Source organism: Pan paniscus, chromosome 12, assembly GCF_029289425.2.
Source record: "Pan paniscus chromosome 12, NHGRI_mPanPan1-v2.0_pri, whole genome shotgun sequence".
Classification (NCBI taxonomy): domain Eukaryota; kingdom Metazoa; phylum Chordata; class Mammalia; order Primates; family Hominidae; genus Pan; species Pan paniscus.
Genome location: NC_073261.2, coordinates 90,749,858 through 90,894,036, shown reverse-complemented (window position 1 = coordinate 90,894,036; position 144,179 = coordinate 90,749,858). Strand labels below are relative to the sequence as shown.

Sequence of the window (144,179 nt, the reverse complement as noted above, 5' to 3'; positions counted from 1 at the left end):
GGAATATAAGCTGCAAAATCACAGATATATGCTTAAGAAATATTGCCAGTATCATAGATGGAAAGGACAGAAAATGAGGCCTTGCTGAAATGATGCCACCCTTTGATTTCCCCAGGAAGAAGACTTTGAAATGGAGATTTGCCTGAAGTAAATGTATTGGGGAGAGCTTTCAGAATTAACACCTGCAGAAAGAGTGAAGGAGGCAAGATTGGGCAGAGGGAGAAGCTGAAATGCATGCAATCACAGCAAAGGCCTTAGCTGACTCTTTAAGGAGCTCTGGAACTGAGATAATCATGGAAACCAAAAGGGTGTTTTGCCAAACTTAATTGTATTGAAACTCATTAGATAATGGGTGAATGTTACAACACTCAAACAGTATTTAGGTTTGACTAAATTGATCTGAGTCGCTTGAATATTGTTACCAAAACACCAGGGGTTCCATCTAGGCCCTGATGCTTACCACACAGAAAGTCAATCACTGAGACAATGAGTATTGCTGGGGAAGAAGGTTCTAATTAGGTGCTGCAGCTGAGGAGATGGGAGATCTGTCTCATATTCATCCCCTTGACCAACCAAAATTGGGGGTTTATCCAGTGAGGAAAGAAGGTAACTACATGTAGGTGAACATAAATTAGGGAGGGGTAAGAGAGAGGAGTTGGTCTTCAGTAGTAGATGGTCAGTTAGGCAATCTTGATGAGAGAGGAGTCTTGATGTTTCCTATCTAGATGCGGTGATCTGGTAAATTTCAACTTCTTGATGCTATCTGAGGGGCCTGATGATTGGTTTCCTGAGAAAGGAACTAAGATTTACAAAATGTAACTTTCTTACATTTTAGGACTTCGAAGCGTCTATGTTTGTTCAAAAGAAACCATAAACATCAGTTCTACCAGACAATCGGGCTGGTTTCAATATTGTAATTTGCCCTGGATTACAATTTGGAGCTCATTTGTATTGTGGTTCTGGAAATTATATGAAACTCGACTGCCTACTTATGATAGTAGCTTAATAAAATTTTTCTTCCTTTTATATTGAGATTGTTGTTACAAAGACTGTGTTTATTTCTCAATGCTCATACCAATATCCCGGAAACCACTGTTGACTCCTCTTTCTTCCTCACACCACCATCTAGACCTGTCCTAAGCCTTTCAAGGTAAACTACTAAGTTTCTCTTAATTTTTCCTTTCATCTATCCCTTGTTACTATTTCCTTAATTCAAGTCATTTGTTTTTCTTCCTGGGTCTGAAATAATCTTTTAACTGGTTTCTCAGATTTAACTCTTGTCTTCTTTGTTTTGTTATCTGCTCACAGTCAATGTGGTCAATTAGAATTGCAGACTTGGTTATTTCATGCTTTTTAAACTTTTTATTTTTTTATTTTTTTTTTTAGCCCTTGGTGTGTAAGTCCAATACAATTAATAAGCGTACAGCTCCTCCAGGATCTGGCACCTGCCAACATGTCTTTCTTTTTTTGAGACAGAGTCTCACTGTGTCACCAAGGCTGGAGTACAGTGGCACAATCTCAGCTCACTGCAACCTCCACCTCCCGGGTTGAAGTGATCATCCTGCCTCAGCCTCCCAGGTAGCTGAGATCACAAGCACGTGCCACCACACCCAGCTAATTTTTGTATTTTTAGTAGAGACAGGGTTTCACCATGTTGGCCAGGCTGGTCTTGAACTCCTGACCTCAAGTAATCCAACTGCCTCTGCCTCCCAAAGTGCTGGGATTACAGGTGTGAGCCACCACATCTGGACTCCCACCGACATGTCCATTCTCATATTAGAAAAGCTTTCCTCTCTCCCTCGCTCCTAGTTCAGTTCTTTTCATGTGTCATCCTTTCTCCCACTATGGGCCTTTACCCATGTAATTCTGCAGGTGAAAGTATGCTCCCAGAGCATTCATACTAGCTTTTTCTCTCCACGCAAAAGAATCCTACCCACATTTATCTTTTGGGCCTCAATGCAAATATCTATTCCACAGGGAGGGCTTTCTTTCACAACTATATTAAATATTCTGCTGTAGTTCTACCCCATGCTGTTTTTATGTATTATAAAAGCTCATCACACTTTGAACTATTTCAGTTCTCTGGTAGATTGGGTGATTCTTTAGGATATAAACCTCATCTGAATTTTTCACCTAGAAAAGTATTTAAATACTAGGAGACCTTGATTTTTTTTTTTTTTACTAAAAAATAACATTTTTTCTCATTATAAAATGAGAAAATAATACACATCCACTGGGGAAAAATGCACTACAGATCTTATAATGCATTATAAAATCATGCACATCCTGTGGGGAACAATAGAAAAAAAGACAGATTCAAAATTTAAAATGATCTATCATCCCACAGTCAAATGATAAGCACTGTTACTCTCTGAGTGATATCATTCCAGTCTTTTTTCTAAGAAGGTGAAATCTGTATGAGCATATATTTTTGTGTATACACAGAAGGAGGGGGGTGTGCACATGTCGGGTAGGGGAGAAAAACTGTATGGTACAGAGATTTGACTTTCTGGATTTTTAAAATGTAATGTAGAAGTATTCCTCTATGCCATTGAATATTCTCTTTAACTATGACTTTTAAGGATTCAGTACATATGAACCTACCATCATATAGTTTATCAGTTATCTGTTTTGGGGTATTTAATTTGTTTCCAATTGTTTCCTTGTGTACATAATGCTTAATAAGCCTACTGACATAATTTCAAAAGGGCAACTATGATTACTTAATTTAAATCAATCTTTCTTAGGCTCTTTGGGTAGATAAGTTCCAAAGAAATGTATTAATTTTTAAAAAATAGATACTTGTTTTTTAATGGTAAATATTGATGTTGTTGTTTTGTTTATTTTATTTTTCTATTGCCCAAATTGAGGGAAGGAAATAGGTGATGTAGCAATTGGTCCTTATTATACATGCTTCTTACAGTTGTTAGGTGGGAAAGAAGATGATCATATGTAAATATAGTACAAATATAATATTACATATATCATTGTAATAATATACTTATAAAATTATAACACATATATCTTTCAATGATAGACAAATTATATAATACACGTATGTATAATAAAATAATGAGTCTATTATTACAAGAAAATTTTTAATAAAACAATAAAATATTCTGATACCAGGTTCACTGTTGTACCAACTGCCATTATGAATCAGAAACAAGTCAAAAACACAAGGAACCTGAGGCTTATGCCATTCCAGGGAATGTAGAGTCATTAAATATAACAGCATTAACAAGTCACTTTAAAAACTTACAACAGTTTTACATTAAATGATTTCAACTTAGTCAAGGTAGCCTCTGTGAATGTATTAGAAAAAGCCAGGCAAAAAAGAGTCCCAAATAGAACAACAGACTAAAAATCCATAGTTGGTTGTAGGGGCTTCTCTGGCATGTGCTGACCTAGGTCTCGTCACTACTCTGTTTTTATTTCTCTCATCATGTTCCAGCTGCATTGTGTTTCCTGATGTTGAATATCTGCCATTTCAAAGAAAATCTCCTTTTGTTTCACAGAATATTCGTAATTTTTTCACTCAGAGACCAAATTGTTGTTTAATTCTCTAGACAGTTTAATAATAAAACTATTTTTCAGGTACCCTGATCTAGATTAAAATACACTATCAGGAAAATGGTTTATTAGAAGACACCTGAAAGTGCTGATTTATCATATATTCTCTATCACTGATAATGATGAGAATCATAATACACTTATACCGTTCATTATATACACTCTGCTAAGCAGTTTTCATGCTTAGCAATTTTGAATAATCCTCAGTAATCAAAACCCTGTGATGTTGAAATACTATTATGTCCAATTATTGATAAGGAACATGAAGTACAGAAGATAACTTAAGCAGGATCACGTAGCTGGAAAGTAGTAAAGGCAAAATTTGAACCCAGGAAGCCTGAGCTCTAGAGCAAGTGCTTTGAATTTTTACATTCTGCTGCCTCTCATCAAGAGAACTGCTATCTTCCTAGATCACTGGGCACAAAATATTGGATTATAGTAATTTAGGCCAAAACTTGAACCCTAAACCAAAGCTTAAGTCAAATACTAATCCCAATTCTTGATTATAAATGTTTTATTTTCTAACAATTTACCAGCAAATCTTAGCATTGCTCCTTCTAAATCACCAGGAACTCTCCACTCCTGCCTTTGTCAATTCTCCTGAGGGCACTGGTTCTCCACATGCACAGTTTAACATCTTCACAAATGAATGCCTGCCACAATGCCCATTTTGGCCTCCAGTCTATTTGATGCCCATCTCTTCTCACCATTACTAATTCACACATCTCTCGCATAACTCGAACTGCATAGCTAACTTCATCTAAACCACAAAGCAGAAAAAAATTATGCAGATATGCACAGCCAACATGGAAGTCCATTGGTTTCTTGGGGCTAAATGTAATGAATTATCATCACAAATTTTATGTTCATGAATGGGGAGAGAGACTAATAGTAATGAACACTGTTAAAGACCACATTTGAGAAAATAGCATGCAAGAGATTATACTATAATAATGTCATAATGCGGCAAATAAAGGAAAAACTAAGTTTAGTATCTGGCTCCCTCTGTGATAGATGCAAAACTTTGAACAAGTTGCAGAAACACTATGCCTCAGTAGTCACAGAAGTATATTACCTATGTATTTATATAATCTAATATATTTTATAATATAAGGAATGTGTTTAATGCTATGACAAGGCATTAAGAATCTTTAAACCAGTGTGAATGAGTCAAGTTCTGCCTCCTGCTTCCTACCTCATTCCCCTCTCAGAGATTAGATACTCCTTCTAATATTTTTTTTTTTTTTTGAGACAGAGGTCTCACTCTGTCACCCAGGTTGAAGTGCAATGGCACAATCTCCGCTCACTGCAACCTCCACCTCCCAGGCTCAAGCGATGGTCCCACCTCAGCCTCCTGAGTAGCTGGGACCATAGGCGTGTGTGACCATGCCTGGTCAATTTTTTGTATTTTTGGTAGAGATGGGGTCTTGCCATGTTGTCCAGACTGGTCTCGAATTTCTGAGCTCAGGCAATCCACCCACCTCAGCATCCCAAAGTGCTGGGATTACAGGTGTGACCCACCACGCCTGGCCTACTCCTACTCTTAATGGTGATGCAGAAGGGCAGAAGTATGTCTTTTGTAACTGCTCTTGCTGAGCTTATGGACATAGGCCTATGGACATAGGCCCTGCCTAGTACCAGAAGAGTAAAAATCTCTGGTTACTTGATCTAAGGTGCCAAGAGGCAGGATGCTTTTATTCTCCAGGTCAGTAGATGGGATAGGTTAGAAGCGTTGTGCCAGCATTGTTTTTACCTGGAACTGTTGTAATTTAGAAGACGCAAACTTTACTAAGAGCTTAAACAAGCAAGGGCCAAAGATTAGTAACAATAAGATAGTTATCAAAAGTGCTGAGAGAGTTAAAAACCAGGTGAGACTTGCAGAGGCATCTTTGATAGTTGGCCAGAGATAGTTGGGGGTCAGTGCCCTGGTTACATCTATGTAATCAGGTAGGTTACTCATAGCTATTTTGAATTTTTTTTTCCTTTATTTTTTGAGACAGAGTCTTGCTCTGTCGCCCAGGCTGGAGTGCAATGGCGCGATTTCGGCTTACTGCAACCTCTGCCTCCCGGGTTCAAGTGATTATCTTGCCTCAGCCTCCTGAGTAGCTGGGATTACAGGTGCCTGCTCCCACACCCAGCTAATTTTTGTTTTGTTTTTTTTTTTGTTTTTTTTTTTTTTTTTTTAGTAGAGACAGGGTTTCACCAGGTTGGTCAGGCTGGTCTCAAACTCCTGACCTCAGGTGATCCACCCACCTCAGGCTCCCAAAGTGCAAAGATTACAGTTATGAGCCACCATGCCTGGCCAGGTTTTTTAATGTTAATCTCAACTTGCTCAGAGTTGTTAATATATGTGCGGCAAGTTTTATTAATAGCTGCCCAGACTCCACCTTGTTCAACTAGTAAATAATCCAATGCTAGTTTGTGATTGAGGACTACATTTTCCAAAGAGTCTAAGGACTCTTAAATTCCCTTTAATGCCTGACCTGTGTTGGTGGCAAAGATTTCTAGGGTTTGAGTCAATTTTCTTAGGGTTGACTCACGGAAGACAAAGCTACCCCAGGGTGCTGTTTGTCCTATCATGGTCCCAATTCCTGCCAGAATTAATCCTATTCCTTGCTTACTTCTGGCATAATTGAGTCTTATTAGGTTAGAGACCATGACCCCAGGAGGGGCAAGGGTGGCCAATATACATTCACCTCTGTTTCAGGTTTTTGACATATATGAGGAAGCTGGTCCTAGGACAAAAGGTGACTGGAATGGTTACAGGGTATGACTTCTTCCTATTCATTGCCACAAACAAAAATAAGCCCAGGTGTGGCACAAAAAGAAACCCTACAGTGCGTAATGTTTATCCTTTGCTGCCAAGTTGGGTCTGTAGAGATATTTTTCCCCTGTACCAATGGGGGTTCTCAGATAGTCTTTGTTTTCTGGAGGGGGAAGTACTCCCACTTTCCCAGACTAGGCCATAGCCCCCAACAGACTGAATGAGTACCACACTCCTAGCTGAAAGGAATGAAGTTTGGCAGGCCCCAACTAGCCTCCAACCCCTTCTAAGCAATATAAGAGTGAAAAACCAAAAGCTAAAATTAAAGTTACACATAAAGAAAAACCAAGAATAAACCATAGAATTAAGCTATATTGAAGGAAAACACTGCTCCCACAGACCTCTAAGACAAAACAGTGTAGCATTAGGCCACAATAGCAGTTATGATCAAGGAAGAAAAGACAGGAGCTGACAAAAATTGCTAAAAACAGAGTTAAATGAATCTGAGAAACCTGAAAAAAATCAGAGGATTGGATTGAAAAGCAAAATTTCTGGTAATGTAGCAAATTAATACCTTGAGAAAATTTGATTCCGATATGGAGACCAGTTTTTAGAGTCGACTACAAACGATTTTCTTTAATCTTAGCAAGTTTAATTATACACAAAATTCCTTTCATGGATTCCCCTTATGAATCTCATCGTGACTTACACAGACCGTCTACAACATGCCTGAACTTTCTGACTTGTCCTATACTACCTCTTTCTTAAATAAGCAGTCATTTTACTCTACGACAAAACTTTACTATATAATATCCCTCTTCATATAAGGTTACTCTTTCTTTATATCCTTCCTTGCAAAAAAAAAAATCAAAACAAACAAAAAAAACCCCCTGCATTTTCTATCCATTACATTCTTTACATCTCTCTTTTTAACTCACTGGTTCTCTTATATTTTGAACTTCCCCTTTAATAACTTCTGAATTAGACAATTTTTCTCAGTAAAGAATACATTTCTTTGGTACATTTTATATAAACCTAGGAAGCAAGAAATCCTGAACTGCCCACCAGATATTGTCATTCTATAGATGAAAATTATTGCACAATTAAGACTTTAAACCACACAGTAAACTCAATATTTAAGCATCTATTCCATTCGCATGTATTTAACTCTTTCGCTTTCAACAGTTTTATCTAGACTACCTCTAAGAACCAATATATCACACAAAGCTAGTCACCATTGAAAGTGATTTTAACCATTTTAAAGCCTATGAATATCAGTGATACCTAAGTAAAAATCTTAATGTTAAATTTAAGACATAACATTCTCTTCAAACCAATAAGCTCTGACTAGTCTTGTTTAATTTATGAGCACTTTTTTTATCCATAAGCCAATTTGATAGTATGATAGACATGACACATATCACAATACCTGTATGTACACCTAAACAAACACATTAAATAAAACTACCCATACAAGACAACTGGATTCAAGTTATTTACAAAATTGGGACTTATCTACCTGGCCAAATTGTGTTTGCCCCAATATGTATGGAAAAGAGGAGGAGGCAAAGAAGGGAATCCCATAGCATCAAATAACAAAGGTAGGGGGCAAACTGCGTTGCTCAAGGTGAGAACCCAGAGTCCCCAAGCCACCAGAGAGCTCACTCAGCGGTGGGGAAACCAAAGAAAAATGTTCAGGCAGCTGCTTGTCTGCCACTGCAGTAAGCTGCTTGGGTCAAGGGTCCAAGACTTCCAGTAAAAATAAGCAAGGCAGCTTATTGGAACTAGTGGAAGAAGGTTAGCACTAGTATTGATGGGGAGCCTTTTTTTTTTTTGCATCTCTTACTGGGGACAGTTAGGACTTTCTCATTGTCAATGGCCCTCTTGCTCATTGTAGGCACACTGATTCTGGCCCAGGGCTGGTGAGTTCAGGGCTCTTTTCTGGGCATCCCAGACACAGATTTTGTGACATTTTCTCAAGACAGGTAACCCAGAGAGGGAAGGGATTAAAGCAACTGTTAACAATTGCTCTTTTTGGGCATTTCTTTGGTTTCATTTTTTGTTTGTTTTCACCTTTTCTGCTTTTCATCTATTGCAAACTTTAAAGGCTCTATTTAGGAGTTGGCTCATAGGGCTTTGAAGTCCCATTGCTGCTTTTTGTGGCTTCCTCCTAATATCAGGGTCAGGTTGAGTAATAAAATGTACATTCAGGAGAGCTTGTCCTTCTGGGGAGTCTGGGTCTGCATTAGCATATTACCTCAATGCCTCACCAAACATCCCTGAAACAAAGTGAGGTTTTCTTCTCTGCCCTTAGTTATTTCTCTAAACTTGTCATAATTCACTGGCTTAACCATACACTTTTTCCTCTACTTTTTTTCCCACAGCACAGCAAGCGGATGAAAATATTTGTAAGTCATGAGATATTAAATCAAAGAACATGGGCAACTTCACAAACTCCTCTATAAACTTTTCTGGATTCTCTGAACACTGTCCAGATTTTTCCTGGTATAAAGCCAAATTATACAAAGAAAATGGCATATGTAATCTAAGTGTTCCCTCACTTCCATTAGCTACCTCCCACCACGGATTTAGGTTTGACTTCAGGGGCTAATATGAGGCCATTCATGGTGGTACTTCTTGGGCTTAATTTCTTGGGCAGTGTGGGGCCTAGGCTGGGGATAGTTGGATAAGGGGGAGAGGTACCTAATGACCTTGGAGTGGAATTCTTCTTCATTAGAGAACTGACGGGACCACTCCCTGATAATTGAAGGACTGAAGAGACCCTGGAGAGGGCACAGGCCTTCTATGGGGAGTAGCTTGGAGGGAATCCTTTAGGCATGGCTTTCTGAAAGTAACATGAGACGGTAAAGGGCCATCAAAACCTGTACATAAGGGACCTTCTCCCATTTTCCTTCTGTTTTACAAAATAAGTCTAATGGTAAAATATCATTATAACATATAGAACTATTTTCAGGCCAAATCTGTTGGCTTTCTGATTTGTATTGAACCCAAATGGTGTTGCAATAGAAAATGAGTTTCTCCTCTATGCTGAATTTGAAATGGCTCCAATCACATAAAAGACACTCTATTGGTGAGAGGGTAATGGTATCAAAAAAGGATTCATGAGGAGTTTTAACTTTGTATGTAGTATTTTATGTTTTATGCTAGGGGTAAATACATTGATATTCAGCCAGTGATTCTTTTGTATGTCTCTAAAATTACTTTTACCATATTTTTTTAATTGGAGAAAAGTTTTGGGGAGGTATATGGGCATACCAATATTAGCTAGTGGGGATGTTTTAGAAGACCATAATGTAAGAATATTTTGTTATTCTTTCTTCTTTATAAATCACAGGTCCTGATAATAAGTCCTTGGAGATCACTCACATAAGGGGGAGACAGGAATTTTTTAGAGCTTGAGTCGCTAAGTAATTTTTGTTTCATACTGGAGGAAACATTGAGATATTATAAGTAAAAGAAGGAAGGGCAATAATAAAAAGGGGATGTAGATCACAATGCCCAGTGAACCAAGGAGACTAGAAGTTAGCCACTCACTTTTTTATGGGTTCGTTTGATATTAACATCCAAACTTAACATCTGAATACTGTAGCTGAAGAAGTTTACTATACAAGCAAATTTCATTACAATGAACGGAATCCGTTGAAGAATTCTACGTAGCTACTATAGCCTCTTAGTTATGAATAGAGATGGTGGCAACTGTGAACTCTTCCAAAAATGTTTCATCAATAAATGTACATACAAACAGATGGGTGAATGATTGGGTGGGTGAATAGAAATGCAACATTAGATGAGACATAGCTCAATATGTGGAGGTGTAGAAAAATAATGTTATATTTAATTAATTTTATTATATTTTATCTGTAAAAAAGAAAGCACAAAATTCAGAGAACATACTCTGTCTAAAAAGATTATTTCTTAAGTTACTCTTTGCTTTAAAAGCTTCGTGAAGGTCTCCTACTTGTAAAAGATACCATGCTGGCAGATATGTTTTACTAATCTGTTCTAACTGTGTGATTACAAAATACCATTCAGCCCAGTAAATTCGCATTTGCCTTATTAATATGGCCAATGCCAGACTTTGTTCATGGGCATCTCACACTCCCTTTGCTGTTTCCTAAGGACCAGACTTAGAATACGGGGATCTATTTTAAAAGATATAATTGAAAACTACTTTCTGATATTAATTTCTATAAAATTTAATGCTACACATGAAAGCAGTATAAGAAAAATATATTCTTTCTTTTGTGTTGTTTCTGTTTTACAATTTACTATTATACACACACATACACACACAATCTAATTTCCTTAAGCCTTTTTTTTCCTACTCCCAGCTGAAGTTAAATTTTGAATACATCCTTAACAATGAATTACACACATATAATCAAGAAGTAAAATTAAGAGTAAACAAGAAAAACTTAATTACATATTAGGTAGAATCAGAGCAAAATAAAAATAATTATTCTCTGTTCTGAAGTTCAGGCTAATGTGACATTTGTAGAGCAGAAAGGGAATGAATTCCAGTGATAATTATTCTCCTTTTAAGTCATTAAATTCAAGTTCTAAGGACAAAATACAGTAATTTTTATCTTAGTGTTTTTAAATGAAGAAAGAAAATCTTGAGCTAATTTCCTAAGTGTACAAACAGGGAGAAAGTCACAAAGGAAGCTCAGAGTACTATATTCACTTAGAAATAGAGACAGGGCCACCCAAGGACCTCAACCTTCACCCCCACCACCCCATCCCCCTGGACCTGATGATCAGGTAGTTAAGCAAGGTGAAGAGAAGAAATTTTGCACGCAGTGAGTGGCAGATTTAAATAGGAGAAGTGTTAGATACGATTTGGCAAAATATCATTAATTTGTCACACACCTTACATGTAATATTGCCATATTACAGTTGAACAAATTGAACTCTGAATATTACCTACTAATTCAATGTTCATTAGGCAGCAAAAGTTTATCTTATTTATTTATGTAATCACTTTTGAAGGCACATATATATTAACTCAACATTTAAGGAGAAATCTGCTTTTACTAGTTGTCTCTAATAATATATGGAGGTTTGGGAACAGACCAGGAACAGCCCTGCTGTAATTGAAAGAAGTATGTCAGTGAAGATAACATAAACTTTGACAGTAAGAATTGTGGTCAAAACACTTTGGCCAAATTTTCTTCTTACGGGCCCTTGCCCTACCTCTCCTAATTGTCCTGAATTTTTTAATCATCACTGACTCCCCCGAACTCTCCCGCCAATAAAAAAAATAGAAGTTGCATGAAAAACATTCGATATTGAGCTAAGAATCAAAGTTTTGAAAAAGTTTTAGCAATCACTAAGCCATTCACCTTGTTGAAGCAGTAGATAAAAGATACAGTCCAAGAAGATAAGAGTATTTGAGTGATTCAGAAACCAATAAAGAAGGAATAACAAAATCCTGAAATAAAAATAGTACAGTCAGTGAGAGGGAAGAAATACCCGGATAAATAACGCATTTATGGGATTGTTCGCCAACCTAATCAATTATCAATGAAATTCATACATGAGAACCTTCAAAACTAGCTCTGTTTCTGCACAGTTTCTGTGAGCAATGCTAAGTAAATTGTTATATTTTATTTCCTTAATAAATTGGAAATGATACCATTGGTGTTCAGATATTATAAAAATGTGTAATATATGTTCTCCTACTCTCATTTTAAAAACATTTCATGTTTGAAGAATTTTATAAAACCTTCTGTTAGAATATAAGAAATTCACATTTGTGCTTCAGATTCTGTTATGGTTTGGAATAAGAGATAACCACTTTCAAATCTTCCAAGCTTAAATTAAATTACCCTAAAATTATCCAGGATTGTGGTGTTTATAGCATAGAAATATGTTGACTAATAAAATAGCCACCAGCCATATGTAGCTGGTAAGCACTTTAACAGTGTCTGGTTTAAATTGAAACGTGCTATAAGTGTAAAACACACACCAGATCTCAAAAACTTAATATAAAAAAGAAGAAGAAAAATGTATTTATTAACTACCTCTGTTATTACACAAGTAATGTTTTCGATACATTGGACTAAATAGAAATGTTACAGTTAATTTCACCTTTTTTTTAAACATGGCTACTAGAAAATACAAAATTGCACGTTTGGCTCATATTTGTGGCCAACATTGTAATTCTGATGAGCAGCACTGTATAGAGAATATTCAAGTGTCATAGATAAGCGCTGTCACTGGTTTGTTTACTGCTGTATCCCATGGAAATGTAACTTTGCATGGAACATAAAATTCATTAAATAGTTGTTAAATGAATAACAAGAGTCAAGATGTTTTGGGCCTGCCTGCCATATGATCCTGAAAAGTTCTTAAAAGCATTATAGAGAGGATTAATAAAAAAAAATTAAGTGAATCAAATGACTATTACTCCAGAAAATGCTTCACAATGAAAAGGCACTCATGTTGTTACTGTTTTACTTTAAACATTTGGTATACAAACCTTCTTAAGATCAAAATACTACGGTAAAAAACTGTGTGATCAAAAAGTACAGTCAGAATATTCTGGATTTCAACAGTGTGATAATTTTTAACAAATAGTATTTTGTTCCACTGTTAAATTGTGCTTAATTTCACAAAAATATATTTTAATTTGAGATTTTATTGCAAATACATTATAAACAACACACCAGAACTGATAAATTAAAAATAGATGTGAAAATACAATTTCTGATGGCAAAATATAATAAGTAGATGATAATAAATATAGTCTGAAATGAAATTCGGTGGTATCAAAGGGAACATCTATTATCATACAATAGTTTATGCTTAAATCATGCATACTTCAAAATTCTCTTCAAATGATGCATTATAAAGATTATTGTGATGGGAGTTTAACCAAGTATTAGACAATGGCAAATTTCTTTGCTATATAAGGTAATGTAACTAAGGTTCCCTTCTACTAAATTCACACTTTTTAAAAATATAGCAGGCAAAGACTTTCAGGTTCAAGCATTAAGTATTTATTTACTTATAAAATGCACACACTGTGAGGTCTAATGAAAAAATAACATAACCCAGCATTCAAATGCTCATAGTAGGCATCAGAGGAAGGTAAATATTAATTCAGCTTAAGTACTTCTTTGTGCATTGCTCTTTATTGACATAGAAAACACAGATAATCTAAAATTATCTTCTATATAGAGATATAAAAATTGAGAGACTATATAAAGTGCCCTCTCTTTTCAAAAGTGGACCTTAAATACACAACAGTGAAAGTACTGTATGCCAAATGAACACAGGAGCCAACTGTGAAAGAGCTCCCAATGCCCAAAGCTGGAATAATTTGAGCCAAAAAATAAATCATGGCTAGTATGGGAATATAAGCCAAAATATGAAATAAATATCCATGAGTTCATACTAATATAAATAGACAATTGAATAAGTAAATAAATAAATAAATAGCAAATAATAGACAAATCTTCCATGAAGAGTTCCAAAATTAAAAGTATGTGTATACTCCTAGTTCAAGAAGATGGCATATAGCCCCAACTTCTTGACTACAGGATGCCACAGTGACTTCATTTCAAAGAGGAGAATAGAGAAAGGCCAAAAAGAGTACCTTTAGAGGGGAGAAAACTGACAAATAATTCCACAGCCAGACAATCATGGTCCACATAACCAGTGATAAATCATACTTATAGTACATATGTTTGATAATGATATGATAAGAATGTCACTTTATGGCATTCCTTCCAAAAATCCATCATGCCAGTCTAATCATGAGAAAAACACCAGGCAAAATCCATAAGACGTTCTACATTCTTCAAAATACCTGACCATGCTCTTCTAAATTGTCAAGTTCATTTAAAAAAAAAGAAAAAAAGAAAGGCTGGGAAACAGTTACAGTTTCAAGGAGCCTAAGGAGGCATGCAGACTAAATGAAGTATGGAATCCTGAATGGGATCCTTCGATAGGAAAGAGACTTTAGGCGAAAATTAAGGAAATTCGAATCAAATATGAACTGTAGTTCATAATAATGCATCAATATTGGTCCATTATATGTGACAGTTGTGCCATACTAATGTGAGATGTTAACAGTAAGGAAAACTGTATATGAAATATATGAGATCTTTCTCACCACGTTTCCATGAATCTGAAACCATTTCAAAATAAAAAGGTTATTTTTATTTTATGTTATTTTATTTTGGGACAGGGTCTCACTCTGTTGCCCAGGCTTAAATGCAGTGGTGCATCTGTGACTCACCACAGCCTCAGTCTCCTAGGCTCAAGCAATCCTCCCACCTCAGCCTCCAGAGTAGCTGTGACTACAGGCATGTAGCACTCAGATAATGTTTTACATTTTTTTTTTTTTTTTTTTTTTTTTTGTAGAGAAGAGGTCTTACTATGTTGGCCAGGCTGGTCTTGAACTCTTGGGCTCAAACAATCCTGTCTCGGCATCCCAAAGTGCTGGTATTACAGGCATGAAAGCAGTAGCACTCAGCCTGAAAAGATTATTTTTGAAAAGATGAAATGGCTGTCTATTCTTCACCATCACTTGGCATGTAGTAAAGGCAAGAAGTAAAGAAAACAACCTGAGGTGTTAAGGAGTCCATGTATACAACAATTATTTCTCATGTACATTTGTAAAATGGGGGTAATAATGTTACTGTCCTCAGACGCTTGGAAAACTGAGTTGTATTATCATGGGCAAAACCCTTATAATTGTACATAACTTATATAGAATGGACTCAAAATTATTTTTATCAATATTATTATTGGTAGTAGCAATATTATTACTCTTCCACTATTTCCCAAAAAGCTGGCATTTGCTATAAATATTTGAGGCAATTTTCTCAATAAGAACACAATGTTAGAGTTATCACTCATTAACTGATTTTGTCAGAAGGAAGGTCTTAAGAGCAAAGTTAGAAGGCTGTCAAAAGGCTGAGGTGGATATAGTTATTATAATATACATGATTATCTTATTAATGATCATTTGAAACCTAAAAATAAGGTGACAGTAGAGAAAAGGGCAAGTAAAATTGTAAATTTGGGGTTCTGGCAAAGTTCACTTCCATGTGATCATTATTTTTTAATGTTCTTGAGCTCCCAATATGAAGTGCTAGATTCTGAAGAGGACATAATGATGAGTATAAAAATGTAGTCATTCCACAAGCAGAACTTTATTATTGGTGCACTAAGCAGTGGTCCACAAAATCACAACTTTCCAGCACTAAAAATTCAAAACATATATGCTATCCAATATCTCTGGTCAATAATGTACATTTGGAATACTTAGGAATTGGAAAATGCCCTTTCCAGGATTTTTCATAGCTTGAGTGCTTTATATTTAATATCTATGCAATGGACCTCTGTCCACGAGGTTGTGGTAAGGTTATACATATCTTAATCTGTTTGCTTAGGAGCTATTTTTTATCCTTCCTTCTTCCCTTCTTCTTCATGTATCTGAAGATCCAGCTGTGGACTTGTATCAGCTGATATCAGCTCGTTCTTCCCTTTTCTTACATTTGCAAGCTTGACTTCCTCAATGCATTTGTTCTATTGTTACCAAAACACCACGGGTTACTCAATAGAAAGCCAATCACTGAGACAACAAGTATTGCCAGGGAAGAAGGTTGTATTCAGGTGCTGCAGCTGAGCAGATGGGAGATCAGTCTCAAATACATGTCAGCTGGTTAAAATTTTGGGTTTATATAGCAATCAGGTATGGGAAAAAAGGAATTACGTAAGGGCAAGGTAGAGGAGTTGGTCTATAGGAAGCAGGTCGTCAGTTAAGCAACCATGATGCCTAAGGGGTCTGCGTCTCATTTTCCAGATGCAATAATCTGGTAAGTTTCAGTTCCTTGATACTATCTGGAAGTCCTTATGGTTGGTTTCCCGAGAAGAGAACTCACATAAGACAAGTGTAACTTTCTTAAATTTTAAGACTGGCAATTTTCTATGTTTATTCAAAAGAAATCATAAACGTGGTTTTATGGGACAATTAGGCCAGTTTTACTATCACTATACTCAGTTTCAAAACCCTAGAAAGAATGTGGGAGTTTATATGTATGTGACGGAATTTAGAGCCAGTTACTTACCAGTAATTAACAGCAGACTGCCAACTACCATCAGTTCATCCTTGCTTACAGTTCATTGTAAAGTTTACACTATAAAATTCTCCTGCCTCTACTTCTCCATAACGACAGCTGTGGGAGAGGTTCATAAGACATTTGAGAAAATCCCCTAGAAATGAATATTTTCCATTTCCATCAGGTCTGACAATGTTGCTTGGCAATACTTCTAAACAAATTGTTATTCCCTGCCAACCTGCCTATTCCAACTCTTTCCCACTTATTGCATAAACCCCTCATTCTCTATAGAGGGTATTTCACCCACTTCTCTACACAAAAATCTTTAGCTTTTTTCTCTCTGAATTCTTTCTAGCTTCCTTCTCATCTCAAAGGATGCAGTTTCCCTCCTTCTTGTGCGTTTGTCCTCTTCTGCTTTTGATTTCATGCTCCCTGCCTAGTTCATCAGCTATCCTTTTTGTTTTGGCATTCTCATATGCCTCTACTAAATTACACACATTTAAATACAAAATACACACCAAAATATATACCTGACTACAGCATACATTCCTATGTAAACACTATGTAACAGAGCCACTGACTTCATTATCAGCAGGATGTGGCATTGTAGAATTATTAATCTAGCATACAAAACAATTCCTAATTTAAATTTTTTAACTGAAAATTTATGGCAAAGTCACCAAAAGAGGAGCGTCTTTATAAGACATAGTGCTGCTTCTCTAAAAGTCTCTTCATCTAATTTCATTCTCAATGCTTCACAAACTACAGCTGAGTTTTCACTCTCAATGCCTCACAAACTACAGCTGTCTCCAATCAATCCCATACAATTCCTAGTTTCTAAAAACACTCTCAAAAATCCACTTGAGTAGGCTTTTATCTTTTTCAACTCTCACTCTTGCTCAGGTCTTTATTTAATATATTTTATCCTTTTTATATCTTACAATATCTCTATTTCCCCATTATGTAGGTTCTATAGAAGTCAGAGAAGTTAGTAAGTTAAAGGAAAAGCAAGAATCCTCTCATTCTGGAAAGGTAGGGTTCTGGGAAAAAGATAACAAAATTTATAACATAGTGAGATTTTTATTTTACATTGTAACTTTTATTTTATATATATATATATTTTTTATTATACTTTAAGTTCTAGGGTACATGTGCACAACGTGCAGGTTTGTTACATATGTATACATGTGCCATGTTAGTGTGCTGCACCCATTAACTCATCATTTACATTAGGTATATCTCCTAATGCTATCCCTCCCCCCTCCCCCCACCCCACAACAGGCCCTGGTATGTGATGTCCCCCTTCCTGTGTCCAAGTGTTCTCACTGTTCAATTCCCACCTATGAGTGAGAACATGCAGTGTTTGGTTTTTTGTCCTTGTGATAGTTTGCTGAGAATGAGACACATGCACACGTATGTTTATTGCAGTACAGCGTAACTTTTAAATGCCCTGTCTTTGAATCAGTAAGTTCCTAAACATTTAATCCAATTTTTTTCTCACTAATTAGAAATATGCTTATATATTTGCCTTATAATAAATGAATTGTTTATGCATTACCAACTCATCACTTAATTCAGTGCACTTAGTCCCTCAACTCTGTTAAGATGCTGCTTTTGAAATTCACTAATGACCTCTTAGGAATCAAACCAACAACTTCCTTTCAGATCATAATCCACTTGATCTACATTCATTTTTTGATCTTGATAGCAGATTTATCTATAAAATTCTTATCTTCCATTGACTTTTGATCTACAATTGTCCTCTGACCTGGCTCCCCTCCATTCTCTCACCTTCTGAACAAGGGCACTCTCCATTGTCTTGTCAGCTATCCTTTTCTTTTGCCATCTTTCTGAGCACCCTCCCCAGTTGGCATACTTTCATTATAACCTCCACATGCATTTCTCAATCCTCAGCATTTGCTGATGTTCAGCCGGATTGCCTGGCTTTCTTGGAGCATACACTAAGCCTTTAAATGTTATTCCCACACACTTCCCTTCTATTTTACAAGACTAACTTTGATCTCACTGTCTCCTCTACCCATGAGACTTTTTTTTATTATACAAACAAGATGAAATGTCTGTCTCTTCTGACACCACATGGTACTTTATCTATACTTCTGTCTCATACTAATATAAATACCTATGCACTATAACAACCATGATATTTTGCACATTATAGGCACTCAACTTGGTGACAGTAAAATAAAAATAGGGATGAGCAGAGGATAATACAAATAAGTGGTACAGAAGAGGACAGAAGTCAAAGGAAAAGGGCTGACACATAATATTGGTAATACTAAAAGCTAAAAGAAGTATCGGACATGTGGAAAGTGCTCTCCATTTTACCAAAATGTGAAAAGAGTAAGAGGAAGGCTGTCCTCTACTTGAGAGAATTGTTTTTGGGAAATAGTTTCAGGAGAAAATGAGAAGTTATAATTTATTGAGGGTAGTAGTGATGGCAGGGTCAGCCTATCTGGAGCCGCCACTGCCATGATGCTGGCTGCAGTGGGGGAGGTGCACTGCATGGGAGTGGGGCAGCATGCTCCATAAGGCCAGTGGGAGCCAGGAGCAGGCAGGAGCCCTGCCCTCCAGGTCACAGCTGCATTTGCCCAAGCCCTAAGTGCAGACCCAGGTATCCCTGTGCTCTTGGGGGCCAGGAGCTGGCAGGAGCCCCACCCTCCCAGGCAGAGCGGCAGACACCCAAGCTTCCCAAACCACTGCTGTGGACCTGGGCATCCCTGTGCTCTTGGGTTCAGGAGCCAGAAGGAATCCTGCCCCCCCCAGGCACAGCTGTAGCTGCCCAAGCCTCAGCTGCAGACCCAGGTATCTATGCATTGTAAGGGATCCAGGAAGGCCCCCCTCTTCCCCTGCAAGCTTGGAAATGCCTGCTCTCACTGTCTGGCCTCTCCCCACTTCTGGCACCTGCTCTGATCTCTGAGCAAATTTGAGGCCAAGCCCAGGTGCTGTAGCAACCCAGATGGGTGTGTGAATGCTTGGGGAAGTGTTGACTCTGGACTTTGGGCACTGACAAGCATGGGAGGTGGGGGTGGGGGTGCTGAGGGCAGCTCCATGCTGGCCTGCCATCACCCCTCAGCCTGAACAGCCTTGTTACTATGAAGAGAGGCAGGAGGCAGACAGACTCTGCTGCAAAAAGGGATGGGTCCTCGATGAAGACCCACCTTCAAGCCAGGAAAGAACTGAAGCCTGGGGACTGGGCTGTAAGTCCCATGAACAGGAGTGAGAAGTTATGGTACTTACTCTGGGGCTGCCCATGGCTGCTGATGGACCAATCAGCACACACTTCCTTCCTTCTGAAGCCCATAAAAACCCTGGACTCAGCCAGACTGGAGGAGACGACAAGACAATCATCTGCAAAAAGGAGCTACCCACTCCAGGGTCTCCTCTCTGCTGAGAGCTGAGCAGAGACAGGATGACCAGCTGCAGAGAGGAGCTACCCACTCCATGGTCTACTCTCTGCTGAAAGCTGAGCAGATGTTGGGACTACCAGTTGTAGAGAAGAGCTACCTACTCCAGGGTCTCCTCTCTGCTGAGAGCTAAACACTTTTTAAGACACCCTGCCTGCAGAAAGGAGCTAATTAATTTGGGTCTCCCCTGAACTGTTCTTTTGCTCAATAAATTTCTTCACCTTGCTCACCCCCAACTTGTCTGTGTACCTCATTCTTCCTAGATGCAGGACCAGGACTCAGGACCTGCTGAATGGTGGGGCTAAAAGAGCTGTAACACAAATAGAGCTGAAACATGCCCTTTGTTTGCCACGTTGTGGGCAACAAGAAGGAGAGAAAAAAGGAGAGAAGAGCTGTGGCCCTTCAGGGAGCCCAGACCTAGAAGCTCCCCAAGCCAAGGCTATGACACTCTCTTTGGTGTTCTGCAGTTTCTGGCATCTCCAAGCTTCTGGGCATCACTGCATTTCCTGGTACCAGCCATGAAAGCTGCTTGCAGTATGCCTGGTCCAGATGCAACTCACAGGGAGCTGTTGCCCAGGCCAGTGCCTAAAGCTGCCTGCCTTCTGCCACCAGCATGCGTGGCTGTGCACAGGGGCTGGACCCCATGCTCACTAGCTCACACACCACTTGCCGCTCCACTTGGCCTAGGTGGGCATGGGATCTAGGCCAGTAGCATGAGCTGAGTGCAGCTGAGTGGGCAGAACGAGCCCAGTGCACCTGAGCAAAACTTGGGCAAAGGCGCCTCTGCCCACAGAGGTTTCCAGCTGGAAAGGAATCACTCCAAGGATCCTGTGACAGTAGTAGTGGGAAGACAAGGAAGAAATAAAACAATATGACTTTGGAAATGGCATAAATTGCTAGAATGGAAGATTTTACATTGGGGAAACCACGAAATAAAATTATGTGGATGAGAGAAAGCAAAAAATGAAATTGTAAATAAAGATGGGGGAGGGGTGCTAAACAGAAAGAGAATCTTGAGAAGAAATTCATAAAGGTGTACTCAACTCTCAGAAGAAACAGGAGGAGGAGTGAAGGGGGCTGGCTAAAGAGGATGGTATTTCAGTGCTCAGAGAAGTTGAACCAGTTTTTCCCCTTTCTTTTCAGGTGTTGGTTTCACCTGTTGTTTTCAACTGTGCTATGGATCCTCAGGGGAAGTTTCCAGATAAATTTCTCCTGATGGGCTGCCAGTGGGTCAGGTTTACATCCTGCTTTATCTGTAGCAGAACAGATAATGAATTTTGAAAAGTGGAAAATATTTTCTTCTTGTTAAGGAAGCTGTACCTATCCCAGTTGGAAACATAGCTATGGGCAAGAGCCAGAGAATTCTCAGGTGCACACAGATCTTGCCCTCCTTTCCATACCTCAGAAGTTCAATTACCAGCATCCTTTCAGCTGCAACCAGAATTTAACTCAATGGTTATCTGGAATGAGATGGAACAAATGATACCTTAAGAGATAAAAGTGTTTTATACATTGAGTAAAAAAGTCTATGATAAGCACATTAAAACATGTTTATTATGCAGCAGAACAAATAAGCAAATATCTCTTAGAGTACAGTTTTTCAAAATCAAAGGGATACCAGAATCATTACATTGTCCTGGTATAGCTCTGGCAGGATATGGGGTATGTCTGCACACAGTGTATGGATGTAGGACTGTGTGATGTTTGTGGGGAATATTTGTAATTTGACAGTAGGTTTCCCCAAAGAGTCTACTGTTTACAAACCTTGCTTTAACAATCACTCTCCTAGAGGAAGGGAATATTTCCAGAGAACAAGTGGAACTGGGCACACAAGGGCAGCATTTGTCTTTGACACATGCTCAAAGTGCCCATATTGTATTCATGAAATTGGTATTTTATCAAATATTTTTAGAAGGGTTGCATATTACAAATTCTGCAAAGTATCTTTCAGAAAAATCCTTTTCAAGTATCTTTTCTGGAGCACCAGCTCAGCTCCTCTTCTCTTTTTCGAATTGTAACTGTGAGTCATCAAGACTTTCACCCTCTATAAGAAATTCATCAACCCAATCTTGCTATCCCCTTTCTATTCAGAGCTATTTAGTTGTCTCACTGCTTCTTCATCTTGGCTCAGGTCTTTTCTAATGAGAAGTCAAGTAAATGAAATATATGTATATGCCCGTGTCAGATTCTGCCTTGTCCCTTTGTGCCTCCTTCTGTCTCCAATAAGGCATATTCTCTGTAGTTTCATGACTGGCCACCCTCTGAGATTATTTCTGACCTTGGACTCAAAACCCTACGATTATTATTAACTGCATGTTTAGCTGCTGAAATACAACTATTCTGGTTACGCAGACCACTTGAGAACCAGTGTCTAGTCACTCAAGATCTTGCAAATTTTTCTCATAACTCCTGCTCTGTCCTCTCTGATTTCCCTGGCCTTAGAGTTTCCTATCCACCAGATCCTGTATGCACTGACCTGCCTGGGTTGCCAGGTTTTGAATTGACCCTCTCTCACATGCATTGTTATTGGTAACAAGCATGTTCATCTTGTCTAATTGCCTCCTAATGCTAACAATTTTTGCTTGCCTTCTCCTGTTGTTGCCACTGTTAGCTATCACACAGTCATTCATGGAATCATCCCTCAGTATCCAGTGGGGATTATTTCCAGGACCTGTCTCATACCAAAATCTGTAGATCCTCAAATCCCTTATTAAATGGCATGGTATTTACATAAACTTATGCACATCCTCCTGTATATTCTAAATCATTTATAGATTACTGTTGACACCTAATACAATGCAAATTATATGCAAATAGTAGATATACTCTATTAGATTTTTTTTGTAATTCCTATTCATTTTTGTCATATTGTTATTTTTTATTATTTTTAAAACTATTTTCAATTCATGGTTTGTTGAGTCTGTGGATACAGAATATGCAGATACAAAGGGCTGGTGGGATGACTGTCTACTTGACACTGAACTCTCAGGAATTCAGTCATTGACCAATCTTTTTAATTGTAGTGTGACTTTAACTTCAAATTTGGACTTTTAAAATTAAAGAGGCTTAAAGATTTTGCAGCCCTTCCATCTTTTTGTCCAAGAGATTAGAACACTCAGGTATAACAAATATTTGGCATAGCTAGAAATACAATTAGAGGTTTCTAACATCCAACACAGTGCTTTTTGTTTTTGTTTTTGTTTTGTCTCACTCTTGTTGCCCAGGCTGGAGTGCAATGGCATGATCTCAGCTCACTGCAACCTCCGCCTCCTGGGTTCAAGCAATTCTCCTGCTTCAGCCCAAGCCAGTGCTCATGCCACTGAATCATGCTTCTCTTTGTCAAGTATCTTGAAAAAGTCACTTAACCTCTTGTGGCTTTATTTTTTTCATCTTTATAATATAAATAGCTTCCAAGGTCTCTCTTGAATTACGTTTTATAATTCAGTACTGTATCAATAGCACAAATCTTTTACATTTCTACATATATATAGAGATTGATTTGATGAACAAGTGAAATATTTGTTTTATTTTAAAAAAATTATGGAGAGACCGGGAACAATGGATCAGACCTGTAATCCTAGCACTTTGGGAGGCCGAGGCAGGAGGATCACCTGAAGTCAGGAGTTCGAGACCAGCCTGGCTAATATGGCAAAACCCCATCTCTGCCAAAAATACAAAAATTAACTGGGCATGTTGGCACACACCTGTAATCCCAGCTACTCAGTAGGTTGAAGCAGGAGAATCACTTGAACTCTGGAGGTGGAGGTTGCAGTGAGCCAAGTTTGAGCCAGTGCACTCCAGCCTGGGCAATAGAGTGATAATCCATCTCAAAAACGAAAAAGACAACAAAAAAAAATTATGGAGAGTTAACAGCATATTTATTTCAAAATATTTCTGCAAAAAAACTTAAGGTGAAAATAAATTTAATCAATGTCTTTTGGTGATTATTGAAAGGTTTAGATAGAATTTCAACATCTCTTTATATTAATTTTTTATGAAAATTAACATTCACCAATGAATATTAGCATCTAATGAAGTAAATAAATTTATTTTTATGGCAAGGCCTTTTTAGTGATAAATTGGCACTATTGCACCAAAATTTCAAATTATTATTATTTTTTTTGAGACAGAGTCTCACTCTGTCACCCAGGCTGGAGTGTAGTGGCGCTATCTTGGCTCACTGCAAGCTCTGCCTCCTGGGTTCACGCCATTCTCCTGCCTCAGCCTCCTGAATAGCTGGGACTACAGGTGCCCACCACCACGCCCGGCTAATTTTTTTTGTATTTTTAGTAGAGACGGGGTTTCACCGTGTTAGCCAGAATGGTCTCGATCTCCTGACCTCGTGATCCACCCACCTCGGCCTCCCAAAGTGCTGAGATTACAGGCAATTTCAAATAATTTTAATGTAAACAACAAAACCAGGAACATCAAACCATCATGAGCTTATGGATGCGACTTTGCAAGGCTATCTAGAGTAACCGGGGTGGGCTTCTTGCCCTTTGTGAACTTAAAATTTAAAGTGGTCATAAAAATGCGACATGATTATAAGTAAATGGCATAAAGAAAACAGAACCTAATTAGGACAAGTTCCATTACACTAAATAACATTACCATGAATGATTTCTATGCCACAAATACTAGCTTATTTATTTCAACTATTACTTAATAATAAAGTTTACCTTGCTTGGGAAGAGAAGGATCATATACTAGCTAGAGATAATTGCTTAAGTTTCTAATGCTCTTTCTTGGTTGGCAGAACTTGGAAATGGCAGGGAAGGAGAAAGCAGAGAGATTTCAGAATCTCTTCAGACACCACTGCACAAAAAGAGTGTGGTAGTGTGAAACTGTTTGCAGTGGGTTATAGAGGAAATTCTCAGAGATGACTAAAAAGAAAAAAGACATAGAAAGAATGAAGACCAGGAATAAGACAGTAGTGTCCTCTGAATTATATTGGTCTACATGTATGATGAGAACACTAATATTATATGGTGCAAGTTAAGCTGGTTTTTCAGAATATTAATAAAACACTAAAGACTTGAGGAGTGGTTCTGTTTCAGTTGCATCCCAACCTACTTGCCCCCATCAAGTGTCCAGATTTCAAACATTATCATCTCAGGACATGGTCACAGAATAAGAGTTATTAAATTCATCATTTCAGAAGTGTGGTAATTCTAGATGACAATAGCATTCAGGCAGTGTTCGTGGGACAGGATGGTTCAGAATGAATTGGCCTGCAGATCACTGCAGGTAAGAACATATTCTTTGCTAGACATGTATGAAACAGCTCAATGTCATTATATGAAACTAAGAAAGAATAAAGGCAAAAAATAACCCTGGGGCATATCAATCTGAAAAGGTAGAAAACGTTGGCATGACTCCAGAATCTGATGTTTCTCTCTCTGGGGCTTTCTCTTAAGACTCTGTTGCCCATCAGAACACCTACTCTTTTACCATTGTTTCTTACATGTCTGATTTTCTGCTAGATTATAAGCTATTTAGAGGCGGAGATATTGTCTTTTCATATTCTTATTGACAGTGAAGTTTCCAATAGACAGGAGTCTATCAATGACCATGTTGGTTTCTACCTCCCAGTGCCTCTCAAATCCATCTTTAGTGTAGATGCTTTGGTGATGTGCTTTGGAGCCACATCATCTTGGGCCCAAAGTATAATACCCTCCACACTCATCCCTCTCAAATCGGTTTTCTCTTCTCCTAGAAGGGTAATTTTTTTAAGAACAAATATTATCACTTTGCTCCTTTCCTGAAAACCCTAGAGAGCTCCCCTCTTCCTACAAGAAAAATTCCAAGTTCCTTGGGATAAAATTGACACGTTTTCAAGTCAACTCTCATAGCTTTAAACACTGCCTCTTTCCTCATTTATGTATTCTTCCCATGCAGAATTGCCATATTCACTTACCATATGCATAATTATGCTCCAAGATAATTCTCTACACTGTCCTTTAAAATGCTACTTCCTTCTAGCTTTTATAATATTTACAAATCTCTATTTGTACCATTTTGGCATTTTATTTGTAACTAGTAAGTGACAAATATTGTTAGTGAACAGGAATCCTCTCTTTCTGAGCTTATGGTACAATGTACTTCCCCATATCTTTGAGGTAGGTATGAACCTTGTGACTTGAAACGCACAGTGAACCCTTGGAGGAAGTGACCTAGGCAGAGGCATTAAATTGCCCGTGCCCAACTCTCCATTTTCTCTCTTTTCTTGGTTGAGGTAATAGTGGAATCACAGTTTGATAAAGAATTGCAATACTGAGCCACCTCATGGAGGACAGATGCCCTAGAGAGTAAGCCCAGGCCTTTGGCAGAGTGCATCTCAACCGCTTAAATTTGGAAATTGGTTTTTTACTAGAACCTCTTGAATGGAACCGTTAGTTTACATTTCTTTTCTGTACACTGCAGTGTCAAATTATTGAGAGCAACTACTGTGCTCGCAATGTTTTGTACAAAGGAAAAACAAAAAAAAAAAAAGGGAAATCAACTGAATGATATAATTGCCTAAGTGTGGCTAACGGGCATTTATCCTCTGTTTTTCTTCATTGGCTGCAAAACTCCTCGCAGTTTTCGTCTCCTCTGTCCCCACTTGTTCCTGATGTGAAGGCAGCCTGACCAAAACCAAGGCAAAATCCACAGTTCTTCATTTCCTGCGTTGCTACTTTAGGGTATTACGTGTTATAAAATGGGGTATATGAGGAACCAATTCCACAAGAATGACTGTAGCAATATATATGCATCTTGAAAAAAAATCAAGGTAAAATTGAATTCATTTTCCATGAAAATTTCATGTACAACTACTGAGAAAAAAAGCAATTTCTGGCAGAACCATTTTAAAGGCAAAAAGCTGTAGGTGCAAATAATCCAAATAGCAAATGGATTTGCTCTCTCATCTTGAAGGTAAATTTCATGTTTTCAGCACTAAAAATTTATTAGTACTATTTTTTCCCCTCTTCCTTAGCTCAAGTGGACACCAGTAAACCTTTGCATAAAGTTTTGGACTACTGCCAGTGCACATACATCTTTGCTTCCCTCTCTCCTGATTCTGTTCAGCTCGGGATTCTTTGCATAGGGAGTTTGGGATTCCTCTCTCAAGCCACTTTCAAGGGTGGAATTTATTTACCTAATGATGGTAATTGGGCCTTGGTGGTCTTGTTTATAACCCTTAAATTCCAGTCATCAATCTACACCTCATTTAGAAGCCTTGTCTACTGTATTTTGGCAATTTGCCAATGACTAAAATGCACAGTAAAAATTTCTACATGTGAAAATGAGAAAAAGCAGTCTTGAATTAAGTTGTCAATCCTAAAGCACATTCTAATTTGCTCTGAAACCTTAATTTAAAAAATCACATAGTTGACTTTTCTTCACCTATAAAGTAAAACTTTATCTGACGAATATTTTTCCTAATGGGATAGACATATCAAAACTTAAAAACAATCAGCAATTATTTCTTAGATGTAAGGAAAATCAGATAACCTATTATAATCTAATGAGCTTCCTGTTAAAAATAATATTAAGTCAAAAATAAATGTTGAGATACCCTTATGTGACTTATAACATCAAACACTATGTACAGTGACTATATTTTTCATTTGCAATCCATATATTTCAATAGTGATATAAGTGAAAAAAATTAGATTTCACTCTACATTGCACTCGTGTGTACACCAGAACTTGAAATTCTACAACTTATAATAGTTCTGCTGGGCACGGTGACTCATGTCTGTAATCCCAGCATCTACCCCATCTCTACTAAAAATACAAACATTAGCTGGGAGTGGTGGCGTGCTATTCGGGATGCTGATGCAGAATAGCTTGAACCCCGAAGGCGGAGGTTGCAGTGAGCCAAGATTGTGCCACCATTGCACACCAGCCTGGGCGACAGAGCGAGACTCTGTCACAAAAAAAAAAAAAAAGAAAAAAAATCTGTTTATTTGGGTTTATGATGAAATTATCTTAAGTATGTTTTAAATCTTTATTTTAATTTCATTATTCAATATTTGCAATCTAGGGAATGTGATGCTGCTTCTTTAATTATAGCAGTTTATAGGAGAAGATAACTTGAACTGTCTTATAAGACAAGTCCTTAGATGTTTACAACTTCAGCTTAATTCTAGGGGTTGTACTTGGATTTCAAAAGACACCTTATCATCTTTCAGAAGAGAGCAGGTTTCTGTTCTGTAAAGGCAGAATGAAAAGTATACTTTTCAAATTTGAAAAATATAGTCAGGTTGATTTAAGTGACATTTTCTTCCTTTAAATTATATTAAATAGGCATACTCTTTTTACGTTTCATCTGTAGTAAAATGAGAGTTAGAAAGAATGGCAAAGTTCTACTCTTCAAAAGACCAAAGCACCAACTAAGCCTATGCATTTTTTTTCCCCTAGAATTCTACGTATGGAAAAGAGCTATTTGTAGCTGCATAAAGAAAAGCTGCCACCCTAGGAAAGACTTTGACCCATCCAGCCTGTGCTGCCTGTCCTGTAAAGTATTTGATTTCAAGGTAAGGATATGGGGTAAGTGACGAAGCTCCCTCAGTGTGATCAAAGGATTAAACCAAGCATAAATAAGTTAGATGTAGGAGAAAAAGATAATTTAGAAATGTAAATTATAAAGGATTCCAAATTTGACCTGTGTATTTAATTATTTTATATAGTGCTCCATAGGACTATTTTTATTAGATTCACACTTAATAGTCTTCCTAAATGCATCTGCATTGGAAAAAAAAGGATTTTATTTGAATCTCTTTGTGTAAGTGATTTGAAAAACATACTGAATTATTTTTAGTTATCTTTAGCTATCTATGGTTTCTGTCTGGCATGGCTAAATAAGTGACCAAAAGAATGCCAGCAACAGATGTCAGCCTATGATTATAGCCTTACTTTTTACTAGGTTATTTAAACCCTTCAAAATAAATGTACATGGTGACCAAAATGCATGTACAGAATTGTATCTTAAACTGTTTTTATACTGCAGGGTTTTACTCTGGCCTAGGGGAACACAATCTGATTCAGCAAATGTGATCTAATAATGGGACAGAAATTAATGATTAAATAAACCCTTCATAAAATTTGACTCTTCTCTCTTTGGAAGATTGGTTCATATGTGTGTGTGTAAGTGTGTTTAATTAACACACACAAAGAACCCTTAAATTCAAAATTTAAACCAACGTCATTAAATTGATTGTGAACAGAACTAAGGTGTGATAGATAAATAGATAGATATAGATAGATAGATATACACATATAGATATATGTGTACATATGTGTGTGTGTATATATATATGTATATAACAATTAGATAATAAGGATTCTATCTATAATACTTAAGAATTCAGAGGGAGGTGTTATATTGAAGAAACCAATGCTGCAATATTTTGCAGCTATTCTCAGGGGATGAGTCTGTTTCTCAAGCCTTTGAATCTGGTCTTAGTTAAGTGACTTGTTTTGCCCAATGAGATATTAGCAAACACAAAGCAAGCAGGAGTTTAAAAATGTTTCACATTTGGTCTTGCCCTCTCTTCCTTCTTGTTGGAACCCTGAGACCACTATCTAACAAAGGATCACCTAGGGGAGGATGAGACACACCTGTAGCAGAGGCTAACTGCCCCAGCCAATGACCCTGACAATTGTCAGACATGTTAGGGAGGCCTTTCTAGAACGTTTTGGCCCGCCTGAGTCATCAACTGATTCACAAGTCAGCCCAGAGCAGAAGTATTGTAGATCAGAAGTAAGGCACAGCTGACCAACAGAATCATAAGCAAATAACATGATTGCTGTTTTATGCTACAAAATTTAGAGTGGTTTGTTATGCAGAAAAAGGGAAAATCATGGTAATTTACCAGAAATATTATCTATAAACAATGAGATTATATCAGAATTGAAAAAAATTAAATTTGATCTCTTCTTAATGTAAAGTCTCAGAACTATTTTGGAAAATCCTGTTTCCCCAGAATGCACAGCAGATTTGTAAGGAGGGAATAATGAATATGTGGTATGGCACAACTCTACTCAGAAGTGACAAGTAAGTTCCATATTACGTATCAATGTGGGTAAATTAAAATGTACTTCAAGTACAGTGTGTAAAAGGATTCTGGAACCAACAGGAAAGAGCACCATTACTATTTAATTAATTGCTATTTGAAGACCATCCCAGGGCCTGGTGCCGTGGCTCATGCCTACAATCCCAGCATTTTGGGAGGCCGAGGTGCGTGGATCACCTGAGGTCAGGAGTTCGAGACCAGCCTGGCCAACATGGCAAAATCCCATCTCTACTAAAAATACTAAATGAGCTGGACATGGTGACAGCTGCCTGTAATCCCAGCTACTCGGAAGGCTGAGGCAGGAGAATCGCTTGAACCCAGAAGGTGGAGGTTGCAGTGAGCTGAGAATGCGCCACTGCACTCCAGCCTGGGCAGCAGAGCCAGACTCTGTCTCAAAAAAGACCATTTCAGGTAGGTCAGGAAGGATTGGATATTGAAACATCAAACGGTAGGGAAAGACCAAGGCGCATGTGTTATCTTTATGCAGTAGTTATTCCAAATAGAACAGAATAACACTGTTGAAAGCAGATGTTTTGCAAATCCCCCTGTAGTATCCTCAATTAAATTCAGAGATAGTGTAATCTCCCCACATGTATAATTTAAAAGCTATCAGTAGATTATAATATAAATATAAATGAAAAATAGAATGTAATTTGTGATAAAAACCATCTATTAGATACCTTAATATTGGCCAGTGCTACACCACTATCCATAATGCAAATTATTTATTATAAAGAAGACAGTTACAAATATAGAGTGATCTAGGTATGCTGTATCAGCTAGGTGAATACCACAAAGAACATTGTCATCTCTGGAATTACACAGAAGTTTCATTCCTGGAAAATGCAGTGTATATTAAAACCAACTATTGGTGATTATATGTAAAACAGAGTTAAGTTCAAGGCTCAAATGATTGCAAATGGATTTTTCTTTTACCTATAGAAACGTTTAGCAGTTTATTTAAATGTAGGATATTTGAGGTATTCCTTACTGGGTGGTGATGTATCCTTCAATGCAGAAAGTATAATAAGATAGTTTGAACAAGAAAGTTTTCTTAAAATAATGTTGAATGTCTAATAACCTATCATAGGAAGAAACAGCTCATCAGTAAGTAAAATTGTACCATATTTAATCTCTATTCACAATTCATATGGCATTAATTCATTTTTTATCTTCATGATTTATTTGTATTTGACAACGTATTAAATGCAGATACTCCGAATTTCTAAATACTGCTTTTGTATTGCTATCTGGTGTTTACCATTCAACATTACAAAATGACTACCTAACATGGTAGGTGATGATCCAATTTCACTTACTTCCACTATCGTATTTGCTTCTGGTGAAAGCTATAATCAGTGTTTCCAGCATTACATCTCTGTAAATATTGTTCACTGCTGAATGTCTTGTAGAATATCTTTTGATCTGCAGTTAATTTTTCTTCCTGGAGTTAAAATAGTTTTATTTTATTTTTGCATCTGTTTAGTTTTCTTTGCATATGTAAATTAATTTTCCAACTCGCTATAATAGTTTCATAAAAACCTGTCAATAATTAGCAATTCTAATAATCTCCTTTCTTTTGAAGTTATCGGTTTAGGCATCCTCCAACTCTCCCTCTACAGTTGGATTGATTACTCTCCTGGCTTTCAGCACAGGTATCACCATGGGCTTTCCATTTCCCATCATACAGGGAATTTTCCTCACCTTTCCTCTGGTTTGATCATGTTTTACCTTCTTTTTCTGGTTTACCGCCTCGTTTTAGTAAAGCACAACTTACATTTATTCCCTGAAAAATAGTAAAAGATGGGGGCAAATGTTTTAGCGACTTAGTACTTGAACCCTTGTTTGAAATTCAAATCACTCAGTATTTTGACATGGCTTTCAATTTTGCTATTAAAAACTTCTGGGTGCATGAGGCCTGTGTATAAACCATTGAGCTTCCTTGTAGTGGTGGGAATGTAGCAAGGTTTTTCACCTCCAGTCATCCACATAGCACCATTTAGGGATTTTTTTTTTTTTTTTGAGTACTCCATTTACTAGAAAAGAATTTTGAGTCTCCTCTTTGGAGATGTAGGTAGAAATGTTTGGAAAATGTAAGTCTCTGTTATTGCACAGGGATTTGGGCTGAAAAGCAAACTGGAACCTCCCGTTCTTCAGCATAAATATTTTGATAATCACACTCTTTCCCACCTTTTTGGCCAGATGTCTTGGAATCAGAAATCTCTCTGCTTCAATTTATCCTGAGAATACACTGCTCATGTTCTGCAGTGGGAAAGGATGGATAGCCATTTGATTATCCAAGGAGGAGGTGGAGACCCGGGGTTCTAACTGCTCCATGTGTGTACTTCTAAATGTCCTTTTTGTTTCCAATCCTCTTTCTTTCATGAAACATACTGACCTGATTTCTGAGAAAATTTAGATTCTGCTATAGAAACAGACATTCTTCTGGCTATGATGCAGCCTGGTAGAGTTGCTCTTCCTCTTCTCTTACTACATCATTTACCATGCTTCTATCCACTTTCCATCTTCATGTATTCTCATACAGGAAATAATATGTCTCCTATTTAATAAAATACTCAGTTTTATGGGTACTTTATAAAGTACGGTAATTTTTCATTTAGAAAGTATCATCTTTCAGGCATGAATGATTCTGGACACTAAGATATGAGCATAGAAGTTCAGAGGTAATCATCTGCAACCATGTGTGTGCTATAATGGGGAATAAAACAGATGAGAATAAAAAAATAAAAATAAACCATAAAATCCCTAAAAAAAGTCCAGGTGCAGTGGCTCAGGCCTGTAATCCCAGCACTTTGGGAGGCTAAAGGGGGCGGCTCACTTGAGGCCAGAAGTTGGAGACCACCCTGACCAACATGGTGAAACCCTGTCTTTACTAAAATTAAAAAAATTAGCCAGGCATAATGGCATGTGCCTGTATTACCAGCTTCTCAGGAGGTTGGGATATGAGAATTGCTTGAACCTGGGAAGTGGGAGGTTGCAGTGAGACAAGATCAGGCCACTGCACTCCAGCCGGGGCAACAGAGGGAGACTTTGTCTCAAACAAACAGACAAACAACAATAACAACAAAACCCTAAAAACAAAAAACAGATGAGTAAACTGAGAATTTATACTTACAATGGCTTAATAGGTAAATATTCATTTTTTTCTAAGCGTATGTTAATTATGTATTAAATGCAAAAGAGAAAAAAACAAAAAAAGAAAAAGAAATTAACTTTATTGAAAACTACTTGAAAAACATGAACAAGAGCTTTTTTCCTTCATACATATTTATGGCATTCATCCTTCAGTAATAGCAAGAAGAATCTGACAGCAAAACATTGGAGTTTCTTGACAAAAAAAAATTATTGGAGTTTTTTGACAAAGCAATGCTTAACATTGCATGTTTTTGGACAAAAAATTATTGGAGTTTTTCAACAAAGCAATGTTTTATCAAAACAGACAAAAAATTTTTGGAGTTTCTTGACAAAGCAATGCTTTCTACAAAATGAGATTCATTAGATTACTAGTTTGTTTTTTAATGTGTTCAGATAGTAAAATGACTGGATATCATGATGTCCTTTAAGAAATGATATGGAACATTAATTTAATAAATTTCATCCTATGAAATGGTATGTTTTATTTTTAAATCACGAAGTTTCTTTTTCTTCCTAGTTTTCTAAGAGTTTAAAATGAATAAATGTTGTTGAATTTTTGAAAGTTTTTTATGCAGCTATTAAAATAATCATATGAGTTTTCTTCTTTGATTTGTTAATCTGGTGGAATTTATTAATAAATTTTTTTAAGTTAAAACATCCTTTTATTTCTATAATGAACCTTCCAACTTGGTCATGGTATGACCCTTTATATATGTTGCCTAGACTTTGATTTGCAAATATTTTGTTTTACATCAATGTTCTTGAATAAAATTAACCTGTAATTTTCCTTTTCTGTACAAAATGTGTCTGTATTCCTATCAATTTAATTGGAGCAATCTATCCACAGCCTCCCCTTTTTTGTTTCCTATAATATTTTGTGTACACCAGAGTTAGGTTTCTGAAGTTATTACCTCTCACTAGTGAAGCCATGTGAACTTAACTTAGTGAAAATATTTTTGATGATTGATTAAATATCTTCAATATTATTCATTTCAATTTCTACTTGAATTCATTTTGATGTTATATATTCTGAATTAACCTTTCTTATGTGTACTTCTAGATTTATTGGCATAAAATAATTTTTAAGTTCTTTTATTGCCTTTTAAATCTGTAACATTTATTTTTATATTTTGTTTTAATCCTAAAGTTGTTCATTTGGGATTTACATCTTCTTTCATGATTAGGATCACTGAAAGTCAATCATTATTGTTCTTCTTTTCAAATGATTAATCTTTCCTTTAAGTGATTATTTCATTTATATTTTATTAATATGTACCTGTATCCTGTATCCTTTTTATTGCTTTCAGTATATTTCTTTGGATTTATCACATGTGTGTATGCAATATACAAAGTGAAAATTATAAGTAAATTTCATCAAATATATAGTTTTTCTTTAATAGATGTTTACTAGTTAATTTTATGCACTTTTACTTTTCCTAATATAGTCACTTAAAGCGATGTATTTTCCTTAAGGTTTATTTTAACTTCATCCAAAACTTGAATTATGGTGTTTTTGTTATAATTCAGTTCAAAATTTTAATTTCTATTATGAATTCATTTTTGACTTACCTGTTTTGAAAAATGTGTTCCATCATTTCTTAGCATATAGTGTTTTTCCAATTATCTCCTAAGTATAGATTTCTAGCCTAATTGAAGTATTAGGCTATGATCAAAAAGTAATCTGCATTATTACCATCCTTTGAAAACTTCTAAGACTTTGTATCCAGCATATGCTCACTTTTTGGAAACATTTTATGTGTTCTGGAATAATATATTCTCTACTTTTATATAAAGTCTGGTTTGTTAAGATATTACTCAAAACTTTTACATAATTATCTTTTATAAAAGTCTTTATTATATTCAAATGTTCTTTTTAAAAAATATATACAGTTTAATTTTTCTGTTTCAGGATCCCATTCATCATACCACATTATGTCTAGTTATCATGCCTCCTTAGGTTCCTTATGGCTGTGACAACTTTTCAGGCTTTGTTTTTAATAATCTTGATGAGTTTTGGTTAATACTGGTCAGGTATTTTATAGAATGCTGCTCAGTTGAGACTTGCATAATATTCCTAGGATTAGAATGGGTTTAGGTGCTAATGGTGTCTTTTAATGGACACAGGTCTTAATTTTAGTGAAGTCCAATTTATCAAGCTTTGCTTTTACTAGTGATCCCTTACGTGTCCTCTATGAATAATTATAGTTTACTGTTTGGGAATAAGGATAGTCTCCTATGCTTACTGCAAAAGTTCTACTGTTTACCTTTTGTAATTACATCTGTCCATCTGGGATTGAATTTTGTGTATTGTGTGAAGTGAAGCCAAGGTTTGTTTCCTCCCAAATAGATACCCAGTCAGTTTAACAACCTTCATTGTGGAAGTCATGCTTTCACTATGGTAGAACTTGTGTCACCTTTGTCATAAATCAGTTGGCTATAAAAGTTCTGGCTTGTTTCTGAACTCTTTACTCTGTTTTCTTGGTCTATTTGTTTATGTTTGTGTTAATAAAAATTTTAATTACTGGATTCATGTAATAAATCTTAATATATAGTATTATGACCCTACCAACCTGTTATTTCCTCTTTAATAGTTGTCCATTTTCAGTATTGTCTTGGCTATGCTTGGCTCTTTACATTTGTATGAACATTTTAGACATAACTTGAATCAACTTGGCAGTTTATATAACAAAATATGTTCTGATTTTAATTGGAATTGCATTTGTATATTGTAATCTGAAGACATATGTTAGTGAAATTAATAGATGTGCTATACTGAGTCTTCCAATCTATGAGTATATGCTATCCTTCTGTTGATTTTTCAAACAATATTTTATAGTTTTCTGATTGTTTAAAATGTACAGAAATACAACTGAATTTATTGTATTGACTTATCCAGTGACTTTTTAAAATTCACCTACCGAATTTAACAGGTTATCCATGAACACGTCTAGATTTTTCATTTATAAAATCAGTATTCTGCAAATAATTTTTAAGTTTTTATTCTACTGCTTAAAACTTTTTTCCCCTTGCCTTATTGCATAGGTTGAGACATTCAATAAAGTGTTGTACAGAAGTGATCATTGTAGGCATCTTTATATTCTCCAAATTTTTACTTAAATATTCAATATTTTACCATCAAGTAGATGCTTAATGCAGTTTATTATTGATAACTTATCAGATTAATAAATTTTTTTAGCTTCTTACTTTGCTAAGAGTTATACCATGAATGAGTGATGAATTTTGAATTTTATTAAAATGCCTTTTCTGAATCTATGTTTTTCCTCCTTTATTTTGTGTAGTGACTAACTTTAAATGATTTTTAAATTTTATTTCAAATTATCTTTTCTGCATAATTATACTTGCTCATGATATATTAACCTTTTTAAATATTGCTAGAATTGATTTCCTTATATTGGGGATATAATTTTTCCATTTTCATATCTAATTTTTATATTGATTTAATTTTTTTTCTATTTTGCGGAAAAAATGTTACTGAAATTTTTATAGGGATTGCATGGAATCTAGATCATTTAGGATAATAGAGGTATTTTTTAACATTAATTATTTCAATCCACAAACATGGCATATCTTTCCATTTATTTGTGTCTTCCTCAATTTCTTTCATAAATGTTTTACAGTTTAATGTACAGGTATTCACTTCCTTGGTTAATTTATTCCTAAGTGTTTTGTTTTATTTGCAATTGCAAATGGGATATTTTTTCTTGAATCTTTTTCAGATAGTTTGTTGTTAGTATTTAGAAATGCTATTTTTTTTATTATACTTTAAGTTTTAGGGTACATGTGCACAAGCTATGAATTTTTGTACGTTGATTTTGTATCATTCAACTTTGCTAAATTTATTAGTTCTAACAGATTTTGGTAGATTTTTTAGGATTTTCTCTCTATAAGATTATATCATCTGCAAACAGGCAAAATTTAACTTTTTCCTCTCCAATTTGAAAGCCTATTATTTCCTTCTCTTGCCTGATTGTTCTAACTACCTCTTCCAGTATAATGTTGAATAGAAGTGGTACGAGTGCACATCTATGTCTTGTTTCTGATCTTAGAAAAAATGCCCTCAACCCTTCCTCATTGAGTATGATGTTAGCTGTGAATTTGTCATACCTGGTGTTTACTTTGTTGAGGTATATTTCTTCTTTTTCTATACCTACTTTCTTGAGAGTTTTTATTAATGAAAGGATATTGAATTTTGTCAAATAATTTTTCTGCATCTATTTAAATGATCTTTTTTTTCTTTATTTTGTTAATTTGGAATATGGCATTTATAGATCTGCAGATATTGTACCATTCTTGTGTCACTGGGATAAACCCCACCTGATCATGTTGAATAATATTTTTAATGTCATATTGAATTTAGTTTGTTAGTATTTTGTTGAGAATTCTTGCATCTATGTATAAGTGGGATATTGGCCTGTAATATTCTTTTCTTGTAGTGTCCTTGTCTGGGTTTTGTGTCAGGATAATGCTAGCCTCATAGGATGAGTATGAAAGTATTCTTTCTTTATTTTATTGGAAGAAATTGAGAAGGACTGGTGTTTGTTTTTCTTTAAATGTTTGGTAAATTCAGCAGAGACACCATCAGATCCTGGGCCTTTCTTTAAATGTTTGGTAAATTCAGCAGAGACACCATCAGATCCTGGGCCTTTCTTTGATGGGAGACTTCTAATTCAATCTCCTTACTTGTTATTGATCTGTTTGGATATTCCTATTTCTTCATGATTCAGTCTTGACAGGTTGTATGTGTCTAAGAATTTCTCCTTACTTGTTATTGGTTTGAGTTTTCTATTTCTTTATGATTTAGTCTTGACAGATTTATGTGCCTAAACATTTATCCATTTCTTCTGGGATATTCAATTTGTTGGCATATAATTGCTCATAGTAGCTTTATATGATCCTTTATATTTCTGTGGTGTCATCCTTATATCTCCTTTTTCATTTCTAACTTTATTTATTCAAGCTTTATTTCCTTTTTTGTGTGTTAGTCTAGCCGAAGTTTTGTCAATTTGTTGATCCTTACAAATACAACTTAGTTTCAGTGATTTTTCTATTGTTTTTCTAGTTTCTATTTTACTTATTTCTGCTTTTTGTTACTTCTTCCTTTTACTAACTTGGGGCTCAGTTTGTTCTTTTTCTAGTTCCTTCAGTTATGACATTAAGTTGCTTATTTGAAATGTTTCTTATTTTTTGATGTAGGAATTTATTGCTATAAACTTCCCTCTTGGAACTGCTTTTGATGCAACATGTATTGTTATGAGAGGAATTGGCTATATATTTTTTCTTTCTTACAATATTCTTGTGATAACTTGCTAACAAGGTTATGATAGCCCTTTAAAATGATTTGTAAACATTACCTATTTTCTTTGCTGATGTAAGTTTTGCGTAAAATTATTGTCATGTCTATTTTAAATATTTTGAAAAACTCAATAAAAATATATGGATTGAGATTAATTTAACATAACACTGGAAGATTAATTTTTAAATTTTTTTTGCTTCTGTTTGGATATATTGCATTTTTCTAGGAGGTTATTGGTTTCATACATAAATTTATCAACAAAACATTGCTCATTATACACTCTTATTTTCAACATAGAGGATTTTTACTGATGCTCTTGTCTTTCATAATTAATAATATTAATAAAATTAGCTAATAATGATAATTTGCACTCCCATCTCGCTTCCTTTCATAATTAATATTAATAAAATTAGCTAATAATGATAATTTGCACTCCCATCTTGCTTTCTTTCATATCTCTCTTTTTCTCTTTCCTATCTCTTTCACTCTCTCTTTCTCTCCATCATTCTTATCGCAGTCGAGATGATCATGTCAATTTTATATCTTTTCAAAGATAAGCCTAATGAGTTTTTCTATTATATATTTATTTTCTTTCAAAATTTTACCCTTATCTGTATTATTTTCTTCCTTCTACTTTCCTTGAATTCAATTATCTCTTTACAACTTGTTATAGTGGATACCTAAATATAATTAATATTTATAAACTTATTTGAATATATGAATTCTAAACTATAAACTTATCTTAAAACACAGATTTAGCCACAAGTTTGATACATTTATTTAATTTATTTAGTTTAAAGTATTTTCTAACTTTCATTTTTATTTCTTTATTGACTTATGGATTTTATAGAATTGCATTTCTTAGTTTCCAAGAAATATCTGGGTACATAAATATTTCAAGTGCTCATAAACATCTTCCAAAATTCAGTACACACATGTTCTACATGCCCTGGAAAATTCTGTACATTCTTTCATTGTTGAAGGAAGTAATCCATTCATTTCAACCAGGCAACTATTTTGATCACAATGTTTACATTCTCTATACGCTTACAGTTGTTGTTGTTGTTGTTTTGTTTTCTTGTTTTTTTTTTTTGTTGTTGTTGTTGTTGTTGTTGTTGGCTTGTACTATCAGTTACCAGGAGAGTTCTGTTAGTTTACACTATGATTTTGATTTGTAATTTCTTGTGTAAGTCTGTTAATATTACTATTATATATTTTTAATCTCTGTTGTCAAGTTTATACAAATGTAACAATGTTATGTCCTTTTATTACAATAACCCTTGTATCATTGTGAACTGCTGCTAAGTATCTCTTGTCATATTTCTTATCTCCTTAACTTCTATTATTGACAAGGTAGCTTTCATGTGTGATAGATCTTTTCCCAACATTTTACTTTTAACCTTTTATGTGTCACAATATTTAAATTGTCTTTGTCAGTAATTTTGACTATATTTTTAAAAATCTGTATTTTAAAAATACATATTTAAAATTGTTCTATTTTAATCAAAACATTTGTCTACTAATACCTAATGTATTGCTTGACAATAGTTGGCTTTATATTTAGCTTTTACTGTTTTTTTTTCTGTTTGTCCCACATGTTTTATGTTCTTTCTTCTCTCCTTGTGATTCAATTTTTTAAATTATTAATCAACTTTCATTTAATTAGCTTGTCAGCTATACATTTTTTAAAATTATTTCAGTGGTTACAATATGTAAATTTGACTTCTTATAGTTAGAAATAAATTATTTTTTACCTCTTATCTGCAAATGTGATTATCATGAAATACATTTATGCCATTAATTCTTTTTGTGTTATTTCATAATGTATTTTTAACTCCATATATATTTTGTGCTTCTCAATACATTAATACTATTGTTTTGTACAATCAATATCTACCCATATAATAAGTTTTACTAGACCTTTCATTCCCTCATGCATTTCTTAACTTCTAACTATGATCAATCACATTTCTGTCTAATAAATCCTTTTTTTCTTAGTGTTTTCTTCTTTAAGTGCAGATCCGCTGGCAGTAACCTTTTTAGTTTTTGTTTGAGTGGAAATATTTTTATGTCATCTGTATTCTTAAAGGATATTTTCACCTGCAATGGAATTATTTCGAGATAGTTATTTTCTTTTGCCTCTTTAAAAATATCATTCCATTGTATTACCACTTCTTTTGTTTCTGTTTCAAAGCCAGTTGTCAATCTCAATGCCTTTTGCCATCTCTGCATGCAAGATTTTCCCCCTTGTTTTCTGTTATCAAGCTTCACAGGAATACACTTAGGAATGAGTTTCTTCATATTTAATGGGCTTAGGATTCATAATGTGTATTTTTTGTGCAGCTTGGGAATTTTCACAAGTTGGGGAAATTCTCAACAATTATTGTTTCAAATATTGCTTCTGCCTCTATATGCCCTTCCCTTCAGTCTTCACTGTGTCCCATAGGTCACTTATACTCTCTTCTCTAATATCCACATACTTTTTTTTCTTCCTTTCTTAAGCCCAGATTATTTTTACTCACTTAATATTCTACTAATTATTGCTTAAAGTACTTATTCAGTTTTGCTTAACCTGTAGGTAATGCTGTTATTAGTTTCCATTATTACATTTTAGTTCAATGATTTCCATTTGTTTATTTTCCATTAGACAACAGTTCTGTAGTGAAATCCTTCCTGTTATTATCTGTGTTCTTGGATATATTAATCAAGAATGCGTGTCTAGTCTCAGAACTACAACTGGACCATCTGTGTTTTGTTGCTCTTGTTAGTTTCATTTTTCTCATCTTGGCTTTTTCCATATTCCTATTTTTTAATATTTTATTTATTTGAGTGCTAGATACTGTGCATGAAAAATTTAGAGTGGTTAAGTAATATTTGTTTCTTTCAGGTAGAATTGATTCTATCCTTTTTTAGGCAACCTAAGCAGGAGCAGATTAGTTTATTCAACCAAGGAATGAGTTGATTTCAGGATGTGGTACAGTTTTGGGAAAGCTTTGTGGACCTCTATTTGTCAGCTCCTTAGTTTAGCTCTCAGAGATCTCAACTGACAGCCTGAGGAGGGTTTACGGAAGGCCCTGCTCCTTTGCTGGTGAAGAACTCCCATTTTTGTCTCCCCTTTACCATGTCACGCTTTATAACTGTATTGATTTTCAAGTATGCTTTCAGTTTGTCTCTTTCCCCAAGCACCTTAGGAATTCAACAAACGCTACTAGGAAAAGAAACAAAAACAAACACACAAGCAAAAAAAGAAGAAAAAAAAAAAAAACCACACATTTGGCTCGTTTCTCAGGACCTACCTTTTCTCCCACATTTTGGCCTCTCAAATCCTGCCAGCCTTGGGACTCTTGCATTCCAATACTGTCAGGCTGCCAAAGCTGCTCGCTTCTCTGGCTCTTGGTGGCTCCACTCTGCCTGGTTTCGCAGCCTCCCACCTAACACTAAGACTTCGTAATTCTGTTATTTGGTAAACTATGACAAAATGGTGGACTCTTCTCCCAATGGCTTCCTCTTCTCTAAGATCTTGGTGTCTTGATGTTGTTTACCTGGTAGCCCTGGATGACTTCGAACAGACCTAAACATGTATTTTCCCTTGTTTTTCTCATTGTATTTAGTAGCAACTTTGGTCTGCTGTAACCTATTCATCACAGCCTTCTTCTATGACTTAAGAATTTTTTAATATATTTTTTGTAGCTCTTTAAATTGTCTTTAGCCAGTGAGTTGATCCAAGTATTCTTACGGTTCTATTATCTTGATGTATTTCTAAGCACACATAAATTTCTATGTGCCAGTTCCAGTGGAGATGGTGGCATTACTTCTACATTTTATAGAGGTTCAGAGATTCTGTTACCCCTTTTACAAAATAAGTGGCAGACTTTAGAGAATATCAGTTTTATATGACACCAAGTCTTAATAGTACACTAAGCTTACAAGCACCCATGATTACTAAAAAATTCAAGCAGTTGAATTATACATTATAGGCTATTTCTAATTTGGTTAACTAATATTAATTTGCTATGTTTCATTCACATGATAATATATTAGCACTCGTTAGAGGATAACGATAGCAGATGCCTTCATTGTAAAGTCCAAATACATAGAAAAAAATGTTAAACTAAGAAAATTCTATCAGCTTATTTTTTCAAGAAACTGGGATTTTCTTTGATATCATTAACAGATGATATTCAACCAGTTCTTACAGCCCAGAGTAGAAATAATCTGATGACCTCTTTGGTATTACAAGAGGAATCTGCATATTCCATTTATTTACTTGTCTGTTCAATTATTTATTTATTAAGAAACTGACATCTGGATACATTAAAGATATATTATTCATTGTTAGCAGATCTGGGACTAGAATTTTTAATATGTTTTTTAATGTAATAGTAAATACCAGAAATGGATGATTAAATACTATAAGGCATGGTCTTTGCTCTCTGGGAGCTCTCAGTTTAGTTTATGAAGTTCCAAATAAATGGTATAACCAAAAACTGTATGAGGCCTTATAAGATTTCAGAGAAAGCAGAGATAAGTTTGGACAGTATTTATCTAAGTAAGAGAGTTTTAAAAATCTGCAGGAGTTAAGCATGTCAGGAGGAAGAGGCAATGAATTTCAAAAAAATCAAGATATCTTAACAGCTATGTCAACACTTAGTTCTGTACCCATTGCATAGAAAGAAATCACAAAGAAGAGAGGAAAATAGACACCTCCTGAGTTCTGTAGACTAGAAAAAATTTCTTATGATGCTTTTAAATAAACTTCGAAGCCAACTTCTCCTTTAGAAGAGATACCACACTCCATGCTGTCTGCCATGAAGGGCAGAAGAAGGCAAGTGTATCAATCACTCTGTCCAGTTTTGGGTCTTTCAGTGTGTGTTCCCATCTCAAATCTTACTACACAATAAGAAGAGAAATTGGTTGGGCAACAAGAGCTCTCTGCCATGAAGGGAAGAAGAAGGTAAGTATATCAATCATTCTGTCCAGTTTTGGGGTCTTTTAATGTCTGTCCCCATCTCAAATCTTACTATACAATAAGAAGAGAAATTGGTCGGGCAACAAGAGGAATGTAGGAATAAGGAATAAAGATTTTTTTAAAAAAAATTTGACACATTGAAGAAAACCACATGTTATCTACAATTTTTTTACAAGCGAAATACCTGTAATAAAATTTATTTTGCAAGAGAAGAAATAGCCTAAGGGTCTATAATACTGCAGAACAGCTTTCTTGATAGTGAGGTTCATCTTAGTCTTCAGGAAGAGCTTATAAAATGGATTGTTTTCTTCAGTGAGACACTAGGCATTTATTGTGCAACTAGACTGTGTAGAATGTTGGGAACTAGTTCTGAGACAAATGCTGAAGAAGAAACTCACATTACAAATACACAAAGCACATTACTTATGTATTTGGAGAATTTTTATTTCTTAAAATAAACAGTGGGATTTCACTTTAATAGTTTTTTTGTTTGCCTTCACACTTGCCAGCAATGCTGCACTAAAACCAGAAATATAGCCAACCATTTTTGACTAAAATCAGAAGAAAACTGAGTCTTTGGTTAGAAAAAGATACACATAGAGAAGACTGTAAATCACTAGAAAGAAACAATAAAACCTGCTTATTTACATCTTTGCTGCAACAAAATACATAGATTACAAATGATTTATTCTTGGAAAGAGTGCCTCAAATCCAAATTGTAGCATATCCCACAATCAAAATAAACATGAAAATGCTGTCAAATATGACTCTATGTCCCAAGCATCCCATCCTCTGCAGTAAAAATGAATGAAATGAGAAAAAGGAAAAAACCATCTGCAATTTAGATTTGTCATTCTTTTGTTATCTTCATGCATTTTATGAAAAAGTGGCTGGCAAAGTACTGAAAACCCTTCAGGAATTCAATTTTTATATATTTGGTTGCAATTTTTATATTTGGAATAACCCTTATTTTGGAATAGACAGCTGTTAAAGTCTGTTATTGCAGACTTTAATGTCTGTTTTTGCCTAGTTGTCATTTTCCTTTAGGCTACAACCCCATTTTTGCTATAGCTAAAATAAAGAGGTGTTAGACATTACATACTGGAGTGAGAGATGAAACAGGAAGAAAATTTCACGATCATTAGTCAGGGAGCACTGATCAGAGTACAACTGGAAGTTCCATATCTTTGCCTTGAAATTTTTGTCAAAATTTACATGTTCTGGATCATTAAGAAAAGAACATTCAGTACAGCATAAAGTACAAGTCAGTGAGACCCCACTGGGTTCTACGTTCTTCACAACTTTTTTTTTTTTAATTGCTCTATGATTAAAAAAAAATTCTCAGATATTTTATGAACTTTGCAAAATAGTGACACAACTTTCTCAAGGAGGACTTTGCTAACATACACATATCTTTAATCATATTCCTTAAGGGAGCAAAGGAACCAACTTCCTGATTCAATAGGAGGGTTAAGATGCTATTTTATAAGCCAGGTTCTGCAGCTCTTGAATCAACTGTGTGACAGATGAAAGTGTGTATGCGTGTGTGTGTGTGTGTGTGTGTGCATCTGTATGAGTGTAGGATGTTCCTGGGTCACCTTGCTCCTACTACTGTTGTGATGGCTACTCACAAAATGGTTTTATTCAGTCTGGTTCACCAAGAATAGATCTCTCACTTAGCAATTGTTTTCAATAAGAAAAGAAGTACAAGGAAACCTGGGAGGTGCTCAGTTCAGGCATGTGAGCCATTGGAGCCTGTGCCACAACAGGCCCACAAATGATAAGCATGCACAACCGATTGCACAAAGCCAGGGGAGAGACAACCGGGGTGATGTATGTATAAATATCATTCAGTGCTGGGTTTAAATTGAGCAACATTGCAAAGGAGCTTACACAGTTTTTTGACAGACTATAAATACATTGTCACCTACTGTTTGTAATTGAAGAATACATTTACTCATCTTTTTTCCTATTGGTAATGGAAATTTAAGCCCTGCCAATAACTATTCTCCCAAGGACAACCAAAGAAGGATGGAAAGTGCTGCGATTAATAACAGGATTATTTAGTTATGTTTACAGAGCTAGGTGTCCAAAATTCCACGCAAAATTATTAAAATCTCTGAATAAAAAATTTCCATCATGGGATAACTCAATGCCCACCTCACCCCCAAATAATAATAAGCTACAAAGAGAGATATAGAATCTAGTTTCTGAAGAACACTACAGTTAATTTCTTCATTGATTTGATCCTTTTTAACCCAGTAAAGAGAAGAAAGGTAATTACCATTCTTTGCTTTGTCAAATGTATATTTAATTTTTGGTATATATGTAGATATGCTGGTGACTTAGCCCTACCCTGAACTATAGAAAAGAATTTATAGTTCAGGGTAGGGCTAAGTCACCAGCATATCTAGATATATACCAGAAAATAGGCCTACAGAAAGTTGTACATTCAGCAAGACAGTTGTGTAGTATACAACAAAAATATCAGCAGCCATTTTATGAATCAATTAAAGAAAGTAATGGATTATCAATATGCAGCTCTTACATCTAGAATCCAAATGAAATATATATACCATTGAAACAAAACAGTAACGTTGCCAGAAACCTCTTCAATTATTTCTGCTAGGTGGGCATCTACTCCCAGGTGTGAGATGCTTTCGGCTTGCAAAACTGTAGACTTGGAAAATGGCCACATTTGTCTAGAACAGAATTTAAGAGGAACATCAGCTAGGATCCAAGAGCAGATGCTAACACAGCATTGGGAAGAATAACAACGTGAATATTTTGAAAGGGAGGCCCTCTGAGTTTCCTGGGCCAGTGGTTCTGAACTCAGGGTGATTTTCCCCCAGTTGACATTTGACAATGGAAACATTTTAGATTGTCCCAAACTTGGGGTGCTGCTGGAATCCATTAGAGGCCAGAGATGCTGCTAAACATTCTGCAATGTACAGGGTGGCCCATCACCCAAAGAATTATCAAGCCTCACATGTGACTAGTGCTGATGTTGGGAAATCCTTGGTTAGCCCAAAGGCAGTGTTATTGCAGTGGAAAAAGAATGCTTCTAAACATTGTCATTTTGTCTGTCTGATCTAGTCAAATTAAAACTTCTTGCAGGTAGGGAATTTGTCTGTATTGCTCACTGCTTTATGACTAGCACTTAGGACAATGCCTGGCACACAGTAGCTACTCAATAAATAAGAAATGAATGAGTTGAAGATTGAGAAACCACAGCAGGAGAGGCCTTGGCAGTGTTCTATTTGAGCTGACAGGGACCCCTGGAGTGTCAGAAATAAGTGTACTGGTACCCTAAAACTCCTAACACTGTCCACCTTGTCTGAATATCCTAGGAAACTAATACAAAGAGCTAGAGCTTAAAAAAAATAGAACAGATAATATTTTGTACTGTATATATTTTAGGGGTACGACACAATATTTTTGCATACATATATATATAATGAAATTATTACTACAGTCAATCAAATTAACGTATCCATCATCTCACATAGTTATCTTTCTGCTTGTGTGTGTGTGTGCACATGTGTGTATGGTAAGAGCGCCTAAAATCTTTCTTAGCAAATTTCCAATATGGAATACAATATGTTAGCTAGAGTTCTCATGCTGCGTACATTAGATCTTTTGGCTTATTCATGCTACATAACTGCAACTTTGTACCTTACATCACCCCATCCTCCTACCCCTTGTATCCACCATTTTACTCATTATCACTGTCTTATACCTCCACGTCCTATCCCATTGGAAGGTCTTCAGGGAAAGATAGTAACAGGCACGGAGCTGTTACCTCCTATGATAACAATGCCTTCTTGTGGAATACATCCTGAAGGACTTGCCAGAGGCTGTTTTACAGTTAACTATTTTCTTTCTGTAAGGAGTACACTCCAAAATAACAACTAAAAGTGTGTTACAGTAAATACTAAGTGATAGGACTTTTTCAGCTCCATTATTATCTTATGGGACCACTGTCATTTATGTTGTCCCTCATTGACAGAAACACTGCATGTGATGTATGACTGTAGTTAAAAATAGGCATTCTTTAAAGTCAAACAGTTTGATGTAAATATTATTAGATTGGTGCAAAAGTAATTGTGGTTTTGACATTAAAAGTAATATATCTCGCCATTAAAGACATTTAAAAATTATTCCTCAATTTATATTTGTACTAAGCATTCATTTTTACAACGTTTTTGGAAAATTCCTGGGGCTAGGAATAGGAGCACAACTGTTACTGAGACCAGAAGCCAGAACTGCCAGACCAACATTCATACTGAGAAAAGGATAATGTAGTCCTATGTTGCCAGAACCTGTCCTAACTGAATAATATGAGGGCTCGTTTCGAGCCATCCTTTCTTCTTTCTCTAATCATGATTTGTAATCAAGGGTCTTTAGTCTTTGTCTGTATTTAAGTGATTTTATATTATTATGGATCGAATGCGTGTGGCCTCCCCAAATTCATATGCTGAAATCCTAACCTCCTTCCACCGTGTGACGACAGAGTGAGAAGACAGCCTTCTATGAACCAGGAAGAAGGCCCTTATCAGATATCAAATCTGGCACCTTAGTCTGGGCTTCCCAGCCTCCAGAAATGTGAGAAATAAATGCTTGTTATTTAAGCCGCACATTTTATGGTATTTTTGTTATAGCAGCCCAATTAACTAAGACATACTTAACACCACTGGTCTTTTTACTATAGTTTTCTCATTCTTGAGTGTTTCACTTTAACCTATTTTCTCATTAGCTGGATTTGGTTGTTGAGTAGTTTTCTTTTGGGAATTTTGGTTTTCTTTTTTGGTCAGCAAGGACTCAAGGATATTTTATTCCCTAAAGGATCTCAGGGAAATCTAAATATCTGAAAGTATCTGTCCGTAGCTTTTACACCTGGATGAAATTTTGTATATGTATTCTAGTATGATACTTTCTTTTTCTCAGGATGATGTGTTTCATCATTGCCTTTGGGCTTTGAATGTTGTTGTAGAAATGTCTAAGATCGGCTTTTTTTCTTTTTCATTTTGTTAGAAAATTTTCCTCCCAGAGTTCTTTTTGTCTCTTCAAGTTTGGTCTCTTAAATAGTATAATTCTCTGTGTTAATTGTCTGTGTCTATTATAATTTGAACACAATTTTTGCTTTTGACCAGCAGATTACACTCAGAACATTGTCTTCTGTTAAATTCCAACATTCTCTGCTCCATTTGTATGGTTTTCTACTTCTGAGATATTTATAATAGATTATTCCTCTTCCATATATTATTCTATTCTCTATAATTTGTGTGCTCTTTTCCTTGTTATTCAACTTTAAAAAAGGCAAGTTTGTCTTCTGCATAATTTTTTTTTCTCAGGTGTGTCTAGTCTGTTCATTGATATTTTGAATTTATTAATTAGCTTTTATACTGCAGCTCATTTGGCTGTCAGGTTTGCTTTTGCACTTAAGAATTATTATTCATTTTAGCCTGTTATCAATTGTCTTATGTTTGAGCTCTGATTTTTTTTTAATATACTTACTACATCCTTTGCTAATGAGTAGCTCTCTTGGGGAATTTTCTTCTGCTTCTTGGACTTATTTTTCATATTGGATTATTTATCTGACTTATTAGCATGTTAGGTTTCTGTCCACCCTGGCACCCCTTGTGATGGCATATTTACATAGTTGCTATGATTTTCTTTATAGTCACCCCCTTTCAACTGAAACTATCTGTTAAGATTATCTACGTGCTATGTAGGTTGGGAATGTATTCTTCTCAGCCCCTTCCCACAGCCTCTGAGACCGACTCTACAATGCCTTCCATCTACAGTTTGTGGTCTGAGCATTTTATTCTCTGGCCATTCTTTTCTGGGCCTCAGGATTTCAAAGCAATGCAGAGCAAAGCAAAGCTCAGCACTGGTTATATTTTTTGCCTTAAATGGGATTAAATTGTACAAACTTCTCAAAAAATTTTTCCCACTTCACATTATGTCTTAGAAATCATTCCATAGCAATACATTTAAATTTACTGCATTATTTTTTGATAATTAGCTGCATAAAACCTAACTAAAGATACATGGATAGTCAAGTTGTTTTAAAGAGGGATTTGATGATGATCATAAACATATAGAATAAAAATGATTGGAAAATGTAAATTCAAAAATGATGGCTGGGGAGAAAACAGAATACAAATAGGAGAGTAGGAATCATACAAAAGAATTATGAATGAATAAATTAGTCATGCCATCATCTCAATTTTCTTTTTACATCTCTAGTTATGCCATATTAATTACAGTGCAGAATTTATATATGCACTACTATTTTCCTAGCAGCTATTTTTTTATTGATATCAACAGTGACTATAGTACTTTCACAAAGTGGGATTATCACTTAAATTTTATTTTATGCAAATTATAGTTCATTCAACATTTTACATTATTTGTTATTGTCTCCCTTTACATGAATTTGTTGGTTTGCCTAATCCATTTTTTTCAACTAAGCTCATTGGTGGTATATTTATATATGCAAACACATAGGTATTCCATACACCTTTCTGCTCCAGATGTTGCTTATTGGAAACCTGCTTATTTGCTTTTGAATATCTTAATAGTAAGTACAAACATGGATTTTCTTATTTTGAGAGCATAAGTAAGACAAATAATTTATCAATAACATTCTACTGGTAATAAAACAGAAAACAAATTACCCTATCTTAAATCATATACTTAAGAAAATGCTGTAATTTTTGTAAAAGTTTGAATGTAGTAGTTTATCATTACAGAGTTTCTTAATAATTTTTTTTTTTTGCCATCATGCCCATCTTTTCAGGCCTACTTTTGTTTTCTTTTGTTTTCTTTGAGATGGAGTCTCGCTCTGTTGCCCAGGCTGGAATGCAGTGGTGTGATCTTGGCTCACTGCAACCTCTACTTCCCGGGTTTAATTGATTCTCCTGCCTCAGCCTCCCAAGTAACTGGGATTACAGGTGCATCCCACCATGCCCGGCTAATTTTTGTATTTTTAGTAGAGATGTGATTTCACCAAACTGACCAGGCTGGTCTCGAACTCCTGACCTCAAGTGATCCGCCCACCTTGACCTCCCAAAGTGCTGGAATTACAGGCATGAGCCACAGCACCTGGCCAGTCCTACTTATTTTTTAACCTTTCCACTTTACCACAAGCAATACCATGCCTCTTATTCCTCCCAACTTTAGTAAACTTTTGGCCGATAGTGATAGCAATTGATGAGTAATTCAAAGAATACTCTGATTTATATCTCTTTCCTCCTGTCTTATTTGAAAAGCATATTGTAGATAATATGGGCTTCGTATTTTCGTTTACTATTGTTAACTTTAATGAAGTAAATTCTACCTCAAACAATGGTTTTCATGTTCGCCAACAAGTTTACTTGAGAAGGCCCTTACTATTGTCTATTTCTATTAATTACTTAGTCTTCTCAGGACAATTCTCTATCTTTCATAGTCAAGTGTCTTTCCCTTCCCACACACCTCCTTACTTTTCTCTCACATTCCATTTATCTTATTTAATGCTTCCAAACTCATCAGATATTCTTTGTTTTATGTTTTGAGAGAAAGTTTCACTGAGTTGCCCAGGCTAGAGTGCAGTGGCACGATCATAGCTCACTGAGCCTCAAACTCCAGGGCAAAAGGATCCTCCCACCTCAGCAACCCCACACCCAGAGTAGTTGGGACTCCACCTGTGTGCCACCATGCACAGTTATTTATTTATTTTATTTATTTTTTTAGGAACAGCTTTTTGCCATGCCATGTTTCTCAGGCTGGTCTCAAACTCCTGGGCTCAAGTAGTCCTCCCACTTTGGCCTCCCAAAGTGCTGGGATTACAGGCATGAGCCACCATGCTTGGCCTCATCAGATATTCTTAAGGTGATGATCATGGTTCACTATACCCAGGAAATGGGACATTATAAACTTTCAAATCATATTCTAGAAATTAACCCATCTGTGTCACCTATCTAAATAATCCTTAGAAGTTCAAATCTTCCTAAATCTGTTAATCTTGTGTACATATCTACTTAATATTCTTTTTCTCCAGTATCGTTATTTATGATCAATATAAAACAAAACAATATGTTACTATAATGTTTATTTTATAATTTATGTTCATGTATTTGTTTCTAAAATTTTGATTCTAGTATGTAGTCATTCAACTTATTAGAAAGTAAGTATATGTATTATGTATGAGCTAGCTTGGGAGACTACACATATATATTTAATTGGTTTTTACAAGATATGAGCCAAGAAATACATCGATGACCTACAGATGAGTTGTATTTTTAAAATGTACTCGAACATTGCAGATTCCACATACAGTGAGCTGTCCTCTGTTACGATTTTGGATGTGAAGTAAAATGCATCATTCTGTTGTGTGAGTAACAGCCTCAGAGATGGTGAACTAGACCCAGGAAGGGAGAAAGCAAGTTAGAAGGTGGATCAAAGGTAGATCTGTGTTAGAAGTGTGGTGGCACTGAATTTAGCAATATTTAAGGAGATTATGGAAATTCACGTGAATTACAGACAGGTGAGGAGGTCAATTTTTAAATGACACCATTCATAGCCAAAGTTCTGTGACAACATATTCAGAAATTGGAAGTAAATTCTAGCCTAGTAGATGAGTTCTGTCATGAGGGATTCAGATATGGTCAGAAGTAGATTAATTGTACAAACAGGGAAGCAGACAGATTCAGGGAGTCAGGCAGGAACAGGTACTAGAAACCATGGTAAGGCCAAAATCTAAATAGATTTTTTGTTAGAGAAGAAATTGATATCCAAGTAAAAGCGATGCATGTAGGCTGTAATCTCTGGGTATGAGTACTCATTTCATGCTTACCCTGTTCCTGCAGAAACAAATTATGTATTAACTCTCCCTCTCACTGGCCATTTCTTCTGTGAATAATTCCCTCTCTCCTATCCCCCCTCCATAACTGTGCATTCAATATATCTTGTATTCTAAGATGTTGCTTATCGTACATTAATTAACATGTGCTAATTTATCATTAATGATATATTTTTAAATTCTTTTATCCACAAGGTAGAAACTTGTAATCAATTTTCTATCAGTAATATTTCTCTTTCATTTAAACACTCCTGATTTCTGGGTATATATCCCTTTTAAGCTAATTAGAAGAGCTTTCAGCTAACTGACTTTTGCTGCAGTTGAAATTTTCAATCTCATCAAGTCTCAACAATCTCTCTTCCCTACACAATGCAAGAATTTCAGTCCCATCAACATTTGTAATTTATTTAAAGCGCGTTGCAAAAAGAGCATAGGCTATGGAGTTAAACCACTATTGTTCAAGTCTCCCCTCTCCTATTGAACAGATGTATAACTTTAATTCAGCCACTTCACCTTTGTAAGAACTTTCAGCACTCTCGCCTGTAAAGCAGAAATAAAACTAATCACATTTTAGGAATTGTGTAAAGGTTACACAAAATAATATACATTAAAATCTTAGCATATAATTAAAACTGAAAAGATCTCAGAAACTTGTCCCTTTTACTTCATCTCTCTCAAGTTCAAAGTTCCACAGATCTCTAGGCAGGGTCAAAATGCCACCAGTCGCTTTGCTAAGGCATAGCACGAGTGACTTTTATTCCAGTTCCCAACCAGTTCCTCATCTCCATCTGAGAGCACCTCAGCCTGGACTTCATTGTCCATATCACTATCAGCATTTCGGTCAAAGCCATTCAGCAAGACTCTATGAAGTTCAAACTTTCCCACATCTTCTGATCTTCTTCTGAGGACTCCAAACTGTTCCAACCTCAGCCTGTTATCCAGTTCCAAAGTCACTTCCACATTTTTGGGTATCTTTTTATAGCAGGATCCCACTGTCTACGGTACCGATTTGTTGTATTAGTCCATTTTCATACTGTTATAAAGAACTGCCTGAGACTGGGTAATTTATAAAGGAAAGAGGTTTAATTGACTCACAGTTCAGCATGTCTGGGGAGGCCTCAGGAAACTTACAATCATGGTGGAAGGCAAAGGGGAATTGTGATTTATATTGAAATATTGCATATAATATTACTGCTGTTTGATTTTATACATTCAAAAGATAGATATAGCAAAAAAAGACCTTTATATTACATAATGCAAGATCATTCAACAATGATCTCCAAAGAAACTTCTAAATTAAAAATTCATAGAGGACACAGCTGTAAAGTGTTATGAATCAGATTAAGCAAATATATAAATAAAAGAATTATACTCATCTCCACAAAAGCCATATTTTGAAAACATATAATAGCTCATGTAAAATGTACTACACATTTTCTAACATAATATATTTAAATATCAGTGTTTATTAAGCAATATTCGATGTTACCTCGGTGAAATAATGAAATATTGAATTTATTACATCATAAAAGATGACAGAGAGGCTTAATACAAAAATAACTAAATGATAAAGACAATTTATTATGTAACATTATAATTTGCATTCCATGATAATCAGCAGCATATTTTGAAAATATATTGAAAGAATATTAGTGTCGGCCGGGCGTGGTGGCTCACGCCTGTAATCCCAGCACTTTGGGAGGCTGAGGCGGGTGGATCATGAGGTCAGGAGATGGAGACCATCCTGGCCAACATGGTGTAACCCCATCTCTACTAAAAATACAAAAATTAGCTGGGTGTGGTGGTGCATGCCTGTAATTCCAGCTACTTGGGAGGCAGAGGAAGGAGAATCCCTTGAACCAGGGAGTTGGAAGTTGCAGTGAGCCGAGATCGTGCCACAGCACTCTAGCCTGGTGACACAGCGAGACTCCATCTCAAAAAAAAAAAAAAGAATATTAGCGTCTCTGTGGAAAGGCAATAGTCATAAGAAGCCACCACTAACTTCAAATTTCTAAGTAACACTCACAGACGGATGCTGAAAGGCATACAGAAGAGTTAACTTTAAACTTGATGTTTTCTTGTTGTTCTTCTGCATGAGTGACCCTATTGTAAGCGGAACAAACTATTAAGCTTGAACATTTGTGAACATACGTAAAGACTGACAAGAAAGAAAACAACAAAGTTATGTTGACAAGCATCGGACTATGGAGTCTTTTATAGGGCTTTGCAGTACATAATATGCAATTTCTATGATTGACTATGATGAAAATTGCTTTCAAGCAGGCTAGTCAAGCATACCTGGGATCAGTTTCTGGGAGAAAAACAGAAGTTAAAATGTACCTAGTTGCTCTGCTCTTCCATACAGATGCCTAGGTCTCCATAACTGTCCCTGGAAATTCTCAGAGCAACTAAAATGTGACACAAAATTAAATGTCTCAAATAAGTTATTCTCAAACTTTAGTATGCTTAACAAAATTACCTTGACTACCCCAATATCAGGGCCCCAACAACAGGAATTCTGATTCAATCCAATAAGTCAGTGTAGAAATCTGCATTTACAAGCATACGGCGTCAATTAGATAGGGGATCAAGAAGGCTTCTAAGTACATAATATTTAATTTTATTAGATCTCTAAATCTTCTGACACTCACTGCTTTCAGCAATATTAAGATGTTGAGGATGACCTTATACTTAAGTTCCATACTACTTGAGCATTTAGTTCTACCAAGTGGAAAAGATGATGTGAGCTTTATTCTGCCTCTGTTCTTATCAACAGAGAGTCCAAATGCAAGGGTCAAGGAGTATCAGGAGGAACAACAGCTTCCTCTAATCTATCTTGATACATGCAGGCAATGGTCTTTCACTAGTAAGTATTGGCAAATAGACCACAAACATTGGTTTAGAATTCTACAGTGGTAAAAGAAAAAGCCCATGAACAAGACATTATTGTGATCCAGATGCTAGGATGCAAAGAACGAACTTAATTTATGCAAAACGTGTTTCAATAGTATGTGTTAGTACATAGGGAATCTATGGGGTGGTGTAAAGAGTTGATTTAACAAATCTCTGTGGAATTTCCTGCTACCACTCAGGACAAATACTCCATAGTGAACAAGACTTCTACAGCCTTTCTACAGGACAGAAAGCTTTCTACCACTTTCTTAAGACTGCAACTGGTGATAAGGGATCTTGTTAGGAATAAAGAAGAAAAGAAATACATACTGATCTCTCTGGATGAATAAAGCTCTAGTATTTATGAATCATTAAGTCTTCATCATAACCCTGCCTGAAGGGGATAATAGAGCCGTTTTCCAGGCAACAACACTTTTATAGCATCACTTCAATTTTGAAATCATGAGTAGTTCAAGTTATTTTTTCTTAATATCTCTTTGTATGCTATTATGGTGTTACCATGCAAATTGGGAATTAGGTGACAGGGTATGAAAATGTTGTATGTGTGCACATTAAAATGTTGCCATATAGCAGAAAGCAAAAACATTTTCCATAAGTGTGCTGACAGATGAAAATTTTATAGCAGACATCTCTCAGAAGTCATCTGCATTTAAGTTGAATATATGAAGAAATTATATTGTGTACTCCCTAAGAAAATAATTGCAATTATGAAAACTAAAAACCAAAAACCTAGTCCCTCTATTTGGCCCAATTGACAGGCCACTGCATATTACTTAGTATTTTTTGTATCCTCTTTCCACTTGCAAAGGAAAACAACCTAAAATGCTTTGGCCTGCAGTATTTTAATATGATTTTCCCTTAAAACTCTCCTTTTAAGCTAAAGACAATAGAAAGTAATTTGGTAACACAATATCTTAAAAGTACTAAAGACATTGTAGAATATGAATGCATGAAATGCTCACACTGAGTTTGCAGAAGTGTGCTAATGAGCCACACTTCCATTCTGAAATGTTTCTGCAATTCTTCTATTTGATCCCAAAGAGCTTCTCATTTTTAAAACTAATATTTAATAACTTTTGTCTAGATATAAGCATTATTAATTCTAGCAAATGCTCTGTAAAATTTCTACAACTAAAACCAGACTTAGCTTCTTTTATATGTATTTAATATTTAGAGAAAATGAAATTACTTCAATGTAATTCAAATCTCTATCATTATTGCAAGGGAAACCCACTAGTAGGACTTCATATCACAGTCTGCATGATTGTTCACTCTCCATATTTACATTGTTACACCTACACTCATCTTTTCTGATGTAACATGTTCAATGAAAACTTCATTCACTCAGCCATTACTGAGATCCCACTCTCTTCTGAGTATTACATTAAGAAATAGAAATAGAAAGTGTTGTCTCAAGGTTCTATCTCCTTTCTGGTCTGTCCCACCACTCTAAGAAACTGCACAGGACCCTGAGCAACAGTCAGTCTCAGCTACCGCAGACCACACTTTCTTTCATGCAGTGAATTCTACAGCTGGGTAGAATCAGTGAAGAAATGTAGAAAAATCACTAGACAATTTATTAATTTATCTGACTTTATTAGAGTAAGCATGAGCAGCAATGGGCTTATAGAACTTCAAAATTTTTCAAATAAGTGTATTTATACTAACAAATCCATTTTCCAGTCAACTATCTACCCACAAACAATCACTTCTTTTTCTTCTATACTTCACACAGTTTTTCACTTGGTGTCAAGAGGAGATTGACCAACTGTCTGGGCAAGCCCTTGTGTACCCAATTTAACCTTGGAATGTCCCTCCTTATATTACCATGACTTACTATGCAGAAGACATGGTATTCTCTGTACCTGTTGGATCCAAGATAGTGCTTTCTTGGCATCTTTCCCATATTCCATCATATTATAACTTAAGGTCAAAGCTATCCACATGACAAGATACTTTTTTACCGATCCCAGATTGTGTTAAAATGATAACGTTTTTAACAATCCTTGCACTTTCCAAATCACTTTTTGGTACAGGCATTATCAAAATTTATTTAGGAACTATAATCCAGACTTTAACCTAAAAACATATGTTATGAATTTTACTTTATCAGTTTTTTTCTCCCCACAATAAAGTTAAATAAGATAGACTCCAGGTATCCCAATTAATTTTGCTCATGACTGTGAGCAATCATGATCAATCAACATTACAATCCTTCTTCATTTAAGTTGTAATATTGCCATTTATATTTCAATACAAAAATATATATGTGAAAATGATGCGTTTGTTCATAAGCTAGATGATATATATGTACTAAAATAAGCCTGCTGCTCTACCCAGTTCTTGAGGTCTTCTGACATATACTAGGGTGGTTTGAATTGATGACATTATTTTTGATTCAGTTACTTAACTGAAGGCATTTAAGAGACTACTGTCTCACTGAGAGGAATTTCCACTTTTGGTGGTCACCAAAGGAAGAGCAACCTAATATAGCTAGTTCTAGCTTCATGCAGAAAATCTCATGTTCTCATCTTTATTTTAATATGCTTATGAGACAGCAGAGCCCAGAGGTAATTAAGATTGTGTTGGATTTGTTTTGCAGGTGTGTGTGTGTGTGTGTGTGTGTGTGTGTGTGTGTGTGTGTATGATATGCTTTACTTTATGTTTCTTTTTTTTGGTTTGGGGGGAGATGGAGCCTCGTTCTGTCGCCCAGGCTGGAGTGCAGTGGCGAGATCTCTGCTCTCTGACTGTAATCACTGCCTCCTGGGTTCAAGCAAACCTCCCACCTCAGCCTCCTGAGTAGCTGTGATTACAGGCCTGCCCCACAATGCCTAGCTAAATTTTTTTTTTTTTGAGACAGAGAAGTCTCACTTTGTTGCCCAGGCTGGAGTGCAGTGGTGTGATCTTGGCTCACTGAAACCTCTGCCTCCTAGGTTCAAGTGACTCTCCTACCTCAACCTCACCAGTAGCTGGGATTACAGATATGTGCCAACAGGGCTGGCTAATTTTTGTATTTTTAGTAGAGATGGGGTTTCACCATGTTGGCAAGGCTGGTCTCGAACTCCTGACCTCAAGTGATCCACCTGCGTCAGCCTCCCAAAGTGCTAAGATTACAGGTGTGAGCCACTGCGCCTGGCCCCCTGGCTAATTTTTGTATTTTTAGTAGAAATGGGGTTTCACCATGTGGGCCAGGCTGGTCTGCAACTCCTGGCCTCAAGTGATCCACCCACCTTGGCCTCCCAAAGTGCTAGGATTACAGGTGTGAGCCACCACATCCAGCCTACTTTATAGTTCTTTGCTTTGCTTTGACCTCAATAAAGTCAGATAAGAAATACATGCTATTCTCCATATATTTATTTTAAATAGATGCTTCTGACTTTAAAAGTAGTATGCAAGTGGAATACTGCTATTGCTACCCACGGTTTTCCAAACCCTTTCCTTTTTCTTTATCAGTAACTATCATGTTGGTAACCTAATTTCCTCTATACCAGAGGTGTTTGGTGTTATTTTTTCTTTACTTTTTCTTTTTTTTTTTTTTTTTTGGCAGAGTCTTGCTCTGTCGCCCAGGTTGGAGTGCAGTGGCGCGATCTCGGCTCACTGCAAGCTCTGCCTCCGGGGTTCATGCCATTCTCCTACCTCAGCCTCCCGAGTAGCTGGGACTACAGGTGCCTGCCACCACGCCTGGCTAATTTTTTTTTTTTTTTTGTATTTTCAGTAGAGACGGGGTTTAACCATTTTAGCCAGGATGGTCTCAATCTCCTGACCTCGTGACCCACCTGCCTCAGCCTCCCAAAGTGCTGGGATTACAAGCGTGAGCCATCGTGCCCAGTCAGTGTTGTTGTTGTTTGTTTGTTTTTTTAACTGCAATGCACATTTTAATATTTCCTGCTTCTGAATTCATTGATGTGATAGTTCTGATAAATCAAATCTTTCTAAGTAAGAGAGATGTTACTAACAGATCACAAAACCTTATGTGCCTTCAAATGAATTCAATATTTCTAATTCCTTTTTCCCTCAAGAATGCATTTGCTTTCTACATTGCTTCAGAGTTGAACCCTCAATCATCTGTCAGCATGTGTTCTTAGGGCAACATTTCTGAGATGATAAAAGAATTTTAAACAGGAAAAAGAATCTTAACTATATTTAGTCTAAAAATCTGTCAAGTAGATCTTGAATGGCTACATGGATGTAACCTGATTAGCTCCAGACAAGTGTGAGAAACATAAAAATATAATTCAGCTTGGCTGTGTATCATATCCATTTACAATGGATCATATGTATCATAATGTATTTAGTTTAATTGAGTTAATAAGGAGGGTGCATATATTCAATTCCATCACATATTGTATTCTACACTTGAAAAAGTACTTCAATGTATATTATCAGATTTAATTCTCACAGCATCCCTGAGACAGATGGTATTATGCCCACTTTACAGATGATGAAATTGAAATTCAAAGAAGTGTTTTGAAGGAAACACTTTATATATTCCATCATATATATATAATAAGCAGAAGATGAAAAAGGGGGAAACAGAAAAGATGAGTAGATAATTCTGTCAGCAGCCACAGACATCACAAGAACTCAAAGAGCACAGCACTGGCAGGGTGTGGGAGGCATTTTGCAAACAAGCTTGCCATGCTACAAAAATTCTTCATAATAGGTTTAGTTGTGAGCTGTTATATATTTTATATATATAACATACATATATATATGTTTTAAATATATAAATAAATTTACTCTTGCCATTGTTTGGGTACTCTAGGAAGCATGCTGGAGGAGGAGCTTAGTTTGCAGGATGTCTGTTAGAGAAAACCCTTGGGATCAACACATGTTGAATAGAGGGGAAGGAAACATAATTGGTCCGATGAAGTCAACCTGTGATAGAGGCTCAGCGACAACCTCAGAGATTTACCCGGGTTTACACAATACCAGGAGAGCAAGAAGCCAACCTAAATTTGCTTTGGCTCAGAACTCAGCTGCCAATTACATTAGTCTAATGCTGAGGAGCTCTGGATCTGAGGAGCTCTGGGTCCGAAGGGAAGTTAAGTTAATCAGTTACTTCAGAGATTTGTATCTCTCTCAAATGTTCATTTAGAGTCTCTCTTGTACAACAACATTAATTGATTAATATTTGCAAAGAGCAGTATTACAATTTTAGAAGCACTCTACCCATAAAACTCTCATAGGTCATAGAAAAACAAAATAATTGTCAACTTAACTATGAGATGTTGAAATAGCATGAGAAATCCCAAAGAACCATATGTCTACATTTGTGAAATGTAATTTGGTCCCAGCAGGAATTAGTCAAAAGAATCAATAAATGGGTCTGTGATTTTTATTCAGTTTCTGAAATATGCAGATTTTGCAATATCACTCAATATCAATCTCTGATTGCTCCTAATAGCCAGTAAAAGTTCAAATGTTCAATAAAGCAAAACACAAACACATTTCAGAAATTTATAGCATTTTCATTTGCATATCATTAATAATGGCTTCAATTAAAGTATAATTTCTTGCTTAGAATGACTCTGAAAACAGATGTCATCACCAGTAATAGTAAACATTTTCTTCCTTTAGGGAAAGGAGTATTTTTAGTTTCCTGGATTCATTAATGAGATATTAAAATTTGGAAACAATGTATATACCTTCTGTATAAACAATATTTTTACTGGTGATAAATGGTAATTCATAAATGTAAACAATTTGATGAAATTCATTAGCATAGCAATATGAGAAAATTTAATGTAATATAGAGAAAAGAATATCAGTATAAAATATGGTTACAATACTTTGAAAGTTAAAAATAAAAGTTAAAACTAAATTTAAAAATTAAACAATAAGGTAAAAACAAAAGAAACTCCAGTTCATATTGAGAAAGGAATATCATATTTAATTTTCATAACTTTATTTTACTTTCAAAGTCATGTTAGTCTAGACATTAGATAGAGAAAAAAAGGAACTTAAAATAGGAACTTTGATATATAAAACAGTAATTGCAATGCAGTGTAGTAAGTTGTATAAAAAAGCTAAGTACAATGATCTTTACACATGCAGAGGATTATGTAACCTGTACTGGATTTAAAGGAATAGAATATTTACTATTTGGAGAACAGACCATTTCAGGCAAAGAAATCACAGGTGTAATTGTATCAATATATGAAAACACACTGATATTATGAAATTTTTAAAATACTTTTCAGTCAGTCTCCACACACAAGCTAATTACAGTGCTGCTCATAGTGTGATTCCATAAAATCAGTAAACATTTCCTAACAAAATCATGGCTTCCCTATATGTCTGAAGAACTGTGTCTGTTTGTCAACTCAGATTGTCAACTCTGATGGCGACTGTAAAAATTAAAAGTCTATCTTGTTGTCTGATTAAGCCATTTCCCATTTTAACATCTTAAATTGAATAATTTTGTATTTTTGTAAAATAGCATAGAAGGAAGCAGAAGATGAAAAAGGGGGAAACAGAAAAGATGAGTAGATAATTCTGTCAGCAGCCACAGACATCACAAGAACTCAAAGAGCAAAGCACTGGCAGGGTGTGGGAGGCATTTTGCAAACAAGCTTGCCATGCTACAAAAATTATTCTCCATAATGGGTTTAGTTGTGAGCTGTCGTCTTTTCTTATTTTGCTTTTGTACTTATCCAAGGGAAATCCTTTACCTTCATGCTTTCTTATTGGCAGAGAGCACAGGGGACAAGTCTGTTGGATTGAAAGTTTAAAGAGGACTATAGAAGCACAAAGAAATAAGGGAGACACAAGGTGAGAAAGAGAATGAGCATGGTATTGGAAAGGTCACCAGTTCTGCAATTAGGCAGTCAATGAAACCAGTACTCATTATTTACAAGCTCTGACTAACATTGGACAAGGTACTTAACTTCTTGATATCTCAACTATAAAAAAAGGGTATTTTTTGCTTTGTTTGGCAGTTTTGAGGACTCTGTAATCCTTTGCTTTATTTTTCTTTGTAACACTTATCATCACTTGTCATAGTACATATTTACTTGATTAGCAGTTGCATATCTCTTCGAACTAATATAACTTCCTGGGATCAGGGACATTTTCTTTGTTCACTGCTAAATTTCCAGGACCTAAAAGAGTCCCTGGTCATAGTGGGAGCTTAGTAAAGAGTTGTTGCTTAAGTTAGTTAGCTTAGTGAATAAACGAAAGAATACGAACCAGAGAGCAGAATGCCAGCCACTGCTTAAGCATTTACTAAATGTTAGATAATTGAGGCAAACTTAGATTCAAATGTTGGTGGTTTCATTTACTAATTGTGTGGCCTGTGGCTTCTTAATTGGAAAATAGGAGTGGGGAAGAATTAAAATACCTACCTTTAATGGTTATTGTCAAAGTGAGACAAGTAACTGGGGTGAACAATGCCTGGTAAAATGCTAACTACATGGTAGCAATTATAATAATTCAAAGTAAGAGATTTGTCCAAAAAGATTAGTGCTAAATTTCTGGAGAGTCCATTTTCTCCATAGAGAAAATAGTCCACTTGAAAATGCCCAGAGAAGGAGACAAGAGACCATTATGAGTACATCATGTTCTTCTGAAGCTAGGCTCGCTATAGCACAATTAGAAACAAACTGAATTTATAAGTAGAATGTAGCCACAGAAATCTAAGCTTTGGGATTCAGAGGCTATGCATTCATTTTTATTCATAATTACATATGAAAACTCTTGTTTTTCTAAAGTATGCCTTCCTGAGGGGACTTACATATAACAAAATGATTGTGTATAAAACAAGGCAATACAGAGTTAGATTACTCTTCATTTCTTATTGATAACAAGGCAGTCTCACAGCATGCTGGACTTAAGTAAACATCTTAAGAAGTAAACACCTTAAAGTGAAAATTGAGCTATCCTCTCTTTGGTCCTAGAGAATGAAGGGAAGGACTCAGTCACATGCCCAATTTGGATCTAAAAATCATCTCCAAAACATCTGTTTTTTCCTAATTGACCATACTCAGCTAGTTGTTCAAAGCAATATTTAAAGAGAGAAGAAAAACATGCATTTATTTAACCACGATTACACAAGCAGTGTATGTAAAACAACCACAAAACAATTCACATGTAAATAAGCATGTTAAATTTTAGTAAAATGCTCATATTTTTAAATTGGATGATGAAAAATTCAATATTATTTATTAATGTAGTAAAATTGAATTACACAATTTATTTTGTTTTGCTATTTTTTATATTCTCCCAGTATACACAAGAATGATAGTGAGAAAAAAAATAGAGTAACCACTTCTGTTGACAAATGTATAAATAAACCCATTTTTATATGTATAAATATCCTGTAAATATCTGAACTATTATAGTAAAAGTCCAAAATTACAATTCTACTCAGATACAAAAGAAATGTAAGCAGTCGTGTCGATGTTTTAAATATATAAATAAATTTACTCTTGCCATTGTTTGGGTACTCTAGGAAGCATGCTGGAGGAGGAGCTTAGTTTGCAGGATGTCTGTTAGAGAAAACACTTGGGATCAACACATGTTGAATAGAGGGGAAGGAGACATAATTGGTCAGATGAAGTCAACCTGTGATAGAGGCTCAGCAACAACCTCAGATGATTGCACAGAAAATTCTGTAGCTAAATTGAACATTATAGTTGCCCAGGGAAGGCCAAAATAGCTGGGCCTTTGGATATGACCTGTTCAGACCTCGGAAAAGCATGACTTTGGAAAAGGTAGCTCTCTGTAGCAAAGACAGTCCTGGAAAGATTGAGAGTTGAAGGCTGTCTGTCAACAGCCCTCATAACAATTAGAGCAATGAGGTCTTCCTCTTTGAAAGGGTATCTGGGTGATGCTTGCCACCTCTAATATTTTTCTCATTCTTAAAGGACATCTAATTGCAACTATACAGTTTGCTGTATATTATGAAGATTATTGTGCAGAAAAAAAGAAAAACAGATTCAGACTAAATCATAACTTTCTCTTCTGGGTTGAGAAGAAGTAAGAGAAATATTTAAGAACACTTCTCCCATTTATAAAATAAAAAGATAACACAAATTTGAGTTCAGAACTAGATGCTTCAGAGCACTGCATAGCAAGTAAGTTTTTTTAAAAGTAGAAATACACTTAAGGAAAATGCTAATATCAGCACTATGCACAATCTGCACAGCAAGCCTTGGACAGAAGCAATGTGGAAGGGCTAAAACTGATACTTCTTTGTTAAATACAGATTCTAGAGGTGACTGTAGTGGATAGTGCCATGTGCAAACTCGATTCCTTCTTCAAGACTGAGACATTCATTCCCCCACCTGCCAGAGTGCAGAGCACTGCTATCATTGGAAGGAAGCTAATTCATGCAAAGTGATGCACCATTGTGGAAAGAGTAGACCTTAGGACTAGTTGATGGGAGTAGGGGTGCTAAGATAAAAGTCCAGCATTCTTCCCTCAATTTGGGGAACCACACTGAAGGGGCATTTCAGGTCCAGAACTTCACACGTGATCAGCTGAGGCCTGTGCTATAACTGTATCGCAGCTCAACTTCTCCATCTGCCCAATCCTACCTCTGTCATTCCTTTACTGTTATTATTCCTAAGAGCACTTTATAATAAACCTTCTGCATGGAAATCTCCATCTCAGAATCTATTTCTTGAAGACCCCGCAGCAGACAGTTTGGTACTAGAAGTGGTCCCAGGAAGGAAATTCTAAAATGGGATTTTCAAAGTTGGAATGTCAGCTGACTGACTGGCATGGGGATCTCAGCCTTAGTAATAGCTGGAATACTGATAAGTCTAGCATGCCGTAGTGATGGTATGATTAAAACCTCCTCCATCGTATACTAGGATGGGAAATCACCCAGTGGAAAGCAACACACTGGCAAATGGGATATCTCAAGAGTTTGAGAGATATGGAGGAATATTAATTATACTAAACAATTATGGAATTGATGTTGGTAACTAAGAGCTCCTGATAAACTGAAAATAGTGTAAAGTTCAAAGTAGCTAATCAACAATGTAAGGCAAAGTGTAATAGTCAGAGAGGGTCATCTTTACAGTGTATAAAGAGACTCATATTCAGCAGCAATAGAGAAAATCCATCTTAACCATCTAGGCCTACAGAAATGACCCATTCTACCCTGTTAAAGGCAAGTTCTTGCCTCATTGTTAATCCAGGGAACTTTACCTTATAAACCAACCTGCTCACCCCCATCAGAATCTATCCTTTCCCGCTCTTCTGGCACCAGACCCATACAAATAAAATCTTAGCATTACCTACGTAGGGAAGTGCTGGACTGGCTAAGAGAAGAAAAGGACTATGTTCCAAAAGAGCTGTAGGACCTAGTTACTATGCATCAACAAGATCTGTGGGACTATATGTGGGCTGAATCCTTATGGTGATGGAGCAAAGAGGGTGTAAAATCAGTTGGATAAGGGAGAGTTTGCCAGTTGAACAAAAATGTTTATATCATGGCGAGAATTCCAAGAAACAGTATACTACTAGGATGGAAAGACTGAAAGATTGGATAGAAGTGATGAGCCACAATAAATTGAGTAGAAATGCTAAATAGAACTCCAGTGGCAGGTAGTGGAGAAAAAAAATCAAAAAGCTAAGAGAAGTCGTCATGCTAGTGGTCATGAATATACTGTGTAAGGCAGAAAACCCAAAAGCTGACTATATCTCACAGTATTACCAGGAGCATACCCTGTTTATCAAAGTGATAAGAATTTGGCCAGTGAGAGGGCCACCAGCATTGTTGAGAATCTAATTTGTCTGCGTTCTATAGGCTATGTCTAACTATAGGAGGTACTTGTGTTGTATTGGGCTCATTAATAGAAATGGTGATGATAGGTAGTATCTGAAATGTAATAGAGGGCAGATGATGGTACTTAATCATTAAGAGCAAAGGAGGCACAGTTATTTTAATGAGTAGATGAAGAAAAAGTGGCAGCCAGGTTATCTAACTTGAAAGCATTTATGGTGATAGTTAATAGAAGTTGAACTTCCCAGAAGCCAAATAGATACACAGTCAACCACAGTATTATTGATAATCTATACCAGTGTTTCTCAATAAGGAGCAATTATGACACCCTCACCTCCACCCAAGAGACATTTGGCAATGTCTAAAGACGTTTTTGGCTGTCACAACCTAGAGGGTGCTGTCATAGCTAGCAGATAGAGGGCAGGGGTGTTGCTAAAAATTATATGATGCACAAGACAACTCCCCACAACAAAGACTTTTCTGGGCCAGAATGGCAATAGTGCTGATGTTGGGGGGTAAAAAAGAAAACACGATCTATACAAACAGAAGAAATCAAGGATTGTACATCTGGAGGCTGAGGGAAGATGCTTTAAAAAAAAAGAAAGAAAAAGTTTAGTCTAGATCTGAGTCAGTTTTCAGATTTGGGGCATATTGACTAATAAAAGGATCCTACAACTCCACAGCTTGGACAAGCACCCAGTCCTTCTCTAGTAAGACTCATGGCCATTTACTTATGTTACAACACACTAGGCAAAGATGAATATATACTCAGTTATTTCAAGGACTGTGAGACATAGGTCTGAGTTGACGTTAATCTTTCAGGACGAGAAGTTTATATTTTTGTTGTTGTTTCTTTTTGTTTTTTCATGTTCCTTCCTTTATAGTGAGTCATATAGATTTAAGGTTATAAATGGAGTTTGGGTTCAAGTTTTGCTTACAGTGCATCCACTGGGTCCATAAGTCAATCTGGTGCTTTTTTTCCTTTTCCAAAATATATAATTTGTTGGACATACTTGATAGTTGTCAGAATTCATATTGTTCCTTGGCTATGGGATAAAAGCTACCGTGCTGGTAACAGCCTATGCTACAGCAAATAAAATAGATTAACACTCTGGGGGATAATGAATATGTTAGTAAACCCAAAGAGATTAATCCATTCAGAAAACAACTAAAAACCTGGACATAAGGCAATACAAGACATGAGTTGTGCATGTTTACTTGAAGAACGAGGGAATAGGAGCCTCTACAAGTAAATTCCTTACTACCTGATTTTAGCCTCAGGAGAAAGGTCATCCTGACTGTGCACACAACAGCAATAGAGTCCAAATGGAACATGCCGATTTTTCTATCCCAGAGAAACAGAAAACAGAAACTAGGAAACCAGAAATGCTGGAGTAGATAAATCCTGTGAAGGAAAATTCCAAAGAGGAAATTCCTAAACTCTGTCATTTTACATCTCTGGTTGACCCTTAAACCACTCATGTTGAATGGACTGAAAGCAACCAAGTTAAAATAAAATTAAAAAGTCAGAACCAAGACTGGATCACTTGACCAAAGGAAGGGCTTACAGTTCAAGCCCAGACAACAAAATCACTTGTTAAAGCAAAGGGACAAACACTTATTAGACAAAACTAACAGAATTCATATTCTACATAGCCTAATATCCAGAGTGTTCACAATATATTCTAAAATTACCTGATATACAAGAAAATATAAAATATAAAAGATAAAAGCAATCAAGTCTGGCCCCAAAATGACCCGATGTTGGAACTAAGAGAAAATGATTTTAAAGTAGCTATTATAACTATCCTCAATAAATAAGACAAAATATGTTTTAAAGAGATAAAAATCTCAACAAAGAAAATAAAGTTTAATCAGAAAGAAGTGGAAAACAAATAGAAATTCTAAAACTAAAAATATAATTTCTGAAATAAAATTTACCAATGAACTTATCAATAGCTAATGAATACAGAAAAGAGTAAGTGAATTTGAAGATAGAACAACAGAAATTACCTAAGATGAAGAAGAAAACATAATTAAAAAAAACAGAGCTTCAGACACTTGCTCGATATTGTCAAACTATAAAACATATATGTAATTGAAATACTAGGAGAGAAGAATCAAGCAGAAAAATAAATATTAAAAAATTGAAATTTATTGCCCAAATTTGACTAAAGACAGAGATTTGCAGATCCAATAGGCTAAATGAACACCAAACAGAAAACACACACGCGCGCATGCACGCATACACATGGTGCTAAGGCATATTGTAATCAAACTGTTGAAAGTCAACGATAAAGAGCAAATCCTGAAAGCAGCAAGGAAAAAATGTATTACCTACAGAGAACAACAAATTGATTAATGGCTGGCTTCTCATCAGAAATATGGAGAACAGGTAAGAGTAGAACATCTTTCTTGAAGTGCTGAGAAAAAAAAATGCACCCAGTGAAAATATCATTTTGAAATGAAGGCACATGAAAGACATACCCAGAAAAAGGAAAGAAAACCCATCACCAACTGTCCTGCTATACAAAAAAAGTACAAAAGAAAGCTCTTTAAGCTAAAGAGAAATAATGCCAGTTGAAATTATGGATCCTCAGAAAAGAATGAGAACCCTCAGAAATAATAAGTAACTGTGTTAGTGCAAAATATTATGTGTTTGTCTATTTGCCTTTTCTCATTAATATACTTATAAATTATATGACTTTTCAAAACAAAAAATCATAAGTTTGTTAGGTTGATAATTAATATAGCATTATTACATGTAACAATTATAAAGACAAGTATATGTGAACATATAGGTTTGTAATAGTTCTATAAATTACTTAAAGCAGTACTTTATTAAATCTAGGTGGGCTGTGAATAGATCCATATGAATATGAAATCTTTAAGACAGCCATTTAAAAAGGCAAAGTAGTTTACTGTCTTAGTTAATTTGTGCTGCTATGCAAAATATCAGCGACTGAGTAAATTATAACTAATAGAAATTTATTTCTCACATTTCAGGAACTAGGAAGTTCAATATAAAGTTGTCAGCATCCAGGGTTTAACGAGGGCCTTCTTGATGGTCCTCACTTGGCAGGACGGGTGAATTCTGTATTCTCACAGGGAGGAAGGCAGAAGGTCAACGGGACCTAGCTAGTTTCTTTGAACCTCTTCATAAGAGCATTAATCCATTAATGAGGGCAGAAGCCTCATGGCCTAATCGCCTCTTCAAGGTCCCACCACTTAATAGTGTTAAATTGGGAATAAAGTTTCAACATAAATTTTGGAGGGCACGGAAATATTTGAACCATAGTATATAACAAAAAAAAATTAAAATAGAATTCTAAAAAAATTTTAATAATCCCAGAAAAAGGAGGAAGAAAGGAACAACAAAAACAAAGATAAGCAGAGAAGGAGAAACAACATGGTAGACTCAAACAAAACCATATCCATAATTTTGTTAAAAGTTATAGACCAAATCATTTTATTTAAAGGCACAGATTAACAAAATATTAAAAACAAGGCAAAACAAAAAAGATTGAATATTATGCTAACAACAAAAGACAGACTAAAATCATAAAGATAATAGTAGCTAAAATTAAGTGTATATAAAATCAAATATCATGCAAACAGTAAGTATAAGAAAGTAGAATATTAGATAAAATAGGTTTTAAAATGAATATATAACCAGAGATATAGAGACACTTGGCAATAATAAAGGTGTCAATTCATGAGGTAGACATAAAAAATGTTGCTCGAGCATGCTCGAGTAACAGAGTTTCAATATACATAAATTTAAAAAAAAAAAGACAGAATTAAAGAGATAAAAAGACAATTTCATAACCATAACCACATTGAATTAATGGATATTTACAGAACCCTAAACCCAACAAAGGCAACATAAATATTCTTTTTATTTGGCCACAATGTATTCAGCAGAATAGACAATTCTGGGTAACAAAACAAGCCACAATAACTCCTAACATATTGAATGCAAACAGATTATGATCTCAGACCAAAATGAAACTTAAATTAAGAATCAATAACAGTAAAATAACCAGAAAAACTCTACATATTTTTAAATGAAAGAATATATTTTAAAATAAAGATTGGGTCAAAGAAGAAATTACAAAAAAAGAAAATATTTTAACCTAATGGTTAAAAAAAATAAAACTTTTGGGATTTGCCACATAGAGGAAAATGTATAGCTTAAAATATATGTGTTCGAAAATAAGAAAAATCTTAAGTCAAGTATCCAAATTTCTATGATAAGAAACATAGAAGAGAAAATTAAACCTAAATCAAGCAGGGGCAAACTATTATTGAAGGTAACAGCAGAAATCAATGAAATGAAAAGTATAAACACTGTGGAGAAAATTGATGGAACCAAAACTTAATCATTCAGAAAACACTTAATAATGATTATAAATCTAGCCAAAATGATCAAAAAAAGAAGGAAAGAGATAAATTACTAATATTATGAATTGAAAGAAGGGACATCATTACAGATCCTTCCAGCATTAAAAGGATAATAAAAGAATATTGTGAACAACTTAATATGAATAAATTTAATAACCTAAATGAAATGGACAAATTCTTTGAAAGACAAAATTACTAAATCTAACCCAACAAGAATTAGAAAGTGTAAATAGTCCTGTACCAGTTAAATATATTAAGTTTTTCATTGAAATTATTTTCACAATCAAATTCCAGCCTAGATGGCATCACTGGTAAGCTCAATTCAACATTTGGGACACAAATAACACCAATCCTATGCAAAAATCTTTTAGAAAAAGGAGGAGGAAGTAACACTTTCCAATTTAATCTATAAGGCCAGTTTGCTTAATTCCAAAACCAAATAAAATTTAAAGTATTTTTTTTTTTGAGATGGAGTCTTGCTCTGTTGCCCAGGCTGGAGTGCAGTGGCATGATCTCAGCTCACTGCAACCTCTGCCTCCTGGGTTCAAGCAATTCTTTGCCTCAGCCTCCCAAGTCTCTGGGATTACAGGCAATCACCACCACACCCGGCTAATTTTTGGTATTTTTAGTAGAGACAGGGTTTTACCATTTTGGCCATGCTGGCCTTGAACTCCTGACCTCGTGATCCACCTGGCTCAGGCCTCCCAAAGTGCTGGGATTACAGGCGTGAGCCACCACGTCCAGCCAAAATTTAAAGTTTTGAAAGCAAAATAACTACAAACCAATACTCCTTATAAACAACTTGCAAAAATCTTTAACCAAATTTAATCAAATGAAACCACATACACATACCAGGACCAAATGGTCTTTATCCCAGAAATGCAAGGCTTGTTAAACATTTGAAAATGAATCAATGTAATTTACCATATTTATAAAATAAAGGAAAAGAACTTTATAGATTTTTCAAGACATGCAAAGGAAAGCATTTAACTAAGCCCCATGCCATCTGTAATTTAAAAATCTTTCAAAAAGCTAAAAATAAATAAGAACTTCCTTAACTTGATTGAGGGCATCTAAAAACAAAAACAAAAACAAAAAAACTATGGCTCTATGGCTGATAGCATACTCAAGGCAAGGCTGTCTACTCTAACCACTTCTAGTTGATATTGTACAATAAAGCAAGAATAATAAATAAATGATACTCAGATTATCTCATTTATAGACAGCATGATTGTTTATTTAGAAAACCATAAGGACTGTATAAAAACTACTAAAGTCAACAAGCATGTTTAGCAAGGTTGTAATATGTAGCGTTAATAATCAAAATACAGTTACATCTCTGTATTTTATCAACAAATAATTAAAAATAAAATAATTCCAGTTATGATAGCCTAAAAATAAAAAATAAAAATATAAATAAAATTAACAAAATATATGCAAAATCATTGAAAATTATAAACTAGAGGCCAGGTGTAGTGGCTCATGCCTGGAATCCCAGCACTTTGGGAGGCCAAAGTGTGTAGATCACTTGAGATCAGGAGTTCGAGACCAGTCTGACCAACATGGTGAAACCTTGTCTCTACTAAAGATACAAAAGTTAGCAGGCCATGTTGGTGCGGCCCGTAGTCCCAGCTACTAGGGAGGGTGAGTCACGAGAATCGCTTTAACATGGGAGGCAGAGGTTACAGTGAGCCAAGATCAGGCCACTGCACTCCATTCTGGGTGACAGAGCGAGACTTTGTCTCAAAAAAAAATAGAAAACAATAAACAGCAATAAACTATGTCACAAGGAAATCGAAGAACACCTAATGTTTACAGACTGGTAGACTAAATTTTATCAAGATGGGCAATGTGTGTTGGCATCATCTAATCTGTTGAGGGGCCAAATAGAACAAAAAGGCAGAGGAGAAACATATTCACTCTCTGTCTCTCTGTTTGAGCTGGGATGTCTGTCTTCTCCTGCCCTCCTGCTTCTCAGGCCTCTGGACTCAAACTTAGTTACATGAATTATACCACTGACATTTCTGGGTCTCCAGAAATAGATCCACCCTTATATGGCCTATTGACTTACAACAAAGATGGCAAAGTAATTCAATTGAGAAAAGATCAAAAGATCAAATAGTGCTGGAACAACTGGATATCAGTATGGAAAAACATGAACTTCAACCCTCACCTCAGACTGTACACAAAAATTAACTTGAAATAGATTACACAGAAGGTAAAAGGTAAATCTGATAAAGTTTCAGAATAAAACACTGGGTTAAACAATGATTTCTAAAACAGGATACAAAGAGCACAGACTATAAAAAATAAATTTGTAAGACAGATTTTATCATGACTATAAATGTTTGTTTTCTGAATGACATAGTTGAGAAACAAAAAGCCAAGCCACATACCACAAGTTTTATAAAATACTTATGAAATGGATTTGTACCTGGAATATATAAATGAATCTTATTACTCAACAGTAAGATTAAACAACTAAATTTTTAAGTGAGTAAGAGATTCATAAAGATAGTTTTAAAAAGAACATATGTGAATGAGTAATAAACACATGAAAAGATATTAACATCACTAGGCTTCAGAGAGATGCAAATTAAAATCACAGTGAGGTAAAATTACACACCCACTAGAACAGTCAAAGTTAAATAGACTGACTACAACAATTTTGAGAAAGATGCAGAGGAACTACAATTCTCATACATTGCTAATGTGAATGTAAAATTGTACAGCCACTTTGGAAAAAAGTACAGCAGTATCTTACAGAGTTAAACAAGTATCTTTATCCATAGACATTTCATTCGTACATGTGCATTCAAGATAAGTAAAAACATAACTCTACCCAAAGATGTGTACAAAAATATTCATGTCAGTGTTAATTATAATAGATACAACTCAAATACCATCAATTGGTCATCTAGGGTTAACTATTACTCTGTGACAGAAATAAATAATTATTAATAATGCAACACCATACCTCAATCTGAAAGTCATTATGCTAATTATAAATCAAACACAATATATGCCAATATGAATCAATTTATATAAAATTATAGAAAAGGTAAAACTATGGTGACAGAAATAAAATCAGTTGGTTCCTTACCTGAGAATTGGGGAGGAAATCAACAGCAAAGGAGCACAGAGGAAGTATCTGAAGTGAAGAAATTGATCTGTATATTAACCACATTGTTAGTATAGGCATGTATACAGTTACCAAAATCCATAAAACTATGTACTTAAACCAAATGAATTTTATTGTAATTAAATAATACCTTAATAAACATTAAGATATTAAAAATATGAGAAAAGTACCCAGTATCACATTCTTGAGAGAATGGCAGAGATTAGTGCAATCTTAAAGACACAAAGATCACTAGAGCAGTGTTTCCCAACATTTCTCTACTTAATTCAAAAATCTGGCCTTCTTTCCAATACCCCCCACCCCAATAAAAATAGATACCTGCATATGAAAGTTGACTCCTGCAAACTTAATCAAGTCATAGCCCAAATTACAGTTACTGTCCCAAATATGATATCTCGTGAAAATAGATTAACATAGCTTCAGATGCATGGTATGTGGTTTGAGGTGAATGAATTTTTTCTATCTCTATCAGGAATTAAGATCAGAAACAATTCACAATCATATGGGATAAATAAGAGTACACATGTAGTGTTCATCCCAGTGATAGTAATACTCCCACTCTCCATCCTAATATAGCTCAAAGGAACTTGGGCAATCTAGACATTTCAAAAAAACAATTAATTAGTGTACCATATAGAGTGTCACATAAATTGAACCAGAGGAGTTAAAGTGGCAAGTACATTGGATGACTTGTTAAGTCACTTCAGAAAATGAAATATAAAAAAAATGAAGTTTCGGGGGCTCATGACATTAGTAAAGTGTAAGTATTCCATGGTCTGTGTCATGATTAAACATTCCTACAAATGTATAAAAAATTATTTGACTTTATACTTTCCTGTAATAAGAAAGAAACAATGCTTAGAATACCTCTTTTTGTTCTGGAAATAGCATATTTTACTCTTGGGATTTTGTTCCAACCTATTTATCTAGTGATAAGGAAAGCTTCCAGCTTGGAGTGGAGTCCAAAGCAAAACTAGACCTGTAAGAGAAACAGGCTCCTGTAATACAGTCCTAAAATGTGATCCATATGACCTGGCAGGTCTTACCATATTAGAGTATGGGTGGTAGGAAAACATCCCTAGTGGAATTTATGGCAAATTCCAAAAAAAAAAAAAAAAAAAAGAATAGCAATATAGATCCCTAGGGCCCTGGAGCAAGGCTATTTCATCTGCAGTATTAAATTCTAGACCAATCAAAACAGCATCTAGCACTGTATTTTGTTTCATAAAGATGAAAAAAACTAACCATGAGACCTCAAATGACCATATGACTAAATCTGCCATTCATGAGCATAGGTTTGAAAAGACCCAGCATCATTCTGTAATAGAATGGAAGACACATCCAGGATTTGACATGAGTAGTGTCAAATAATCATTTGTACAGATAAACTGTACAAGCAAATGACTCAGAAACTTTTAATCAATTAATGCTGCATTATTACCTCTTCCTTAGCCCAGAAAACAGGCACAGTGTTGTGGAGAAAAATGCATATGCCATACTTATGGAAATGTGCATAAGGTATGAAGATATTTGGTTTGGGGCCATAATCCCAAAAGAAACAGTCCAAATGCTATAATCCAGTATGTTGAAATCCTGAAAGTCTAAAATCTTGAAAATCAAAATCCTGAAAGATCAAAATCCTGAAAATATAATTCTGAAAATAATAATTCCTGAAACACTTTTAAAATATGTTAATTTGCATCTTAAATGGGGATTTATTTGTTAAACATACAAAAACACAATAGAACACTTCATAGACCACTTTACACAATAAAATAGAAAATAATAACATTATTTTTGCAAGCATAAACAGGTATACTAATGACAGTTGCATGGGTATAACAGTTATGAGCAGATGAAACACATCATAAAGAAATAGGACAAATAATGAAAAATACAAATGCGTATGAATGTGGTTGGTAATTGCATGCACCCAGCTTTATAACTATAATCACCTGAAATACTTTGACAGACAAGTCTTTTGACAAGATGGATCAAAAACTATGATGGGTCACAATCACATATGCAGTCACTAAAAGAGCTGAACTCTTCAGAAATTTTATCTTTCATCAATCCAGATGTGCAAAAACGACATCTCCATATATTGAGGAAGTTTCAACATTTTTATATACATGCCCAATGCTTATATGCAAAGTCAATTTTCTGATAATGCACTTTCATAGAGTTAAATTTTCAAAAAATATGTAAAACAAATTAGAATCCTCTAAACATCTTTACCTCATTTATACCTTCAGTATTGAAAATGGTACAAAGATGAAATACAGAGCATGGGTAATTATTTATTTCTAATGCTGACAATTTAAAACAGCAAAAATTAAAAAAAAAGAGAAGAAAGGAAAAAATGTGAAAAAAAACAGAAAAACTAATGCTAACTTTAACATACGAAAACAAAAATGTATTACAGGAGTAGATTATGGGCAATGGCATAAGGGTAGTCCATAAAAGCTGGCTGGCTTTTATCATCATTACTATATTTTAAAGTCTTGCATTGCAATAAGTAGCTTCTTTTATTTGAAGGGATGGCTACTTTTGAATTCATTTTTCATGTGGCATTGATCTTTTGCAAATGCTTCTATGATTGGATATACATCCATAAGATCATTCCTTCTTAATGTTTCCATCTTCTGTGCCATGCTTCTATTTTGTTTTGGGTGCATGGAAATACATTTCTCTCATGCACTCTTATACAGACCACAGATTTGGAGTAAACAATACTGTTGCTCTAACAGCAATATTTGCATGTCTTCTTATCCTACTGTGCATGTGATTATTTTTGAACCAGTTAGTAACTTCACTGGTTTCTTCAGGCAAATGTAGCTTTGATTCATTAAAAGCTTCTGGAAGCTTTTAGCAGCTGGAAGGACTGCCAATGCAGACAAAATGACACATTTTAAAACTGATTTTAGGCTTTAAGGATTTTAGATTTTAGGGATTTTGATCTTTTGAGACTTTTTAACATTTGAGATTATGGTATTGGGGATTATATCTTTTGGGATTATGATAGGAACCAAAGATATTTATACCACATAGTTACGCCCACCAGGGAGGATCCACTATGGAGGAAACATTAAACAACCCAACAGGCCAGCCGCGGTGGCTCACATCTGTAATCCCAGCATTTTGGGAAGCCAAGGAAGGCAAATCACTTGAAGTCAGGAGTTCGAGTTCATTCTGGCCAACATGGCAAAACCCTGTCTCTGTCAAAAATACAAAAAGATTAGCCAGTCATGGTGGTGCATGACTGTAGTCTCAGCTACTTGGGAAGTTGAGGCATGAGAATTGCTTGAACTCGGGAGGTGGAGGTTGCAGTGAGTCAAGATTGTTGCCACTGCACTCCAGCCTGGGCGACAGCGAGACTCCATCTCAAAAAACAAACAAAAACAAAAACAAAAAAAACAAAAAAAAAAGAAAAAAGAAAAAAAATAAAACGATAGAAGGATTTTCATCAGTTGCTATCAGCCAGCCTCTCCCATTGGCTACCCCTGTGCTGTCATGGTGAGCCCATGGATGGAGTAGCCATAAAGATAAAGGTGGAAATTATGCATGAGCTCAAAAACATGGATTTTTACTGACCTAGGACCTAGGCTAATATCTTTTCTTCCACTGCCAATGTCTCCTAGCAACAGACCAATGCTTAATCCTCAACATAGCATTATAGCTTGAGAAATCCAATCAGCCATATCACAGCAAGTTTATTATATTGAACCTCTTCTACCCTGGAAGGTACGTGTATTTATCATAACAAAATCAGTACATAGCTAGGAATGTTTTTGCTGAACTTTCTTGTAGGGCCGTGACTACCACCACTATCTAAAACTTTTTGAAAATGTCATCCACTGAAACTTTGGGATCCTACAAAACTTGGGATCCTACAAAACAATGCCATGGAATAGGTAACAATTTTACAACAAAGGAAATGCAGCACTTGGCATATGTCCAGGGTATCCACTCTCAGCCTATAGAAAACTGAAATGGCTTTTTGAAGATGCCGCTTACAAAGGCTGTTCTGCAGGATGGAAATCATCTTCTAGGATGTAATATATACCTTTCATCAATGACCACTCTATGGTGATGTTATCCCTTAAGTAGCATACATATTTCTAGAAGCCAAGGCATTGAAGTATGATTGGTACCATTTACCATTACTCCCAGTAAGCCACTTGGATAATTTATCATTTTTGTCCCTGCAAATTTAGGCTGTCTTGGTTTAGAGGCCCTGAAGTCCAAAGAAAGAAGGCTTTCATAAAAGGATGTAGTAAGAATCCCATTAAAATTCAAGCTATCATTACGAGCCACTCACTTTGAACTTTTTATAACAAAAGACAAATAAGGAAGAATCAGCATTCTGTCAGGGATAATTGAACTTGGTCAGTAGAAAGAAGAGAGTTGTTTTTAAACAGTGGCGCAGGAAATAGCACGTGTGGCTCCCAGGCAATCCACTGGGGCTTTAGTTGATAATGTCCTCCTCAATTTTAATGATATATGTATATGATTGAGCAGGACATTACCAACTAATAGTGATAAGGAGCACACACTCCTCAGTGATAAAGATCTGTGTCACATTACCAGGTAAGACACTGAAAATAGCAGAGATGCTAACCAAATGTGAGAGAAATCTAGAATGATTAGTGGAACAGAATAAAATTGTCAGTAAAGCCTTAAGAACTGCAGTAAGTGAAAACTTTAGTTTTCCCATCAACTTTCTTTAAATATTTCCTCAGGATATAGCACCAAACAAAATCTTAGAAGAGCTTTTTCCCAAATTAGGTGACCTTACCAAAATAAGTAATTAGATCTGAGCAGTGCAAGAGGTAAACTATAGTAAAGGTTGTGGTGCCCTTGATACCCCCTTCAGGAACAAGGCACTTTATTGCCCCAACTTCTGGGACAGCAGGCTGCTGATGGCTTGCATTTTTGTCCTTGTTCATGCATGAATTGCCCTTGGCCAAGGGAGCTGTGTCACCCAATCTCATAGTCCCTCTCCAGTTGAAACCAAATCTAACAACTGGTTGATGCAGGGATGCAAATGATCAGCCCCCTTGCCTTAATTTGATTGACAGTTCTAAAGGTATCCAAACTCTAGTGAGATCAAGTCAAACTTCACCACTGTTCCACTTCTCCCTCTGCCAACTCCTGTTTCCCTCTCTTCCTCACAGGTTTTGTCCCCAAGAGCACTCTATAGTAAACTTCCCATTGCAAATCTCCAACTCTGAGTTTGTCTCTGAGATGCTCTATCTAACACAGAGACCAAGCACCACCTGGCTTCAAGAAGAAGCAAAGTCAAATACTTTCTGGAGAAAAGCAGGTCCAGTTTAGCCCTAAAAAATTAAGATCATGAAATGTTAACCCTGTCAAAAACAACTCACAAGAAAACAAGCTAACATAAGTGAGAGTTAGAAAAAACAACAACAAATCTTAATATTGGAATTACTAGAAAAGAATAAAAAAACTATAAATGAAATGCTTAAAAAACACAAAATCATAAATATGAGAAAGGAAAAAGATTATCAATATGACTTATAAAAGAAATAATTAAATTTAAAAGATGAAAACATAATTAGATTCAATGAATAGGTAAAATATTAGATTAGTTCAGCCAAAGAGAGAATTACTGAACTGAAAGTGAGCGCTAGAGAAATTTATAAGAATGTAGCACATAGCTAAAGAGAGCCAAAATATGAGAGCAAGGCTTACGCGATATGAAGTATAGAATGAAAAGATCTGAAGACACCTCATCACAGTTCAAGAGAAATAGAAGAGAGAAGTCATAGGAGAAGCAATATTAGAAGATACAATGGCTGAGAATTTTTCAAAATTCTTGAAACACTAGAATCTATAAATAAATATGTCATATACTATATAATAAATAAATAATTAGAAATCGACATCTCAAAACATTCTAACAAAAGTGCAGAAATCAATTATTAAGATTAAATCGGGCCAAATGAAAAGAGAGATCACAGGTGAAGAAATAACAATTAGACTGGTGGAAATGGTGAGAGAAAATAACCATTATTCTAGAATTGTGTCCCCAGCAGAACTATCATCCAAAAATAAATACATGCTTTGTTTATCTCAACTGAAATACCAGTGTTTTGTTTCATTTTTTTTTCTCATTGGCTTGAAGTTGAATTCCTACTTCTTCCAACTCTACCAATCTTTCTCTTAACTCCATTTCCTGCTTTAGCATAGCATATAACATAACGAATCTTTGAGAAAAACATTTTTTATCTAGTTATCTTAGTTTGTTCTGTTCTGCTGTAACAGAATACCAAATATTGAGTAATTTAGAAAAAACAAAAACTTTATTTCTCACAGTTCTGGAGACTGAGAAGTCAGAGATCAAGGTGTCTACAGCAATGGTGTCTGGTGAGCGCTGCTCTCTGCTTCCAAGACCATGCCTTGAATGTTGCTTCCTCCAGAGAGGAAAATATTGTGTCCTCACATAGCAAGAAGAAGAGGGCAAGGGAGGTGAAATACCTCTGCCAAGCTCTTTTATAACAGTATTAATTCATTTATGAGGTCCTAGCCTTCATGAGCAAGTATCTCCCAAACGACCCCACCTCCCAATACTGCTGCATTGGAAATTAAGTTTCCAACACATGAATTTTGGAGGATATATTAAGACAATGGCACGAGTCAAGATATGTGTTTCAGAAATGTACAGTATCTCTCTTACCCAATAACTGATAACATAGATTTCATTGTGATATAGTACATGTGGCCCTTTCACATCTGTGCCCTCTGTTACTCACATCTTACATTCACCCAGTTACTTTTATACAAAGAGATCCCAGACCCAGAATGTTGCTGTTGCTAAGAACTATGCCTTTGGGACAAGATACAGGTGCATCTCTTCTTCTATACCTGGCTCTTTTAAATCTCCTGTAAAGTGTGCCATACTGCAGCAATATTCCCTAGGGCAGGAATATTCCCTCATCACCTTTGTACCAATTAGATCTATATTGAGCAAACCCTTAGCATGTCCTTATGTCTCATTTCTTTATAAGCAAAAGATAAACTTCTTGATAGTCAAGAGACTTTTCTTAATTATCTTCCTCATTCTTTCTCTCCTCAGACCTCAGATTTAGGAAATAAACATTCAAATAATAGGCACTCATTAATTATCAAAATTTAAGAAAAGATAAAAGATTCTTTTAATAGACATTTTGTTTTTGTGTTATGCAAAGGCTGCCTAAAAGAAGCTCATTAGATTAAATGACAGCCTTGTGATAAATTGAGAGTTATAGCTTGTAATTATTTAATACACCATTTCCCATGGCAAATATTTTCATTATTTGGCCTCAACAATAAAATTGAAATTAAAAGAGAAAGAGTAAAATGATTTGAGTCTAAATTAAATAAGCATACTCCCATACCTCTCACACCAAAATCTAGTCAATTCTTGTTCTGACATGGTTTATTATATAAGAAAGTCCATGTGTAAATTGATGGCAGTTTTCCTAGCAGAATAATAGATAAGCTAATTTAACTTTTTGGCAATATTCTTCTATTTTCTCATTTAGGTGCATCATTATATTAGTCATGGGGAAACGATGAGTTGTACCAAATTGGAACAAAAGATAAATCAAGTTCCCCTGTGAGCATTAAATGTGGTGAACACTTAATTGTAAACCACAAATAACCAGTTTTCAGATGCCTTTTGGAATTTCCTGCTGGAGATAAAGGTATATTAACGATGTAGATATAGATATAGATGATGAGATATGGATATAGATATAGATATGTAGATATAGATAGATACATATGCTCAGATGCCCAGTGAATACTAAGCCACATATTTATGTGTAAATTGGAGTGACAAAGTTCCTGCTACAAATCATTCAGATAATTCTTTCCATGAAACTGAATATTGATGCTTTAAGATGGAAAACAGAATCATGGCATACAAAGGTAGTAATATTATATTCCATAAACCACCCACAAAGTCCACTTAAAGGAATCTATGAAATCTGTACTTTTGATCATTGCTACTCATAAGTACCTAATAAATTGGGCTTAAACCTAACCCTAAGCCAACATTAGCCAATGGCCACAAATGGGCCTTTAAACAAAACAATAAAACCCAACCCCTAACTTCATTTCCAATAAAATCTTCAAACTTCTAAAATTTCTTCATTGAATTAAAATCTCACTGAGGCCGGGCGCAGTGGCTCACGCCTGTAATCCTAGCACTTTGGGAGGCGAAGTTTGGCGGATCACGAGGTCAGCAGTTTGAGAACAGCCTGACCAACGTGGTGAAACCCCGTCTCTACTAAAAATACAAAAATGAGCTGGGCACGGTGGTGCGCGCGTGTAATCCCAGCTACTCGGGATGCTAAGGCAGGAGAATCGCTTGAACTTGGGAGGCAGAGGTTGCAGTGAGCCGAGATTGCGCCATTGCACTACAGCCTGGGCGAAAGAATGAGACTCCATCTCAAAAAAAAAACAAAAAACAAAAAACAAAAAAAAACACCTCATTGACCCATTTATTTATCTAATCCTCAAAAATTTACTCAGTACTCAGTGTCTTCTGGAACTGCATTAATTTCTAAAGACAAATAAATGAATAGTACCTGCTCTCATCTGTTCAAATTCTGCTAAGAAAGTCAGAAAAAGCAACAATAGCAGACTGAAGTTCTATCCAAAGAAATAGTAAATTATACTTAGTCATTTTTAAATTCATTTTTCAGTTTTCCAACCCCAGTCACACATTTTTGTCCTTAGGTTTTATATTCACAGGCAGAAACAATGAGCAAATCTAATTTAATATTTATTATATTTAAATATAAATTTTTCTCAAAATTCTTGTGCTAATTCAGTACAGTAGTTTTAACATTTACATAGCTTGAATACCTCCTATGAATAAATCATCAATTTACAACAGTTTCTGGTGACTAGAGGCTTTTCATATGCTCAGTATCTTTTGCAATGGAAAAACTAAACCAGATAATTAGAATCCTATTCCAACCCTAAACCCTTCAGTGCCTCCTTAACACTGGACTACTATAATTGACCAGGAATGAACATATTATGTATTGCCACTTTGCTCCATTTCATACAGGGCACAATTGACCCATTTCTGTCATAATGTTAATAGGATATCATTAACCTCTAAACAACCACTGCTGCTGAATAACAACTGCTTTACAGACAGAGAAATAGAGATAGAGATCTTGAATTACTAAAAAAAAAATTAGCAGACAGATCTGTGAATAAAACTGCTCTATAGAGGAGGGCATGACACCCCTACGATATAAAAGAAAATAGGTTAAATTAAAAATATTCTTAAAAGGAATTTGAAATTGATAAAAAGTGAAGAACTAACAGTCTCCGTATAGAATTAGTTAACCGCAGATCTTTCATGAGAGCCACCTAACTATGTCATTGTTCAACAGTTCATTTTTCATGAGTTTCTCTTTGGAAGGATATGTTGGAGAGTTATTTTATTAAAGATTATCATTTTTGCCAGTTATCATTTTAGAATCACTGAAGAGATTAGTGTTAGCTCTAATTATTCTTCAATATTAATAAGCACTAAAGATAAATGTGCACATTTAAAAGGTTCAAGATCGTAACGTTGCATTAATATTCATGCAGTATATGTCAATGCATAACTTACCCCATCCCAAAATGACAAATGAATTTCTAGGTGAACAGGTGTCTGCTGCTTTTGAAGGTATCTTTATCTAGTTGGTGACTACAGACATACTGTTATCAACTAGGCAAGATATCCCTCTTTATTTTAACACATTGCATTAGTCCATCTTGTGTTGCTATCATGGAATACCTGAGGCTGGGTAATTAACAAAGAAAAGAGGTTTATTTTAGTTCATAGTTCTGCAGGCTGTACAGGAAGGAGAGTACCAGCAACTGTTTCTGGTGAGGGCCTCTGGAAGCTTTCAGTCATGGTGGAAAGTGAAGGGAGGCAGGCCTTTCACAAGGTAAGAGAAGGAGCAAGAGCGCTGTTAGGCTCTTTTAAACAACCAGCTCACACGTGAACTAATGGAGTGAGAAACCATTACCGTGAGGGGGACACTTCATGAGGGATCTGTCCCCATGACCCATACACCACCCCCCAGGCCCCGCCTCCAACACTAAGGATTATGTTTCAACATGAGATTTGGAAGGGACAAACATCCAAATCATATCACCCATATACCTACATTTTTTTCTTCAGTGAGTTGCAGTTAGAATTAACTAGAATATGGAAGAATCTAATATCTTTCCTCTGTTCTACTATGTCTCATTACACTGTCAAGTATTTACTCAATTCACTTGAGTTTTACAGAACAATGCCATCAATTTGTTTTCCTTCCTTTTTCTGTCATCATGATTTAATTTCACATGTTGTATAACATCATGAAGGTCAGGAATGTTACTTCAATTTCTGCCAGATACTGCTGAGAAACCACAAGAAAATCAATGATATATCTTTTTTTTTTTAAAGGGCAGGGAATGGTAATTGAGAAAAATAATCCCATTCTTCTGCTTATTAGTATGTTACTGATCCACATTTCAAGTAGTAGGAATTGGCCAGGCGTGGTGACTCAAGTCTGTAATCCCAGCACTTTGAGAGGCCGAGGTGGGTGGATCACCTGAGGTCAGGAGTTGGAGAGCAGCCTGGAACAACATGATGAAACCCTATCTCTACTAAAAATACAAAAATTAGCTGGCATGATGGCACATGTCTGTAATCCCAGCTACTAGGGAGGTTGAGGCAAGAGAATCACTTGAACCCGGGAGGCGGAGGTTGCGGTGAGCCGAGATCGCGCCATTGCACTCCAGCCTGGGCAACAAGAGCTAAACACCATCTCAAAAAAAAAAAAAAGAAAAAAAAAAAAGAAAATAAAATAAAAAGAAAAGAAAAAAGGGGGGAAAAAAAGAAATAACATAAAGCATGTATACACATAGGATGTAATACCTTAATGTCACTCCTCATGTGGCTCCAGTATGCGGGCAGATCAAAGTGTGACAAACCCTTGGGACAGAATCACAATACTTGATATTTAGATGTCACATTACAGTTTAAGACTTGTTGCTCTTCCCGCCATTTGTTAACTTCAAGAAAACCCTGACACACGATAAAAACTAATATTAACAACTGGTATTACCATTGCTACAAAAATCTACTGTAGGAATGAAAATTTTTCCAAATCCATTTAGAGTTAAGGACCTTCTTCACAATGACAAAAAAAATCTAATTAGAGTGAATAGCAGGGAAGAAATACTGGGAGGAGATGTAACCATGCAACTGAGGTGGTTATATTTTTATATATAGTGAGTGTAATGGAAGTATTTATTTTCAATTAAATTTAAATTTGTGAAATATTTGCTTAATACCTAGTAGGCACCCTTCACTATATTATATACTCTTGGACGTGCAAAAATGAAATGATGGAGTTATTACCAACAGGGAGTTTATAATCTCCCAATAGATAAGATGTATTACACATAAATTGGAGAAAATATGATAATAAATGAATCTCCCAACAATGTAAAGATTTCTTACCTATCTATAGTCAAAGAAAAGAAGCTGTTAAACATTTTCTAATCTTTTGCATAAATGTAGCAGATATTTAAAAAAACACACCAAAACTAATGCTGAGAATGGTAAACTCTTTGTGTGGTAAAATCTTATTTTGCTGATGTTACTGATGATTATATTGATTCTTACTAGACTTTATTCAAATAGCATTTCATTGTTCTTTCTGATGCAGTGATGAAAAAGAGTAAGGATATATTATTGAAAATATGCAGGCATAGTTGAAATACCACCTTATAATTTTTAACAGTACATTTTGTTTCTCATACTGAAATGAAATTTTCAGTGATTTCTTCAAATGTGCTTGAGTGTATACCACTGTCAACTTAGAAATCAAACACATCCTTCAATGAAGGAATTCACTGGGCAGAGAGTGGTGGAGAAAAATTGTGTGGTCAGTGCCAGTAAACCCATCAGCACTGTAATAGTTTGGGATATTTATGGCAGGGCAGAGAAAATTATAGTAAGCTATTTGATTTAACCATCCATATTGCCTTCCTTAAGGCAAAGTGATAAAAGTCAACATTTTATTTACATCTATATGATGTAATGTTATTTGGGGAGCTATTTGTAAAGTAGCCATAAATAACTTTTTTGTTATTTTGTTAGTTTGGTGGCATAGCTCAACTATTACATGAATTCTTCCAACATTAAACAAACTTCTTCCTACTGATTTCTTTAGTTTCCCATTTTGTGCATAGAAATCTTAATAAAATATTTCAGTGTGCTTGCATACATTATTTTTATTGAAACAATAGAGTAATAGTGATAATAATATATGCTCCTCTCACCACCAGGCCTAGGCATGTGTCTGCCAGAGTCTGTGAATGGAAAGTGGATGATGAGGTTAGGATTATTAAAGCAGGAATGCAAAGAAGGAGTTAATATGTGTCTTCCGATACCTGCAGTTGTGTGTGTTGTGTGTGTGTGTGGTGTGTGTGTGTGTGAGAGAGAGAGAGAGAGAGAGAGAGAGAGGAGGGTGGGGGGGGAGAGAGTCTTAAAATTCTTTTTTCCAAGCCTGGAGGACTCAAATCATATGGCTTGAATGGTGTTGCCAAAAATGCACCTTTTTCTAGGAGAATGTGATGTACAAAATATTAAATTTTTTTTAAAAGGTGCCCATACCAATCCATCCCCTCAACTTCTACTGCCTAGAATGGTGAAGAGAAGAAGCAAAAGTCAGATAAATAAGTACATCAGAGTCAGGATAATCCTTCTCATTTCCTGTTTATTTTCTGTCTCATCCACTAAAATGGAAGCTTCATAGGAGCCGAGAATTTGTATGCTTTGTTACTCATTCTATCTTCAGTGCTTAGAATGATACACATTGTAGGTGTTCAATATTATTTGTCAAATGAAGTAAATGAGTTTATAGCTTTTTCTCTCTTCATAAGTGCATATATTATATCCAATTTATTCTCCACTGTATTCTCACTGCACAGCATATTTTCCAACACATAATAGACACTCAAAAATGCGTTATATGAAGAGAATATATTTTTAAGCACAAGTAAAGAAAATTAGCAATCACCATTTAAATGTTTTGTTTTTTCCCATAGTCACTAGAATTGGAAGATTATAAGAATGGAAATAACTCAAATCCTTTCAACACACAAAATAATTATTTTTCTCATCTATATGCTGAGATAAGAGTCAGGGAGAAGTAGGATACTGAGATATCTCTAATGGCTGTGTTTTACAGGGCATTTGTTATGTCTTAGGTCCTGTCCTGGGCTCTTTACATATATAACCCTTTTAATCCTCACAACTTTACTGATAACAGTTTGGCTGTGTCCCCACCCAAAATCTCATCTTGAATTGTATTCCGAATTGTAATCCCTATGTGTTGGTGGGGGAGGGGGGGCCTCGTGGGAGGTGATTAGATCATGGGGGCAGTTCCCACATGCTGTTCTTGTGATAGTGAGTGAGTTCTCATGAGATCTGATGGTTTTGTAAGAGGCTTTTCCCACTTCACTCTGCACTTCTCTCTCCTGCCACCACGTGAAGAGGACGTGTTTGCTTCCCCTTCCGCCATGATTGTAAGTTTCCTGAGGACTCTTCAGCCATGGGGAACTGTGAGTCAATTAAACCTCTTTCCTTTATAAATTACCTAGTCTCGGGCAGTTCTTTATAGCAGCATGAAAACAGACTAATTCACCTACTCTGAGTTATTATTACCATTTTCCAGATGAGGAAACTGAGATTCAGAGCGATTAAGCAGTTTGTCCAAGTCCTAAAACAATTAAGCAGTAGAATTTGACCTCAGGTCTTTCTGACATCATAATTCTTACTTGCTTTTCAACTTTACTTGGATTGCCCACTTAGGCATGTACTGAACTATGCCATTTTATAAAAGGGACTTGAGCATCTGTGAACAGTGGCATGCATAGGGGGGGCTCTAGAAACAATCTCCCATGGTTACAGAGGGCCAATGGCTGTACTCACATAACAGATGGAGACTGTCTCCTCCTTGACTGAGTACTGATTGGGTCCTAGTGTCCACCCCATTTGCTCACAAAGCATATCTCCCAGGAAATCTGGGAAGACCAGACCAGAAACATTTATTTACCTCAAACCAATGGAACTAAGAGAATTATAATCTCAAAATACAGCTTGCCTTCTCTGAAAATTTCTTAAGAAGTTACGCAGACATGTTGGGCTTTTGCTTTATTAATCTCTCACCCTCCGCTGCAATTAACTGCAGTCTGACTTGAAAAATTACTTAATACTTATGCACTCCACTTCCCTTGCCTGTGAAATGGATATATTACTTACCTCACATGGCTTTCCTAAGAATCAAAAATGAGGTTTTTCAAATTTCTGAATGGTAGTAAGCCCTCAAATATTGGCAGTTATTATGATAAAATGACTCATATTTTTGTGTCTTATGAACAAGGCTGGATACAAACAAGAACATTTAGAATATAAATAAAGACAATCTTTTATAGTCTGCTATGGTGTAAAGTTCCAAAAGGCAGGACAATAATACCCCCCACCCTTATCCATGGGGTAAAACATGCTAAGATCCCCCAGTGGATGTCTAAAACCACAGACAGTACTGAACCCAATGGCCACCAATCAAAACACATTCCTGTTCATGTCATTCACCCACAAATGTATTGCCTTTTCCATATTAACTAAGCATTTATGCACTGTGGCCGTAATTTTGCAGTTTGAGGTGCAACAGCAAAAGTATTTCTTTAAAAAAAAAATCAACTTTTATTTTAGGTACAGGAGGTACATATGCAGATTTCTTACATGGGAATATTGTGTGATGTTGAGGTTTGGAGTACAGAATCTGTCACTCAGGTAGTAAGCATAGTACCCAATAGGTAGATTTTTTAACCCACTCCCCCAACCCTCTAGTAGTCCACAATGTCTAACGTTCCCATATTTATGTCCATGTGTGTTCAATGTAATCTCCCACTTAAATGAGAACATGCGGTATTTGGTTTTCTATTCCTGTGTTATTATGTTTAGGATTATGGCCTTGGCTTCATTAACGTTGCTTAAAAAATATTATTTCATTCTTTTTTATGGCTGCATAGCATTCCATGGTGTGTATGAACCACAATTTCTTTATCCAATCTACCACTGATGGATACCTGGGTTGGTTCCATGTCTGCTACGAATTTATTTTCCCTTCTTCTTGATTTCAGTGATCAAAGATTCTTTCTTACTACAGGTATTAGTAATCTCAGCATACAATTATATTTCTTTTCTTATTAAATCACAAACTTCAACCTTGCACTTAAAGGAGTTACATTATAGGCTTCTCTTTTGCATATTCAAATTGCCAGCATCACTACACTAATGCTTTGGGGTTGTTGTTAAGTAAAATAAGGGTTATTTGAACCAAAGCATTGCAATTCCTTTATATTCAATATGGTCATCAAGATGGCTACTAAATGATTAACAGGCAGGTAGCGTATACAGTGTGGATATGCTGGACAAGGAAATCCATCCTGATGGGATGGCATGAGATTTCATGATAATACTCAGAAGGGTGCATGCACAGTTTAGAAAGTTAAATTGTTTATTTCTGAAATTTTCCATTTTAATATTTTTATACAGTAGTTAGCCACAGGTAATTGAAACTACAGAGAGCCAAACCACAGATAAGGGCTGGAGGGTACTACTATCATTTCTTCATTTTATCAGAAAAAAAGTGAATGAAGGAGACCCCACAAAAAATGGAATAATATTTATAAAGCCAAGTGGAATCACTCTGATTAATACTTTTACCTTGGATGCATCAAAAACTTTTCTTGTGGCTTCAAAACATTTTATCCATGCCCAGTTTCTGTTACGTTGATACTGGTAAAGAACAATCATTGCCATCATCTGACTGACGTTTAGAGAAAAGCATTTGGTGACATTTTAAATGTTCTGCATTTAGACTGTGGCAGAGTTAGGATTATAATCCTGGATTTCAAATCTCTAGTTATAATGCACTCTGCTTTAAAATATATAATTCAGTGGACAGGGTTACATTCACATAACTGAAGATACATGGAAGAAAATTCAGTAAATACAATGTTTACAATCATCCACATGTATGGCATACGGAAAAATAAAATCAACCCTATAATGATTTAATAGCATTTTTCTTCATTTTCTTGATGCTACTTTTCATTTGAATTCTTTTTCCATTTTTTCATTTTTAATTTTCATGGGTACATAGTACACACATATATTTGTGGGATACTTGAGAAATTTTTATACAGGCCTACAATGTATAATAATCACATCAGGATATATGAGATATTAATCACCTCAAGTATTCATCATTTATTTGTGTTATGAACTGTATTAGGATTCTCTAGAGGGACAGAACTCATAATATATGTATATATGAAGGGGAGTTTATTAAGGATTATTGACTGACAGGATCACAAGGTGAAGTCCCACAATAGGCTGTCTGTAAGCTGAGGAGCAAGGAAGCCAGTCTGAGTTCCAAATCCTCAAAGTAGGGAAGCCGACAGTGCAGCAAAAGTCTGTGGCCGAAAGCTCAAGAGCCCCTGGTACATCCTGGTGTAAGTCCAAGAGTCCAAAAGCTGAAGAACTTAGAGTCCAATATTGGAGAGCAGGAAGCATCCAGCACAGGAGAAAGATAAAGGCCAGAAGACCTTTATCTAGACTAGCAAGTCTAGTCCTTCCATGTTCTTCTGCCTGCTTTATTCTGTCCACTCTGGCAGCTGAGTGTGCCCACCCAGCTTGAGGGTGGGTCAGCTTTTCCCAGTCCACTGACTCAAATGTTAATCTTCTTTGGCAACACCCTCACAGACACATGTAGAAACCAAACTTTGAAGCCTTCAATCCAATCAAATTGACACTCAATATTAACCATCACACAAACATTCCAATTGTATTCCCTCAGTTGTTTTAAAATGTACAACAAATTATTGCTGACTGTAGTTACTCTGCTGTACTATCAAATAATAAATCTTATTTATTCTATATAGCTATATTGTCGTACCTATTGACCATCCCCATTTTCCTCCATCCAACTACCCTTCCCAGCCACAGATAACTATCATTCTACTTTCTATCTCTGTGAGTTCAATTGCTTTATTTTTTTTTATTATACTTTAAGTTTTAGGGTACATGTGCACAACATGCAAGTTAGTTACATATGTATACATGTGCCATGTTGGTGTGCTGCATCCATTAACTCGTCATTTAACATTAGGTATATCTCCTAATGCTATCCCTCCCCCCCTCCCCTCACCCCACAACAGGCCCTGGTGTGCGATGTTCCCCTTCCTGTGTCCATGTGTTCTCATTGTTCAATTCCCACCTATGAGTGAGAACATGCGGTGTTTGGTTTTTTGTCCTTGCAATAGTTTGCTGAGAATGATGGTTTCCAGCGTCATCCGTGTCCCTACAAAGGACATGAACTCATCACTTTTTATGGCTGCATAGTATTCCATGGTGTATATGTGCCATATTTTCTGAATCCAGTCTACCATTGTTGGACATTTGCCTTGGTTCCAAGTCTTTGCTATTGTGAATAGTGCCGCAATTGCTTTACTTTTTAGCTCCCACAAATAAGTGAGAACATGTGAAGTTTATCTTTCTGTACGTGGCTTATTTCACTTAACCTAATGGCCTTCAGTTCCCTCCATGTTGTTGCAAATGATGAGATTTCATTCTTTTTATGGCAGAATAGTACTCCACTGTGTATATGTACCACATTTTCTACATCCATTCATGTGTTGATGGACACTTAGGTTGATTCCAAATCCTGGCTATTATGAATAGTGCTGCAGTAAACATGGGAGTGTAGATAAATCTTCAGTATACTAATTTCTCATCTTTTGGTTATATACCTAGCAGCGGGGTTACTAAATCATATAGTAGCTCTATTTTTAGTGTTTTGAGGGACATCTGTACTGTTCTCCATAGTGCCTATACTAATTTACATTCCCACCAACAATGTACGAGGGTTCCATTTTCTCCACATACTCACCAGCACTCATTCTTGCCAGACTTTTAGGTAAAAGCCATTTTAACTGGAGTGAGATGATATCTCATTGTACTTTTGATTTACATTTCTCTGATGATCTATGATATCGAGAAATTTTCCAAATACCTGATTACCATTTGTATGTCTTATTCTGAGAAATCTCCATTTGTTCTTTTGCTGGTATTTTAATCGGATTGTTTAGTTTTACTTTATACAGTTGTTTGAGTTCCTTATATATACTGCTTATTAATCTCTTGTCAGATGGATAGTTTGAAAATATTTCTCTCCCATTCTGTGGTTGTCTCTTTACCTTGTGGGTTCTTTTCTTTGCTGTGCAGGAGCTTTTTAACTTGATGTGATCCCATTTGTCCATTTTTGCTTTGGTTGCCTGTGTTTGTGGGGTATTACTCAAGAAATCTTTGCCAGATCAACATCCTGGAGGGTATTCCCAATATTTTCTTGCAGCAGTTTCATAGTTCCAGGTCTTAGATTAAAGTCTTCAATCTATTTTGATTTGGTTTTAGTATGACAAGAGATAGGGGTCTAGTTTCATTTTTCTTCATATGAATATCCACTTTTCCCAGCACCGCTTATTGAAGACACTTTTCTTTCCCCAAAGCATGTTCTTGGCACCTTTGTTGAAAATGAGTTCATTGTAGATGTACAGATTAATTTCTGGGTTCTCTATTCTGTTCTACTGATGTATGTGTCTGTTTTTTATGCCAGTACCATGCAGTTTTAGTAACTATAGTGCTATAGTATAATTTGAAGTCAAGTAATATGATTCTTCCTTCCAGTTTGGTGTTTTTGCTCAGGATGACTTTGGCTATTCTGGGACTTTTGTGGTTCCATATAAATTTTAAAATAGTGTTTCTATTTCTGTGAAGAATGTCATTGGTATTTTGATAGTAATTGCATTGAATATGTAGATTGCTTTGGGTAGTTTAAATATTTTCACAATATTTATTATTCTAATTCATGAATATGAAATATCTTTTCTTTCTCTTTCTTTTTTTGATGGTCTCTTCCATTTCTTGCATTAATGTTTTACAGTTTTCATTCTTGAGATCTTTTATTTCTTTGGTTAAGTTCGTTTATAGGTGTTTCATTCTATTTGTAGCTATTGTAAATGGAATTTTTAAAATTTATTTTTCATATCGTCTGCTCCTGGCATTTATAAATGTTACTGATTTTTGTATGTTGATTTTGTATTCTGCAATTTTACTATATTTATCAGTTCTGATTATACTTTGGTGAAGTCATTAGGTCTTCCCAAATACAAGATCATATCATCTGCAAACACGGACAGTTTGACTTATTTCTTTTCAATTTAGAAGCCCTTCATTTCTTTCTATTTCTTTTCAATTTAGAAGCCCTTCATTTCTTTCTTTTATCTGATTCCTCTAGACAGGACTTCCAGTAACTTTTGTTTTTCCTGATTCAGTATGGTACCAGCTGTGGTTCCATTGTATATGGCTTTTATTATATTGAGATATGTTCCTTTTATACCCATTTTAACAGTTTTTATCAAGGAGAGATGTTGAATTCTGTCAAGTGCTTTTTCTGCATCAATTGAAATGATCATATAGTTTATAGTCTTCATTCTGTTGATATAATGTGTCACATTGATAGTGTATGGGGAATCATCCATGCATCCCTGGGATAAATCCCACTTGGTTATGATGAATCATCTTTTTAATGTGTTGTCAAATTTGGTTTGCTATTACTTTGTTGAGAATTTTTGCATTAATATTCATCAGAGATATTGGCCTATAGTTTTTATTATTATTATTATTATTTTATATGTCTTCATCTGGTTTTGGTATCAGGGTAATACTGACCTTGTAGAATGAGTTTGGAAGTAGTCTTCCCTTCTCTATTTTTTTTTTTTTTTTTTGGAATAGTTTGAGCAGGACTGGTGTCAGTTTTTCTTTAAATGTTTGGTAGAATTCAGCAGCAAAACCATTGGGTCCTGTGCTTTTCTTGCTGGGAGAACTTTTGATACTCCTTCCATTAAATTGTTGATTATTTGTCTACATAAGCTTTGAATTTCTTCATGGTTTAATGTTGATAGGTTGTATGTATCTAGGAATTTATCCATTTCTTATAGATTTTCCAATTTATTGGCATATAGTTGCTTAGATTAATCTTTAATGATCTTTTAAATTTTTTTAAATTTAATAGTGTTTTCTCAATTAATCTGGCTAAAGATTTGTCAATTTTATCTTTTCAAAAGACCAGCTTCTAATTTCATTGATCTTTTGTATTTCAATTTTATTTATTTATTTATGCTCTAATATTTATTTTTTTCTCGTTTTGGATTTGGTTTGCTCTTGTTTTGCTGCTTCTTGAACATGTATCATTAGGTTGTTTGTTTGAAGTTTTTCTACTTACTTATTGCTATAAACTTTCCTCTTAGTAATGCTATTGCAGCATCCCATAGGTTTTGGTGTGTTATGTTTCCATTTTTGTTAGCTTCAAGAAATATTTCAATTTCCTTCTTAATTTCTTCATTGACCCACTGGTCATTCAGGAACATATTGTTTAATTTCCATGTATTTGTATGTTTCCAAAATTCTGGTTGTTATTCATTTCTAGGGGATTTTTTCCATGTGATCAGAGAAGGAGCTTGATATTATTGCTTAATTTCCATATGTTTTGTAGTTTTCAAAGTTGTTCTTGTTATTGATTTCCAGTTTTATTCCACTGTAGTCAGAAAAGATTCTTTATATTGTTTCAAAATTTTTCAATTTTCTAAGACTTGTTTTGTGACCTAACATTTGTTCTATTCTCGAGAATGATCCATGCACTGAGAATGTGTGTTTCATAGCCATTGAATGAAATGTTCTGTAATTATCTGTTAGGTCAATTTGATCTATAGCACACATTTTTCTTTTTCTTTTTTTTCTTCTTCTTTTTTTTTGAGACAGAGTCTTGCTCTGTGCCCAGGCTGGAGTGCAGTGGTGCGATCTCAGCTCACTGCAACCTCCGCCTCCTGGATTCAAGCAATCCTCCTGTCTGAGCCTCCCGAGTAGCTTGGACTACAGGCACCTGTCACCACGCCTGGCTAATTTTTGTATTTTTAGTAGAGACGAGGTTTTACCATATTGGTAAGACTGGTCTCAAACTCCTGACCTCAGATGATCCACCTGCCTCGGCCTCCCAAAGTGCTGGGATTACAAGTGTGAGCGACTGCACCCGGCCCATCGTGCAGATTAAGTCCAAAGTTTTTTTAAATTTATTTTTCTATCTAAATTATCTTAAGTCCAAAGTTTCTTTGTTGATTTTTCTATCTACATTATCTGTCCAGTGTTGAAAGTGGTGTGTTAAGATATCCTACTCTTATTGTATTGGGGTTTATCTTTGTCTTTGGCTCTAATAATATTTGCTTTCTATATCAGGGTGCCCCAGTGTAGGGTGCATATGTGTTTACAATTGTTGTAGCCTCTTGCTGAATTGAAACTTTCATCAATATAAAATGAACTTTCTTTTTATAGTTTTGTATTGAAATATATTTTGTCTGATATAATTATAGCTACTCTTTTTTTGTTTTAATTTTCATAAAATATCTTTTTTCCATCCCTTTATTTCAGTCTATGTGTGTTGTTATAAGTGAAGTGTGTTTCTTGTTGGCTATAGATTGTTGGGTTTTGTTTTTTTAATATATTAAGTCACTCCTTTTTTGGATTAGAGAATTTAGTCCATTTACATTGAATGTTATTATTGATAAGTAAGGACACTACTGCTGTTTTGTTATTTGTTTTCTGGTTGTTTTGTGGTGTTCCTTCCCTCCCTCCCTCCCTTCCTTCCTTTCTTCTTTCTTTCCTTCCTCCCTTCCTTCCTTCCTGCCTTCCTTCCTTCCTTCCTGTCTTCTTTCCAGTCTTCCTTTATGTCAATGTGATTTTCTCTGGTGGTATGTTTTAATTTCTTGCTTTATGTTTTTGTGTATCTGTTGTAGGGTTTTTTTATTATTTTAGGTTATCCTGAGGCTTGCAAATAACACCTTTAACCCATTATTTTAAACTGATGACAACTTACCTCTGATTGCAAAAACAAACTAACAAATGATCAGAGAGAAAACTAATAAAAACTATACGCTTTACCTTCAGCCACCTCCAACATTTTATCTTTTTGTTGTTTCTATTTATATTTCATCAACTGCTTATGCCTTAAAAAGTTGTTGCAGATTTTTTATATATATGTTTGCCTTTTAGTATTACTGCTCAAGATATGAATAGTTTACACACCATAATTACAGTGTGTATTAGTACATTTTCACCCTGATGATAAAGACATACCCAAGACTGGACAATTTACCAAAAAAAAAAAAGGCTTTAATTGGACTCACAGTTCCATGTGACCAGGGAGGCCTCACAATCATGGCAGAAGGCAAAGAGGAGCAAGTCATATCTTACATGGATAGCAGCAGGCAACGAGAGAGCTTTTGCAGGAAACTCCCATTTTTTAAAGCCATCAGATGTCTTGAGACTTATTCACTATCACAAGAACAGCACAGGAAAGACCTGCTCCCTGATTCGATTATCTCCCACCAGGGCCCTCCCACAGCATGTGGGAATTATGGGAGCTTCAAGATGAGATTTGGGTGGGAATACAGAACCAAAGCATATCACAGTGACATAATATTCAGTAATATTCAGAAAACTGTACTGTGTACTTACTGTTACCAGTGAGTTTTGTGCCTTCAGATGAATTGCTCATTAATTTTTTTTCAAATTGAAGATCTCTTTTTAACATTTCCTGTAAAATAGATTTGGTGTTGACAAAATTCCTCAGACTTTGTTTTTGTCTAGGAAAGTCTTTATTTCTTCTTCATCTGTGAAGCATATTTTCACTGGATATACTATGCTAAGATTAAAGTTTTGTTGTTGTTGTTTTTTCCTTTAGTGCTGTAAGTATATCATGCCACTCTCTTCTGGCCTTTAAGGTGTCCACTGAGAAATCTGCTGCCACATATATCGAAGCTCCATTATATTTTATTTTTTTATGTTGTCTTGCTGCTGTTAGGATCATTGTTTTTTATCATTGACCTACGGGAGTTTGATTATTAAATGCCTTGAAGTAATCCTCTTTGAGTTAAATCTGCTTGGTGCTCTATATATGACCTTCTTGTACTTGAATATTGGTATCTTTCTGTAGGCTTGGGAAGTTCTCTACATCCTCTTTAAGGCCAATAACTCTTAGTCTGCCCTTTCGAGGCCATTTTCCAGATTCTGTATGTGTGCCTCATTATTTATTTTTCTTTTGGCTCTTCTGACTGTATTTTCAAGTAGCCTGTCTTCAAGCTCACTATTTCTTCTGCTTGGTCAATTCTGCTGTTAAGAAACTGATCATTCTTCAGTTTGTCAATTGAATTTTTTAGCTCCAGAATGATTGCTTGATTCTTTTTTTTTTAATTATTTCAGTCCCTTTGTTAAATTTCTGATAGGACTCTGAATTCCTTCCCTGTTCTATCTTGGATTTTGTTGAGCTTCCTCAAAACAGCCATTTTGAATTCTCTGTCTGAAAGGTCACAAATCTCTCACTCTGGAATTGGTCACTGATGCCTTATGTAGTTTATTTGGTGAGGTCATGTTTTCCTGGATGGTCTTGAGGCTTGTAGACATTCATTACTTTCTCTGCATGGAAGATTTAGGTGTTTATTTTCATCTTCGCAGTCTGGGTTTATTTAGACCAGGCTTTCTTGAGAGGGTTTTCCAAGTATTCAAAGGGAGTTGAGTGTTGTGATCTAAGTCTTTCATTACTTCAGTCATTTGTGCATTAGGTGGTACCCCAAGCTCAGTTTGCCTTTTGAGTTTATTTAGAACCTGACAGCACTTTAGCCTGCAGTGGGAGGGCTTGCTAGAACTTAGGCTCTGACTTCTGGGATGGACAATTCGACACTGGCTAAGTTTGAACTGAATACTCCCTCTATGGGAAGAGGCCAAATTCTGCCCTGGGTAACTTTCTGTGGTAACACGTTAGCACTATGTTCCAATGCAAAGTCCCATATTCCCTTTGCCCTCTTTCCCCCAAGTGCACAGATTCTCTCTCTGCATGCCACCCTCTGCTGTCAGGGGACGGAAAAGGGCTTGTGTAGGAAATTCAAGACTGTCTTTCCTACGCTCTTCAGTGCCTCTCTCCTTGATATGATGTTAAAACCAGGTACTATGATCACAAACCTGATTTTTTGTTCTTATGAAAGTGCTTTCTTGGCTGAATGGTTGTTCAATTTGGTGTTCCTGGGGAGAGGTGGGGAAGGAGCAACACTGGAGGGTGCTATTTGGCCATATGGCTCTGCCTCTTTCATCTGGATTTTGCATTGGGCATATGGACATAATCCCTTGGAACCATCATATTTATTCATCTAACTGCTAGAATCCACTACTTTAATTCATATTTTTCTATAACTCTGAATATTTAACTCTCCAGGCTATTAATTGTGAGAAATATTTACTTCTGAGGTCATCACATTATACACCTCACTCATATTCAAATATTCTTTGAGAAAATAATCTTACTTTAAGTCCAGATTTTATAGTTTAAACTCTTAAAAACCAAAGTCATTGAAATTAACATGACACCAACAATTATTTTATCGGTTTAGTAATATTTTATATACTGTATGGAAATTAAAATTAATAGTTCCAATAGTTTTAAAGTGGATTCTTCAAGAATTTCTATTTGCATATTTTTGTTATATGTAAACAGAAATGGCTTTACTGCTTTCTTTTTCAACTAGATGTCTTTTATTTCTTTTTCTTGCTGAAATATCCTGGCCAGAATCTCTAGCACAATGTGGTGTAGAAGTGGCAAAAGCAGATATCTTTGTCTTGTTTCTGATTTTAGGTGAAAAATGCTGAGTCTCTCATCATTAAGAATAATGTTAGTGTTAGCCGTGTGTTTTTGTAGATGCCCTTTATTAGGTAGAAAAAGTTACTTTCTATTCCTACTTTGTTGAGCATTTTTACCATGAAAAGTTGTTGAATTTTGTCAAATGTTTTTTCTGCCTCTATTGAGATGATCAAAGACTTGGGTTTTACTGATTTTGGGATGTTAAAGCAACTTGCATTTAGGGGATGAGCCCATTCAATTATGATGTACTAGTCTTTTTAAATGTTGCTGAATTTGGCTTGCCAGTGTTTTGTTGAGGATTTTTATGTCTATATTCATATGCATACTAATCTGCAGTTTTCTCATTAGGTCCTTGCTTTTATATTAGTTTCCTATGGTTACCATAAAAAGTCATCTCAACATTGATGGCTTAAAGTGACACAAATTTATTCTATAACAGTTCTGGATCTCAGGAGTCAAATATCAGTTTCACTGGGCAGAAACTGAGGTGTTGACTGGGCTGCACTCCCTTCAGAAGTGCTACAGGAGAATCCATTTCCTTGTCTTTTTCAGATTCCAGAGCTGAATTCTTTAGTTAATGATGCTTTTCTACATTTTCAAACCCAGCAGTGTAACATCTTCCAAATTCTGCTTTCATTATTACATTGTCTTCTGCCATCAGTCCTTCCACCTTTCTCTTATAAGTCTCTGGTTATGCATTTAGTGCTCGCTTGGAAATTACAGAAGAATCTCCTCTTCTCAAGAAACTTAACCACACTTGCAAAGACTTTTTTGTCATATAAGGTAATATTTACAGTTTCTAGGGGTCAGAAGCTATGTATTTGGAGGCCATTATTTAGCTTTCCCAGTTTTGTTTGGGTATTAGCTTAACACTAGTCTCATAAAATGAACAGGTGGAGGGGATGGGGCAGAGTGGAGATTGTCTGTTAGTGGGTACATTGTTTCCTTTAGTAAGGAAAAAAATATACTAAAGTCAGTGATAGTTGTACCATGCTGTGAATATACTTTTAAAAGCATTGAATTAAATATTTTAAGTAGTGAGTTATAAGGTATATGAATCATATTCCAATAAGGCTATTAAAAATAAATTAAGTAGGGGCTTTGTTTTCTTTGTTTCTGTAACATACCTACAATGGACAATTTCTTTTCTGATAAAGCACATTCAATTAACAGTAGCAGGAAATCCAAAGTAATGAAAAGAAGTGAGACTAGGTTATTTTTGGCAGCCAGTGGTAAGATTTAGGGTTTGCCAAACCTCTGATCTCTTCAGCTTTCTTAACATTCTATGAATACATGAAGTTAAGATTACATTAATGATATTTTAATTAATATATTAAAATATATTAATTCCTTATTGCGTATGTATGCCATGCATGTATTGACTTAGCAAATTAGCAAATAAAATTGAGGATGCCACAGTAATGGAAGTGCATGGCTCACACTGGAAGTAGTATTCCAGATATGTCTAAAGACACGATTGGTAATCTGGATATAAAGCTAGACTCAGATGTCATAAACAGAAAGCCAATTTTGAAGAAACGCCATAAAAGGGAAAAATCCCTAGAAAAGTGTGGAAGGCCTGGATGCAATAAAGTTAGGCATTTAACGAATTTGAAACCAGTGTCTAACTAGGAGATAGGATGTGAGGAGAGTGGGTATTCAGGAGGTTGGGAGAGAAATAAAAACCATGGCACACCATGGAAGAAGCATGAAGGTAACTGGATTTCATCCTCAAACAACGGAAATGCGACAAATAATTTTGAACAGTTGAGTGATATAATAATATTTGAATACTTAAAATATTACTTTTGCAACATTTTTCTCATATGTTGATGAGAAAGAGTGCAAGACCTTATTTAAGGATTCCAATTTTGAAGCTCCTTTGACAATATAAATAGGAGAATATAGTTTGAATTATTCTAGGGTCAACTGGGAGCAAAAACAATAGAATAAAACTAAGAGAAACTTAGGAAATAGACTAATGGGGATCGAGAATGCATTAGATGTTGCAGAAGTAGAGAGATTGGAGTTATAGATGTGGCTACTACCAATTATAACTTGGTTAACAAGAAGGATAGCGGTATTCTCAGTGAGAAAATAGGTTTGGGGAATTAGAGAAGTAAATAAAAAGTTCAGTTTATATACATGTTGACTGAGGTGCCTGCAGGAGACATACAAGTAGACAATATGGATAGGAAATTCATGAGAAAGATTACGGCTAATGAGGCAGATGAGGGGATGCCATCAGAATGTGGGCAATTTGAACTACAGGAATTCCATAAGCTGCACAGTGAGAAGAGAAGTAAGTCCTACATAACACTGACATTTCAGGATGAGGTTCTGAGCGAAGAAATGAGAACTAGCCTGTGACAGGAGAAACGAATTATATAATTTTAATATAATAATTTTGCATTGTAATATAATAATTTTATATTATAATAATTATGAAAAACATCAAATTGCCAAGAGTTCTCAGAACAATTACAGGTAGTTGTAAGCACTTTGCTGAACTGATAAATCTGTCTTAAGATATGCATTCCATAAAAAGGAATCCTTATAAATGTAGGCTGTGGGTTACTGACACGCAGTTAGGTTTACTCTTGGCTATTTTATGCTTCATTTTTCTGGTCTCATAACTAGTGAGATCCTTAGACAGATGATCATTGAACTATTTCTTTATACTCTGTAATGAGTTAAGGACCTTGTGTCATAATGTAAATCAACTAAGGCTTGTAAGGAAAGCAAATTAACTGTTTGGTGCAGCTAACATTTACAGGGTGGGGGACATATAAGAATTTTTATATGAAGAATTTTATATGAAGGAAGCAGTGTTGGTATATATGCTGGCACAAGCTTCTGATCTCACCATGGACCATTAATATAGAGTTGTCAGGTAGTCCACTTGAGCAACACTGCCAAGAACTTCCCTTTCTGGCCTTGATAGAACAGCTTGAATCAGACCAAATCTCCTTCTCGAAACTACTATAAAACAAAACAAAATATATAACTTTTAATAGCTTTGCATGTATCAGGATGCAACCAAAGCAGTTAGAATTTGAGGGATCAATATCCCTAATAGAAAGTAACACAATAAGATGAGTCCTACATTTACCACTTTACTCCCTCATAACATTTGCTGATTTCTAAACTACACATGTGTTGGTCAAGAGGGGGAAAAAAAAAGCATTGGAAACTAGCTTTTTTAGCAGTGTTTTTCTACTAAGAAAACAAAAATATGAGCTCGAGAACTCCTTATAGAGTGTTGTAAGAATTAAATGAGATAATGTTTCTAAAGTGTAGGGGTTGGGGAATACTTATGAGAAAAAAGAGAGTTTACTTGGAAGCATAGCAGGTCAGGGAGGTAGGACAATGCCATACATTATCCTGGAAGACAGTGGAGAAGATATTTTCCATAATGGAAGAAAGGTCCTAAGTCCCAGAATTACAAAAATATTATGAGCAAGAAAGAAAATGAATAGGCCTCCAGTTTAGATAATTAACAGTTCTTTGGTGAGAAATCTCAATGAAGTAATGAAAATAGAAAGCACATTGTTAGGACTGCATGGAGGCATACGTAGGAAATATTGAGCACTCTTGAAAAGATTGGTAATGAAAAGGAGATTATATATTTTTAACATGATGAATTATTGATCCCTTGACATTTTCTAACTACTCTGAATTTACTAGCAAATGAATTAACAAGTTGTTTTGATTCCTTTTTACATAAAGGAGAGCCATACTTACAGCTGGGTAAAAAAAAAAATGAACCTTTCACAGATAAAGGATAGATTATCTTACAGAAAGTTAATCCTAGTTTACATTTCTCTAAGCACTATGTGATACTGCCAGAGATGGACAGCTTAAGGCTATAAGAATTTATCCTCTATTTTGTAATTTTTAACATTTTTTTCTACACTGTATATGAATTTATTTAACAATAAAAATATAAAGATGTTACCTGGGGAAATTTTTTTTACCATCTAATATCGGATCCTGTTCAACAGAGTATCATGTACTTTTTGCACTCTCCAATGTTACAAACATAATTGGTGACTAAAGATGTTTTATTTTCACTCAGAAAAGACGACTTTCCAAATAACTTCAAAAGCATACACATGTATTTTTTTGCCAGAAATTAATTTTTATAGAAAGCAAATGGATCATTATCAAAGGTACAAATCTATGACAGTGAAATGACATTATCACATTTAAATAAACAAAACAGAATTAGTACTTTTTTTTTTCACAGAAATGAGATTATTTCAGTTTCTCTTCATTTTTAGCCCACACAGGTTTAAGAGGAGTTTTCTCTCACTGAGCACATTAATTAGCAAATTTTGTTAATTATATATTATTCAATAATTACACACTGTTAAATAATTAAAGATTATTCATAGTGACAAAACCTCCAATACCTGACACAGAAAGGTAATTGAATGCCTTAAACAACTTTTGCTGAAATAATTATTCAACATGCCAATAATCCCTTGACAAAGGTGGGGTGGTAACTGAGTATGATGTAGTGAATGCTATCCCATTTTTTAAACTAGACAACAGCAACAAAATATTAAACCAAAATAAGCCTAAAGAAAACCAAAGTAGGCCAGGCGCGGTGGCTCACGCCTATAATCCCAGCACTTTCGGAGGCCAAGGCGGGCGCATCACAAGGTCAAGAAATTGAGACCATCCTGGCCAACATGGTGAAACCCCATCTCTACTCAAAATACAAGAACTAAGCTGGGCATGGTGGCATGTGCCTGTAGTCCCAGCTACATGGGAAGCTGAGGCAGGAGAATCGCTTGAACCTGAGAGGCAGAGGTTGCAGTGAGCCGAGATCGAGTCACTGTACGGCAGCCGGCAACAGAACAAGATTCAGCCTCAAAAAAAAAAAAAAAAAAGAAAAGAAAACTAAATTTAACTTTACTTTGTATTTAAGGAAAACATAGAAGAGCAGTCTTTCATTTGTCTTTTTTTTGTGCCCTATTTTAACTTTATTAATGGCCTTAAACTCTGGGATTATCAATACTGATTGTTCCCTTTGGAGTAGATTGTTAATATTTTCGGAATGATAAAATGAACTTTAATTAGGGGTAATATTTCAATATTTTCATCTCTGGACTTGCAAATTTCTAGTAAAATCAAGACCTCATAATTTCTAAATAGTTCTATTTTCCTTCTTTCATTTAACTCCACTTACCCCTCATCCAGTTCTGAATACTCTCCTGCCATGCCAAAGAATTTAAAAGCCCCTTATGGAAATGCATTCCTTAAATCCGAGCTCAATCTATCTACCTTTAGCCTCTGAATATTTACCTGCTCTTTTCTCATTCTCCATGCATACTTCTATAGTTAATCTATAATATTAAACAAATTATTGTTCGAAACATTAGTGAGTGACTGGAAATTATGTTAGTTATTCTTTCATTGCATTTATTTCAGTATACTTTGAATGTGAATTTTCTATGACAGGTACTGTACTAAAATGCTGAGAACAAATAGATGAGCAAAATGAAATCCTTATCCTCAGTAGTTCTCAGACCAGAAAGCTATTAGGAAACAATGCACCATATGCACTAAATATTATCCAAGAAAGCACTGAAAAGTATGGTTGCAAAGAGGAAAGAGTACTCACCTCTCTCTATCATAAAGCTTTTATTGTCATTTTGACAGGCGTACTCTTGGAGAAAAAGTCCATACCCATGGGTATAAGAAAATAACAGCCTAGTAGAAGAACAAAGAAAGATTTGGGGTGGGGCAGAAGGCATTCTGGTGGTCTTTAAATCACATCACATGCATTGTAGCATTCTGCCCACCCCTTCCAGACATGAGTATCCTAAAAAGCTTTGAAAATAACTCTTGTACACAGACATACTCAGCCTCCTGATAGTTTATAAGAAATATAGAAGAATTTTACATATTTACATCCCAAAAGCTTGATGCTTATCAGAAAAGAGGTTAATGACAGTGTGGATAGGCTGTTCATATTTAATGTCCAGGCTACTTCTCTTTGTAAGATAAACTGTTTTTTCCTCAGGCTACTGCTAAAGAAAAACTTTCCATATCCTGTTTTCCTACAGCATAAGGACAGCTGACAGATAAGTGGGGAAGCCCTAAGTCAGGGTAGTCAGAGCTTAGACAGTACTGTGAGCTGTGTGTGGTATGAACTATTTCAGAAAGCTTATCTGTGCCATCACACTCCTTCAAACTTTGAACTAGAAGAAGATAAGGAAGTCTTGGCAGTTGGTAATGAGACAGAAGCTGGGAAAATGCTGTGAGGAAAAGTCACGATCTGGGCAGGTCAAAGCCATGTACAAGGCATGACAGAGCTAAAACCTTGGAGAAGCTGAGGAGAAGGTTGCTTGACAATACAGAATGAAATAATACTGTTGACAATCCTGGGTCCTACTATATCCAATACCCAAATCTTACTGCCAAGAATCCTAGATATACCATAAATCCAGAACCACCTTCTAGCTATGGTCTTCTTGAGCCCTTAAGTGATCCATTTCAATTCCAACATTTATATGATTATATGTGTATCTTTTCACTAAACTATTTCATAAACTGCATAAGTAGATTTCTGTGCCATGGTTCCACAAAGGCTAGCAACAATTGTGTGTGTGTGTGTGTGTGTGTGTGTGTGTGTGTGTGTGTGTGTGTGTGTGTTAAAAAATGCAGCAAATTATAATCAGGGTAAAAGGTAAAAACTAGGACACTGAAAAGTGTACTATGCTTGTCAGTAAGCCAGGATTCTAAGAAAGATGAGTTTGGAAGAGAAGAGAGATTGAAAGAGAAGTTGGAGAAATACTATGCTGAAGAGGTAGAAGAGAGAGAGAAGGGAACAGAGAAGAGAAAGAGGGTGTGGAAGATAAGTCTGAGTTTATTTAATATGTAGCTACATTTCCTAATGTCGCTACATTAATTTTACCAGATTTAAGAAATTATTGTTATCTCATTAGTTCTCTCATCAGGGGACACAATTCTCATATTTTGGTGTACATAAAAATAACCAGTTAGGGAGATTTTTCTTTCTTTTAAGTGAAGGCAGGAATCTATATTTTTAAAGACGTTCCCCCAAGTCATTCTAATGGATACATAAGTTGCTTGGCGAATCGCTGATCTAGGACAGAGAAATAGACACTCCTGTTTGGAGCACCGATTGTTTGTTTTCCCTTTTTCTTTTTAATAGGTACATATGATTGCAGAGAGGGACAAAGCAATGATTAGACAAGTAATAGAATTTATTCAAACAGAAATATTTCTTCTAGAAATAATGCCTGAATAACAAAGTTTTTAAAAAGTGATTATTTGAAAATCACTTTGTGCATTAATTTGTAAATGAATTTGTTGTACAGTTGAGATCAAGTTAGACTACAAAATCACACTGAAATAATTTGAGATGCCACCTCACCAGAAACTGTAGCTTGAACTATTATAACAGCTCTGTGTGACAGTAAATGCCCTAGTCTGTATGATGGCAAAGTTATGCCTGTCTTAGTTTCAACCTTGGATCCCTCAATACTGAAGTTCATAATACTTTAGCCAGAAATGGCTAGCGACGTAGATATTTAAAACTTGCACCTGCATCTTATATTGTAATAAATCTTCTTATAAAAGCTATAAGAGATTTTTCCACTGTTCAACTTATTCAAGGCATATTCATTATATCATCTCCAGCTCAAGGCATATTTATTATATCATCTCCAGCTACTATATGGCTCTGCACAGCTACTATGTGGCTCTGCTCCATTAAATTATCAACATCTATTTAATGTCACTACCTGACAAACACCATGTGACCTATTGGAAATAATACAACCTCAGTCCTAAAGAAGTTCAAGCTTACAGTCAAATTCCTAGTTTTCTTGAGCATCTTAGAATAAGAAAAAATATACATGTAAAACATAATAATATTAACTCTATATATGGTGTTTACTATGTGCGACATACTCTTCTGAGTACTCTACATTTATTAGCTATTCTAATCATCACCACGTAAGTTAGGTACTTATCTACCTCCATTTTCAGATAAGGAAGTTAAGCCCCAGCTATTTTAACAAACTACCCCACACCAATATGACTAGTGGGTGGCAGGGCTAGTATTTGAATCCAGGCAGTCCAGCCAAAGGGTCCATGACCTTACACACTACATTACACTGACTTTCAACTTTTGCACTCAGATCTTTCAAGAAATTACCTGTAACAATGAACTAAACACTGAAAAAGGGTTCTGGTATGTACACCTAAATTTTTATAGACATACAAATTTTGAGAGTGAGTACTTGTGTCATGCTGCAAAGCACTCAGCATTTTATTCACTCTTCATTTGAGAAAATGGAGCCAAGAATTCAATTTTAAAAAATCATTCATGCTATAGAAGCAAATTGGCAATTGGTGTTTTATTTGTTTAATGGGCTGACCCTCTCAGCACCAAAGTAAATTATTTTGATGAAACCTATTTCTCAGCAAAATGATTCTAGACAAAACAATTAGTTTTGTTCTCATATCCTCTAATTTTTATGCATTCATCGTTTTCATTTCTTGACTTAGATGATAACATTCAAAGACATCTACTTAACTTAAAAATATATCTTCATGACTGTCAAATACTATTGTGTGTGCTTTTAAATCTACGCATAAATGCTTTTACATTTCTCATTTTAGCTTTTCTTTAACTTCAACATAACGTTTAACTCAATCAATGTTAATTATTATAAATCTAGTTGCTAACTTTTATTCTTATACTATTCTGTGGCAAAAAGGTAGTATAATTTATTATTTCTCACCACTATGAACATTTAAATATTTTTAACATTTCAACTTTATAAATAATGTGGCACTAAATATTTTTGGACAAATCTCCTGGTCTGGAGAAATGAAAGTGTATGTGGAATATATAACTGGAAGTGGAATTGTTGAGTCATAAAATAAATATTTTTAGTTTCATTAAATTTGTGCTATAGCACTCTCTAAAGGGCACCCTAATTTTAGGAAATACCTATTATTTCCCTTGCTAATTTTTAAACTCAGTTTTTTTACACTTTCTTGTTAAGTTTGTAGAAAATATATCTGTATCTTTTGAGTACAAACATCTTATCATGTACAGACGTTAAGACTATTTCCTTATGGTTTGTTATTTGGCTATGACATTTCAATTTTCATTTTTTTTGGTATAAGGATTTTAGTATAATTTAATAACATTTTAAATATATTCTTTTTTGGTTAATATTATCTTGAGTTTGACATTCATTATTAGATATTTAATACAACTAGAACTCGTTTTTGTAAACAGTATAACATGAAACTAATTTTTTTCATATGGTTAGCCACTTATTAAATAACTTCATCAACAGTTGACTTATGTAGCAATACCTATGAAGGCATGTTTCTTGACCTGTTATGTTCTACTCTTCTATTTGTCTAATACTTTCTGAATACTGTACTGTTTTACTCATCATGGCTCTGTAATACCTCTTAATATCTGATAATATTAAATTCTTTTACCTTGGCCTTCTTTTTAAAATTCTTGTAATTTTTCTGTTACTATCTTTCTTTTTTTTTTTTTTTTTTTTTTTTTGAGACGGAGTCTTGCTCTTTCGCCCAGGCTGGAGTGCAGTGGCCCGATCTCAGCTCACTGCAAGCTCCGCCTCCTGGGTTCACGCCATTCTCCTGCCTCAGCCTCCCGAGTAGCTGGGACTACAGGCGCCCGCCACCACGCCCGGCTAATTTTTTCTATTTTTAGTAGAGACGGGGTTTCACCGTGTTAGCTAGGATGGTCTCGATCTCCTGACCTCGTGATCCGCCCGCCTCGGCCTCCCAAAGTGCTGGGATTACAGGCGTGAGCCACCGCGCCCGGCCTGTTACTATCTTTCTTATACAGAATCAGTCAATACTCACCCACTCAAAAATAGAGCAACAAAGAAACTTGTTGTGAGTGTAACTGCACTAAATTATTTTTGAAATTCCAAAGAACTAATGGCTATACTGATGGCTCATCTCATTCATGAATATTTTATATTTCTGCATTTATTCAAGTGTTTTTAAATGTCTTTAATAAAGTTTCAAATTATACTTCATGAAGTATTTTCACATTTTTGTTAGTATGTTTCATTTATACTCCAGATACATAACTAATGAATTTTTTTCTATTATATTTTCTAATTAGTTAATACAGGTATAAAAGAAAATCAACATGATTTAAATGATGTCCCTGAACTCAACTAATTTCCTAAGCTATTTTCTCAATTTCATAGTCTACATATTGGTTATTTTGATTTTTCTGTTAAGATTACACTACTGTCTACAAATAATGACACATACATTCAACCTTTTTATCTTATTCACTTTTCTTGTCTTAATTCAGTGACTGTGATCTGCAATGCTATATTAAATGGCAGGAGTGATAGCAGGAATAGTTGTCTTTATTCTAACTGCATCATTAGAATTATTTTAAAGGTTTAGCATGAAACCTGTCCACTTTTCAAGCTTGCTAATTTTAAAGTCCTTGATCAAACGGTACTAAAATAGAATTCCTTATCAATTTCACAGAAATAAAGTTTTTTTGTACCATAAGTTAGATGGATAAGAGACTTATTTGCAAATAAATACGATGTTAGTAGAATGGCAATAGCATTAAGTAGTGGTGCGCATTATACGTGGAAGAAGAGTTATCAATGCAGTACAGAACTCCAAGTAAAATTAGAAAAAATAAATAACAAGTATGAACACATTTTCTGTGTTTTATTGTGGGGGAAATTGAGAAGATATTTCAAATGAATTGTGAATGATTACACACTTATTGAAAAACCACTCAACAATAATTTAACAATTAGTGAATTCAGTGAAAGCATACTTTGAGGGGGTAAGAGATATGCTGAGTGAAGCCTAATCCCTACACCCCACTATGCTGAGGATGGACTAGATTTAATGACTCATTTCCAAAGAATAGAGTGGGAATAGGAAAAGTAGTAACTTTACAGTACATAAACTCGAAAAACACTATCTTAACCAAGTAATGAAGGTGAGCATCAGCAATAATGTCATGTGGATATCACATGATCAGTAATGCCATGTGGATGTCACCCCACATCATGTGACAAAAAGGGCATTGGGTCATGTTATTTCCCAACACTCATAATCCCAGTCTAATCATTAAGAAAACAACAGACAAACCAGATATGAGACATTCTACAGAATACGTAGCCAGTACTCCTCGAGACCGTCAAGGTTATGAAAAACAGCAAAGACTGAAAAACTGTCACATACCTAAGGTGACTGAGGAGATATGACAACTAAATGTAACATAGTAATGGATACTGTAAAACAGAAGAGCACATTATAAGAGGATATTAATAGAAAAACCAGCAAAAATAACACAAAGTCAAGAATTTAGTTAATAGTTATATACAGATCTCAGTGTGTTCATTTTGACAAATAAATCACAGTAATGTTAGATGTTAAGAATCAGCAAAACTGGGTGACGTGTGTGTGGAAACTCTGTACTATCACTGCAACTTCTCCATAAATCAAACATTCCAAAATAATAAGATTTTTTTTTTAAATCAGGGCATTTGTATTTTCTTGCTTTTGTTTTTTGTGAGATTTTAAAAAATTCTTTATCTGATTCAGTTGTTTCAGGCTTTTTTAGAAGGTAGAGATACAGGAATAGTCACTGTCTTACCTCCTTAATTGTATTATAGTAATCAGTTAACTTTTCTTGTTATAAATTTCCCAATATGAGCCCCATTACTAATTTCTAGATTAGAAAAGATGCAAGAATAGTGGTAAAACAACAGCAGGATGAATTCAGACCCCAGAGGAACTGGACTGTGCGTTGCCTCTCTCTCTTCCAGAAGACCATTTCTGCCATCCAAAACTTGGCAGTGCAGACTGTTACACAGTCATGGACTCTGAAATTTCTATAGAAATGTTCTATTTGTGCATTAGAAAAATAAATAGAATTTAAAAGTTAAATAGCAGGTTTTAGGCAATTTACCTATAAAGTTATGTCTGTTTTGTGGATTGTTTGATAAACCTCTCTTTTTAAATCACACCAGCTATTCCACAAAACACTCCAGCAAAGAAGCAAGCAAGAGAAAGAAACAAGAAAGAAAGGGAGAGAGAAAGAAAAGATAAAACCTTTGTTTTATGATTACTATTTCTAATTAGAATATGCTGTTTTGAAAGACTAAGCTGCCCTGTCCATGTTTGATATGCTGTCCATCTGAAAGCTGGTGGCCAGGACTCCCAAGGTGTCCATAAAACAGATGCCAGTCTATGTAACTATTCTAGTTACATCAGGGCACAACTGAAGAGGTGCCACCTCCCAATATGTTCTATAATTTGGATCAAAAGCCTTCAATATTTATTCCCAAACCCAGTATGGCAAGAAAATTCACGTGTACATTTTGGCAATGCATGGAGTGAAACCAGAAAATTCAGAAATCATCTGTCTGCCATCATGGCAAGTTCCACCTCTTTGTTCCTTTTTTCCTCCTTGCAATTTGCTCTTTGAAGAAACTGGGCCATTTGCTCTGCAGATTTTGCACAGTCCGTGTTTTGCAAATTGCATTCCATGGTGTTGTTGAACGTGTTCCTCCCCAACTGCCCCATTACCTGAATTGCTTCTGTAATGAGATTAGCTTCCCCATATAAACTATTTTGGTATCCTGAGCTATAGCTTATACAGTAAAGGCAGACAAATTCCTGATTCTTTCTCTTTATCATGTTTCCAAAAATAACTGGTTCTCTAGCATCCTTCAAACGTGTTTAATGAGCTTTTTAATTTTTTTTGGTTTTATTATGAACTCATGGCTTTAAATATATTTGAAATGTTTTAATCCACTTCTAATGTTATTATATTCATGCTCAAATTAACCCAAATTTTGTCAACAGTGTCTAAATAAATTGGCTCCTGGTCATTTGACTCCGATTCAGAACTCTTTGATAGCTTCTTTTTGTTGTTATTGTTGTTGTTTTGTTAATGACAAAATTCTCCAGGTACATTTTGGGTATTTCTAGATCTGGAATCAGCTACTTCATTTTAGTGAGATATGATATTTAGAGACAACAATCAGCACTATGATTGGTCATTGTTTTCAGTGACCTTTTCAGTGAAAAAAAGCAGGGAATACTAGTTTTTGATAAAATAATTCATAAGCTCACATTGGTATTTAGTTTAAACTCAGGACTTGGAATTTTAACTTAACTTCTTTAATCTTGTATAAATTTATTTTTTGCGTTCTGAAAATCCCTATCTCAATGACACTAACCCAGTTCCTTTTTTGCTTCATCACATGCTACAAACGTAACAGTCTCAAAATAATACCACCATTATACCAACACAGTCATTGATTTGAAAACACTTTAAGATTTTTGTTTTGCACGTCTTTTTGTCCTTATGTTTACACCACCTGGGATGTGGCAATTTTAACAAATCCCTTTATACACAGTTACAGTCAGTCATCTGTTATTTTTTCTCTTAATTCTCAGCAACTATAACTAAATTTTGTTTTAGAATTATAATTATGTATAGTATGTAACATTTTCAAAAATAAAATCCACAAAACAAGTTACCTTTAGGAAAATCTAACTAATACTGCTTTATCCTCTACCATACTCATACTTTCTCTCATAATCGAACTTATTTACCTTTCCATTTAGATATAATTAAATATACACATATATTCAACCATCTTTGTTAGATGGATAGATAAATAAATGCTAGCATGCTATATGTATTTTTCTCTACCTTGATACGTTTCATTAAATATAATCCAGAAATCCTACTATAAAACTATTTAGAAATATCCCTCATTGCTTTCTTAGTTATAAAGTGATCCATTCAGAAATAGACCATACTTTGAGTAGTACTGTACTAATGGACATGAAGTTGTTTTCTATTCCTTTGCTAATATAAATAGAACTATTAAAGGGTCTTGTGAATATTTCCATTCATTATTATATTAGTGGGATGAATTCTTAGAAATGGAATTGCTGAGTCAAAGGTAAATTTATGCATAATTTTAAAATATTTTTTCTATTTCTTCTTTTATGATATAAGATTGTAACATACTTGATATCAGATTATAATATTTTGCATACACTTAAACAACATATACTAGTACTTATTTCCTCACTAAAGTTTTGGGTTATTGCCCACATTGTCAATATAATAGTCACCTCAATTTAATTTACATTTCTCTTATTCTAACTAAGGTTGGGAATCTTTACATATTTCAAGAACCATTTGTGGGTTTTTTGCTGTAAACTCTATAGCTTTTCTCTTCTTTTCTACTAAGTTTTGGGGTTTCTTGAATTTCTGTATTCTTTTTGTTTGGTTGGTTTTTTTTTTCTTTTTGTTTTGTTTTGTTTTTGATACAGGTTCTAGCTCTATCACCCAGGTTGGAGTGCGGTGGTGCAACCATAACTCATTGCAGCCTCCAACTCCTGGCCTCAAGCAATCCCCCCACCTCAGCATCTAGAATAGCTGGGATCAAAGGTGCACACCATCATGCCTGGTTGATTTTTTTTTTTTTTGTATATATTGGGTTTCACAATTTTGCCAGGGTGTTCTTGAACTCCTTGGCTCAAGAGATCCACCTGCCTCGGCCTCCAAAAGTGCTGGGATTACAGGCATAAGCCTGTAAATTTCTTTATTGTATTCTCCCAGCCTTAAAATGTATTTATTTTTAAAAGTTCATTGTATATTACAGATATCATATTTTTGTCTAAACAGAGATTGGTAAACATTTTCCGTAAAGGGCCAAATAGTAAATATTTCAGATTTTGCAGACAATATGGTCTCTATCACACCATTTAACTATGCTGTTGTAGCCAGAGATAATACATTAAAAATGAGCAAGGTTGTGTTTCCAAAACACATAATTTATAGATACTGAAAACTGAATTACAATTAAACATTATCTATCATAAAATTATTTTTTATTTTTTCAACAATTTAAAAATGCAAAACCATTTTAAGTTTACAAAATGTATAAAAAAGGCAGCAAGCAAATTTTTTCTTAATTTTTAATTTTTAAAATTTTATGAGTACATTGTATGTGTATAAATTTACGGGGTACATGAGATATTTTGATACAGCCATACAATGCATAATAATCATGTCAGGGTAAATAGGGTATCCATCACCTCAAGCACTTATCTCTTTGTGCTATAAACATTCCAATTATACTCTTTTAGTTATTTGTAAATGTACAATAAATTATTGCTGAACCTAGTTACCCTGTTGTGCTATCAAATACTATATCTTGTTCATTATACAAAACTATATTTTCATATCTGTTAATCATCCCCACTCCCCGCCTACCCTTCCCAGCCTCCGGCAACCATCATCCTACTTTCTGTCTCCATGAGTCCAGCTATTTTACTTTTTAGCTCTCATAAATGAGTGAGAACATGAGAAGTTTGTCTTTCTGTGTCTGGCTTATTTCACTTAAAATAATGTCCTCCAATTCCATTCATATTGTTGCAAATGATAAGAGCTCATTCTTTTTTGTGGTGGAATAGAACTCTTTTGTGTATAGGCACCACATTTTCTTTATTCATTCATCTGTTGATGGACACAGGTTGCTACTGAATCTTGGCTACTGTGAATAGCACTGCAATAAACATAAGAATGCAGATAGCTCTTTGATACCCTGATTTCCTTTCTTTCGGGCATTTTCCCAGGGGTGCGATTGCTGGATCATAAGGTTGGTATCTGTATTTTTAGATTTTCAGGAACCTCCATACTGTTCTCCATAGTATCTGTACCAAATCACATTCCCACTAACAGTGTACCAGGGTTCGCTTTTCTCCACATCCTCACCACCATTTGTTACTGCTGGTCTTTTGGATAAAAGCCATTGTAACTGGGGTGAGATGATATCTCATTGTAATTTTAATTTGCATTTCTTGGATGATCAGTGATATTGAGCAGCTTTTCATATGCCTGTTTGCCACTTGTATGTCTTCTTTGAGAAATGTATATTCAGAACTTTTGCCCATTTTTGAATCAGATAGTTGATTTTTTTCCTATTGAGCTGTTTGAGCTCCTTATTTACTCTGGCTATTAATCTGTCAGATGGATAGTTTGCAAATAGTTTCTCCCATTATGTGAGCTGTTGTTGATTGTTTCCTTTGCTGTGCAGAAACTGTTTAAACTGACGTGATCTCATTTGTCTATTTTTGCTTTGGTTGCCTGTGCTTGTGGGTATTACTTAAGAAATCTTTGCCCAGACTAACATCTTAGACAGTTTCCCCAATGTTTTCCTTTAGTAGTTTCATAGCTTCAAGTATTAGATGTAAGTCTTTAATCCATTTTGATTTGATTTTTGCATATGGTGAGAGATAGGGGTCTAGTCTCATTCTTCTGCATATCAATACCCAGTTTTCCCAGCGCCAATTATTGAAGAGACTGTTCTTTCCCCAATGTATGCGCTTGGCACTGTTGTCAAAACTGCACTCACTGTAGATATATGGAATTGTTTCTGGATTCTCTATTCTGTTCTATTTGTCTATGTGTCTGTTTCCATGTCAGTACCATGCTGTTTGGGTTACTATAGCTCAGTGTATAATTTGAATTCAAGTAATGTGATACCTCCAGTTTTGTTCTTTTCGCACAGGATGGCTTTGGCTATTCTGAGTCTTTTATAATTCCATAGAAATTTTAGGATTGCTTCTTCTATTTCTGTGGATGTCATTGGTATTTGGTAGGGATGGCATTGAATCTGTTGATTGCTTTCAGAAATATGGATATTTTACCAATATTGATTCTTCCAATCCATATACATGGATTATCTTTCCATTTTTGGGTGTCCCTTTCAATTTATCATTGTTTTATAGTTTTCATTGTAGGATCTTTCACTTCTTTGGTTAAGATAATTCCTAGGTATTTTATTTTATTTGTAGCTACTCGAAGTGACGTTACCTTTTTAATATTTTTCAGAATGTTCACTGTCAGCATGTAGAAATGCTACTAATTTTTGTATGTGGACTTTTATATCTGTCAAGTTTACTGTATTTGTTTATCAGTTCTAGTAGTTTTTTGTGGATTCTTTAGGTTTTCCCAAATATAAGATCACATCATCAGCAAACAAGGGTAATTTGACTTCTACCTTTCCACTGGGGATGCCCTTTATTTCTTTATCTTTTCCAATAGCTGTAGAGAGGACTTTCAGTACTATGTGGAATAACAGGGTGAAAGTGGGTATACTAGTCCTCTTTCAGATTTTAGAGTAAATGTTTCAGTTTTCTCCCATTCAATATAATAGTAGCTGTGGGTCCATCATATATGGCTTTTATTATGCTAAGGTATGCTCCTTCTATACCTAATTTTTTGGGGTTTTTATCATGAACCAGTGTTGAATTTTATCAAGTGCTTTTCAATATTAATTATAATAATCATATGGCTTTTGTCCTTTATTCTTTTGACATGATATATTACATTGATTGATTCATGTGTGTTGAACAATGCTGGTATCCCTGGGATAAATTCCAACTGGTCACTATTAATGATCTTTTCAATGTATTGTTGAGTACAGTCTGGTAACAGTTTGTTGAGGACTTTTGTATAAGTATTCATCAGAGTTATTGGTCCATAGTTTTTTTTTTTTTAATGTGTCTTTGTCTGGTTTTGGTATCAGGGTAACACTGGACTCGTATAATGAGTTTGTAAGTATTTTCCCCTCCTCTATTTTTTGCAATAGCTTGAGTATGATTTGTGTTCATCCTTCTTTAAATGTTTGTTAGAATTCAGCAGTAAAGCTATCGAGTGCTAGACTTTTCTTAGCTGACAGCCTTTTCAATATGGCTTCTATCTCATTACTCGTTATTGGTCTGTTCAGGTTTTGGCTTTCTTCCTGGTTCAATCTTGGTAGGTTTTATGTGTCTAGGAATTTATGTATTTTCTCTAGATTTTCCAATTTATTGGCCTATAGTTGCTCATAGTAATCTTTCATGATCCTTTGAATTTCTGTGGTATCAATTGTAATGTCTCCCTTTTCATCTCTGACTTTGTTTGGGTCTTTTCTCTTTTTTCCTTCATTACTCTGACTAAAGATTTGTCGATTTTGTTTGTTTAAAAAAAAACAACTTTTTGTTTCACTTTTTTGTATTGTTTTCTTCATTTCAAATTTGTTTATTTCTGCTTAGACCTTTATTATTGATTTTCTTCTACTCATTTTAGGTCCGGCTTGCTCTTGCTTTTCTAGTTCTTTATGATGTATCCTTGGGTTATTTATTTGAAGGCTTTTGTGTGTTTTTTTTAAATGTAAGCACTTATGGCTATAAATTTCCCTGTTAGCACTGCTTTTGCTGTATCCCATAGGTTTCGGTATGTTGTGTTTTCATCATCATTTCTTGCAGAGAGCTTTTCAATTTCATTTTTAATTTCTTTATTGACCCACTGGTCACACAAGAGCATATTATTTAATTTCCATGTGTTCATATAGCTTCCAAAATTCCTCTCATTGTTGATTTCTAGTTTTATTCCATTGTGGTCACAGAAGATGCTTGCTATTATCTCAATTATTTTTAATGTTTTAAGACTTGTTTTGTGATCTAACATGTAGTCTATCCTTGAGACAGGTGCTGAAACATAGAATGTGTATTCTGCATCTTTTGGATGAAATGCTGTGTAAGTATCTATTAGGTGCTTTTGTTTCATAGTGCAGGTTCAGTCTTATGTTTCTTTTTGATTTCATGTCTGGGAGATCTGTCCAATGCTCAAAGTGGACTGTTGAAGTCTCCAGCCATTATTTTATTAAAGCCTGTCTTCCTCTTTAGTTCTAATAATATTTGTTTTATATATCTGGGTGCTCCAGTGTTGGGTGAATATATATTTATGATCATTATATCCTCTTGCTGAATTGTCCCCTTCATCATTATTTCATGACCTTCTTTGCCCCTTCTTTCCATTTTTGTCTTGAAATCTATTTTGTCTGATATAAGTATAGCTATTCTCATTCTTTTCTGATTTCCATTGGCAAGGAATATCTTTTTCCACTGCTTGATTTTCATTCTATGTGTATCTTTATAGGTGAAGTGTGTTTTTTCAAGTTTATTTGAAACCCCAGAGCATTTTGGCCCACAGTGGCGAGACTTGTTGAGAAACTCAAGTTCTAACCACTGGGATGAGAGATTACCCTCTGGCTGTCTGGTCTAAATGCTCCCTCCATGTTCAGGCACTGGCTGAGCCCAGAAAATACTTGCTCTCAGCTGTGACAAGGCAGCACTGAGTTCAATATAAAGTCCCCCAGTCACTTTGCTCTCCCTCCCCCATGTGCACATTCTTTCTCTGCACCACATAGCTGCTGCTAGGAGATGGGGGAACAGTGGCATCAGTGATTCAGGACTGTCTCTGCACTCTTCAAAGCCTCTTTCACTGATATGAAGTTAAAACCAGGTACTATTATTGCTCATCTGATTTTTGATTCTTGTGATGGTGCTTTTCTGTCTGGAGTAAGTTGTTAAAATTTGGTGTTCTCGTTATGAAGTGAGGTGGGGATATGAATGGTGTAGGCTTCTATTCTGCCATCTTGCACTACCCCTCCAGCTTTACTTCTTTACAATTTATACCTATAATTGTTTTCTATTTTCTATTCAAATATTTCCAACACAGTGTTGAGTAGTACTTCCTATGCAATATTAAAGAAAAGTGGAATAATGGACATCTTCACTGCATTTCCAATTTTATCATTAAAGCCTCTGTGTCCACATTAAGTAAGATACTGCCCTTAGGACCACAATGCATATATTTTATAATGTTATTGAATTGTCTGTTCATTTTTACTGTTAGCATACAGAGGTCCCAAAATGTGTATTATTTATCTACATCTAAAGAGATTATCTTAATTTTTTTCTCATTCTATTAATATGATACATTATTTTGATGGGTTTCCTGATATTGAACTATCCTTGTATTACAAGAATTAACCCTACTAACTCATTATGTATTATGTTTAATGTGTCATGGGATTCTGTTTGTTAATATTTTACATATTTATTATTTTATCAATATCCATAATGAATGAAATTTGTCTGAAGTCTTCTTTTATAGTGTGATTTTTGTCAGGTTTTGAAATTAAAGTTTCATTAACATCATAGTAAGAAATAAGAGGTTTTCCTTCTTTTCCTATTTTATGGTATCTTAAAATTAGTATTGGTTGTATTTGTTGGCAGAAATCCCTTTTGAAACTTCCCAGAAATGATACATTTAAGAGATAGTACTTTAAATTCTATAACTTCTAAGCCAAATGTCTTTTTAAAATTTTTATCTCTACTAGTGTCACTTTAGGTAGTATTATTTTTCCAGAAAATTGCTTGTTTCTTTTAGATTTTCAAAATAGTTTACTCACAGAGAATTGTGTAAGACAGTCATGTATTTTGAAATAATATTTAGATTTGTGCCATAACTTTTCTTTTGATTATATGATTGTTTTCTGCTTTATTCAATATTTGATATAGTTTGAGTATTTGTCCCTGCCCAAATCTCATGCTGAGTTGTAATCTCCTATCTTGGAAGTGGGGCCACATGGGAAGTGTTTGGATTATGGGAGCAGATCCCTCATGAATGGCTTAAGACATTCATGAACCCCTTGGTGATAAGTGACTTCTCACTCTGAGTTCACACAAGATCTGATCACTTAAAAGAGTGTGACACCTCCACTCCCCACTATCTCACTCTTGCCTCTGCTTTTGCCATGGAATTTGCCTGTTTCCCTTTGCCTTTTGCCATAATTGAATGCTCCCTGAGGTCTCACCAGAAGCTGAGCAGATGCCAGCACCTTGCTTCCTGTAAAGCCTGCAGAACCTGTGCCAATTAAACCTTTTTTCTTAATAAATTATCCAGTCTCAGGCATTTATTTGTAGCAATGCAAGAATGGCCTAATACAATATCCTATATCTTATTGAAAAAGTTAATAAACTAGAAAACATTCTAACCATATAATTATGAGAAAAGACATGGCAAAAATCTAAAGACTATTTCAAAATGTATAACTATATTACACAATCCTATGCAAAATTTATTAGTTCTACTGCGTTTTTGGTGTTCTTGTTTTTATATAAATACTATGTTTGTACATTCCCTCTTTTCTTGTATTATTTTGTAATCTTTTGTTATTTTGCTTTTTAGATTAAGTGCTAAGGCATTTATTTTATCATTTTACATTTTTATTTAAAGTTTTTAATGTTATAAGTTTTTTCCTAATTGATTTATTTGTTATATAGTTTATCATACATTTCTTTTTGTCATTATTTTCTAAAAAAATTAATTTTTTTGCCAAATTTTCTTTTAATCCAAAAGTTGGTTGAAAATAATTATCTAACTTTTAGAGAATTAAAAGTTTTAATTTTACTTTTAAATTACTTTAAAAGTAATTTAAAATTTACTTTTCAATTACTTTTAAAAGTAACTAATAATTTTGTTATACTGTGCTTAGAGATGTTGCTTATGTTACTTTTCTATTTTGCATTTTATGAAGCCTCGCTTGATGCTTAAGACATAGCCAACTTTTATGACTATTACCTACTGAAGCCAAGGAGGTATACTGAAAATTATGTTTATCCACTTGACTTCTATGTGTTCAATGTACTGTTCAATGTACTGTTACTATTAGTGGGCCATTTTCTCTCATCACATCTCTGTAACTACTTTAAGGAAGTTTTTCCTTTTTTCTAGAATGCATAAATACTAGTAACTATTGTACCTTTATTGTGTTTTTTAGTCCATTACATCTATTAAGTGTACTTCTACTATTAGAGTGCCATTTCCTCTTTCTCATCACATCTCTGTAACTAAGAAAGTTTCTCGTTTTTTACAGGATGCATAAATACTAGTAACTATTATACCTTTATTGTGTTTTTTAGTCAATTACATCTATTAAGTCTACTTCTACTATTAGTGTTCAATCTTCTCTTTCTCATCACATCTGTGTAACTACTTGAAGAAAGGTTTTCCTTTTTTACAGGATGCATAATACTAGTAACTATTAAACCTTTATTGTGTTTTTAGTCAGTTACAATATAAAGTTCTGTTTCTTTTTTTAATTTTTTGTTCTGAATTCCACAATGTCTAATATCAAATTTGTGATGTCTGGTTTTTTAAATTGAATTTGCTTGGCATATCTTTCTCTTTCTACTTTTCATATTTCCAAACCTCCTTGTTTTAGCATAATTTTTCTAAACCCAATTGATTTGTTATGTACCTTGCAAAAATCATAGTTTTGTATTTAAATTTGTCAGTCAACTTAAAGTTTGGGTTTCCCTTTTAACAGGTGAGTTAAATTTATTTATATATACATTGATATGGTTGATATATTTAGCTCAGTTCTGGTATATCTGTTTGATATGCATATATATAGTCCTTTTTCTATAAATGTATTGCTTTATTTGACTTCTTATTACTTTGGCACATCTTTTGTTATTTAAATGGGCTATTTAATAATTTTAGAAATATATTTTTAAAAATTTTATTTTTGTTCTAACGATCACCTTTGTATACTCTTATTATAATATCATTAGTCACCTCTTTTTGTTCATCCTGTCTCTTGGTTCCCTGCATTAAGCAACATTAAAATGAGGTAAAAATCTCTATTTTCCCTTTCCCTTCCTTCTCATTTAAGACCTAATCAATGAGTGATCTGATTCTACTTTCCATATAATCTCCCATTTTCCCCTCATTTAAAAAAGCATATTTTGTATGTATGTTATCTGAGCACATGTTTTTGTGTATCTCAAATACATATTATACTGTATATTCTACAGTATATATGTTACATATCATTACAAACTATCTTCCTATATTCATCATTTTATTTTATTGCTAAGAAAAAGTGTATATTGACGGTTTAACAGCTGTCCTTATGCTTATACTTCTCCAGTCTAGCGGGGCATCTAATATTTATTTGTTAGAAGTAGATTCCTTAGTATGGGCTCATGAGAAAAATATTCCCTAATTTATTTCATGTTTATTGCATGTCTTGCACGTCTTTATATTTAAAAGTCTTTTTTTGTGGCTATCTCAATATCTTACTCTATTGTCTTCTGGCAAAATGGTTGCTCTTAAGAAAATCTGATGTGAATCTGATTGTCCTTTTCTTTATAAATGATTTGGTCCCTTTTGTCTATATATTTTTTAAAATCATAATTTTCCTGGTGTTGGCTGTTCTGAATACACCTATTCAGTGAGACTTTTCAAAAAGTAACTTTAAGTCTTCTTTATATAAGTTGATTTATCAAATTATAATATTTAATATTTTTATGTGTTACCAGGGTTTTGGTTTTCTATTTAGAGATATATTTCACATATGTTGGATTAGATAGATAGATATGGATATAGATGGATATAGATGAAATTATAGACATAGATATATAGATAAATGATCTTTCCCACTTTCTGTAAAAGCTTTTATGTATTTATCTAATTCTTTTTGATTAAGTAAAAGAAATTTATTCTTTTTCATCTTCTATTTATCTTGTGATATTATATTTGCTCTAGTGTTTTTCCTAGCTTAGTCTTTATTTCAAAGCAAATTATCTTTGATTTTAATTCTATCCAGGGCTCTATCAGCTCTCTTCACAAGTCTTTTTATGTCCCATCATGTCATTTTAGAATTTGTTTAACTATGAATTATGCTCTTTTTTCATTATCTCCATCATTACCTTAAATTTCATATCATTTTTGAATTACTGTATTAACATTTTCTTCTGTTTGGGGGCATGTTGTTCTTTCATACTTTCACTGTTTATAAAACCAGTCTTATTCTCATTATTATTGTTTAAAATAATAATTTTTTTTGTAGAATTTAACCATAATCTTATGTTGCTTGATTTCAGCTGAAATATTTTGTACTCTTACAGGAGAGGGAGCTTTAAGATAGATTTCCCACCTTTATATCTCTTCTGATTACTCTCCTGATACTATCATGAAGCACTCAACAATTGCGCCTTTAAATTCTGAACTTCCTTGTCTTTCTTCTCTACACCCTCTTTTATTTGGCTTTCTTTCTGCACATGAAATATCTGTCTTATTCAATTTAGAATCTACTCTTCACAGTTCCTCCTCAATCTGTGACATTGTCCCGGAAGTAAGGTTACATCTTTCGTTTCCGAAATTAATTGGAACCATCCTACCTGGCTTTGTCCAACCTTTTCCTCCTCTCTTTATTCCCACCTGTAAATTGGGGCCTGCAACAACTGCACAGAGTTTGCTAGTCTCATATTGATTCGCTCACACTTTCTACATTGAGAGAGAACCCCTCAGTTTGGGGAAGAATTTTTTTTGTGATTTTGTGTTAGATTGTCTGTCTCTCAAGGTCATCAACGTTTACTTTGCTTTTCTTACTTCCTGATGAATAATTATTTATACAATTGCATTGTATTGCTATTGGTGGTTTGGGACTATCCAGTATTATTTTGGAGTTTACTTTGTCACTTAATTTTGTTATGAATGGTATCAATGCAATTTCACTTTTAGATTACTGTTGATTCTGTTTTTTCTGTTGTAAACTAAAGTGCTATATTGTGGAGGATGAGGAAAGAAATCAGGTAAATTAAAAAACTTCACTACTTCTGACACATTCTTGCTATGAAGTTCTTCTACTTAAATTTAAATTAAAAGCATTAGACCATACACACTCAGGAAATTAGAATATTTCTTGTTCTAACAATTTAAAACAAATTTTACTATGTTTCATATTTCAATGGGCTCTAAAAACAGAATACTAAGAAATGGCAAGCGTGTGAAGCTAAGAAATATGTGTCAAAATTTGTCAATTTGGAAAGTTATTCACAGTACTTTTCAGAAATTTTAAATGAAGCAGTAAATTAAAATTTTGGTTAAAAGTAAACTATTAGTGTTCCTTGATGTTTTTATTTAGGCATATAATTTTTTCTCATAATATTTATCATAAAAACTTGCATTACTCTTTTTCACTACTAAGGTCTAATCTATAATATTCAAAATAGCTAATTATTTGCCAACCAGCATGCTCCCTCCTGTGTTCAAGAAATCACTTTCTTCAGATTAAGCCACTTCTTAATCAACATATTGGAAAAATACACTCAAATTTCTTAGGACACTCTGATCATTTTATCAAAAATCTATAAAATCTTAACACCTATTAATAGAGTTTGACGGAGTTTGAAGAAAGATAAGTGTTTCACAATTCACTTAGTGATGAGATCTTGTTTATTCTACATCATGTTTAATTATGCTATTTCATCCTGTTTATTTAGTGAGATATATTTGTATGTTAACACTTGAATTAAACTAATGATTTAATTTTATTCCTTTGAAAGTAAACGGTACTCTTTTTCAACATAAAAGTGATATTTAAGTTGTAAACTATGATGTTTCAACTTAAATATATCATGCATGTGAGATATACAAAAAATGGACCATGATTTAATTTTAGATAATTCTATCATGATCTGCAAACAAAATCTTTTATTTTTCCATTAGATTGTAAGTAAAAATTATTTGAAGTAGTGAGTGTAGAAGCTAGTACTCTTATAGACACATGAGAGAAATAGCACTCAACTGTAAAAATAATAGAAAAACATACGAATTTAGAATAAAGTTGATATATTAATATATAGTTAACAGAGTAAAATATAAGATATTTTATGTTAGAATATGCTGATAAATCTGACAGCAAATAGATTGATCATTTCTGTAAAAATTACTACAATAAAATTACTAAATATTAAAAAGCTCTAATTCTAAAGGTAAATAAAATTTGCAGAAAAGCATCAAATTTTCCATTTAAAGTGGCAAATGGTTAACGTGCTGTAAAAACATCTCTTCTAATTTACTTTAAAAATAACAGTAAAAATAGAAAAATAAAAGCAAAGACAAATGCATTGTATAAGACTGAGAGACAGCCTGTTGATAGTAAGAACATTTTTTTCTACCTTCAAAGCTTCTGGAGTAGGATTATAATCCTAAATGCGAAAGCTAAACTCCTAAACTTCCAGATGAAAACTTAAGAGAAAATCTAAGTGATATTACCTTAGGCAAAAATTTATTTATTAGGCAAGACTTAAAAAGCACTCACCATAAAAAAATTATAAATTGGTCTTCAACTAATTTTTCCAGACATCATTAAGGAAATGAAAGATAAACCACAATTTTGGAGAAAATATTCTCAATGCATACATCAGACAAATAACTTTTTTGTCTAAAATATATGTCATTATTATAATCCAATAATAGAAAACAAGAGCCCCAACCAAAACTTGGCAAAACACTTGAACATACACATCACAAAGGAATATATAAAAATAGCTAATAACCATATACATAGATGCTCAGCATTATTAGTCAGCAGGGAAATGCAAGTTAAAACAGTGAAGGTGCCTAGCGCGGTGGCTCACACCTGTAATCCCACCACTTTGGGAGGCCGAAGCGGGCAGATCACCTGAGGTCAGGAGTTTGAGACCAGCCTGCCAAACATGGTGAAACCCGTCTCTACTAAAAATACAAAAATTAGCTAGGCTTGGTGGTGGGCACCTGTAATCACAGCTACTTGGGAGGCTGAGGCAGGAGAATTGCTTGAACCCGGGAGGTGGTGGAGGTTGCAGTGAGCTGAAACTGCACCACTGCACTCCAGCCTGGGCAACAAGAGCAAAACTCTGTCAAAAAACAAAAACAAAAACAGGAAAACACACACACACACAAACCAAAAAGAACACTGAAGGTATCACTACACACACAATAGAATGGCTAAAATTAAGAAGTCTAACAATGCCAAATGGCAGAACTTCTCTTACTTGATTTTTTATTCTAGCCTCTCAATTTGAATCATTTTACTGCTTCCTCAACTTCAGTAATCTATTTATGATTAAAAAAGGAACTATGTGAGGAAACAATTTATCAATATTGACAGTTAATAAAATTGAGCACTGATTTTTCAAATGTTAGTAATAAAGGGAAAACTTCACTTTAGGTTTTTCTCCTTCATTGCTAACCTTATATGATCTGGAATGTTTTATGTTGTAAGATAATCAGTGAATTTTCTTACAGCTGCTGGTAACAGTGTGATGAATAAGGAATTTTTTTAAAGTAATTCTCAGGGAGACAAGGTTAAGAGATCCAGCCACTTTTCTCATATGGAAACTTCCTTCCATTAGTCATCTTGGAAGTTCTTCGTGTAACCTTCTTAAACAAGGCAGCAGCTTCCCACAAAGTGCCCAATATTCCATACATTTAAAAATTAGGGGGAAAAGGGCTTCATCATAGTCAGTGATGGAGAAATATTTACCTAAATGGGTAATTTTTAGGAGTATATATCCAGAATCCACAACTATTCAGAAAAATCACTGAAGTGAAAGTCTTAAAAAAAATAAACAATATAACACAAAACTAAGTCTAGAGGCTCATGAATCCATTACAAAATATTTTAATATTTTCTTGATAAAATGCTGGATAAGTGCAGTATGAGTAAAAGTGCATCTAGAAAATTATTCAATGGCTGCAGGAGACTTGTAAGTAAAGAAATCTGAATTAAATAATGCATGAACATGCGTACTTGTCACTGTCTCCTTGATTTTGCTTAAAAGAATGCCTTGCAAAGAGTAGTGGCTTATTAAATATTTATCAAATGAAGGAAGAGCATATATTTAAATTCAAATATGTATGTTTTAAAAAGACAGTTTCACGATGATGATACATAGAAGGAGAGTAATGCCTTCAATTTTTAATAGTCAAGATAACAGATTCAATTGCCATGTGCCCAACACATGGAAACATTTATTAATCCTCATTTGCATCATTACAGTAGAGATGGACAAGAGAGAATGTAGTGATAATAATAGTTTCCGGTTACCTGTGGGAAAAAATAACTAATCAACTTGATAATCAAACTGACTTTTTGTCTATATTTCAGTCAAAGGCACAAATTTTCCCTCCAAAAAGCTCTGAAACAAGCTATTCTTGCACCATGCTAAATTCAAAATTTCCATTTAACTAAATAACCTTAATTGTACATGTGAATTGGAGTAATTGTTTCATCTCCTATCCATCAAATGCCATTAAATCTATTGCTTTCTAAATCCCTCATCCTAAATACAGAGACCCAAATACACTGATGTGTTTCTTTAAAGTGAAAATGTTTCTATTCATTCACTTTCTATAGTTATTGTAAATACAACCAGAAAACAAATTTTCCTTCATTGTTCAGCTTCACACTTGTTACTATTAAAAAAATAAAGTCTCTCAAGAATTTCAAATGTATTAGCCTATCTTTGAATTTTCATTCTACTTTTCTCCAAAAATCTTCTTATGCTGTCTGCACTAGCCTCTTAGTAATGGTATCTATTGAACTCCAGATGATAAGACTTGCAAGGGCAAAAGAGGAATGTGGACTAACAAGCCAAAATGTGTGGTTTTGAGATGTAAACTCTTTTCAGGGAACATGATCAATTCATATCTATGTTTACCATTAAAATTTAGGTTGAAAGCATCATGGCCGTAATAAAATTATAGCTCCTGCTGGCTCTCAGAATAGGCCTTTTTCACAAAAATTAAAGGCACAGGTACTAAGGAGCATTTATTGTAAGTATATTTAATTAAGTCTTGGCCATCTGTTTCTCAGGATTGCATTTGTTCTAACATACCATTATAAAATGTTTAATGCTAAGGTTGATAATATTCCCAACTCAGTTGCAGTTTTCCAATACAGTTCTTATTTTTCATTATGGAAAATCCTTTCATTTTATTTCAACAATCTCAGAAAATCTTTATTTACTAATTAACTGTTTTTTTCTTTTGCTTAAACACTTTATGCTTTATCCTGTTAGCATTGTCACAAATGAACTATTGCCCAACATACCTAAATTAGACATTTCACATATTTGGCTACATCCCTTTCCCATTTCCTTTCTTGAATCCTTTAACAAAACCTTTGCATCATTTCATGATTTTGAACACACTGTCTTCTTCCTTTTCCCCTGCAGACTGTGCTTTGCAAGAGAAATTTTATTTCTTCTCCAGAACTTCTCTGCAAATAACTGATCTTTTCAATTCCCAAGTTTGTACTGACTGGAGAATCAAAATTTTTGCTCTCCTTAGTCCAACATGTTTCTGAATGTAAGTGTCACCAGCCTCCTCACAAAAGCTCCCTACCTTAATATGTGAGCCTGATTTGCTGGTAGGTCTCTTTCGACCTTCATGATTGCTCAAGGTAATAAAATAATTAATTTGCCAATAGCTTTCTATTTTCAAATTGCCTTATGTAAAAAATAAAATTATTTTTCAAGCACATTATGTATACAACCAAAATGATATTATTTTTTAAAATTTATTATAACCTACTTCATCATGCTTGATTCACATTTGAACTTGCAGAATATTTTGGAAAACTACATGAACTCTTTCAGAAGTGTAGAGTATCAGGCTATCACTGAAACAAAAGGATTAATTCATCATTGGGATATTAAAGCTATTTAAACATCCATGGTAAGCAACGTATTTTAGAATGAGAGATCAACAATAAATAGTTTAGTATTGACCTCCTTAAATTACCCAAACTTCTTTCTTAGAATCTTGCTTAATTATTGAGTTCCAATGTCACTCCATCATTTCATAAAACAAATAATCATTGCAGCATTTGGGGCTCAGTATTTTACTGTGAAAGAATTTGTGAGTTTTCCTTCAATATTACATTTCTCTTTTCGTCATTGTTGTATATCTACTTTTATTATTCTTCTGCCTTCCTATATGATTGAAATCAAACAATTTAGCAGCACTAAGGATTCTATCACACGGTTTTTCTTTCTCACTGGTTACTGAAGACATTGAATAGATAAGGCTTTACACAAATCCTTCTGATATCATCCTAAACTCTTCCATTGGTCCCCACAGTTCAGTCAGCATGCAGTGCAGATGAGCCTACCTCCGTTCTGTTTGTTAAGGAAAAGAAAATATGGCAGTCAACTGAGAGTAGAGGGAGACAGAAAGTTTTCTACGAGGAGGGGAATAGAGGCAAGCAAATACTCTGAAGATAGAAATATGCTGTGCTGGAATATGATTGCTTCTGATGCATTTGCCAAACTGCAGCTCCCAAATGCCCTGATCTACTCAACAGGCTGACACAGAATACTTTATTGCTGAGATTCTTTTTCTTACACCTATTCTAAAACATTTTGAGTCTTGAAAATATTTACCTGATAGATTTTGTTGTTGTTATTGAGATCAGTGATCAGCTGACTCTAGGAATACTCTAATTTTTAAAAATCTGGTCACTTTTAGTCTTTGAGCCAAATAACCGGTTGACTACATTAAATGATGGTTGTGTTTTGTTTTTTTCCACTGATGGATAATTGAGTTAAATTGATTTGAACCGTTTTTCTTGTCATCCTCACTTTTATAGATGCCACATGATTGCCCCCTTATATTTCTTTCCCAGTGGATGGACAGTTGGCTTTTCCCTTTGAAGTCCATTTAGCTTTGTTTTTGTTTGGGACCAGCCTAAGACAGAGATTACTGGCTCTAAATTTTTTGTTGCTGTTTGAAGCAAAATCTTCAAAAAGAATCAAGGCTGCCAATCCTTCAGTGCTATGACAGGTTTAGGCATATTAACCGTTCCAACATCACAACAACTTGTTGCATATATATGGGTGTTCAACAGCCAGTTGGGAATGAAATTACTGTTAGTGCATATTCGTGTCACCTAACATGGTTAATGTCAGGATCTGACCTTTTGCTAGACCATTTGCCTGTCAGGTTGCAGAATTGCTGACTATATTTGAAGAATGTGAACAGCATAAGATGCCAGCCTTTGTTCCTAGGCAGTCGATCTAACAAGCGGATTAGCAACATACTTTTCCTGAGGGTATGGCTGAACAGTATTATGCAGTAATGTCCCAGGAATGACAAAAGAACAAAGAGAATAAGATTATAAATGAGAAAGGTTAGAAAGTGAGAGATGCAAAAGAAAAATGCAACTGTTGGCAAATGATTATATTACACAATAATTGCATCAGATGTTCCTTGGTTCCTTACTCTAACTACAGATACATTCTCATTGCTGCTGGACATAGGCTATTTAAGCCTATTCTATATTATTGGAACTTAGAGTTGGGTTATTTTGTCACAAAATGTAGACCCATCAACTGGTTTTATCAGAAAACTTTTATGAGTTTTAAAACAATATTGTTAGAAGTTATTTACTGCCCAGCATCCCTATCATGAACTAAGACAGTGTAAAGGTGAAAGAACAAAGAATTTTAAATCAGAAAACAATATGCAAATTACTTGTGAGCAATTTTTTTTTTTTTTTTTTTTTTTTTTTTTTTGAGATGATGGAGTCTCAGTCTGTCACCCAGGCTGGAGTGCAGTGGCGGGATCTCACTTCACTGCAACCTCTGCCGCCCAGGTTCGAGTGATTCTCCTGCCTCAGCCTCCTGAGTAGCTGGGATTACAGGTGCCTGCCACCGCACCTGGCTAATTTTTGTAGTTTTAGTAGAGACGGAGTTTCACCATCTTGGCCAGGCTGGTCTTGAACTCCTGACCTTGTGATTTACCCGCCTCAGGCTTCCACAGTGCTTGGATTACAGGCATGAGCCAATGTGCCCAGCCAACTGTGAGCTGTTTAATTAACCTCTCTAAGTCTCAGTTTACTTAGTTATGCATCTGTAAACTAGAAATGATATTAATGCCTTTCATAGCTGTTTGTGACACACACTCAATTAACAATTATTATTTATAATAATATATTGTTGGTATTGTTATGTCTAACACAAAAAAAATTCTAGAGCAAAATAAATGAAAAAATATTTTTGTGGTCTTGGTTAAGTAAATGTTTCTTATATAAGATGCCTAATTAATTAATTTTAATAAATCAGTTTATATCCTGCAGGCTTGCTAAACTTATTATAATCTAGTATAATGTAATAGCTGTTTTGAAATTCATAATGATTTTCTCCATCCATGGTCATGTTATCTTCAAATAATGCAATCTGTGGGTGTGTGTATGTGTGTGTGTTTTACTGTATTAGTCCATTTGCATCGCTAATACCGGAGGCAGGGTAATTTATTTAAAAAACAATATTTAATAGGCTCACAGTTCTGCAGGCTGTACATGAAGTGTTCTGCCATCATCTGCTTCTGATAAAGAACTCAGTAAGATCATAATCATGAGAAGGCGAAGGGGGAGCAAGTGGGTCATGTGGGAACAAGAGAGCAAAGCGGGCGGGGAGGGGCCGCACTCTTTAAACAACCAGATCCCACCTGAACTGAGTGAAAACTCACTTATTACTAAGGGGATGGTGCTTAAATATTCATGAGGGACCCGCCTCCATAATCCAATCAAATCTCACCGGGCCTCACCTTCAACACTGGAAATTTCATTTTAACATGAGATTTGGAGAAGATAAACATCCAAATCATATTAGTTACTTACCAAATCTGTATAATTTTTATTTATTATTCTGCCTTTGTCTCATGACTGGGACCCAAATACAATTTCATTTATGAAAACAGACATCTTTAATTGCTTACCAATCTTATAAGTGTTACAGAACTAAGTAAGTGGTTTTTCATAGATTTTTTTTAAATTAATTAGGAAGTTTCTTCTACTTATATACTGAGAGTTTATTTTTTTGATAATGAATGGATGTTAAATTTTGTCAAAAGCTTTTTTTGTATTTATTAAAACGATAAACGTTTCCTTTTTTAGTGTAACAATGATTGATTTTGTTTTGTTTTGTTTTGTTTTTTACTATTAAACCAACCTTGTCTTTTTAAAATTAACTGACCCTGGGTTAATGTGATCATTCTAAATATTTATATGCTAATATTTCATTAAGTATTTTTGCCTCTATGTACATTAAAGATATTTCTATGTAGTTTTCTTGTATGTTTTGTTGTTTTTTTTGTTTGTTTGGTTTGAGAAGAGTCTTGCTCTGTTGCCCAGGCTGGAGTGCAGTGGCATAATCTTGGCACATTGTAACCTCTGCCTCCCAGATTCAAGCTATTCTCCTGCCTAAGCCTGGGATTACAGGTGCCTGCCACCACACCTGGTTAATTTTTGTATTTTTATTAGAGATGGGGTTTCGCCATGTTGGCAAGCCTGGTCTCCAACTCGTGACCTCAAGTGATCCACCTGCCTCAGCCTCCCAAAGTGCTAGGATTACAGGCATGAGCCACCACACCTGGCCCTTGTATGTTTTCATCTGGTTTGTATGTTAATGTGATGTTGGCCTTCTAAAATGAGTTTAGAAGTGCTCTTTGTCTTCTATTTTATGAAAAAATTTGCTTAGTTTTCTTAATAATTCTTCTTTAAATAATTGATAGATTTCACCCATTTGATAGAATTCATTTGCATCTTGAATTTTCTTTGGAAAGGTTTTTAATTATAAATTTACTTTATTGAATATGCCTCTATTCAGCATTTCTATCATTCTTTGCTTAGTTTTGGTAACTTTTGTCTCTCAAGGAAGTTTTTCATTTCATCTGTCATTAAATATATTGGCATTATGTTGTCCTTAATATTTGGTTATTAATCACATCAAGTCTGTAGATTCTATAATTATGTGATTTTTCAATTCCTGATTTGGTGATGTACATTTCTCTATTTTAATTAGTCTACATAGAGTTTTATTTTGCATTGTTCTTTTCATTTTTTAGTTTTATTGAATATATTTATCATTGTCCATTTTCTTTTTTTAATCCTCTATCCATTTTCTATTTTACAGACTTTCACTCTGTTTTCTGTTGTTTCCTTCATTTCAATTGTATTTAATTTGCTGTTTTTTTCCTGGATTTATAATCTGTGATTCTTCTTAAAGAATCCAAATTTATAAACTTACCTCTATGCATTGCCATAGCTATATTTCACAGTTTTGATATGTTTTTATTTTGTTTTAGTAAAAATATTTTCTAATTTTACTTGTAATTCCTAATTAATTTATCCTATTTTTTACTTGCCAGTACATTTTTGTAGTCCAAATATTTTGAGATTTTTACATATATTTTAATAATTTGGAAATTAATTGTATTGAGGGCTATTAATAATAATAAAACATACTCTATAATTGTATTTTCTTAAAGCTATTAAGATGACTTCTATAGCTCAGATTATGAACTATTATGATGAAAGTTCATGTGTATTTGGAAAGAATAGGTAATCTTCTGTGGCTGGGTAAGATATTCTATGAATTTCAGTCGGTCAAGTAGTTTCATAGCATTGTTCAGGATTTTCATACTTCTATTAATTTTCTGTGTACTTATTCCTTCAATTACTAAGGAGTATAAAAATATCTAGATAAAGGAATTCTTTTATGTAACACTTCTTTCTGTTCTGTTAGTTTTTGCTTTATTGATTTAGCAGCTTGGCTATATTGTATGCCCACATTTTGGATTTTTGTTTCTTTAATGAATTAAACCAATTATTGTGAAGTCTGGTCTATTTAATAATTCAACCTTCATTCTATTAAGTAAACTTAGGTAGATCCAATAAAAATTCTGAGGATGTGACAAGGATCACCTCTCAGGTGATACATTGTACTTTAATTTTTGTTAGCCTCTCTGTCCTTATGAGACTGCCAAAATCTCTGTTCAGATTCTCAATCTCTCAGGAAGTGCTTATACTTTGAAATTAACAATTGCTACAGGGAAAAAAAGTGGAAAAAATTTAAGCTCCTATCTAGTGGCCTTCTCCTTTTACAGCGAAAAAAAGTGGAAAAAACTTAAGCTCCTATCTAGTGGCTTTCTCCTTTTACAGCTCTTTGCCATGGGAATCTCTTTGCCTTTGTACTTCTCTCATGTCTTTAAATAGATATTTTAAAATATTTTTTGACATTTCTAATGATTTTTATTACATAGTTAACCATTACCAGAATTGATACTCATGTTTTATTTCATCTGTTAAAAAATTTTCAAATTTAACAAAATACTACTGCTATCTATTTTGCATGTGAAACAAGAGTTATATAATATTATTTCTAGATTCTCTAGACTTATAAAATTTGGTCTTAATTGCCTAGGTGTTCCTGTGAACAGATGCTATATTACATGATATGATTAGAAGAGAAATGTAAATTCCAAGGGCTCAGCCATTTTTAATATTCTAAAAGATATGAATCTGGTTTTAGTCTACATTTTAAAAATGCAATTGAAGTAAGATACAGTGATAAAATTTGTTTCTGTGTTTGTGTGTGTGCCTGAATACTTGTGTATTTAGATGAGATGGAACTCTTTTTGCTTCAGATTTAATGCACTACATGTGAGTGAAGTATTTAGTTAATCTCAGATTTAATCAACGTTAAATGCAAAGTGTTCCTGGTTTAAAATTTTGTGATAATGCATGATAAATTCTCTAGTTCTTTGGACCATTACTTCATAATAAATTTGATGAAGAGCATCTTCTCCAGTTGCATGTACTCAAATCAATACCTGTTTAATTTTAATAAAAAAGAGGTATATAGAGTCATAGTTTTTAGATGACATGCATATTATAATATCTGTCTAAATGCAAGATGTTAATTCTTGTATGGTGAAGGGTAAAGATTGAAGTTCCCCACCAAAAGATAAAGAAAGATTATTCTTTTTTTTTTTTTTTTTTAAAAAAAAGCACTTAACCATTTTATTATGGTAAAATTGAACATCAATCTATTTTCCTCCACTTCTATATTATTAAATGAATACTACACTCTGCATTGATCAGAATAAACAATTTATACTTATTTTCAGATAGTAAATATAATAATAGTAGATCTCAATAGCAATGATTTGTTTTAATACAAATACATGGAACTATTTAATAAATAAATACAAAGTAATCATTTATTAAATAGGTTTACTTTTTTTCTGGGACATGGTTAACAAACAAAAATCTGTATCTATTTAAAGTATGCAATTTCGTAAATGCTGATATGTGTATATACCCTGATACCATCATTATAATCAATAGGATGGACACATTTATCTCCACCAATACACTTTTCATACCCCTTTGTAATTATTTTATCCTGCTCCTCAGTACACAGTTTTCAGGCAACAGTTGACTTATTTCTATCACTATATATTTGAAATATATAGACCCTAAAGTAAAAAAACAGCACATACTCTTATTGTCTGGCTTATTTCATTCAGCATATTCATTTACAGTCTTAATAATTGTGTGGGTAGATGACATATTTCTTTTAATTAATAATATTCCATTGTATGTATATACCATGATGTGTTTGCCCATCTATTAATGAACCTTTGGATGGTTTTCAATTCATTCCTACTAAAAATATAGTAGCTATTGTAGGTTTTTATTTCTTTTCACAAATACAAAAAAGGATATCTGGTACTTTGGAAATATGTATATAACATTTTTAAGAAACAGCCAAATTATTTTCCAAAGTGAATAAATCATTTTACATTCCCAACATGTTAGAATGAAAGTTTTAGGTGTTCCACATCCTTGTCAGCTCTTGTATTTTCAATATTTTTTTATCCTATAGATGTATGGTGTTATCTCTTCTTGTTTTTTATTTGCAATTCCCTAATTGTTCAGGATACTGGACAACTTTTCACATGACTTCTCTTACACTGTTTGTTGAAGTGTCTGCTATGTGCCCATTTTTAATTGAGTTTAATTTTTAATTCAGTTGGGTGTTCGCTATGTGTTACGCATAAAAGCCTTTTGCCTGATGTGAATTGCAAAAATTTAATACTAGTGCATGACTTATCATTTTCTTTAGTCTCACTCTGTCGCCCAGGCTGGAGTCCAGTGGCACAATGTCAGGTCACTGCAAGCTTTGCCTCCCAGGTTCAAGGGATTCTCCTGCCTCAGCTTCCCGAGTAGCTGGGATCACAGGCACCTGCCACCATGCCCAGATAATTTTTGTATTTTTAGCAGAGACAGGGTTTCACCATGTTGGCCAGGCTGGTCTCGAACTCCTGACCTCAGGTGATCTGCCCACCTCGGCCTCCCAAAATGGTGGGATTACAGGCATGAGCCACCGCATCTGGCCTTCATTTTCTTAATAGCGTTTTTCATAGAGTAGTTTTTAAAATTTTTAAAAGTCCAATTTATCCTTTTTTCATAGATCATGTTTTTGGCATCATATAAAATAACCCATTGACTGCCACAAGGTCATGAAGACTACTTTCTCCTACATTTGCTTCTAAAAGTTTAAGTGTTACATTGAACATTTTAAATATATTTTATATAACTTATAATTTAAATAAATTATCCATTTTGAATTCATCTTTATATAAAGTATGAGCTTTAAGTTAGTTAGACTTTATTTAATTTTGTTTGCATATGAATATACAATTGTACAGCACCATTTGTTGAAAAGACTGTCCTTTCTTCATTGAATTGCCCTGGCACATCTGTCAAAAATCAGTTGCCTACATTTCTATAGGTATATTTCTGGAGTCCCTACTCGACTCCATTGATCTGTATATCTATCATCATTCTCCCAATAGCACACTATATTGATTATAACATTATAATTTTGTTACAATAACTTTATATTATTATAATTGGATTATGATTCCTCCAGTGTTATGTTTCTGTTTAAAATTGTTTGGATACTCATGTCATTAAAAATATTTTATCGGTACTAAAAATTAGTCATTATTGAATTTACCAATGTATTCAGAATTACCAACAATGGGCAAACAAATTAACTTTAACTTTAAGCTAAAAAACTGAGCTACAATTATGCTTAAGATCTAATGTAGCAACAGATGAGTAAACCATCCTGCCTTGCAAGCAACTGTTAGTAGAAAATAACAGCGGAAGAACTCAGCAAAAAGTCAGCTAGAATATGTGAAATACAAAAGGAAAAAATAAAATGTCCAAAGATCTAATTAGTATGAGTGTATTGTAGAACAGAAATTGAAAGGTAGCTCCTAAAGTAAAGTATAAAGGCCAAAGTGTTATAATCTCTATTTTTGGGTTACCTTCATTGAACTATATTTGTACACAATAAACTATTTTAATTGTATAGTTTGATGAGTTTTGACACAAAGAAAATTATGAAATTATTGCTACCATCAAGCTATAAGATTTTCATTACCTCCAGAAGGCTACCCTGTGACTGTTCAGTCAATCCACCCCGCCAACCCTGAATCTTTGCATCCAGTGATTTGCTATCTATCAATCACTATAGATAGATTGAACTTGCCTATTCTAGAGTATCACATGACTGCTATTAATTACATGATTTGTACTCTTCTGTGTCTGGCTTCTTTAGCACAGCATAAAGTTCGATAGGTTCATTCATATGATTGAGTGCATCAGTGGTTCATTCCTATTTAATCCCGATTTGTATGGATATACAACTGATTATTCATGTACTTAATGACTGATAGACGTTTTTTACTTCATCTATTGGATTTCTGTCCACTTATATTTGAGTCTTCTGAGTTCTTTATATATTCTGGATACAAATCCTTTGTGAGATATACAAATATTTTCTTCCAGCTTCTGGCTTGCTTTTTCATTTACTTAGTAATGTCTTTTCCTCATGATTTTTGTGTCATATCCAAAACTGTTTGCCTGTACAAACTGGCTATATTTCTCCTATGTTTTCTTCTAAATGTGTTTAGTTTTGCTTTCATGTTGAGGTTTAATATTTATTTCAAGTTAATTCTTGTGGGGTGAAAGGTAAAGATTGAAGTTTATTTTTTCCTGCATGGTTATAGAATTGCTCCAGCACCTTTTGAAAAAAAAATAAATATGTTCATTCCCTCATTAAATTGTCCTGTTATTTGGTCAAATATCAATTTGCCTTTCATAGATAATATCTGGCTTCCTTATTCTGTTTCATTTATCTAAATGCATATTATTTTACTAATATTATGCTATTGTAATTACTCTCGTTTTATAGTGTATCTTGAAATTAGGTACTGCTGGGCCAGTGACTTATTTTTGTAAATAATATTTTTTTTGAAAATAGGCTTCCCCTTTTGTTCATTTTTTTCCTATGGCTGCTTTCCAGATACAACAGCAGAACTGAATAGCTGCAGCAAAGACTCACTATGGTTTTCAAAGTTTAAAGTATCTACTATCTGACATTTTATGAAAAGCTTGCTAACCCCTGCTCTATTAAATGCTGAGTTTTAAATAGATTTTCAATAAGTTATATTTACTCAATAATATTGCCATTGAATTTTGTAGTTAATTCAATTAAGAAAAAAAGATAAAATTTAAATTAATTAAAATAAAAAATATATTTTCCTAGCTAATATAGAATATATTAAGGGCAGAGTAAAATTAAAAATTAACTCCAAAATACCACAATTTTCAAATGAACATATGAAAAAGTTAAATAAATGCTAAAAAATAATTATTACAGCACATACTGTATATTAACAAACCAAATCATTGTATTGCTCAATGCTGTTGAGATTTTAGTAAAAGTGCTACAATAATGGATAGCTTGTGGCAACCCAAATTGATTCAACTTTCTTGAATGCAATTTTTTAAAACATTTAAGTTGCGTAATATTGATCGAGTCATTTGATTCAGTAGTCTCACTGTTAGAAATGTGTTTCTAAAAATTCCACATTTATGACACTATTGCCACATTGTTTATAAAAGTTAAAGGTTGATGACAAACTGAATGTCCACAGATAGACAGAGGAATATTTATTCAATAGGATGATATAATTCCATAATAATGAGCATTGTCAGTAGTGTGAGTTCCGTAGGTTTCTATCTACAGTATAATTATTTAGAAATTTTTTAAAAAGGTTTCTTGACTATATTTTAAAACCACAATTCAATCTAAAATGGACCTCATATCCTCAGCAATCTTTGAAATTAGTCTTGGCTCTCACTTTAGTGCCAAATTGCAATGGTTCCAAATACTTGCAATTACTTTGACAGCAATTTTTTCCAACTTTCCTGTCTTCCACCTTTAGAATCAGCTGCACCAGCCCCTGCATTTAACTCCCTCCCAGAGGAAGCTTTTTTCTGAAACTTCAAAGCTAAAATCTTCACACATTAATACAATACAGTTATTTTTTCATACTTTGAGGACTTGCTGTTTCATATCATATCTATCTTCCACAAATTTCTCCAGCCCCTTTAGTGCCTTAACCATAATAATGAACATAACGATGTCTCCTCGTGTAGGAGAAAACATTTTTTCCTTTGAATCCCTTAAGCTTCACTTGAAAGTATAGTAATCTACACATATAAATTTTAATTCCTCAACTCTTACTCTTCTATTCATTTTAATCTTGTTTACTTAATATCATTCAGTTCAAAATGCTGTGAAAAAGTTTATTAATGAATTTTTAATATTTAAAGCTTTAACATATACCTTTCCCCTGACTGAGCATCTCCACCCTGCCTATTTATTTACTGGCTAACTAATAAATGGAAGCCTTTCAACCTGGGTGCTTCTCTAGGGAGAGGTGTTTATCTCCTCCTCTATCCTTCCAAAGCACTCTGCCATACATATATATTGCAGAAATAAAACTATATAGGGACAGTAAGACAAATAGGTACCAAATAGTAAAGAGTACTATATACCAAAATCCCATACTAAGCTCTTTACAGTCATAATTTTATTTAAATTTTACCCAAACTTTATGAGTTAAATTTTATTATTTATATCACTGACAGGTGATAAAATGAGATTTTAAGAGGTGAAATATATTTCCAGGTCACACAGCACTAAATTGTCTAAGACTGAATTAGCCTCTAGGACCTCTTTACAGACATCACGCCATTACCACTCTAATCTTTTGTTTTACTTCTGTCTTACATTATATATTATATGTATTAAAGAAAATAAAGCCCATTTAGCAACATATGTTGCATGTTTTTCTCATGAATTCAGATATTTTTACTCAGAAGATTCGTGTTTTGATTAAAGATGGTATTATGTCCTTTATCTCACAGGACTTACTGCACTGATGGTAAATGAATAGAAAGGCCTAAGTTCAGAAAAATGAGAAAAATAGAAGAGGGCCATCTCAGGCAAGAAATTTAATTTTTCCCCCAAAGTTTAAGACGTAGATAAATAAGTATTGATCAGAAAAACACATAGGAAAACAACTACTCCGAACACCACCGAGAAGACAGCAGCCAAGGCATTTTCAGCCCTCTCTTGTCATACCTTGGAAAGATATGGAACTTGGAAATACACACACTAGGAATGCAGGAGGGAAAGGTGATGCTAAAAACAGGAGAATTTGTTGACAATCTTTAGTGGAACTTCCTCCATCATGAGAAAAAACAAAGCTACAGGTTAGTGTTTACACTGAAGTTTAAAAGAGAAAAAAGAAAAAGCATTATTTATACAAACAAAGAGACTACCTTCTAGCAAAGAATTAGGACACGTAATGTGGGCATTGGTACCCAAGATGCTTGGGGAGCATTCAAGCACCCTCATGCCTCAGGATATTGACCAGTCAAAAGAAATTCATGTACATACTTCTCAGGGTTGTTCATTTATTCACATATCCCTAAGGATGAATAGAAAATACAAACTTCATTTGATTAAATCCTAAGCATGAAGGAGCAGGTGAAAAATTAAAAACAAAAAGAAAACAGATAATAAATGAAAGAAGAGGAAAATATATATACAGTAATTTGTATGAAAATACTTTTAAAATATTTATTTTTATAGATGAAGTATTTAATGCAGTCATAGAAAAACAACATGGAGATATAGAAAAAGAGAAAACAGGAAAGAGTTCTATGTAACTAAAGTTATATTACAAAAATAATGTTCTTAGGAGTTGTCCAATGATCAAGTTAAAGAAAAATATTCCAGAATACAGAACAAAAATGTGCAAAAAAATTAAAGAAAATGTACTTCAGTGGGTACAGTGATTGATCTTTCAAATTCCAGAAAGAATGCAGATAAATAATTATATTCTCAAAATCATAACAGTAATAGAAAAAAGTGACTCAGAGCTAAAGTTAAACAGGATTCTTCTCATTTAAAGGACCCAATAGTAATCATCAAATGAAATGACAATCAGCTCACTTAACAAACTCAGTGTGAAATTTCTAAACTCATATAAATACAAAGACCTGAAACCTATAGAACGGAAGAAAAATTGCCACCTATCAGAAAAAAAAAAAAAAAGCAATCAGACTGGCAGCACACATCTCAGTAACAATATTGTTTACTGGAAGGCAATAAAGAAATACTTTCAAAGGTTCATCAAAAATTTCCTTGAGTTCTATATTCACCCTTGCAATCAATTAAAGGTAAATGTAGTTATTTTAAATATCCAAAATCAGAAGACTTAACTTCCAACACATCTTCTTTTGGGAAATCATTTGATTTATTGGAATGAAACAAAGATGATGATAGAGACTTATAATTCAGAAAATAGGTGAACAGAAAGTCACAACTTTGCATAAGACAGAAAACATTTAATTTAGAGAGACAAGGCATATGATATGGTTTGGCTCTGCGTCCTGACCTAAATTTTATCTCAAACTGTAATCCCCACGTGTGGAGGGAGGGAGGTGATTGGATCATGGGGGTCATTTCCCTCATGCTGTTCTTGCCAGGGTGAGTGAGTTCTCACAGATCTGATGCGTTTATAAGGGGCTCTCCCCACTTGGCTCTTACTTCACTCTCTCTCTCCTCCCACCTTGTGAAGAAGGTGCCTGCGTCCTCTTCTGCCTGGTTGTAAGTTTCCTGAGGGCTCCCCAGCTGCAAGGAACTGTGGGTCAATTAGACCACTTTTGACTCACAGTCTTGGGTATTTCTTTCTAGCAGTGTGAGAATGAACTAATACAGCATAGAATTTCGAAGAAAATTCTCAAAAAAATAAAAATAAAATAAGAGGGCAATAGATGGGATGATAAAAGATTTTGTAAATTGAAGTATATGATTGTTTGTAAAAATGTATATTATCATGAAAGTATATAATACAAGCAGAAATAATTTTTTAAAAATAAGAAAGACTTCCAGAAAGCTCAAAAAAATAATTGAAGGTTGGGCAAGAAAATCATACTCTTAAGCACCGAGCAAATGGGCCAAATGGGAACAGTGACTATCAAGGAGAAGAATGTAATGGGATCCAAGCAAAGCTGGAGTAGATAAAAAACTGGAAGCTACCAGGGATATGGAAGAGAAGATATGTTTCTTTTAAGAAGAATAAAGGATGGAAATCAGAAAGTCTAACAAAATTTTAACATAAAATTAATAATATACATGAAAAGCTAGGCATAATATGGCTTGAAGTAGCATGATAAAGTACAAGAAAAAATGATTGATATTAATATTTTTCTTTTCTTGGAATGGCACAAAACCTTACTGTGGAAAAAGAAAAGAAAATATAATAATGGAAATCTACTTGGGATTTTTAGTAAATAATAGTTACACTATCATCACTATGTAAACACATTTTACTGGAGTGCTTGGGGGCAGAGGAAGAATTAATCTAGAGCTAAAGATTTGATGCCTAAATTATAGTTATGGCATAGAATGTAAACACAATCAACCTTTACAATGTAAAAGGTGAAGTACAAATGACACAAACTGGGAGCTGAGGGTGGGAGGAAAGCTGGGGAACCAAACTGGAAAGAGTATGAGAGTATAAACAAACAACAAAATTCTCATTTATAGGAGGGAGTATATAGATTACTTTTTAAGTAAGTTCATAAATCAAGAAGCAGCAAAGTAAGCATGTGTTTTAAAATATAGATGTAAGGCAAAAAATGTTTGTCATTATATGGCCTGTTCCATTTGATTTTTAAACTATGTTTTTGTGCGTATATATATGTATGTATACATATAATCATATGTAATTATACATATATAAATTTGATAAAAATTTTTAAAAACTCAAATACTCTATGTTATATAATCTAAAATAGTTTGGTGCTTTCTTGTGTTTGATTTTCACATGTTTTGACCACAAGTTATTCCTAGCTGATAGCAATTGTAAGACATCATGAACTATAAAATGCATCTGCATCTCAGAGATATTTAAATTTGAAAATAAATATAAGTGCTTTAGAATCAGTGCAATTGGATAGATCAAATTTAATTCAGACAGATGTCCCTACTTACAAGAAAATGTAACAGAAACAACTGCAAGGTTTAACAACTAATAGTGAAAAACAATGGTTCATTTCAGAGAATGGCAGGTCAGCATGTTATCAGAGCTGCAATAGGTGATAGCTCATCGATACATGACAGTAACACACAAATATTGCTGATGAAAAGGCCTCATTCTCTAAAGTGTTGCTGTAAGAAATCTATACATATTGAATGGTTAGTTTACAATTAGGCAATAAAACAAAGGAGCTTAATTATCCATTTACATAAGACAAAAATTAGTCCCCTATGAGAGCTCCAAATAAAATTATCTGAGATTGACCACTGCATGCCATAAATTTCCAATGAGTAAAATGATTTTGCTATCCTAAGGTCATAAATATTTGCAAAAGGAAAAATATGAGATATGACAACTCTTCTGCTCATTGCAGTTATTCTCTGATTGACAAAATTTGCCTCAGTAAACCAACTGCAGGATGATCCATGGAGATCCTATGAAGATGCAATCATTCATTCATTTCTGACAGAAGAACTCAGTAGCCACAGGTGTCCAGATGAGAGTAAACAGTAAGTTCTGAGATGTTTGGGGGAGCATTATTCCAGTACTGAATTGTTTTAAGCATGGTTAGACTATTCTACTGAGTATTTAAAATGTTTTCAAGTGTCGTAATGGTACTTCAGAGACAGCCCAGCCTTGTTCTTCATAGCAACAATGGATTACTATATAGACTAGTTTAGCAGTAAGTAGCTGGATTGTTGAAGGTAACGTGGTTTTGTAACAGAGGAGAGTTGATTGTTTCTCACTTTTGGTCATGAATAAAATTAGAAGTTCCATGTACAATAAATTTTTTAAGTCTGCAAAAGTGCATAAAACATTTGAAATATTTAAGCATTGAGAAAGAGAGAGATAGAGCAAAAAGGTGGAGTAGGACCCTCCAGTTATCATTTCCCTGCAGAAACATCTATTTGAACAACTATTCACACCAAAAATATTTTCACAAGAGCTATGAAAAGCAGGTAAAAGATCACAGAACCTGGTTTTAGTACAATAATACGAAAAGATACACTGAAGAGGGTAAGAAGGACAGTTTTACACTACCCATGTCACCATTCCCCCTACTATAGGCAATATACACAGAGAGAGATTCCATGTACTTGGGAAAAAGGGAGGAAAGTAAGCACAGGATTTTGCCATGGACTGCAACACTGGATCTGTCAAAGTAACCTTGGCACCATATTCCAGGCTGGCACTCACAGAATGAGCCTCAGGACCCACCCTGGTACCAGGCAAGACCACACAGCCCCAGCCTTCAGGCTTGCATGGCAGAATTGATCTCTAGCCTGCATACTGACAGGCCTACTTTGGTAGCCCGAGGCTCTGGAAAGCCTTCAGTGTTTATCTGTATTACGTTGAAATTCATTGAGCCTTCGTAAAACAATAATTTTGAAGGCTGTGGACAGCCCTTAGTGTCAGGGAACCTCGGTGACCCCGGAATTCTGGCACATTTCAGTATCATGGCAGTTGCATCTGCCCTGGGCTTCTGCCAGTGCCAGACCCAGTCACAGTGTGCCCCAGATCATTAGCATGCCCCAAGACTTCACTGCCTGCATCTTCCATGGGCTTCTGGCTCACCCCAGTGCCATGCCTGCTGCAGAAATTTCACAAAGCCAGTGTGTGAAAACTAAAATAATACCTAATTCAAATGTGCAAAAATCAATGCTCCATCACAAAAATCAGGGAAACAAGTCATCACCAGACAAAGTGATGGGTCAGTGACTGACACTAAAGAAATGGAAATGTATAAACTGCCTGACAGTTTAATATAATTGTTTTGAGAAAGGTCAATGAATTTCAAGATAATACAAAGAAATAAATCAACAAAATAAGGAAAACAGCAAGAGACC

The 144,179-nt window shown here is 34.7% G+C and overlaps 1 long non-coding RNA gene across 1 annotated transcript; it reads right to left on the bottom strand.

The window, feature by feature from the left end:
- Window positions 1-52,594: 52,594 nt before the first annotated feature.
- Window positions 52,595-104,008, bottom strand: LOC117979129 (uncharacterized). Its single transcript, XR_008624390.2, has 3 exons — window positions 103,918-104,008; window positions 73,360-73,407; window positions 52,595-54,137 (listed from the first exon to the last, which is right to left on the bottom strand). It is a non-coding gene; the product is annotated as an uncharacterized LOC117979129 (long non-coding RNA).
- Window positions 104,009-144,179: the final 40,171 nt, after the last annotated feature.